The sequence below is a fragment of the Cavia porcellus genome, unplaced genomic scaffold (assembly GCF_034190915.1).
Source record: "Cavia porcellus strain 051 isolate PalLab524CR breed Dunkin Hartley unplaced genomic scaffold, mCavPor4.1 scaffold_13, whole genome shotgun sequence".
NCBI lineage: Eukaryota > Metazoa > Chordata > Mammalia > Rodentia > Caviidae > Cavia > Cavia porcellus.
Genome location: NW_026947496.1, coordinates 30,550,094 through 30,671,989, shown reverse-complemented (window position 1 = coordinate 30,671,989; position 121,896 = coordinate 30,550,094). Strand labels below are relative to the sequence as shown.

The 121,896-nt window shown below is 45.2% G+C and overlaps 2 protein-coding genes, 2 long non-coding RNA genes and 3 pseudogenes across 10 annotated transcripts; 2 read left to right on the top strand and 5 right to left on the bottom strand.

The window, feature by feature from the left end:
- Positions 1-1,643: 1,643 nt before the first annotated feature.
- On the top strand, positions 1,644-22,126 carry LOC106028446 (uncharacterized). 4 transcript variants are annotated; one of them, XR_010051218.1, is made up of 4 exons: positions 1,644-1,894; positions 13,545-13,608; positions 18,258-18,392; positions 21,761-22,126. It is a non-coding gene; the product is annotated as an uncharacterized LOC106028446 (long non-coding RNA). The 4 variants fall into 4 exon arrangements; XR_010051215.1 differs by lacking the exon at positions 1,644-1,894 and adding an exon at positions 7,470-7,891; XR_010051217.1 differs by lacking the exons at positions 1,644-1,894; positions 18,258-18,392; positions 21,761-22,126 and adding exons at positions 7,470-7,891; positions 15,484-17,336 and having other exon boundaries at positions 13,545-15,270.
- Positions 22,127-29,796: 7,670 nt separating this feature from the next.
- On the bottom strand, positions 29,797-34,671 carry LOC134478530 (uncharacterized). Its single transcript, XR_010051214.1, has 2 exons — positions 34,350-34,671; positions 29,797-33,955 (listed from the first exon to the last, which is right to left on the bottom strand). It is a non-coding gene; the product is annotated as an uncharacterized LOC134478530 (long non-coding RNA).
- Ccsap (centriole, cilia and spindle associated protein) lies at positions 32,419-49,624 on the top strand. Of its 3 annotated transcripts, none has more exons than XM_023566566.2 (3): positions 32,419-33,443; positions 44,343-44,611; positions 45,763-49,624. In XM_023566566.2, exons 1-3 carry the CDS (start codon positions 33,086-33,088, stop codon positions 45,946-45,948), a joined length of 813 nt encoding a protein of 270 aa, XP_023422334.2. In that variant the 5' UTR covers positions 32,419-33,085; the 3' UTR covers positions 45,949-49,624. The 3 variants fall into 3 exon arrangements, with proteins under 3 accessions (XP_023422334.2, XP_063116084.1, XP_063116085.1); XM_063260014.1 differs by having other exon boundaries at positions 32,433-33,443; positions 44,340-44,611; XM_063260015.1 differs by lacking the exon at positions 32,419-33,443 and adding an exon at positions 33,621-33,784 and having other exon boundaries at positions 44,340-44,611.
- LOC134478436 (small ribosomal subunit protein eS1-like) lies at positions 47,422-53,788 on the bottom strand (annotated as a pseudogene).
- Positions 53,789-61,575: 7,787 nt separating this feature from the next.
- Positions 61,576-87,409, bottom strand: Rab4a (RAB4A, member RAS oncogene family). Of its 2 annotated transcripts, XM_005005220.3 has the most exons (9): positions 87,070-87,409; positions 72,776-72,864; positions 72,518-72,598; positions 70,518-70,632; positions 67,672-67,734; positions 66,297-66,413; positions 64,886-64,981; positions 62,774-62,895; positions 61,576-62,176 (listed from the first exon to the last, which is right to left on the bottom strand). In XM_005005220.3, exons 5-8 carry the CDS (start codon positions 67,682-67,684, stop codon positions 62,780-62,782), a joined length of 342 nt encoding a protein of 113 aa, XP_005005277.1. In that variant the 5' UTR covers positions 67,685-67,734; positions 70,518-70,632; positions 72,518-72,598; positions 72,776-72,864; positions 87,070-87,409; the 3' UTR covers positions 61,576-62,176; positions 62,774-62,779. The 2 variants fall into 2 exon arrangements, with proteins under 2 accessions (XP_005005277.1, XP_003473560.1); XM_003473512.5 differs by lacking the exon at positions 72,776-72,864 and having other exon boundaries at positions 66,297-66,451; positions 87,070-87,406.
- On the bottom strand, positions 80,788-80,916 carry LOC111757887 (small nucleolar RNA SNORA2/SNORA34 family; annotated as a pseudogene).
- A 5,758-nt stretch (positions 87,410-93,167) lies between the features above and the next one.
- Positions 93,168-97,996, bottom strand: LOC100722459 (voltage-dependent anion-selective channel protein 3-like; annotated as a pseudogene).
- Between the last annotated feature and the right edge of the window lie 23,900 nt (positions 97,997-121,896).

Genomic DNA, 121,896 nt, shown 5'->3' with positions numbered 1-121,896 from the left:
CAGTGCACTTCTTCCTCATTATCGTTTAGGGGACAATGACAAGGAAAATGACCCCTAGTGCTGAGAGAAAAAAAGAAGGAATGTAATGTAATTTCCTAAAAGGTGGATTCATCATCCCTACCTATCAGATCTGTCTTTTGTCACCTCTGAAAAACTGCTCATCTCTCACGTGCAGGCCTAAGGAATTTTGCTCCAAATTTTCCCTACACAGGCAGTGAGTCTGACGAGTCCTCGGATGACAGGCACCAGCTGGGGGACTGAGGGGCCAGGAGCCCCTGTAGCCTGCATCTAACAAATGACCAGCTAAGCCATGAGGAGGAAAACAGGGCAAAAGGAATGAGTGAAAATAGGACAAAGTGATACATCATCATGACAGCTCATGAGTAGGATAAGCAGTGATTTTTTTCCTGCCTTTTTATACATTCATCTTCTTTCCAATTTAATTTTCTAATAAATATGTAGGATATTAATATTAAAAATGCTGAAGTGAAAGAATAAATAAGTAAACAGAAAAGTACCCCCTAACTCAGCAGCCCTGAGTTCTATTTCCAGTGGTGAGATGGGCTAGGCAGGTTTATTTACAACCCTGCTAGTAACCAGAGGTGGTTTTGTGCTCAGGAGCCCAGGCTGGGCCTAAGAGAGCAGCCACAGGAGTGGAGCCTGACTCTCATTCTCTGCTGGGAGTCCTGGGAGTTGGCTGAGTGCTGTGGGAAGAGGACCTGGGTCAAGAGCTGAGTTCTGGCCTCCAGGCCAGTGCAGTCTGCCCTGCAATTCTCAGGAGGGCATGTAGTGGGGAGAGGCTACTTAGGAGGATGAGACCCAGAGCAGAGATAGGAGTTGGGGGGCTCAGTTCTCCCGCTGCCCCTTCCCCAAGAAGTTCTGAAAGACTCCATGTTCTGCTATCCCCTTCCAAGTCAGGTGCCTGGCAGCCCAGCTCCTTCCCATCAATACTTGCTTACTGAACATCTCTAGGACTACAAGTGCTGCAAAACATCTACCAACAAGGTGACGAATTCAGGCTTCTCCAGGAAATGCTTAAAATGTGCTGGTCATGATTGTAATCCCAGCACTCAGGAGGCTGAGGCAACAGGATCACCATGAGTTCAAGGCCAGCCTGAACTACATATCTTGTCTCAAAACAAACAAAAACCCAAATTAAACCAAACCAAAACCAAAACCAAAAAAAAAAAACCCCCAAAAACAAACAAACAAAAAACGAAACCAGAAAACAAAGGAGAGCAAAAAAAGGTCCTAGGTATTCACTTCAGTGTCTAGATTTTCCCCAGGTTTTTGTCTCAACCTTTAGTACCTAGTACAGGCCAGGGGAAACCAGGATCCCAGGCCATTGAGGCCCCACACATCTGTGTGGTCTCCAGGGTCCCTCCCCTTGGTGTGGGGAATTGTGTTTCCTCTCCCACCTCCCTGGCTTTGCAGGCCAACGTCAGAAAGCTGGACGAGCACTTCAGAGATCACTTGAAATCTCACTCCTACAGAGAAGGCAGGCACTGATCCAGGCCAGGGCCTGGGCCAGGGTTAAGCCCAAGAGACTCCTAGCTATGATATACTTCCACTGCCAAGAGTGCCCTTTGCCCTTTGTAACCAGTCCTTGCCTTGCATTTTCCATAGGGCAGCCAGAAGAAAGAGGTCTCTAGGCTCCTGGAGAACACACCACTGTGGTGCCCAGTCAGAGAAGTCTATTTCTTCTTTTCCCCTCTATCTGATGTCCTAATTCTTATAGTCCCTGGGAGGATGGCTCTACTTAGCCTGGGAAGTCGAGACATCCAAACTCCAGTCATGATTACGGCTTAGCTCATTCTCCAGCCAGATTCAGGACCCTATTACCCCAATTTATTTATCACTCACTGAGCACTTACAGTGTGCAGGAGATACAGCGGTGAGTAAAAAGAATGAGGGCCTCAGCACCAGACAGCCTACAGCCCCATGTGGGGGTGGGTGTGCATCAGACAGCAACAAAAGCAAGGCTGTACCTGAAATGTATGCATGCTACCCGTGTGGGAGGAGGCCTTGGGATAGGGGTGCAGTCTGAGGCCTGGGATGAGGGTGCAGCCTGAGCCCTGGAATAGGGGGATAGCATGGGCCTGGGATGAGGTGCAGCCTAAGTACCAGCTCTTTTACTTCCTCTTAGTCTATTGGAGTTTTGGGGCTGGCAGGGAGGTCATTGAAACTGGAATGTTGTATGGAAAACTCCAAAAGTCTGCGGGAGAATGCATTTGTGTTATTTTGGTCTCCTATCTCATGCACTAATGGAGGCTGGGGAGCATGTTGAAGGTAAATATCCAAAGAAACCAGCCTCAGCCGGGCCTGCTTACCCCAGCATCTGCTCTGGATCCTGTGCTCTGTTGGGGAGGGGAGCACGGGCAGAGAGCAGCTCTGGGAGGGGCTCAGGAGGTGAAGGCTCTGGGAACAGTAGAGAAAGGAGAGGGAAGCAGGGGAGGAGACGCTGCAGCTGTCTGCATAGCCCTGTGGCAGCCTGCTGCGCGGTGAGTCACCCACAGTGCCAGCTCCCACGTCCTGCCTCTATTTTTATATCAGTGCCTGCTCATATCTGACTGTTCAATAAGCCTTCCAGCTGGCAGAGCAAATCTGATGGTGCAGGATGAGGACTGGGAGGATGATTTAGAGGCCTAAATAGGAATCACAAAGTGATCCTCTCTCACTGGGAGTTCTTTGCCTTTTAATCACTAGGCTCTCTGAGCGCTGCTATACAGAGCCAAGGGGCCAGCAGGGAAGGGGCACGGAGAGCCCAACAGACCTCACCACCAGCTCGGACACCATGGCAGCTGCAGGAGAGCAGCTGCGCTCATGGACGCTCAGATGGGGCACCCACATGACCAAGCCCCTAAATGCACTGCAGTGTGTGTGGTGGGTGCCCAGAAGCAAACACAGGGCACTCCCATCCACAGTCAGATGCCATAGAGCTGCTTTGTTTACTTTTATTTTTTGGAAACTGGGTTTCATTGTGTAGTTGGCCTTGAACTCATCATCCTCCTGCGTCAGCCTTCTGGGTGCTGGAATCACAGGTGTGCATCACTGTACCAGTTCCTGGGGCTGTCATTTGGTGAGTGGTTATTGGTCTCCCTAACTGCAAAGAGGGTTCCATGCCCAGCCTTATGGGGTGGAGAAATATAGTAGCCAAGGGAACTCAGGGTTGATGTGAGCTGCAAAATGCTCTGGCAGGGACAGCCCACTCCTTGGTATGTCTAACAGCACTGCCCCACAGCTTCCTAGGGAGTAGGCATTGGCCCTTCTTGGCTGTGATGGATACAGAAGACTTTCCAAGGTCACTGGGTCGAAGAGTTCAAGGGCAAGAAGTGCTCAGCCCTGTCTTTGTTCAGAACCTGGAGCCCCTGTGGGGGTTCAGTAACTTCACTCAGAAGTCTGGGAGTCTCCGAAAGGATGTCATGTCCTCCTGCCAGGCTGAATGGCTACACACACCCACGTCAGACCACAGCTGTGTCCTGATATTCACTTCTTCACACTGCACTGTAGTGCGCGTACAGCTTAGATGGGTCCTGGGCCCTTAGAGGTGCTAAGAAGAGGCAGGTTAGGGTCTCATGTTCTCCTCGAAGGCAGTCAGGTGAACGGGGATCATGGAGGTCCTTTCTGATTTTGGAAATGATGACAGCCAGAGCCAAGGTATGCCGGTGTTCCCAGGATGGCATCCCTGTTGTTCTCTCCCTGCCTGCACTCTGATGGAGAAGAGGTAGGGCCTCCACATTCAGAAATGTCGTGGGGCTCCTCATGGCAAGCCTGCATGCTGAGCCTTGGGACCCAGCTATCCCGAGTTCAAGGGCCAGGCCTGAGACTGATCTGGGCACCACGGCAGGAGCCCAGCCCTTCTAGAAATGTCTTTGGTGCCTCCGGTGCCTGAACTAAGGCTCCTCACCCATTGTCCTCAGGGTTTAGGTGCTCTGCTCTGACTTGCCATGTACCTGTCCTGGTGGCAGGATGTCTTCCTTTAACTTGCAGGAGAACTTCCTTCAGGCCCCAGTCTCTCATCTGAGTCATGTTCTCTTGACTTCAAGCTTCTCTTATGAAGGGGCCCATGTAGTGCATTACAGTAGGGTCAGCAGATGACATCTCTGCCATTCATGTGAGGGCCGCAGGTCAGGTGTTTCCTCTGGAAGCTGCCTGTCAGGAGGAAAGTAGAGGGCGCCACTTAACAGTCAAAAAATGAGGTTGAGGGCAGATCACAGTCACCAATACTGTTGTATCAGGGAGTCACTGCTTCTCCCAAGTTAGGCAGACCTGGGGGTGGGAGTCAATGGGGGACAGCTTAACTCTGTCTCCTCCAGGTGACCTCCTTAGGATCTGGCTCTTGCTGTTGTTACTCCCCACACACATCTGCCTGGTCCTAAACAGACTAGAGCACACTGTTGGGTCTTGGGCAGCTCCTCTGGGGTGTTATGGGGAGAGGCTTCTCTGCTGGGCAGTTGGGCGGGGCTTACTGAGACAGCTGGGCACATGCCTGCCATTCCGCCCAGCATGCTCATCCTCTCAATATAGGTGCTGTTGGCCGGGCAGCCTGCTGCTTTAGGGCAAGGCCAGTAGGGACAGGCCAGGGCAGGCATCAGCTCTCTCCTTGCATGGCCAGGGCCTGCAGGCTGCCTTCTGATTTGTGTGTATTATTAGGTACTAGGACTCTACAGTCTGGCGGGCCTTGGAAGGGTGGGGCCTGTCTGTATGGGGAGTGTGGCCAGGGGTCCTCAGTCTGGCTGGAACACCAGTCTGAGGGCCTCTTCTGATCAGACGCAGAGGTTTCTTGGGGCTGTCTCCTGCTGTTCTTGAGACCTCAGTCGTGGGCCTGTCTTGCCCAGTTGCCCCCACTTGCTGTGGCTCTTTGTGTTCCATGAATTCACTTGTTCTTGGCTGGCTGTGCTAATTTACTTCCTGTCCTTGATAATGTAATGTGTCTATGAGGATGATTAATGTTATAACCCAAACAAGAATGTTTGCCTTGGAAACTGGGAGGTATTGCCCCTGGAGAAGCCCACTTCAACCCATACCCATGGGTCAGGGAGGCTGTACAACCTACCAGCTCCACCCACCTGACTATGTGACAGTGACTGATGGGAGGGTGGCAGGAATTGGTAATGGAAAGTGGCAGGGATCTCTGAGCAAGAGGACTCCCACCCCTTTCCCTGGCTGCATTGTGCAAGAGGGTGTGTCTGTCTATGGAACCAGGCCCCACTGCCTGCACCAGTCAGCCAGGGCAGAGCTGACAGGGACAGTCTGGGCATTCCTTGTGCTTGCTGGGCCAGGCCCAGGAAACCAGTCAACCGGCTGGGTGCTCCTGCTCTGTGCAGATACTGTGTGAAGAAGCTGGGAGTTGTGCCGTGATCCACGTGGCTCTCAAACTTCCCAGGGGGAAGACCGTGAATGGCAGTGAGAAGGTGGAGAAATAAAGACGACACAGAAAGCTGGGATCAGGCGAAGCCCTCACTCAGGATGGCAGGAAAAGATCTGTGTAACCACTGTAGGGTATTTATTTACACATTTGGCAGATTGGTATCACATGACACCCCCTTTGCCTAGCAACCTGTTCCTTGGATTGTCTCAGGGCTCTGTGTTCTCCGCATTGTAGCAGCTCATTCATGAGGCTTGCCTCTGGTGCTCTTTGCTCTCAGGGCTTGCTTCACCCCTACACATGTGATCTATTCCAGCTTCAGAGCTGCATGCAAATATGAGGGAGCCTTGGTGAGGACTTTGCAGACTGCAGCAGATGGGGAGGGGTCTGCCTGCGTAGCAACTGCCCAAGCTTGCAGCGTCCTCTGTGTCCCTGCACATAACACTGTCCCAGGCACCCTTGTTTCATCTGTGTTGGGAGCATGTGTATTATCACCAGAGTTTCTTTGTACCCACAGTGACACCCAGGGCTCCTGATAAATAACTCCTGAAGAATACTTCGTGGGTCCAGGCTGATCCTAAAATCCCAGAGAGGGCACCTTGGACTTAGAAATGGTGGTTTCATAACTGGGATTTTTCCTGTGGGACCTCACTGCAGAGGAGGGCAGCTATGGGCCACATCCACACCCTGTGAGGAGTCACTGTGGACCTTTCCTTATCTGTACCCTGGTAAGGGCCTCACAAAGGAAGGCCACCATTCTCAGCCTCTGCAATCCCTGAAACTGGATGGGAAGAAGGTCAGAGGCACATAGCACTCCACTCAGGATGTAAAATATTCCTGTTCTCCCAACCTCATGACCATCTGCCACACACATGTTCTTTCCCAGGTCCCATCCAAGGCACCACATTTGTTCATCTGGTCATCCTCATTTCCAATGCTCCTCTGGGCTGTGGCCATTTCTGAGTCTTTTTATGACCTTGACAGTTTTGGGGAGTCCCAGTCGGGTACTTCACAGACTGTTCCTCTATTCAGATTTCTCTGATGTTTCTTCCACAATCAGACTGGTACTGCAGGTTTCTGGAAAGAATACTAGGAATACTAGAAAGGCAAAGTGCCTTCTTGATTCCCATGATGCTGGCCCATGACATCTCTCCTGATGCCCAGCTCATGGCTTGGTAAAAGTGGTGTCTGCCAGGGCTCTACCTAAGATACCCTTTTCATTTTCTGTATACTTTCCTCTGGAGCCCAGGTTTGGGTATTAAACTCCACCTCAGGGGCAGGGAATGTCACATGACCATTTAAATTCTTGCAAGGGGCCCTGCCCCTTTTCACCCAATATTTTCAAACATAGGCTGCATCTCCTGTATTTATCCATATTTACTTTACATATTGAGGTCAATACTATTTTACTTATGCTCAAACTACTGCACATCTGGTCATTAGCAGCTCTTTTGGGCCGTCTCCTGTGTTCCTTTGGTTACAGAGCACTTCCCTGCTTTTGGATACCATCATGTTCCCTAGGCTCCTGCTGTCATTTTCTGCTTGGACTCAACCATTTCTTTAGTCTAGTCCCAGTGTCAGCGGACAGTGCTGAGAAGCCAACCCACGGGGAGTAGGTGCTTGCTGCATTCGGGTCAGGGATCATTTCTGGGCACTCTTGGCAGGTAACTGGGAGACCTGGGTGTGTGCTACTTGTTTTGGGTCCTTCTCCCATCTCCGTCTGCCTGTGTTCAGTTAACCAGGAGATCATGCTGATATCTCCAACTAATCTAATACAATGATCTTCTTTGGGATAATTTTTAAAAGACCCGTAGCATCAAGTAAGTTTGGCATTGCACTTTCTCAGAGGCAAGTGTGAACATGGAAACAGAGGCTCTAGTCCTAAGCATAGGACAAGGGTCCTGGGTTTTCCACAACTGGGATGAAGTCAGCTCAGCTCCACTGTAGGCAGCTACAGGACTCAGAGACATCTGGTTGCACGGGGGACAATGATCTCCTGTTTTCTGTTGTCAGCCATCATGTGACTGTACAGAGACAGACTCAGTGACACCCCCCACACACACTTAGGAAGAGCAGTACTCTCTCTCTAGAGCCAGCCCTAGTGGGGAGCAAGGGCACGCCAACTTCCTGACAGCCCCCTTTCCTGGGCTGCAGCCCTCTCTGTCTTTGGCCACCATTCTCTAACTGTACAGCCTCAGCAAGTCCAAGTGCTCATCTCAGAGTGTCTGCCAAATGGAATCCCTGTCCTGCTCTGTTAGTACCTGGGGCTCCCTCTTCTGAGTGGGACAGGCCATGGTGCTGGCCTATGCTCCTGCAGAGGACCAGACCTGGAGCACGGAAAGAGGCCTGGAATAATAGATCCTTTTAAGAGGAGGAGAAGTCAGAGTCATGGGGGGATGATAGTGGCAGCTGAGGTCATAGGGGTCTGTGAACCAGGAGCACACGTGGCCTCTGAGGGACAATAAAGCCTGACCAAGAGCTTGCTTTGAGACCTGCTTCAAATTTCTGACCTCCAGTGACATGGTAAGTTTGTTTTTTGAAGCCTCTGAGTTTGTGGTAATTTGTTACAGTAGCCATAGGAAGTAAACATGAGTGTCTTGGGACAGGGCTCTTTTCTAGTGGATTATCCCATTCTTGGCCTGGACCAAACCTTCCAGAGGGCAACGGCAACCATGTAGGGAATGGGCACATTTGCTTTTGGGATTCATATTGCCATTGTGGACCCCAGGATAACTGTCATGGATGTTCATGCAAGGATCTGGCTCCTCTGCATCAGAATCAAATGCTGTCTACATCGACCTTCTTGGCAATGGGGACAAACCTAATGTTCTCTGTTTAGAGTCTCGCTGAATTCTCTTTGAAAGGCAATGCTTATCTGCCTTTGCTACTTGGAGCACCTCTGTTTCCTGAATATCACCTACAACAATAACCTGTGGATAGGTTGACTTTCCTTGCTGGATTAAAGTGAATCCCAGAAAAGGCAGCTTCCTGTAGCAGTGCAGCCCAGAGTGTCTGTGTGCACACAGCTGTGAGCCTGTGGGCCTTACATGTTCCAAGCCTCTCCAGTAACAGGCAAAACCTTTACTGGGATTGCAGAAGCCCTTAGAAAGCCTACTCTGTTCTTTGTGCATGATAGCTGGTTTAGGACTGAGCCATAAATATGCTCCTTGCTGCAGGCAGCCTGTATCTCCCGGTGAAACCCTTTAAGGGGCTCTGTGAGCACACTGGAAAGCTGGGCCCTGTTGGCCAGCTTTGGGCTATTATACTTCAGTGTTGACATGACCACTTGTACCCGATACCCCATGCTTGTCACGCTGACATTACTGTTCCATTGTACAAATAGTAGTCTTTTGATGGGGGAACTGAACCTGAGCCCCCTGAACCCCTACAGAAGACTGAACCTGAGCCTGGGCCTTTGCATGCTAGTCAAGCACTCTATCATCGAGCTATACTTTTAGCTCTTTTTCAAATTGTATTTTAAGACAGGAGCTCACTTGCTTGCCCAGGCTGGCTTCATACCTCCTGCATAGCTGGGACTACAGGCATGCCTCACTGTGTCTGGTTTAGTGTACTCGTTTTTGAGAGCTTGAGACAGCAGGTCCAAGACTAAGCTCCTCCACTAACCATGGTGTTTGGGAGCCAAACTCCCTGGGTCTGACCCTGGATCTCCTTCTTACCAGCTGAGTGTCTTGTGCCTCCATTTCCCTCATGGGAAACAATGACTATATCTGCTTGCCGGACCTTGCTGTGAGGATCCCATGAGATGACACTGGCAAAGTGCTCTAGTACCAGCACTCAGGAGCCCCACAGCGCCCCTGGCGGCAAGGATTTGTAGCTGGCACTTGAGTTTCACATGCTGTAACCTGATGCTGGAAGCTTGATTGCCCTACCCTGGACAGTGGCTCTACCTAGATGGGCTTTTGAGATGTGTGATCCTGGATGGGCAGTCAACTGGTCTTCCACAAAAGTATCAGGATGCTGGGAGTAGTGGCACACACTTGTATTCTCAGTACTCATGAGGCTGAGGCAGGAGGATCACCCTGAGTCCATGAGTTTGAGATCAGCCTGGGCTGCATGTGGGTCAAGGGCAATCTGAACTACATAGTGTGATATACATATCACAACTCTGTGAGGGGAAAAACAGTCTGCTCAGCAAATGGTTTGGGGGAAGCTGGTTGTCTATAAGCAAATGGTTAAAGTTGGATTTACTCCTTGTATGAAAGTTGTCTCAGAATTGATCCTGAACCTAAATGTAAGTAAGAGCTACAAGTATAAAACTCTTGGAAAAAGATACAACAGCAAACCTCTGTGTCCTTTGAGTCGGCAAGGATTTCTTGGATATGACACTAAAACTACAAGCAAGAAAGAACAAATTGACAAACTAGGTTCACCAATATTAAAAACTGCTGGGGCTGGAGTATCTTAGTGGATAGAGCACACAAGGCTCTGGGTTCTAATCCTTACAACCAAACCAAAACAAAACAAAAAACTATTGCAAAAGAGTCCACTAAAAAGGTGAAAAGACCACCCACAGATGGGAGAAAATATTGTAAATTGTATGTCTGATGAGATTTATTTTCAGAATAAATAACCTTTAGATTTCAACAATAAAAGAAAATTACCCAATTTTAAATGTACTAAGACTTTAAAATGGTGATGATTGAATGACTGTGTCAACTTGAAAAGTTTAGTTAAGAGAAGCTTAACTACATTGACTCAGTAATTCCACACTATGGATAGTAGCTCTAACTGGATCAGCTTCTACCCTGGGGTGTAGAAGGCCCACCCTAGGGTGGCTTGTCACCTGGATGGTACAAGGGGCAAATGAAGAAAGGGTGAATCTGCTTCTGAGTCTTTGAAGAAGTGCCAGTCTCCACCTCCACCTTGGACGTGGTCTCCTGGCTTCCAACACAGACTCTTTGGCTTCCAGTGTAGACTCTTCAGCCTCCTCCTCCTCCCTTTCCTTTCTTCTTCTTTTCCTTCTTCCTCTTTCCCTCTCCTTCTCCTCCTCCTTCTTTTATTCCTTCTCCTTTTACTCCTCCTCCTCCTCCTCCTTCTTCTTCCTTTTTCTTTTTGTCTTTTTGAGACAGGATCTCAAAATGCAGTTCAGGCTGGTCTTGGGCTCACTTTGTAGCCCAGGCTGGTCTCGAACTTGCAATGGTCCTTCTCCTGAGTGCTGGGATTATAGGAGTATGTCACCATGCCAGGATCCTTCAGCCTTCTTGTGTTGAACTTTTCTCTTAAAAAAAAAGTGTATGCAAATGGCCAGTAAATACATGATGCTAAACACCACTAGTCATTATGGAAAAGTTAATCAAAACCACAACAAGATGGCATGTCATACTTTCCAGGATATGTGTGTCTGGGGAGTGGAGTATAACAAGTAAGGGTGAGGATATGGGGAAATCATTTCCTACATTGAATCTAAAGGGTGTTTGGAAAATATTTTTGTAGCTCCTCAAAAAGTAACATAGAATCACCGTATGACCCAGAATTTTCACACTTAGGTTTGCACCCATAACAACTGCGAGTAAGGGCTTAGACAGATACTTGTGCACACCCATGTTCATGGCTGTGCTATTCACAACAACCAAAAGATGAAAACAACCAAATGATATCCATCAATAGTGTGCCTATCTGTACAATAGAATATTATCCAGTCATAAAAAAGAATATAGAATGCTATTCTACCATAAAAAAGAATAAAGCACTGATTCATGCCTGAGGCATAGATGAACCTCAAAAACACTAAGAGAAAGAAGCCAAATGCAAAAAATTACATATTGTAGGATTCCATTTGTTTGAAATGTCTAGAATAGGGACATTCATAGAAACATAGGCTAAACTGGATGTGGTGGTGCACTCTGGTAATCCCAGCACTTGGGAGGCTGAGGCAGGTGTATTGCTGCAAGTTTGAGGCCAGCCTGGGCTACAAAGTAAGTTGAAACTTAGCCTGAATTGCATAGTGAGACTCTGTCTCAAAAAGACCACGACAAAAAACAAACAAACAAACAAAAAACCCAAAACATAGAAACATAGGGACATTCACAGAAACAGAGCAGATAGGTGGTTGCCAAGATCTGGGGTCAGAGGTAATAGGAAATGACTGTACCAGAACATGGCAGGATGTGGTGTGTGTGTGTGTGTGTGTGTGTGTGTGTGTGTGTGTGTGTAGCTGTCCCTGGTCACTGTGGCTGTCCCTGGGCCTCTTCCAGGCCCTTGGAAAAGCAAACCCTTCTCCTCCCGAAAGGTCTTGCACATGCTGTGTTCTCTGCTCAGAAATGTGCTCCCTGCTCAGACCTGTTCCCCTGTCTTGGCATGGTGGTCTCTCACTGTACCTTCTGCCTGGGCCTGTCCTCATATCTTGGCATGATAGTCTTTTCTCCAGATCAACTGAAGCCTCATATGCAGAGAGGCTATTATGTGGGTGTTATGGTTTGTGTCTGGATGTGCCCTGAAAGTCTCTTGCAGTCATGGGGGCAGGTTTCTAGAGTTTGTGACTGATTCATGGTCCAGTGCTGGGATTAGGAGGGGAAGAGCTAAACCTACCCTAGGGTTGGTAGCCTACACACAGTGCAAGGGGCAGAAAGAGTCTTCTCTGTGCTTTGACTTTTTTGATCTTGCCGCTTTTGCTGTCCTCTGTTGCCATGAACTGTTGCTCTCTGCCATGTGCCACTCTGCCTTGGAGCCAACCGAGTATGGGCTGAAACCTTTATAAACTGTGAGCTAAATAAATCTTTTCGTCTTTCATTTTTGGTGCTGGGTATTTTGTTTCAGCAATGAGAGAAAAGTAACCAAGACAATGGGCAACTGGGGTTCATTTGAATCAGGATGAAGACAGGCCCAGAAGTGTCACAAGGAAGAGATTGGCTCTCATGGAGCCCTGGATGCAGGGGACCTGGCAGGCCACAGTGAAGCACATGGCAGTTATAAGACAGAGGGAAGGCATTGTTGATAAGGGTCTGTCCTATGGCTTCCGTGGAAGAAACAGTACAGCAGGAAGTGGTCTGGGAATCAGTTAGTTTGAGTGGCTTCAGCGCCCTGGGGCATGGGGCAGACTTCAGTTGCCTGGCCTAGGAGAGGAGAACAGGGAACAGTGGCTCTAGGTATATGAGCTTCTGGAGGAGGTGGTAGGTGAGGACTCTGGGGTGGCTGGGTGCCTAGGGAGGGTGCAATCCCTACAGGTCTCTAGGAATCACTCACCCCCTAGGAATCAGGGGCCAGCACTCAGGATTAGAGAGACCCAGAAGTCAGTTTCAAGACACAGAGGATCCAGGATGTGGCTGCTTCTGGGGCTCTCCTGGACAAGCCCTGTCGTGGCTTTGTAGCGTGTGTTATTTTCCTTTTCTCTTCTGGTTTGTTCTGTTTCTTTCCCTGGAGCGCAGGTTCTCAGGGAAGGGACAAGTGCATCTTTGCATAGCCAGTGTCTGGGACAAACAGGCGGCCACTAAAAGTTAGTGAAATCAGTGGATAACTGAGTAAAACAATATGCCTGCTTTGACACACTCTGCAACTTAAGATCTCGTGTGTGTGTGTGTGTGTGTGTGTGTGTGTGTGTGTGTGATATCTAAATTGGAGGCACTGCACACCTGTTGGCCTGGAGCTGTCGGTCAGCAGCTCCAGAGCACAGCATTTTCCTCTGCTGCTGCCCTGCCCTGTGTACCCTCAGGACTCCTGAGTAGTTTGACAAATGTCCTCACTGGGGCTTTGCAATAAAGTGTTGCCCAAAGGGGAGCATATGGGAACCTATAGCCACATCTTATTTTCTTTCCAACTCCTTTTTATTTTGTTTGTTTGTTTTTTGTCTTTTTGAGACAGAGTCTTACTGTGTACTTCAGGCTGGGCTTCAGCTTATTCTGCAGCACAGACGGGTCTTAAACTTGCAACGATCTTCCTGCCTCAACCTCCCTAGTGCTGGGATGACAGGAGTGCACCATCATGCCCAGATCCACCCCCCCCTTTTTAAAATAATAATGGCCGTTTTTGCTTGGAATGTGGCAGCAGAGCAGAAAGCCTCTGTGTTTTTACTTGAAGGAAGCGTTGCTCAGGTCATCAGCTGAGCTTTTTCTAGACCAGGTTTCCAGTGGGAAATAATGCTTGCGCTAATTCCTGCAGAATTAACTCCTGTCCATGTAATTCTCCAAGTGCGCCTAGTATGTGTCTGATATCTTCCCAGGTAGATGAATTTCCCTGGCTGTGGAGTGAGCTGGAACTAGAACATAGAGACTGAAGCAAGCAAGGTAAGCTGCCAACCGCGGGCTGCAGAGAAACAGAAGAACAGTAAAAAACTGGAAAGAGCGAGTGGGTGTGGTGGGGAGAGTCAAATGGACCCTTTCTAACCCTTGTCTGTCATTAGCATTTTTTCAACCTTTAGAAATTTGATGGGTGAAAAAGAATTTAACTTCTGGCTCTATATGTGTTTCTTGTTTACTAGAAAGGTTGAATTTTACTTTGGTGGGGTGTGTGAATAATATGCTCACTGGTGATGTCTTCTTTTGTGAGGTGCCCATTTGTAGCTTCTGACTGTGTGTTCATGACCATGGTTCATGATCATGAGGAAGCTTTTTGCAGAATGCAAAGCCAAGCATATTTGCTGTTCCTCATGTTATCGGCTGCGTGCAGGTACACATTTGTGGTTGGAGTCTATTTTTGAATTTATGCTGGCAAGAAAAGTTCTAGTTACTGGGGACAATGAATTTTCTTCCCTCGAGTATCTGCCTGAGGGCACTCCCTGACCTTTGCTACCTTGGGATGTCTGGTTGGAATGGTAAGGAGGAATATCAGGTGTTCACAGTCCAGGTGACAGGAAGAGAACATGGACACAGACCAGGAGGCCAAGCCCCCCTCAATTTGCTGGGATGCTGGTGAGAAATAACCTTTTGGTCTCAATGAAAATGTGAGACAGGAGGGTGGTTACCTGTGGGGTCACCACTAGAGTTGTGTGCATGCACATGAACTTTTACTTCTCCATTTCTGCCCTCCATTCCTGAATGGATTCATGAGCTTTCCTGACGTTTTGGTATAAAAAGTCTTGAGAATACAGAAATCCGTGGAGGATGGTGCACGAACACCTACACGTGCTATTGGAGTCCCTGCCAGCATCTGTCCCCCCACTGCCCATCTCTACTCTCATGCTTTATCCCTCAGACACATCGATGCCTTTCAATTTACCTTGATGCAGATCAAGGTAAACCGCATTCTTGAAATGTCTTTGTAATCAACTTTGTAGTCTGTTTTAAACAGAAGTATTTAAATGAAATGATACCTAATGTCATGTCTGACTTCAAGGATGACAAATGTAGCACTCTTTAGCAAAAAGATTTCAGGCATGTGTGTCCCTTAATTTCTTTAATACAGATGATATGTGAGGTTTTGTTGTTGCCGTGGAAAATAGAAAATAGAGCAAAAAGAAAAAAGAAAGAAAATCACCTAGAGAGCTGATTTTTGCTGTTTACATCTGAATTTTTCCAGTACAAATAGATACAAATAAATAAATGGAACCCTGTTTCTCTAACTTTGTCAGAGATAAGTGAGGTGGCAGTGAATGTCTTTCCATATGCATAGTGATGATAGGTAGCCCATGGGGTCAGTGTGACTGTCCCACATTGTATATGGAAAGACGAAGCTAAGGGAGGTCCAAAAACTGCTTTTGTATAAGCAAGTACTAAGTGCAGAGCCAGAGCTTGAATTGAAGTCTGGCTTAACACCAAGGACATACACTCAACTATTTCATTTGTTTCCAATTCCAAAAAAATTAGCATTCTTGATTGTGTTCTAAGAAATGAATAAACGCCTTTGGATGATGGAGAATGCTTTTGGCAATCAAAATAGCATTTAGAAGTATTTGGCTGCACTAAGAGACATGGTGGCAAGTGAGAAGCAGCCAGCTGGCCCATGCTGAGGTAAGGAGGTGCAGTGGCCTCAGGAGGGCTGGGCGGATGCAGAGGCTTGGCCCTCCCTGTGGCTGGTGCCCTCCTCTTGGAACACTGGCTTTGTCCTTCGCTTCAAGCAGGTGGTTTTCTGGTTCCCCTGCTTCCCTTAAAGAACAGATGCCCTCAGCTCCAAACTTGCACTTGCAGGTCTGACTGTTTCAAAGCATACCTCTCTTTGTGTAGTCCCAGGAGCAAGATAATCTGTCTGGAGTCAAGGATCTGTCCCTGGCCTGAGGAACAATGTCACAGATATGGCCAAGGGGATTTTGCTCGCATGATCAAGGAGAGGAGAACTGACAATCTATGGACAAGGTGAACAAGTGACTCACAAGATTTTCACCTGGGCTGGGCATACAGTGGTATATGGCTGTAATCCTAGATCTTTGGGAGGCTGAGGCAGGAAGATCGAAAGTTTGAGCCTTGCAGGGGCAATTTAGTGACTTAGTAAGACCTTGTTTCACTGATATAAAAAGGGCTAGGGATGTAGCACAATGTGAAGGTTCTGTGTTTAATCCCCAGTATTCTCCCTGCAAAAAAATTCACCGGATGGAAGCCAGCGGTCTGAGAGCCAGGCAGCTCCACATCCTGCCCACCCTTACTGTTGGGGCCCTTACTGCTACTAACTCTTCCCCCAGGAAAGGGCCAGGAGACCCATGTTCCTTAGCGGATGCACAGATACTAGAATAAGCGTAGATTTCAGCATGCTTTGAGGACTTCAGTGTTGCAAGTACGTGTGTCATGGCATGAGGTCTTGGGTTGGTGTTTTTTAAATTGTTACTATTTTTGGAATTTGTGTGTTACTTGGAATGGAACCCCAAACTTGTACACAGAGCTACATCCTCAAGGCTGTGTTTTGTTTTGTATTGTTAAATTTTGGGGCAAGGTCTTACTAAGTTTTCCAGGCTGGGTTCCAACTTGGGATTCTCCTGACTCAGCCTCTCAGAGTGCTAGGATTAGAGGCATGTGCCACCACATCTGGCTTTGCTCTGAGTCTTTAGGAGATTTTAATTCCTTTATTAATTTTCTTGGTAAGGCAGATTTTGTTTTGCAAACAAAATCCCATCTCACTTTCACCTCACAGTTATGTTCTAGAAAGAACTTAAGTGCATTTATTCAAGGTGATAAAAAATGAAAGCTGGGCTGGGGATTTAGCTCAGTGGCATAAGCGCCTGCTTTGCAAGCATGCGATCGTGAGTTCGATCCCTGATACCTATTAAAAAAAAAAAAAAAGATGAAACCTGTAGAAGCTGCCTCTGGTGTGAGTTCAAAGTCCCTGGTACAGAGGTGAAAGCCAAGGTCATCCTCTGCTCCGAGCCCAGATTCTGTAGCGATGAAGAGTCACAGGCACTGGGAGGGAAGGCTACAAATGCTCTACTGTCGCATGATGATCAGCAGATACAGTGATTCGTTTGTCTCGGGGCAAGCACAGGGAAGGAGGGAAAAGAGTTTAGCAACCTCTGAATTTGGCCTCTTCTATGTGAACCGAGCCTACTTCAATGATGTCTTCACAGCCACATTTCTTTGCATCCCCACGAACATCCTGATCTGAGCAGAAGAAAACTGTGCCCGTAGGAGTGGTATGATTTTGGTTTTGATTTGGGCCTGAAATGCTACTTTTATGAGGAGAAAAGTGGGTAAAGATGTAAACAAGTGATTCATCGCATGGAAACCAGCACAAGGCTGAGCGCTATCATCCACGTGTGCTGATCACAAACAGGAAAAACATTTTGTACCTTCACATGAAACAGAAACAACAGTCACTCTGTCTAGTGCTGGTCCACAAATAACACAATCTTGAGCTTTTCCTGTGAACCCGGACTCTGATAGATGCAGCCTTGTCTCTGATTTTGGAAGTAATGTAGTACTGTGCATAATTACGTGAGGCAGTTTTTTGTTTGTTTAAATATTTTGTTACTATTTGCTTTAAAAAAAAGCTTTACATACTGTTGTGTTATTTATTAGGCTTTCAAAAACAGTACCAATGATCTTCAAAACAAAAATAAAGTTTTGGATGACCTGGGTTTTTTTTAACTGAAGTCTGGCTTCCTCACTCCTTTTTGCAAATAAACTATTTTCTTCCAGAATAGTTGTCCCTGATTGTTCCCTTGCTATAGCACATGCTTTGGGCTGGATGTTTGTGTCCCCTCAGATGCATATGCTGAAAGCTAAGCCCCAGGTGATGTGCTGGGGGCCCTTTGGGACATGACCAGGTTGGGCAGGGGGACAGCCTGAGCCCTGGGCTGGTGCCTGCGGAAGGAGCAGGAGTGTTGCTGTCTTTGCATGGTGTGAGGTGCAGCGAGAAGATGCAGCCTGCAGATCAGAGGGGGATCCTCACATGCGGAACCTGGTACCTTTGATCCTGGATGTCAGACCTCCAACACTGTCAGAAATAAATGTCTGTTGTCTATGAGCCATGGTCTGTGGCACTTGCTGTAGGAGACTAAACAGCTGCTGACCATTGCACCAAAGAGTGCTGCAGGAGGAGAAGCCCTCTTCATCTCCAAATTCTACTGAACTCCATGACAGGGTCATTTTGACTCCAGTGCACAACATGGGCCTCTTTATGTGAGGCCATGGGCACAACCAGCCACACGCCTCATGATAGGCTGTCATGAGTTCTCTCATAGGACATGGTGCTGTGGGGTTTACAACTGCTCTTATAAAACTGTTGTGAGTGCTCCTTCCCAATACACAGGTCCTATGCTTTCACCCCACACAGTCTTAACCTAGAAAGGATTTAGGATCGTTTAGACAAAGTGATAAAAAAAAATGACATATAAACAAGTGGAGTCTGGTACGGTAGGGTTAAAAGCTGAGATGGACCAAGCATGAGACACATGTCTTGAGGTAAGGTGGGTGCCACATTTGGTTCTGCGCTTACGGACAGCTTGTGTTAAGCGACAAATACCAGAAAGCATATTTTTGTACTGATTTTTTTACTGTTGTTGTTGTTCTAGTGTTTGGACATGTTGGAGGCTTACTGTCCCTAGAAGATGCCCTTTTTGCTACCAATTCTTAGAGAGAGCAAAGGACACACTCCTCCTGACTGTCACCTAGACCACTGTACACCCCTCCTCGTCACCCTGAACCAGGTACACCTGCTTGGGGAACTCAAATTGGCAAATCACCAGCCTGCTGCCTACCACACCATTCCTTCCATGGAAACCACAGCACAGACTCCCATCCGCAGGGCCCTCCCCCTGCCCCGGTTGCCTTGCACTTCCTCTTGGCCTGGCTGAGGGGCCTCCTGCTTCTAGAGAGCAAACCTCTTCCTCACCACAGTGTTCTATTCCTGGTTAAAAGAAACTCCAGGTGTCTTTCAAGAACGTTCCTGGTGTTCTGTAAGAAAAATAAACCAATGCTCAGAAACAGTCTTATTACTCATGCAAGTAAAGCCATACCTGGGAGATGGTTGTACAGTCTGCAGTGCAGAGAGCTTGGTTTCTCCATATTTTTCAAACCCAGGGACACACTACCTTGAGCTACATTCCTAGCTTCTCTTATAATTTTATTTTTATGTTTCTGTGGTGCTGGAGATTGAATCCAGGGCCTTTGTACCGAGCTACTTTCCCAGCCCTTTATATTTTCTATTTTAAGACAGGATCTCACTAAATTGCCCAGCCTAGCCTTGAATTTGTGATTTTTTTGCTTTAACCTCCTGAGTAGCTGGGATCATAGGCCTGTGTCACTGCACTGGACCTTTTATTCACTTATCTAGTCTCCATTGCTGAGCAGTTCCTGAGCCTTAACAGACACGTTTATCATAAGATGGTAAGGCAATTTTTGACAAATTAACTGATCATTTTTATTAGTGATATTTTTTTCTACTCTCAGAGGCTATTCAGAAACAAAAAAGCAAAGTCAAACTCTTAGCCTTGATTCTAAAATGGGTTCTTGAATATTCAGCACTTAATATCTTGCAAACTAAGGGCTTCCTGGCAAGAGTTTGGCTTTGGGAGGAGAAGTAAAGTATTGAGATTCAAAATCTTGGAATCAAAGGACTGAAAATATGAAGTTCACCTGGGAAAGGTAGGTGGGAGGAGCACTGATCTGGCCCATCTCCCCCACAGCAGGCCTCAACCTTGTTTTTTAAAGATATAGATGAGTACAGCTCTTTCATCTCCAGATTCCTTTTCTATACCTGTGCTTCATATTTTGCACCTGTCCTACCCCATGCACTGGCCTTTGGGGCCTTCATAATGCCTGACTGCCTTCTAGGAGATTCTACTTGCCCCAGGGGGCTGACCCTACATTCTAATCAGCAAGCTGAAGTACCATCCCTGCTGGACAGAAGTGATTAATTGAGTAATTTTACGGGCTAGAAATCCTTGTGTTTTAAAGTTGAGTATTTGCAAAGAAACACAGAAGGCCATTGTCTTAGACCACCTGAGCTCCATAACAAAACACCACAGGTTGATCAGCTTATAAACAACACACATTTATTACTTAGTTTTGGAAGCTGGAAGTTTTAATGTCAAGAGAGTTAGAGATTTGGTGTCTGATGAGGGCGCTGTCTCTGCTTCACAGTGGGTGACTCACAGTGTCCTTGTACATCATGGGTGGGCAGTTTCCTTAGGCTTCTTTCCTATTCATGATCTCACCACTTATCAAAGGCCCCACCTGCTAATACCACCACACTGGGACAAGGTTCCAGCGTGTACATTCAACATGAGCATTCAGTCGACAGTGTCACATCTCAGGCCATGGTATAGGTCAAGGGAGCTGCTTCGTAGCTTAGGCTGTGGGATGCCAGCTCAGACTTGCTGCTGAAGCCTGGAGAGAGGCCTTCTTATTTTCCTGCCCTGCACAAAGCAGAATCCAACACCAGAGAATATTCTATCCCTGTCTCAAGGAGTTCTGAAGCCTATCTAGAAGCCCAGAGCTGCTGTGGGGACCAGGCTGGATCTCCCTGAAACTTGGACTCTTCTAGGGTGAAGTTGGGTCAATGCTAGCTGACAGAGGGCTGGGCTGGTCTTTTCTGCTCCCTGCTCCATGCCTGGTGCCTGAGACAGCATCTGCAGGGTGAGTGCATTGGGAGGCCCATGTGGGGTCCCCATGTTCGTACTTTAGGTGATCAAACAGGGATTCTTTAAGAAAAAGAAGAGGAGAAAGAAAACTATTTCAAAGTAGAGTGAGAAATCATAACCGACTTCAAGATTTAAGAACCCATTAGGCCATGATATCACGATACAGGAACCTAGTCTTTATGACTAGCTGGCTGCCGACACTGTGCTGCTTGCAGGAAAACCTACTCAGGCTCCATCTCTCCAGCTGCTAGGGCAGCTCCTGTGCTCCTGTACTTCTGGTGCCAGGCTCAGCCAGACACAGTCAGGGCCTACCAGGGCTGAAACTGTACTGTAACCTCGGGGTGCCTAGCAGAGTGGGCAGGAGAAGTCTGGGAAACTGCCCTAGATGGCTGGGCACAGTAGGGGTACAGACCACATAAATGAAGACCACAAAACTCAAACTGAAGCATTCCATTCAGTGTCCCACCACAGACTCCAAATTGCCTGCAGTTACCCTGATCCCAGAAGAGGGAGGTTTATGGGGGAGGTCTTGTAGCTAAGGTGCCTCATTTCTACAACTATGGTGAATCCAGGTGTGCAAGTGAGAAATTCCCCAAAGAATTTAATTCTCTTCCCCAAAAGCCACATAGATAAATATTTTTAAAATATCTGTTGAAAACATCTGTGAACTGAGTGAAAGACAGAGACTCGGCCCTTGAAGAGCTCACTCATACAGCAGAGACCCAAGCTTGAGGAGTCAAGATACTTGTCCTAGGCTGTGCCCTGTATTACCTGAGGACCCTGTGAGAGTAGAGGCCTGGAGCCAGCCTTGGAGTCAACCTTGGTCTCCTGCAGAGCCTGGCACAAGGCCTGTCTTTAAACTCAGGTGTGAGGAAGCCAGGCCTGTAGAGTACAGGTGTCTGTGTGGCAATGTGACAGGAGGGTGAGGTGGTCTACTTGTTCAGAATACCTGGAGGAGTTGAAGGCTTCTTGAGCTGACTGGGAACCAGATCCTATTGGGCTCTGGGGTTCGGGCAGAAGACACAAGGAAGGTATTTTCACAGATTCCTGGGCTAGGTTTGGGAACAGGTCTTTCCATGGCTAGTGACCATGAATTACAGTACAGCCAGAGGCCAGGCTCTGGCTGTGGAATAAAGTATCTCTCTGTAGCTTATAGTCAGCATTGCCCTCTAAGAGCTACCTGGGGCATTTTTGAGGAGTCTACGCTCTTCCCTCCGTGATGGTGGGGATGTGTCCTTTGGTTTCATGCTACCCTCTGGGTTCCACAGTCTCATCTTTGCCATCCTCACCTCACTTCAGCACCCCAGCACCCCTTCACCTCTCAGACAAGGAAAGGAACAAGGTAACTCATCCTCCATGGGCACTTCCAGTAGTTGGGCTGAGTCCCCAGAGGCCTGGCCACCTATGCCCTCTTCCTCTTCCCAAACTCACAGGTAAGCAGCCCAGACCAGCCCACTGCTGCCATGCTGACCTGAGCCCCAAGCTCCATACCCACCAGGTCAGTGACCTCAGACCATCTCACATCTGACTTCTCAGCTGTGGCCTTCTGGGAACACTGGGCTGAATGAGCATCAGTGTGGAAGTCATGAAACAACATCAGCCTCTTTAGAAACCAGCTCAGGAAGTTTTGTGTTCATGTTAGAACCTCCATCACCCTGACTCTGTTCCCCAAACTCTGATCTGTTTTCTGGTCATGTGTTAATTGAGCCTTTTTCCATAAACCCTAAATCTAAATCCCAAAGGAATCAACCTGAAAATCCTGTAATGGGCTTTGCTTGTACTTCCATTGCTTACAAACACACTGCTGAAAATAAATTTTAAAATTCTCTCTTTTCTCATCCTACAGTGTCCTTTATTTGCAAGGCTTGGGCTGCATGGGTTTGTAACAGATGACAGCTGCTCCCCATGCATCTGGTTGTCCTGCAGTTGATTGCATAACTTGGGCAGAGGAGGACTGCAGCCTTCTGACCCAGGCAATCCACAGAGGGAGGCTCTGAAGATGCTCAGGACTCCGGGGTGTGCTTAGAACTTATATCCTGAGTTTTGAGGTATTATAGAGAATTGCAGAATACTGTAAAGATGGAAATCAGCAGATATTTCTTTACTGTTGACAAAGAAAATGTAGTAGTCACTGTCAGTTTGCTTGACATGACTTCCAGAAAACTCCTGGGATTGATGGTTGAACACATGGTTTGTGACTATTAGCACAATGGCACAGAGACAGCTCAGAACATGAGCTCATTCCAAAGGGCTCATGCCAAACTCATACTACCCCTGCCTACATAGGGCACCAAATGCCACCAATACCTCAGAGAAATATGTAGACAGCCTTTAATGTTTTTATTTTATTTTATTTTATTTTAAAAGGGTAATAAATCCAAGCAAGATAAGACAGAATAAAACCAATCAAAACAAACAAGTATGACACAGGACTTCAAAACAATATAAAATCAACAACGGTTACCATAATGCCTCTTGTTATATTCAAAATAGCTGCAGATAACTTCAGACATAGTAAAAATCAAACAAAACAGAACAGAATAGAGCCAATAAGAAGAAAATGATGAATGCAATAAAGGACTTCAAAACAAGACAATAGTAAATCCAAAATGGCTACCATAATATATCTTGTTATCTTTGAAATAGCTGCCCATGCCATTGGATATAATAAAATCAAACAAAACAAAACAGAATAAAACCCAACCCAACAGAACAACTAAAATGATACAAGACTTCAAAAACAAGATAACAGGGAAGGCCACCACCTTTAAAAGGAGATTCCCCCAGAGATGGTATAATGCATGTCATCATCCTCTGAATAGATGGTCAGACCACTAGCACTAGACCTGCAGAATCAGTGAAACACCAAACACCCCAAGCATCACATTGCATTTCACCTCAACAGCCATCATCACAGCCTGTGATACTCTGAATGAGTGGGTCGCTTACAGGAAGGGAAGGGGAGGTTTGGCTCTTCTTGTTTCCCAGCCCACATGCTGTCCCCCTGCCAGCAGCAGCCTGCACATGGTGCTGGTTCACAGGGAGGGCTTGCTTCTTGGTGGATCCTTGTTCTCTTCCCCCGCAGTTTGAAAGTGGTGTTCACTCATGAGGAAAGGCTGGGGTCTGGCTGTCCCCCTGCCGGCAGGTGCTGCCTTGCAGAGGGGCACATTTAATGTTTTTTGGTTTTGATACAAAAATCTATGGAGAATGGGCATTCTATTCCTGTACCTTGATGCTCGGAAGTAGAAAACTTGGTTGTCAGATCTGCAGATAGAGTGAAGCTGTCAGAAAAGCTTTCATATCAACAACGAAAGTTGATTTATAAGCTTGGCATCCAGGACTGGTGATCTGTGCCCATGAACAAGTGAAATGCCATTTAGATCAGTGTCAGGTTTGGTGTAGATTTTAAACAATGAAGTAACATCTTTGCAATTAATGTGAAAGAGAACTGGAGAATCCAACTGGCCACAGTGCGAACTAACTGCTGAAAGCTGCCCACAGTGCTGCACCACCTCCCTGGGCCCAGGGTAAGCCCATGTCCAGGTCATCATTCGGTTAATACAAGTTCTGCCTTGATTCTTCTGAGCCATGTCCCAGTTCAGTTCTGAGATCTTCATTTTAAGATCAAGGAATAGTGACAACCAGAGGACTTTGGCGAGGTGGGGACCAGAATAGGGGAGGTATCCTGAAGCATGCCACACTAAATAGAGTTAAACTTCTCAGTATTTAGACATATATATGATTTTAGATTTTTACCTTAGAAACAACAAAATGCACATTATAAAAATTGGGAGGAGGGGCTGGGGATTTAGCTCAGCGCCTGCCTTGCAAGCAGGCAGTCGTGAGTTCGAACCCTGATACCGATAAAAACGAAAAAGACAAAAAAAAAAAAAAAAAAAAAAAAAAAATTGAGAGGAAATTGAGAAGCAGAAGAGAAAACACTTCTTGCTCCCAAGTGGAATTGTCCTAAGTGGGGGAGGCTGGAGCCGGGGCTCAGGGTACCAATTAGGCCCTGAGGCTCAGTTTCCTCATTACCAAAGGGCTTAACTCAATGGTCCTTCAGGCCACTTCCGACCTGGAGTAGATGGTTGGTTGAGAGGGCTGTCTCCAAACAGCCCAAAGGCTGAGGTCACTCCGTTCCTGACTGGTCAAGGTGCAGTCAGGCTGGGCTGGTGATGGGTAAATTTTAAAAGGTTACTCTCACTTCCAAAAGAAGAGGGGGTCACGAGGCCAGTGCTGAGCACCTTCTGTGGGGTAGACTGAGGCCCTTCAGGCCAGTGTCAGTCTCCAGCAAGAAACTCCACTTCCTGGGTGGTAAAGCATCCAATCACAGTTCTGGTCTTTTTAAATTTGCAGCAAAGTTCTTTACCCTGAGGTGAAACCACCTCCTGGGCCTCCATTAAATGTTTCATGAATATTAATCCCTATCCTTCCATACCAGGATCACTCTATTATGAATGAGTTTTTCTATTTTAAGAAGACAAATGATCTGTACAGAGAAGGGAAAGGCTAATGGGCTGTTTCCAGCAGAAGTGACTTGAAGTGACAGTGACTGTAAAATACTGCATTTCAGCTTCTCAGTGAAGTGCACGGTCTCCTGCCATCACTGCACTGTCAGGGTCCAAAAGCCACTAAGACTACCCTCAGGCTTGCTAATTCTCTAGAAGGATGGGCAGAATGCCTGAAAACAGATGTGTTTATGGTTATATTTACTGCAGTAAAATCAGATGAAAGGCAGTTGTGTGAAGAGGTGGGGGGCAGAGCCCAGAAAAACAGGGGCTTCCTGCTCTTCCTTTCCCGCACAGCCAAGAATAGCATGGTTCCCTCCCAGCCACCATGTGTGGCACTTGCACTGAGTTTTGCAAACACAGGGTGCTGGCCAGGCCTTGGTAGCATCTGGACTGGGCTCCATGGTCAAATGCCCACCTGGTTGACCTCAGTCTCCAGCCATCCCACAGGTTGAACTGATTGGGTGACAAAGCCCTAAATCACAGTGGACATTTTAGTGTGGTTCAAGGGTTCACTCCATAAAGAAGTCATCAGTATGACATTCCCAGGGCTTAGTGATCTTTCACCAGGGGTGGAAGTCAAAGGCCAGACTCCCCACTGAGTAAGGTTAAAATCTTTACTACTTGAACCAGATATGGTGGTACAATGGATGAATCAGGAGGACTGCAAGTTTGAACTCACCCTGGCAACTTAGCAATTTAGTGAATCTGTACCAAAATTTAAAAAAATAAAAAAGGACTGGGGATATAGGCCCTCAGTTTAATCACCAGTACTGTGAGAAAACAAATCAAAAACCAAAAATAATCTAACCTCCACTCAAAACAAAGAAACAAAAAACACAAGTAAAAAAAGAAACAACAACCCCAATCTGCATTTTATTATATGCATGTACAGGAAAGTTTTCTTTTTGATAAGCTTACTAAGGTCAGTCTCTGATGTTGTTTTCTATTCGAGATAAAACCAAGCCATTGCTTCCTCAGTAGTGCATGCATTTTGTACAAATACTATCTGCTTGGAAAATTCTGTACTGTCAGCAGAGTGTGTCCTACAGTGTCTGTGCACTGACAGAAAGCTGTGGTGTGGGTCATGCTGACACCTAGCATCATCTGGAAGAGGTTTCCTAGGGGTCTCATCCTTGTCCTCGAAGCATTGAAGAGGAAGCTGCCATCAGAACAGCACTTTAATCTCTATTGTGGTTGATGGCAGTGCAGAACAGGGTCAGCAGCCTGGGACCCTGCACTCGATCCATCACTGTCACCTGTGCCACCTCACAGACCTGCTGCCTCCTCTCAGTCTCAGACATTAGTGTCTCTAACCTCCAATGCCACACCACATCTTCTGTCTAATGCCCCACTCTTACCCATTTCTTTTCTAAGATTCTTCCTCAACAAATTAGGCAGGTTACTCCTGTCTTTGATAAATATTTTTCTTTGGCTCAGTGAAGTCCCTATTTTCTGTCAGATGATTCATTTATTAGAATAAACACATATCAAAGATTTATTGCACTCATGATGGAGGGGACCAGTGAGTGGGAAGAGCTGCTCATAGGATTATGGGAGAGATGTGCGACATATAGTGGAGTTTTTCCTGGTAAATATCTTAAGTTGGAGATGTAGTTAGCACATCTGGTCTATTGGCCATCACAGCCCAGCAGCACAGCACACTGGGATGTTGCTTCCCTTGTGACTGATCTTAGTCACTTTTTCATCACTGAGATAAAACACCCAGCACCCACAATTTAAATAGGAGAGGTTTATTTGACTCATGGGTGTAGCCCATGGTTGGCTGTTCCAGAGCAGAATGGCATGGTAGAGGGAGACAGCAGAGCAAAGCTGATCACTTCATGATGTCCAGGACACGGAAAGCAAAGAGAGGAGCTGGGGAGGGAGATAAACTCTTCTAGGCCATGTTCCCACAGTGATCTGTCATTTCCTGTCAGACTCCACCTCCTAAGAGCAAATAAGCCCTAAATTCCCATAATTCAATCACCTTCCCAAAGTTCTAACCCTTGAGGGGCATCTGGATATCAACCATAACATGATCCATGGATGACTAGGCGTGACTGCTATCCAGACCTGGAAGAGTGTCAGACCTCATACTCCTAGCCTGGGAAAAGATCAGATTCAAAATTTGAAGTACCATTTCTACGAAATGCATGTCACTTTTGCACCACTGGAGAGTTGGAGCCATGACTAAACTGGGCTGTTCACAGAAGTATAGATCGCTGGCAAAGAGTGCTGGGCTGGATGGTGGGCTCACAGGCAGCACCTGGGCCTGCCTTCACCTCACCTTCTGGTCCAGCCTCCCCCTCTCTGTGCACTGGCTGCTGGTGGTGGGTAACATGGTACAGCTTTGCTGGAAATAGCGAAATCAGAATTACGGTTCTAATAATGTAGTGTGGTATAGTAGACCCAGAATCTTTTTCTGTGTTCCGTAAAATAAGCATGGGAAAAGCTATAGGCATGAAAATGCTTTGTGTGTACATTTATCTCTTCTGGAGGCAAAGTTTGTAGTTCTTATGCTAATCTCAAGAATGTGATCCCTGAAGTTGGGAATCACTGACCTCCAGATGGGCCAGAGATAGAGACTTTGCTCTTTTACACCCTGGCTCAGGTTGGTGGGATATATGATTGTCGGATAGTCGCCACTATGTGTAGAGTCAAATTCCATGGGACCTGCAACCGTGTTAAAGCCATAGACAGGGGTACTTATGGTTGCCAGCCCATTTTCATCCCACACAAAGATGCCAGTCTGAGATGTCCAAATCATTTATTTTGCCCAATATTATTTCAAATTGAGTTTTCCAAATGCTGCCATGGGAAAGGTGTTGATCACATTCTGCAAACTGCCCCATGAAATCTGCTGGTGGTTGGTGTTAGTTCTCTCCCAGGTGGGGGTGACAGCCCACATGGCAGGTCCTTTCCAACTTCTTTCATGTCTTTCCGCTTAACGTGAAGAATGGAAACACAAACTCTTCATTTTTATTTTTTACTCATTTTTATGATTTGGTATGCCTTTTCTCAAATTAAGCATGTTAGCACATTTAGATATTGATTTTCAATTGCCTTCCTATGTGAGATCAGTTTAGTTTTATATTACATATTCCTACAAGTCTCACTGAATTTTAGAAAAGCTTACCTTTTACATTCATTCTGGAGAATTAATTACAATTTTCAAACAGTTAACATGATTTAAAACCTTCCTCCCCAAAAGAGGGTAAAAATCAATAAAAGAGTAAATTAGAGCAAGAAAAGGATAGAGTGGAAAATAGGATGAAATTGTGGTAGGTTAGGCCACAAAAAAGGGCCATAAATTGGCTTTAAATGTTCTAGCAGCAAAGGAAACAGAATTTGCAGCATCCAGGAGGGGGAAAAAAAAGGAAAGATGTTTATCAGTAAGAGGTGAGACAAATATCCCTTCAGGTTTCTCCAGGGGAGATGACGGGCAAGGCAGGGGCCAGGTCAGCACTTCCAGGCTCAGTGAAGAGGCCAGGCCATGTTGGACAGAGCCGCTGTAAAATCAAGCACTAACGCCAAATGCAGCTCAGCAAAATCACTCCAGGAGGGCCAGAACAATGCTCTCGGAGTGCACTGCTTTCTAATGAATTGACCAGGAACAATTTATTTTTATTATCTATTATTTTTTTCATTAGCATATTTGTAGTACAAAATGTTTGTATTCCTTGGTACATGAACTAACACATCTTAATTCCTTTCTTCATCCCCCTCCATCTCTCAATCCCCTCCCATGTGAGAAAGATCTATCTCCCTACTTCCTATTATCTGTTATTTTGATCTTGATTTGTAATCTGAGTTTCTCATATCAGAGAAACCATGTAATATACAAACTTATGTGTCTATTTTTTTCACTTAACATTATGGTCTTAAGGAATATCAATTTTCCTACAAGTGACTCAAATTTATCTTTCTTTATGGCAGAGTAGAACTCTAGTGTGTAGATACCACATTTTCTTTAGCCATTTGTCTTAGCTATTTCCTTGTTGCTGGGACAAAATACTTGACACCCAAAGTTAAAGGAGGAAAGGTTTATTTCGCTCACAGTTTGTAGAGGTTTCAGTTCATTGTTGGCTGGCTCCAAGGCAGGGTGGCGTGGCAGAGGGGCATGCAGAGGAGAAACAGTTCATGGTGGGTGAAAGGCACCAAAATAGTGAAGTAGTGAAAAAAGAGCAAGCAACAATCAACCACAGCAGCTCTCTTTTTGTCCACTATATTCTATCTAGGCTACCTGTCCTGAGGGCAGGTGGCACTCATACCCAGGATGAGCCTTCTCATTATCCTCTCCCAGAACTGTGCCAAAAAATCAGTGGACTAATTTAATAATCAGACACCCCTGATCTCAGCATCACACTTAATCCTAGCATCACACACTTTAGATCCAGCCACCTCTAAAAAGCTTCACCTATGACTGCATGAGGCTTTGGGGGGGACATCTAGACACAAATCATAATGCCATTCATCTGTTGATGGACAGACTGTTTCCAAGATTTAGCTCCTATAAACATGGGTACACATGTGTCACTGTGGTATGAGGTTTTTTTTTTTTAACTCTTTCAGGAAGATATCTAGAAGGGGAATTGCTTAGTGAAACAGAATTTCTAGTTACAGTTTTTTTAGGAAACACCATATGAATTTCCATAATGCTTTTACTAGTTTACATTTCCACCAATGATGTAGAAGGGTTCCTTTTTCCCCAGAAAATCAAGCAATGGAATGTCTACCCATTAGGCAAACCTCCATCACAACTATTTCTTGTTCCCAATAGTTGGAGGTTCCATGTTCTGGGAAACTTGGAGTTTAGATGTTCTGTGGTGTGTAAGGGTGCTCATTCTTCCCTACAAAGATTGATATCCTGACCTATGTGTAGGTCAGGGACCAGTTTCCACACAAACTGCAGCCCAGCACCAGCACCAGGAGTCTACAACACAGAAGAAGGCAGTGAGTCAGTCTGGGTTTGCTTTTAATGTAGGCATTTCTCAGGCCAAACACTGCACACAGAATTCTTCATTCTGACAAATTGCCATGGTGATCACAGTGTTCTTCATTTAATAGCTTATTATCTAGCAGTCAAGGTAATTGGGGAGATTTTGTTTTTTTGTTAGATGGTTCCAAGAATGGGAACATCAGGGAAGGGGGAAGGGGACTGTTCTGGAGGAAGTCCAGGCTCTGTGCTGTGAATTTTAGAAGGAAAGGAAGAATGGCAACTTCCCTGCCTTCTAAAGGAAGGAGGCAGGCAGAAGGAATGAGGGGAGGAGGAAGAAAATGGAGACAGAAAGGAAGAAGAGAGGGAGGGTGAAGGACAGTGCACAATGGGCACAGAGAATGTTAAAATCCATCAGGGCTGGTGCTAGCAGGGAAAAAGAGGTGGTGAGGGGGAAAGGGCAGAGGCTCAGCTGGCAGACATCTAAGTCCCAGGCTTAGTAGCATCTTAGTGAGAAGGTGGGCTGGAGCCCAGGTCAGGATTTGTGGCTGGTGAGTCTCACATTGAACACCACCCCTCAGTAAATGAAAGGACTCCATAAGCCCCTGTGCTCAGGAGTGGACTTCTATATGGAGACAGTACATGGATTGTATTCCAATTCTGTGGCCTCTGCCATCAAGGAAGTTCTAGCATCTGGCTGGGGGCATTTCTTCAGACTTCTTGGTAGGAACTCAAGCCAAATATGCCATGTTCAATGCACACTTTTGGTTTTTCTTGTGGTTAGTATGGCCTGGAGAAATGAGGCTATGAATGTTAGGATTAACCTAGTCAGACAAACACTAGTTTAAATCTCTGTATTAAAGTACTTATCTGAGCTAGGCATGGTGGTGCATGCCTGTAATCCCTGTATTCTGGGAGGATGAGGCAGAACTACAAACTAGAGACCAGGAAGGACAACTTAGTGAAACCCCAAATCAGCATAAAAGAAGAGCTGGGGATGTAGTTCAATGTGAAGGACCCATTTAATCCCTGGTCCTGACCCCCATCACCTCCAGAAAAAAGGAGGCCCACGAGTATATTCTCTTATATGAGAATTTCTGGCTGTGTCTGCTGCCAACAATGGAGAAAGGGGCAGTGAAACAGTGCTGAATTGTTGTAGCAGGTTTGTTTATTAAGCCCTTTGTCTTTGCCCTCATTTAGCAGTCTGGGTCCTCCAGAGTGCTCTGCGCATTGAGATCCACTCCTGGATCTCAGGTATAGCTCTCCATCAGCTTTTAATCAGCAAGCCCCTGAATGCTCAGTTAGGTCTGACCTGCTGCAGACCATGGTTTGGTTCTGGTCTCTGCTCTCAGCAGATCTACGAAGAGCTTTGATATTTGTGACCACATTCCCATCTGGATACTGTATCTAGCCAGCCCCCCACTGAGGGAGCAGAGAGAAAGGAAATGGGTACATGAAATATTGTCTACATATGCACACACCTCAGCCTCAGAGGCGGCACTGGGATGGCCCTGTTTCTGGGAGAATGGAAGTGCCATCAGCAGAGATTAAGAATTAAGAAAGAGATTGGTGGTGGTGGGATCAGAAAAGGCAGGCATGGATACCGAGCAGGAGGTATTCACAAGGTGCGCGGGAACAAGAACACAATGGCCAGGAGGTTGGAAGAGTGGCCTGGACCTCCAGGGAGGTTTAGACATTGAGGCATCTATTTGTACCTCTGCACATTGAGATGGTCCACAGGGTAGGCAGCCATATGCTTTGCAGAGGTGACACATGCAGACAGCTAACCCTGCTAACCCCCACCCTCAGCAGAACACAAGTGTAGGGAGAGCCCAGCACAGCCTCAGAATCACAGGAGCTCAGAGTTACAGTTGCTTTACACCACTAGGCTCTATGGTGAGTCACGGAGCAAGTTAAGACACATTGGGCTGTGCATTTTTTCAATGGGCGCTCCTCACCCTTTCTTCCCATACTAAGTATTTGATAAGGTTCTTTTGGTTGCAAACATCATAAACCAAAAGAGCCAGCTTTTCCATGAGAAAGTTTCCGAGAACTGCCAAGGACGAGAAGGAAGCTTTCTAGGGAGAAGGGAAATCAGTCTCTGGAGTCGTTCCCGCAAAGAATGGTGCTAACACCTCCAGACCTGGTCACTTTGGGCTCTCAGGAGAGACAGTAGGGCAGTCCCCTGGGCAGGATACACCACGGTATTTCAGCCGAGATGGGGGCAGAACTTGGAGACATTCGAGGCAGGTAGTGCTGGATCCCTGAGATGCAGCCACCCTGCAGAGCTGGGCCTTATCTAGAACTGTCACAACATTTTTCCTTTCCAATCTTTCTGCAGCAACTGTTTATCAAGGCTCTTTTTTCCTTTCCAGTGTTTCTGCAGCAACTGTATCAAGCTGATTTTATAACAGGGGAAGAACTATTATGCAGCAGCTTTCAACACTAACAACTGCCAGTAACATTGTACATAACTGCAAGACACAGAAAAATCAGTTGAGGGCTGTGTGTGTGTGTGTGTGTGTGTGTGTGTGCATAAGCGACCCTGAGCAGAGAGCAAGGTTTTGATTTGTATTTTAACACACGTTAGTGTGTTGATTCAAAAAGAAAGATGAGCTGAAAGCCAGAGTAACAGGTGTTCCGAGCACAGAGGAAGAGACAGGCCAGGAGCCTTTTTAGGGACACGTGCAAGGCCACAGCTTGGAGGGTCGGGTGGCTCCTGGGCATGGGTCCCTCTCAACACCAGGCCCATCTCGGGAGAATGGTGTGTGTGGGGGGGCTTCCTCCGCCAGAGCCGAAGCTGGGGCGCGGGCCAGGCGCACGGGGAGGTGTCGACTCCCAGTGGGGCGGTGCCTTCGCCTCCGGCTGCAGCAGGGTCCCGGACGCCGGCGACATCTTGCCGAAGAGCGGCGATAGTGATCGAGCTCCAGTTGCTGCGTCCTGCAACCCGAGTGAGACCCGGGATAGGGGAGGTGACGCCGCACTCGCCCGGAGCTGCTTCCGCCCGCCACCCCGCTTGGCCAGGACAAGCCGCCTCCGCCTTTCCTACCCTCCGTCCAGTCCCCGCCCCGGATCTCCCGGCAGAGGACGCCTACGCGGGGCCGCCCCGCCCGCTCCGCGCCGGACCCCGCCCCCTCGCCGTCCTCCCCCTCCGCCCTCGTCCTCCCCCTCCTCCACCCTCCCCCGCTCCGCCCCCTCCCTCCCCCTCCGGGCGGGGCTCGAGTTTGAACTGAGCGGCGGGCCGGGCCGGGCGGGGTGGTCTCCGTGTCGTGAGTTCCGCGAGCGACGCGTCGCCAGCTGCGCGCTGCACCATGTCCCCGGGCAGCGGGGTGAAAAGCGAGTACATGAAGCGCTACCGGGAGCCGCGCTGGGACCAGTACGCGTCCTGCTACCGCGAGCTGCTGCGCTACCGCCTGGGCCGCCGGCTGCTGGAGCAGGCGCACGCGCCCTGGCTGTGGGACTCCTGGGGCCCTGACGGCGCCTCGGACGGCTCGGCCTCTCCGGCGTCCGACCCCTCGCCCCGGTGCGCGCCTGCCTCGCCCGTGGAGGCCCCAGAGGCCGGGGAGGCCGGGGAGCGGGGTGCGGAGGCTCCAGAAGCCGCGGAGGCCCCGGAGGCCGCGGAGGCCGGGGGCACGGAGCCCCGGGACCAGCAGGACGCCGTGCTGCCAGGTACCTGTCCGGGGGCGCGCGAGGTATGGGGTGGGCGGCCGGCGCGGGCGGCCGAGCTGCCCGGGGGGATGCGCTTCCTGTTTCGCATTTTGGTTAGCTTTCAGGTTTTGTTTTGGTTTGCTCGGGGGACGGAGAACGCGCCTCCCCCGGTCGCTGGAGGAAGGCGTGGCCGCCTGCGCCCTCTCCGCCGAGTCCCTGGGTGGTGGGCAGGAGCTCCGAGGGCTGCTGGGTCGGGGCCTGCCTTCGCATGTTGACTTTGCGCGCCCCTCGCGAAGAGGACCACGGGGCTGACCTCTCCTTCTTGGGGTCCAACCCCCTGCCCTCGGGTCTCTTGTCAACGCGTAGGTGCCCTCCGCTTCTTGCCCGCCCGGGCACTACCTCCCGTCACCCGGCGCGGAGCTGGGGCGCTGGTGCCGGGCGCAGTGCCTGGCGCGGTTTGGGTGGTGGGGTCCTTCTCGGCGCCCAGGTTGGGAAGCCTTCACCGCGAGGTTCCCGGACTCTAAGCAGGGACACTGAAAAAAAAAATAGCAATTTACTGACAACCTATTCTGTATTCCCTCACCGATCTGTATTTTCTCATCCAGTGTTCAAAACAGTCGTGAGATGTAAGGGCACAGTGTTAATCTGTTTCTATATATGAAGAGATGCGGTCTCGGGATGCATGAGCAGTCTGAGGAGATGAAATTTTGACTGTTGAGTCACAGTGACTGCGGTTGGTCACTATGTTCAGGTTCTCACATCATCCCTGATGGAGCGGCCTACTGTTATGTCGCGCGAGTCTCCACCATCTCTGATGCTTGCGCGATCCTTGCTGGAAATCAGCGCAGCTGACTGACAGCGAGGAAGCTCAAGGGCCGCGCGGCCACTCCTGTGTGAACGAGCCACCTGCTCAGTTAGGAGATGTACCATGTCAGGCTGAACGGGCTTCTCTTCCCTTCGTTGTCAATGAAGGAGCTGCAAATTGCAGTGGCAATACCCAAGCTGTTTAGGTGGCACCTTAGAACCGAGGGTACCTGTGACGTGCGCCTTGAGTTCCTGACTGGTGTACGCTGAGTGCTTTCTGTGGAGATACGGGCTCCTCCCCATGGACTGGCAGTGCTCTGCAAAAAATTCTAATTTGGGCATCAGGGAAAAGAAAGGATGTTTTCTTTCGGAACTCAGTATCACAGGCTTCCATTACTTCTTCCTGCAAAGTCCCTGTCAATTCTTGCTTTGGACAGGATTACTCCCTCCCCCCACCTCACCATCGAACCCGGGGGTGCTCCATCACCAAGCTACATCTCTAGCCCTTTTTATTTTGGGTTAATTATGATACAAGGTCTTGCTAAATTGCCAGGCAGGACTCTTGTGAACCTTCTGCCTCAGCTTCCCTGTTGCTAGGATTTGGCCAGGGTGCTAAGTTTTTAAAAACTGTTTTCAAGTGGGTGCTTTTAAATATTAGAGTGATGACCACTCTTTGGGGTTGGTATAAAAAACATTAAATAAGAAAATAATTTACGGAAACTGTATACAGCTTATTGCAAAAATATAGTGATCCTCACCCATACACGCATGCCAAGTTCTGCTTGTTGGGTGACTGTTTTCCGCTTCTGGCTTTTTTCAAAGCTGCCCCACCTTGCATGTCATGATTCCTTTTTCCTTCAGCCAACACACCGGGTTGGTTCCTTGTCACAGTCATCTCATCTTGTCCCTCTGGGGCCTCCAACCTACTTCTGTCTGGCCTGGCTGCTGCCTTGGCCCTGCTGCCTGATGGTATCACCTCTAGCACCGCCTGGCTTCCGCTTGGCAGTAGCCACTACCATGTGGTCACTGCCGTCTTTCTCTTGGTCTGCTCCTCCATGGTGGGGCTCATCTTCAGGCTGCCTGAGATGACCTAGAGCCTGGTTTTCTGAGATCTTCATCAGAAGACAGCTTTACTCCACTCTCACAGTTGTGGCTGGTTGAGGAAGTCTGGGACAGAAGTAATTGTCTCTTGAAAAATGCAAAGGTGTTGCTCCACTCTTTGCCTCCCAGCCTTGGGGAGCTGTTAGCGCCTGAACCCCACCCGGGTCTGTTTTCCTCCTTTGTGTTGGAAACTTGGTATGTCTGTGTAGTCACACTTACGTTTTTAACTCTGGGAAGTTTTCTTGAATTATTTTCTTATTTTTTTGAGGGGCCTCACACATGCTAGGCAAGTGCTCTTCCACTGACACCATCCCCAGACCATCTTTTCTTTGTTTTACAAGTTAATTAAATTAAACTGATACATGAAGACAAAATACACACATTTATTGGGCATTAATGTGATGTTTGTATACACGTGCAATGTTTAAATCAGGATAAACATGTATTATCAAATATATGCCATTTCCTTATGGTGAAAACATTTAAAATCTAGCTTTTTGAAATATGCAATACTTTTTTTATTTTTGTTTTGACAGTATATAGCCCAGCAGTTCTGAGGATTAATATCCTCAGCCCTATTTTAACTTTTTTTATTTTGAGACAGCATCTCACTAAATTGCCCAGGTGTGGCTTGAATTTCTGATCCTTGTGCCTCACTCTCCCATAGTGCTGGATTATAGGCGTGTGCCACCACACCCTGCTTATTATTTGATCCTGTCTGTCTTTACCCATAGGTCAGCTTTTCTCCAGTCTGTGGTAAGTGCTGTTCTACATGAGATCCACTTTCCTACATTTCATGGGTGAGAAGTAGTGCTTAGTTTTTTCTTTTTCTTTTTTTTTTTTTGTCTTTTTAAGAAAGGGTCTCATTATGCAATTCAAGCTGGCCTTGAGCTCACTTTGTAACCCAGGCTGGTCTGAAACTCAAAATGATCCTCCTGCCTCAGCCTCTCGAGTGCTGGGATTATAGTCATGCATCACCACGCTTGGCTTTTATTTTTCTTTACCCAGTTTATTTCACTAATATGATAATCTCTAGTTCCATCCCTGGTGTTGCAAATGACAAGATTTCATACCTTTTTATGTCCAAATAGTATTTCATTATGTATGTAGGCCACATATTCTTTATCTGTTCATCCACTGATGAATAGATTGTTTCCATTTCTTGGCTTCTGTAAATAGAGCTGACATGGGAGTGGAGTGCAGGTGTCTCTTTTGTACACTAATTTCATTTCCCTTGGGTATATACCCATTAATGGGATTATTGGGTCATATGGTAGTTGTATTTTTAATTTTTTGAGGAACCTCCATGATGTTTTTCATAAACACTCTAGAATTTACAGTTATATTGACAGCACATAGGTTCTCTTTTCTTTACAACTTTGGAAGCTTTTGTTATATTTTGCTCTTTTGATAGTTGCCATTCTCATTGGAATGAGGTGATTTTTGTTTGCGTTTCCCTGATGATTAGTAATGTTGAGAATTTTTTCATGTTTTCTTTCCCTTCCCTACCCCTGCCCTTTGCCCTCTGCCCCTTCCTTTTCCCCTCTCTCTTCTTTACTAGGGATTGATCCCAGGGTCTTTACACTAAGCTCCATCTCCAGCTCTTACTATTGTTACTATGTTGTTTTTGAGACAGGATCTTGGAATGTCACTGAGGTGCCCAGACTGTACTTGCACTCCTCCTGCCTCAGTTTCCCAGAGTTCTGGGGTTTTATAATTCTTTTTGTGGTAGGATTTTATAGTTATGTTTTGGAGAAATGTCTATTTAGGGATGGTCTTTTTTTAAATTGGACTCTTTGGAGTCTTGAGGGATATTGACCCTTTTCATGTGTATAGTTTTTATCTTTTCTTCCTGTAGCTCTTAGATGGATGTTAGACTTTATGAATATATTCTCTAATTTTCTAGTTTCTTTTCTCTCCCACTTCCCATCTGTTTTTCTGTTGTTTTTGTGGGTAATATTCTGATCCATACTCCCAACTCATCATACTTTTTTCCATTTGTGGGTTCCTATTTAAAGCATTTTTATGTGTAAGGGGCCTTGAATTGTTTTCTGAACTTGCCTCCTTCCCTCCCCCCTTGTCCCTTTTTAAAAACAGGTTCTTGATTCATGTATGTATATGTGTGTGTGTGTGTGTGTGTGCATTTATTTATTTATATTTATTTATTTATTTATTTTTTTGAGGCAGGGTGTTGCTGTGTAGTTCAGGCTACCCTTGAGCTCACCATGTACTGCAGGCTGGCCTTGAATTCATAGCAGTCCTTCTGTCTCAGTCTCCTGAGTGCTGGGATTACCAAAGTGTGCCATTATGCTTGGCCCATACATCTTTTCTTGCTGAGGATACTACCAGAAGATTGTCTTCTCCCAGTTTTTCAGGCATAGTCTATTTTACAGCCCCTTTTCTTTGTAATTCAGTATTGCCTGGTTAGAGTCTTTTTTCAAATGTTTGATTATTCTTGGCTTCTTCTTATTTAAGAGATGGGTATGAAAAGCTCTCTGAAGTTCTGTGCGTGTGCAGGGGTATGTGGGAGGCTGGTGATGTGGAGCTCCTTCTCATAGCCAACTTGCTTTAAAGAGTGGGCTAGAGTGTCTCCAGTTCCTTATTTCATAGCCCCTTTTTTAGATTAAATTTTATTTTAGAAAAGTTTGCATGGGCATAATTTTAAACAGTGTGCCTAAAATTACCCTTTCCCTACACACATCCCTTAGTCTTTCTCTTTTTAGTTTTTCTTTTAGCTGCTTCTCATTTAGTCTTATTAGATTTTTTTTTTCTTATTTACTTTTTAGACAAGATCTCACTATGTAGTCCAGGCTGGCCTCAGATTTGCTCTGGTCCTCTTGCCACAGCTTCCTGTGTGATGGGATTGCAGGCGTGCACCACCACACTTACAGGCTTTTTGATTCTAAATATTACATCTTACATCATTTATAGGAGCTGAAGGCTTAGCTCATGATTTTAGCTCTGCCACTCCATTCCATCCCAAACATGCACCAACACCCATCCTGGTACTAATCTCTACAATATGAACTCTAACTGTTTTTGTGTAATGGGTCACTGTTCTGTGCATGAATTAGGTAAACATGATTTGCAGGTGAGCCATGTAATATATTCTGACTATATTTTCTCTATTATAATTTGTTTTTCCTAAAATTAGTCATTGCTTCATTCCTTTTGTTTGCTTAGTTTTTGTATTCCTATCACTAATTCAGCCTGAAAAGGTCCAGCAGTATTGCAGAACTTCAATGTTACACACAAAGGTTTGACTATCAGATGTTTTCCTCAGAGCCCTTAATCCTTCTCTTGTCCAGTCTGGAGTCTGCTGTCCAGGTCCAGTCTGCTGGATGGCTCTCCCTCCTCATGTGTCTGAGAATCCCTCTCATTCTGGCCTTTAAGCTGGGTTGGTACCTGGGGCACTGCAGGCCGTCTTTTTCCTTTGCCTGTTCCTTACTTTTGGGAAACATCCTCTACAGGTCAGTGTATGAGGATTTGGGCGGGGCTTTGTGATGTTGTATGTCTGAAAATGCCAAGGACTGGACTGCTGTTTTGTCAAGGAAGAGAATTCTAGATGAGAATTCTTTACCTTTAGAGTCTAAAGCCACTGTTTTTCGGCTGAATTCTACTTCTTTCTTTCTTTCTTTTTTTTGTTCTACTTGTTACCTACTGTGCTATTTGACACCTGTCCTGTTATATGATGCTCCCTTGGTGGTGGTTTTTTTTTTTTTTTTTGGTGGGGAGGAGGGGTAGTGAAGCTTTCAGGGATTCTTTTTTTGCAGGTGCTCTAAAATTTGATGATATATCTGTGGGTTTTTTATTTTGTCCCCCCCACCCCACTTTCCTTGGGCCAGGGCTTTTCAATCTGGAAGCTTCTTTCAGTTTATTATAACTTAGTATTGCATAATTTCCTCTGCTCCATTTTCTTTTTATCTTTCTTTTATAATTTTTCTTGATTGGATGGCACATCTACATCAAACTTCTGTTATTTTTATTTTAAAAGTTTTGGCCGGGAGTATAGCTCAGTGGCACAAGTGCCCGCCTGGCAAGTGTGAGGTCATGAGTTCAATCCCTGGGTACAAAAAAAAAAGTTTTAATATTAAATTTTTTGGTTCTGTTTTCTGGAAGAACTCTTTTATATTCCAACCTTTATATTAGAACACTTAAACTCCTGCTAAGATTCCTGAGGTCATTGTTTTTGATGTCATGTTCACTTTTTTCTTTTTTCCTCACCAATTTTTCAATTTTGTTTTTAAATTTTTCCCATTTAAGTAGTTTATGTTGTTTGAGCAGTTATGCCTGACTGTATCTTGTAATCTGAGGAACTACTTTGATGATCACACTATGCAATATATTAACCATTGTTAATTTCCTATTATCCTGTTGTGAAATTCTGTATCATTGTTTCTATTGGTTTTTCCTCTTTGAAAAAAAAAAAAATCCTTGAGAGTTCTATTTCTCTGCCTAGCTTTTTTAATTAGATATCTACCAGTGCTTTTTCTCTGTCTGTTCGTTCTTTTTCTTTCCTTTTTCCAGTCTGTGGATTAAACCCAGGATCACCTACCACGGACCTGTATCCCTAGCCCTCTTTGTTTTTTATTTTGAGGCAGGATCTCACAAAGTTGCCCAGGCAGGACTCCAGCTTGAGATCATCCTGCTTCAGCCTCCGTACTGGTGTTACAAAGGTACACCACTGTACTCAGGCCCTGCTCAAGTTAGGAATGAGTCCCACAGTGCTCCCTGGAGCATGATATGTGTGGAAGTCCATCAGCCGTAATCAGATGTGGACTCAGCTGTTTCTCTGTAGATCCCAGGCGCTTCATCCCTGCTGGCCTGCTGTGTGACCCTTCTCAGATAGTGTCCCAGTCTCTTGCCTCAGGAGCAGGCCTGGCTGCTGCACACTGGGGACATGGGGACAGGCTCTGAGCGGAGTTCCACCTGCACTGAGAGGCCTGCTCCAGATCCTGTTTTCATCCCCAAGATGTCACCTTGACTTCTGCTGCTTCTGAGGTCTCATTCAGGCCCTTTTGCTGCTCCTTCTCCAGACAGCAGCCCAAGTGCTTTCAGAGTAGGAGAGGAGCAACACCCTCCGTGTGGACTGGAGGAGAGAATCGCTGGCTAACAGCAGTGTGCGGAGCCCTGGGGACACCTTGCCTGATGGGTGCTGCCTTTGCTTTCTTCCAGGAGGCTTCAGGGCAGGCCTGGTGGGGCTGTCGCTGGATCCACACAGGTTCCCCTGGGCTGGCCCTCCTCATACCGTGCAGCTGGCTGCCAGGACAGTGTGCTGATGTGGAGCTAAGGAGTAAGGCCGAGACCTTACTGCCCCTTCTCATCAGTCTGGAGTCAGGCAGCTCCTCTCCCAGCTCATTCTGTATTTGCTCTGGCAGTCACACAGGTCTCCCCAGGTTTGAGGAGAGCAAGGGCTGACCTCAGTCCTCAACAGAGACATCCACGTTACACTGCAGAGGCCCTGGGGTTGGGGTGCTGACGGACCCTGGACTCGGGGAAATGAAACCTGCGGCCCCAACCTCAGCTCCTTCTGGGTTCAGCATCTGTCCTGCCCTCCCTGCTCTCTAGCCACCAGGATTCATCTCAGCCAGTAATTGCTCATCTTTATCCACTGCTCCTGAAATTTTACTGGCACTCTTTGCACGATGTCATCTTTTTGTCCTTTGTCCTTTAGTAGGGTTTGGTTTGGGGAGAAAAAGAATATAAGCCTATGTCTTTAACCCAGATTTATCCTCTATGATTGTTGTTTTGGTCTTTTTGAGACAGGGTTTTGCTATGCAGTTAAGGCTGGCATTGAACTCACTGTAGCCCAGGATGAGTACAGGGATTACAGGTATGCACCACCACACCCAACTATATGTTTTATTTATTCATTTCTTTCTTGGTCAACTTTGCCAAGGTCTGTGGATTCGTTTAGGTGCTCCCCTAACTATGTTCTTGGCTGTGTAGATTATTTTTATTCTGTCATTAATTTTTGATCTTTATTTCTTTTCTTTAGGCCCATTTTGCTCATCAGTACTTTCTAAGATGGATGCTGCCATTAGTAATTTTTTTTTAAAAAGCTCATAATGTTCAGTAGAACTTCTATGCTGAGGCCATGTCTGTTTGCTCTACCCATTGTGTGGTTAGTAAGCTCTTGACTATGACTAGCGTGGCCTGTCCTTTTACTGAATTTAAATGTAAATTTAATAATCTCATGTGACTAGTCTGTATTGTATTGGGCAATACCGCTCTAAGTCAAGACTGAATTAAATTTTAAACTGAATTTATTTTTATTTGTGAGTTCCTTCAGTTACTAACGAGAGGCTGCTGTAACTAGTGGGAAACACTGGCTTTGTTTGTCTGAAAAATATCTTTATTTTAAACTTCATTCTTTCAAACAGGATTTTGAAAACGTATACTTATGAGTAATTATGGTGTACCAGGCACTATTTTAAGTTTTATAAATATTAAAATTATAGTGATATATTCTACCTTTTTTCTTCTATATTTTCCATCTTTGTGTCTTGCTGCAGATAATTGTCAAGTGTGTCTTTTTCTTTAAGTACAGAGGACAAGCATGCTTATTTCATAGTCTGTAGATGATAATTTCAGGATCTGAGGTCTATTGTTCCAGCGGCTGTGTCCTCTTACTGCCTTCTTCCCTGGTGTGCTTGGTTGTCTTTTGTGTACTGGCAATTGTGTTTGAAAAACCTTTGTGGAGTCACATGGGGCCTGCAGACTGCCAAGAGAAGACTTTGTCCTGTGCGGGGACCATGGAGAGTGTTAGCCTGGAAGGCTTTCAGTAGCATCCAGAAGCATTCAGGCTTTTTTGTGGTCCCATATGGAGGGAGGTTGGTGCAGGAGCCCATTTTTCTCTGACTCACCACTGCCCCTGTTCCCTGCTCAGCCCCGCAGTCCCTGCCCTGCTGTCCCCTTCTCAGCTGACACCCTTGCTACCTGGTACAAAGACTGCTCATCCTTATTCACTTTGGTTTCTCTGTGGTGTTTGGGTTGCTCCTTCCTTTCCCGAAACTTCTTCCTCAGGTCTCTTCTGGGTATTGTGCCCCTCGCCCAGCCTGCCCAGTCCTTTCTCTGCCTTATTGTGAAATCAGATGTTCCTGGGTACCTGGACAGAGCCCTCTTGCTCACTTGTGGCTCCACATTTCTTCTATGTGATCTGTCTGGGCCAAGAGCCCTGCTTCTGCCCGGGACTCTGTCTCCAGGGCCCACTTTAGCCGGCTTGGTGGCTTCACCTGCTGGGTACCTGTCTTCACCTCTGGGAGGGCCTTTTGATGACTCAAGACACCTGAAGGAAGGTTCTTCAGGCCTTCCTGTCGCTGGTGCCACATGGTCTCTCATCAGTACAGCTGGCTGTCAGGGTCTGGCTCAGTGCTCCTGGGCTGTCTACTCTGAAGGAACCTCATTAAATGCATCCTTGCGCCCTACCCCTGTGCTGGGCAGGTGTTGGTCACAGGGACTGTCCGGATGAATCTGAGCACTGTCCGGATCCCTGTGCCCCTGACCACCTGCTGTCACTGTTGGTTACCCCCAGATTATCTGTTATTCTTGCCTCGCTCACTTGTCTACCTCACTGGCTGATCAAACTTATCCTTTGTGTTTGCAGCCAGAGGCCTCAGGCCTCCTTTCTAAAATGCAAACAGGACCACATTTCTCAAGCTAAAATTCTTCAGTGATTTTCTACATTATCCAGATAAAGTGAAAACTCTGGAGTTTGAGCTGGGCATGGTGGTGCATCCCTATAATCTCAGCATGCTTGGAGGCTGAGACAGGGAGACTGCAAGTTTGAGACCAAGTTGGGGAGTTTAGTCCTCTTTTGGGGAGCAAGCCCAGGAATGTAACCCCATACTCTCTTATGTCATCCAAAATACCACAAAAAGCAAAGAGATGGAAAACAACCTCCTGAGTTTGCTGTAGAAAGTCTGTTTTTTCCTTGCCATTCACTGTGGGCCTTATCCTTAGATTCTCTTTGTACAAGTCATTTGAAACTATTTGTGCTCCTTTCCTCACTCTGTGCTTTAAACTCTGGCCATTCCTGTATCTTGGCACGTCTCCTATGCTCTGTTCTGGGCCAGCCTGGCTTGTCCTTCAAACTAGGTCAGTGCTGCTTCCCTGGGAACTGAATAGGAGAGGAACAGAGAAGGAAGTGGTCCTAAGAGCCACTTGAGGTCCTTTTTCAGCATCATTTCACTACACAGGACCACCCTGCCCTTCTCTTGATTCTCAGGGTCTCTTTTTCCCTCTTCTTGCATCAGGGCCAGGCACAGAGAGGGGAGGATGGACACAGCCCTCTGAAGCGTTTGGTTAGCAAGTAGACCTGATTCTTGTGATCACATGGCACCTAGCATCTGTGCCTACTGCGTGCCACCCATGACTGGTGTGAGATGGACACATGCTGGCAACATTAGAGCAGGCTCTGATGTGCGTCAGCTGTGCCTTCAGTGTTTAGTAATGAATGAAACAGTTTGGTACAGCAGAGCACCCTGGTGAGTAACTGTGGCAACTGCTCCCCATTGTGACAAGGGCCTGCCAAGTTAGGGTGGCCAGTCAGCCTTTAGGAGGGGCAAATGAGAAGTGGTTTCTACAATCATGGAATGTCAAGAAGAAATGAGAGCTAGGAACTCAAGTAGATCTGTAACTTGAAAACTCACTTTGTGATCCAAATCTGTCCCTGAGGTCTACCATGGGGGTGATTGGGTTTACTGTGAGGGTCATGCAGGAAACCACAGGACTTGTGTGCTTTCAGCATGGTGTTGAGATGCTTAGTCTTGACAGACAGAGGCCTTGGGACAGGCATGGCTCACTGTTGGTATATTTGTTGTTGATTTTAAAATGTGATAAACAGTTTAAAAGTTATGTAAACTTGTTTCTGTATTTCTGCTTTAAGTGAAATTTATGAGTTGAGCCTTGCTCAAATGTTGCTGACTTGATGAAACATTGTAATTTTTCAACAAAGTAATTAAATGTGAACTAGATTTTAAGGTATTTTCATTCTATTTCTGTTTTTTTCAGAAGCACCATCAGTGGAAGATGCAGAAGAAAAACGCAAACAATACACCATAAAGGAAGAGACAGACAGGCTACCCAGCAGTGTTAAACCTCGACAGCAGCCGAGTGCCTTATTTGCCAGAGGGAACAGGAAAGCAGTCAAAAGTCCCCAAAGGTCATCGAGTAAAATAAAAGAAAACAAGCACCCATTTGCTCTTTATGGCTGGGGAGAAAGACAGACAGACACTGGGAGCCAGAAGACCCACAATGTTTGCGCATCTGCCCCTGTGCACGAGGTGAGCCTGGGCACCACCTTGGGCCATCGGATTACTCTGGAGATGTTATGGGGACCAGGGAGCCCAGAACTAGGCCTCTGCTTTATTAACAGGAGGGTTCTCTGTATTGGTTGCTTGGAAAACAGGGGTTTGGGGCCAGTTGGCAGCTGGTGCTGGCAGGGTTTATTGACCCCACACTAGAGAAGCAGGTGACATTATAGTTCTTCACTTGCCAGGGCCTAGGTGTGCGGAGGAGGAGCACAGCCAGGGCTGGCACCTGCCCGCTGGGATTTGTCACTAACTGCTTGAGAGGTCTCCGTTTCCTTCAGATTGGATGACCTGGCACCCTTGCCTCCTATCATTGGTGCTTCTGATTGCCCAACACCTTCTGGAGACTTCTCTTTGCTCTTCTGAGCAAATAGCACCATTTTTAAATTTGTTCTTGTGTACATTTTGCCCCCAGGAACTAGCCTTCTGACTCACTTTGTTTCTGTCAGAACCTGAAACATTTCAGAGGAGGGGACTGTGTGCAGTTATGGAACAACTGTGTATTAGCATTATTGCTGTGACTGCAGCCAAAGCAAGGGATGCATTAAAAGACGTAGGAAGAGGGGGTGCAGACTGGGAGTTGTGATTAAACGATCAGTCTCACTGAACAGACTCTGGGCTCAGCAGATGGTGTTATTTGGAGTGAAATTTGAGATGAGAGTCTGTTCTAACAAAGGACCTCTGACAAGTTTCTGAGATTGATTTAATAGGATTTATCCTGTCAAAGGATAAAGGATGGTAAAATCCCTTGACATTGCTTTGTGTACTGCTTTAAAGTATTGCAAGTTCACGTAATGACACTCTTATGTGTATTTTATGGAAAGCAGTTCCAGCGGGTTCCTGGAGGTAATTCTAGAAGCATATACAAATTAGTTACTTAACACTTCTATCTAAAAATGGAATTTTCTGTGGTTCAGTTTTGCTGTCACTGCCTATGAGCGAGCCATAGCATCAGGTAGCAGTGATTTTCTGGGGAAGCTTTTATACAGAATTATAAACAGAGAGGCAGGGCTTAATGCCCTGTTTCAGGCAGCCAGGGGGTGTGTAGCTTCACTGTGGATATTCTTGAAAATTCATACCAAAGCCTCCTAAGCCATTAAACTTTATTTTTCAACTCTCCTTAGATTCATGAGTCAGCATTACGAGCCAAGAGCAGAAGACAGGTGGAGAAACGGAGACTGGCTGCTCAGCGGCAGCGTGCGCACTCAGTGGACGTGGAGAAAAACAGAAAGATCAAGACCTCCACGGGGCCCTCAGCAGACAACCCCTGGGTGACTGAGTACATGCGGTGCTACTCGGCCAGGGCATAGATAAGACACGAACTATTAATCCAGAGTGGACTCAGGTTGAAAAACCAACTGGTTATGCAAGGCTTGGTTTAGGGAATTTACAAAAGATAATTTTATTTTGATGAATATTGGTCACCTACCTCAGCAGTAGGACAGACAGTTGAAGCCATAGACATTTGGTTATTTATGAAGATGAGTCCCTAAATCTCTGATATTCTTGTAAGAGTTTTGTTTTAAAGCATCTTAATCTTTTAATACACTGACACCAAATGCCTTTAACCGGCTGCAGATGCTTACCACCCCACATCCTCCATAAGCAAGATGGAGCCCCTTGTCATCCTGTTCCCAGTTACTTCAGATGCCATGATAGTAAGATTGTTCCATCCTACAACGTGAGACTCATTTTTACTTACTTCAGTGTACTTCTCTTTGTGAAAAAGTATCTAACAATTTGTAACAAAACTGAAACTTTGGTAGATCCTGAGACATCAACTTGTATTTTAGTTCACATCCCTTTTGTGTAGATTGTGATACTTAAAAATTATCTGGGCTGGGTGAGGGTCACTTATTCTCTTTATATTATCATCTAGGCACTTAATAGTGTAATAGTTCAGATACATTCCAGTGAGTGAGTGGCAGTGCAATCTGTGTGCAGAGTAGTAATGAAGCTTCTTTTGAGTCAAAGAGTGTCACATTTTCTTAATTGCAAGATGTCTTTTTAGAACACACAAGGTACAGTATGGTCTTTTGGCATGTACCCATTGTGGACGTTTGCCTCTTCTGTAGTAGCTGGCCATGATATTGGGCACTTAAAATCTGAAGTTATATAATACACTGAGATTGTCTGGTCCACAGAGGGGAGGGTGGCAATAGTGAGACACCCATTAGGGATGCTGCTCATCCCTACCATGTCCCTTGGCTGTCTCCACTTTTTCTTCTGCAGAACTCAACACAGTCCTGATGATGTACAATATTCACACGTTAGGTTGAATACATTATTATTGATTCCTGGCCAGTGGATCGTAGCTACACCTTAATGAGTGGTGAGTCATGTAAATAGTGCTTCTTCCCTTTAATACAACTGCTTTTAGGGTAGAAATAGTTTTTAAAAACACTGGTTTCTCATCAAATGAGAGTATTCTCTGTCCTGCACAAGGGAGTCTCCTACAAGGATTTGTGCTAAGTTCTTCACAAGATCAGAAAGGTACTATGCCCTGCCCACTTAGCACCTGAGGATATGTGGATTAAAGTTTGGTATTAGATGTGAGGTTGAGTTTTTTCTTGGTATTTTTATTCTGGGTCTTTGAAGTATGATAATTTTCTGAAAACAAGTTGGTTTGATTTCACATAAACTTGTCACACTGTCATCTGGTAACTGTGTTGAGCTTTAAAAATGCAAATACTGAAGAATTATGAGGAATTAAGGAAAAAAAACCCTTTAAAATATTTGTATATTTTTGTATAGTCCTTTCATGTAGAGAATTCTAGTCAATGAGATGTATATTTATGAGGAAATCCTGTATGTTGCTCATAATTTTGGTGGATTATGGTGCTAACCCTTTTAAGTCTACACACTGCAGGTACCCGAAGATCATATGAGTGTGGCAGTTTTGACAGTGAAGCTGTTTTGTGAAAACTTCCTGTAAAGCCATGTCTCACAGGTTGTTTTATCATCCATCATGAGAGAGTCATCTCTGACAGTGTCCGATGGATTGGGAGTGGAGAAGCCCTTGTGGGTGGGCATCCCTGCTGCCCAGCCCCACCGGACTGCGAACACCTGGACGTTCTTGCTTGTTTAGAAAACAGACCTGCATTTGTGCTTACCTCTAAAAGCTCCAAATGAGGAGGTGGGCCTAGAAGACAATATTGTGCATGCCCTTCTTTTTTTTTTTTTTAAGTAGAACACAAATTTTGAAGAATTTTTAATGCACTCAACAAATGAATCAGTATGAATTATGACTCTCCATCCTATGTTCAAATCATTAATGGTTAAGACTTTTTTTCCCTTTTTAAAAGAGTTGTAACTTCTTTTGATAATTAAAATTACCTATGAAATTTTTAAAGTTCTAATAATTTTATGGTCATAGTTTTACGTACTCTAAGAACAAATGTGGTTTTAATCATGTTCCCAATTCTTGGGACAAATTGCAAGACAGTGAGATAGTTCAAAATTACCTTTTATGTTGGAAAATATCTAAAATGTTTGAGAATCCAGTGACATTTAAAAAAATACAAAAGATTTTTTAAAATTTTTGTTTTTAATTAAAACAATTTGCACTAAACAGTATTTTTCGTTACTTTTACCTGAAAATTAGTAATAGAATATTGAAGTAATAATGTCTAGCATTCTATTAGGACCTGAGTGATTGGGAAGAAATGTGAATCTATTCTTCTGACTATTCTTGTTCAGGAGGTATATGAGCAGGTTGCTTCTGGTTCTGTTTGTGCTCCCACCCCATAAAGAAATTCCTGAGCACTTTTTTTTTCCCCCCGGATTGAACCCAGGACCTTGGATATGCTAATCAAGCACTCTACAACTAAGCTACATTCCCAGCCCTTATTTTTGAGATAGGGTCTTGCTAAGTTGTTGGAGCTACTCTTGAACTGATGATCCTCCTGTCTCAGGCTCTCTAGTAGCTGGGATTACAGGCCTATACCGCTGTGCCCAGCTTTTATTCACTTTAAGTTAACTGAAGGTGTAATTGGTTGTAGATAATCTGACTTGCACACAGTGCAGTATGTATATGTTCATACCATTCCATATATAGTATCTTTGTAGTCAGTTGTTGGCAACTCAGAAAGACTGTACGTTTAGGCTGTGGGACTTAACTAAAGTCCTAACAGAGCAAGCAAAGTGGCTGTTCAGATATTGGTAGTTTTAATGTCAAACAAAGAATGCTGTATAATTTTTCCAACCAAAAAATTGTAGCATCTTCCCCTGTCCCTTTAAACTGACTACTGTAGAGGGCATAAACTTTGTAAGTGGAATGTTAAGAGTTCTTGGTGCTTACAACATCTGAAAGTATTACTGGCCGAGGGTGAGAAGCAAAGCACGTACTGAAAGTGAAGCCAAGCTTCTTGGTCAGGTTGACTGCTTTGGGGATAAATAGTTCATGGTTTGTATATTTAACTGGATGAAGCCAGTGCTTCAGTTTTTGGGACTGATTTTGCAGTGCCTGACCCATAAAAGGTCCTTACGGTGTGGTCTATGACCAGTTCCTATTAAAAAAGGTGATCCTGAAAATATGACTTGGCTTGGATTTAAAAATACTTGTTCTTGAAGTGGGCCTGCCTTTGTACAAGATGAGTTATTCAGGGTAAGGGTGCAAGGGCTATGTTTAGAGTTTCACCTCAAATTTGCTTCTCCCTGCTAGTGTGAGATGGAAAACAATGCTTGCTCTTTCAATAATTATTTCCACTTTAAATTCCAGATTCACGAATGAGGCCATTAGACAGCTCTCTGGATAATAACAAAATAGTATTTAGGGGAGATTCCCTGTCACTTTAAGCTTGTTTTGAGCAACATATTCACTAAAATTATGGAAGAACAAAGACTTAAGCACATTATAATCACAAAACTCAGACAATGGGGGCATTGGGTTGTATTTTCTAAGAACTATGTACTGTTTTTAGCTTATATTTAATATTGTATATATTTGGAAAAATGTGAATAAACTTAATTAACATTAAAGGTAAATACCTTGTTTTTACTTCAAGACAGGGTCTTACTGTATAGCCCAGGATGGCCTTGAGTTTGTGTGATAGCCTGCCTCGGCTTCCTGAGTGCTGGGATCAGAGGTGTATACCACCATGCCTAGTTCAAGATTTCTTACTGTGTAAAGAATAATTCTGGTTAATGCGTAAGTGGCTTGAAGAAAGTGGTCACACTGAATCCTACATGGGTCTCATTAGATATATGTTTAGCAGGGTGCACTAGATACGTCCTGGGAGAGACATCTTCTGAATATATATACTTTGAGTTAAACTATAATATTTCCCATCTTCTATCTTGTAAGAAAATTACATGGTAATGGAACATCGTTAAAATACTTCCAAAAGAAGTACAGCCTAAAAAGTGGAAGTCCCTTCACTGGCCCTCATCCAGATTTTCCTCCCCTTCGGGGGAGCCTGGGATTATCTATGTGAACACACTTCTCTAAGAACAAAGATGTTCATCATGTATGATAAACATGCAGTTTTTGTTTTGTTTTGCTGAGACAAGAGTTACCAAATTGCCCAGGCTGACCTTGCACTTAGAGTCCTGCCTCAGCCTTTTAAGTAGCTGGGATTACAGGTGTGTACCACTGCACCTGGCCTCAGCTTAAAAAAAATTTTTTTTTGCACAAATATATAATGGTGCACATACTCTGTAAATTTTTCTATTTAACATTTTTGGGAAGGTTCTGTTTCTAAGTGAAATAAGTAAACATGCTCCACCAAACACACTGTAAAAGCATCCCACAGCTGCCCCAGGCTGAAAAGTAGCAACACGCAGATTGACACTGCCAGGATCCAACATTGGCACTTTCTCCTTTGACTTTTCAGCTTGGGCTCCATCCTGGCCAGACACAGAAGTGAGCAGTGTGTGCAGAGGTTAAAGAGCCTGGCTCAGAGGTATGTGTGTGTGCATGTGTGTGTAGGGGACTGGATAGCCACAGCTTGGAGAGTTGGTGTGTTTCTGCCCTTTTCATGCGCTCCTAGTAAACCCTTCAGTTGCCTGTGGGAGTCTGCAGAAGCCATGCATCTGATGGAGAGAAATCCACTCACGTAGAGCTGCTACACTGAAGTGCAGGGCTAGGCTAACACCCTTGCTTTTGCTGGGAGAATGGAACAGCACTGGCAGTTCCGGGCGCCAGAGAGCACTGAAGAGGGGAGAGACTGGGAAGGGATTCCACAAGGTTCCATGTGGAATGGGTCTGGGTGGCACTGTAAATTGTCTAGAAACTCAGCCACACAGCAACTCAAGGATATTGGAACTTGGGGCCTGAACATAGCCAGATCCATTGTCAACAAATACAAAATAAAAACAAAAAACCACTCTCCATAGAATTTTTTTTCCCAAGTAAGATTTTATTTATCACTATTAAAAATCTGGGTTTCAAACAGGTCCTTGGACTAGTGGTTCATACCCATCAGCTCATTCAACTTTAGCAACAGTCTCCTCTTTAGTAGCTTTTCCAGAGACTACTAACCTTCACCATGGAGCTCCCTAAGTTTTCCTAATTAAACTTGAGCTTCTTCAGTTTTTACTTTCCTGACGCCTTCATCATGAGGAAAAACAGACTAGCAAGGCTTTTCTTTCCCAGTGCCGTTTGGAATCAGTTTATTGACCACTTCAAGTCATTTGTCTGCACCTCTTGGGTCATGATTTCCCTCACCTTCTTCCAGACTTGGCAGACCTGTTAGGGCTGAGCCCAAGAGGTCTTCTGTAGCTGACTGTTACATTTTTTAGTAAAAACCAACATGGAATAAATGAAGCAAATAACCATCAGCAGTCCTGACATCTACATAAGCTTTAGTCACACCTTGGAGCACATTTTGTCATAGATAAGATACATGCCATGGAAGTTAAGCAGCTTTTGCCCTGAATATCTTAATTAGCTTGAATTTTCTAAAGGTAACTTTATCATTCTGTGGATCAGCAAGGCTCACTTTAAACACAGGACCTTTGAGCCCATCAGATGCCAATTTTGATTTGAGTCCTGGTGATGTTTTCCCACAATTTCTTATGTTGAATAAGCTGGTACTTCCACATCATACTAGTGTTTTTACTAGAGTTATTTTTTATTTTTTGACACCAGGGTCTCACTTTGTAGTTCAGGCTGGCCATGAACTCCCTGTGTAGCCCAGGGTGGTCTTGAACTTGCTGCAATCCTCCAGCCTCAGCCTCCTGAGTGCTGGGATTACTGACATGTGCCACCATGCTCAGCTCATCCCAGTCTTCTCTAGAAAATGGATTTGGCTCCCTTGTTGCCACCTTTCATAAGGTGCTTGTTTTTGCTGATCACCATAATGCCGCTATCCATAGAATTTAAATGATATTCACAGGGTCTGGGGTACAGCCCCACACACCTCAGCATTTGAATAACTGAAACTCTCATGAGGAAACAGCAGGATATCATAGACTTCAGCTATTATAAAAAACTCAAAATGAGCAATCAAACACACTTGAAATCAATATTAAATTAGAGATGAACAAATAGATGATATAAACACTAAATTAAAATATTGGAACTGAAAAATTTAAAATTTCACTGGATAGAATTTATGGCTGAAAATCAGAAACATATGTTTAAATACTGTATCGTTTCTCTGATATGAGACACCAAAAGAGTAAATTAGGACCAAAACCTATAATAGATACTGGGAAATAGGAAGAAAATGTTCAAATGGGAAGGAGACCATATATTGTCCCCAAGTCCATGTCCCCATGACCTACTCAGATGCAACTACAAGAATGCTTTACTAAGTTAGGTGTCTCAACCAAGCTGATAATCAAGATTAACTATCACAGCCCTCCAAGTTTAGTGGAAGACATAAACCTTACAGATTCAAGAAGCTGAGCAAGTCTCAGCCAGGACGAACCCCAAGAAATCCAGTCAGGCACACAGTCCTTGAACCACCACAAAATGAAATACAGCACCACTGAGAGCTAGAGGAACGCAAGAAGTTGCCAGGAAACAGCAGTTTGAATGACAGTAGATTTGTTATAGAAGCTGCTTTCTTAGTGAATTGAGAGCCAGAAGGTGGCCTGCTTCCTGAGGTGGAAGCGCTGACAGGAAGTAATTGTCAGTGCAAAACTCCATAATACAGGATTCCCACAGGAAGAGGAGAAGTGACAGCATTTCTGACTAAGGCAAACAGCTCTGGCATCCAGACCTACGCTACAGACAAGACTCAGGCAACAACAGCACCCAGAGGGTCCTCAGAACACCGGGAGTAAAGAGATCAGGAAGTGTGACTATGGGGTAAACATAGCAGGCTGTTCTCCTGAGCTCCTCGAGGCATGTTTAAAAGCTGAAAAAAAAAAAAAAGCTGGCTGAAAGTGAGACAGACCATATCGGAAGGCACTTTCGGTGTGCACAGATGTGCTCTCTGTGACAGCTTCCACAGGAGGGGGTGGAGGTGAAGAAGGCTGTGAAAGCGAGGCTTCCGCATTCCAACTGAAAGGATTTTTAAAAATAGTTCTTTTTTTCTTTTCTTTCTTTCTTTTTTTTGTCTTTTTCCTTTTTATCGGTACCGGGGATCGAACTCACGACTGCCTGCTTGCAAGGCAGGCACTTATGCCGCTGAGCTAACTCCCCAGCCCCTAAAAATAGTTCTAAATAGACTAAATTTTTTCCATCAGAATTTACAGGAGATACAGTCAATACTAAAAATGCTTAAATAACCTAAAAGACATCAGGTAAAGGGAGACAGAAAAGCAATATATGAAACAAAACAAAACAAAAAAAAAACCCCAAATATACTAATAATCTATATTCAATGCTGTCTTCGTGGGAATTGAGGGTTACTATCTGTTGAAAGGGTCAATTTATAAAGAAGACTATCCCTCCCTAGTACTGGGGGTTGAGCCAGGAGCCTTTGCATTGAGCTGAATCTCCAGCCCATAGATACGTATATATGTTGAGGGAGGACTCAGTAATTCGTCCAGGCCAGGCTTGAAAAAACTGTGATCTTCCTGCCTCAGCACCCATGTGCTGGGATTAGAGGTGTGCCCCACATGCCAGGCTGAAAACAGCATTCCCATCCAACCTGCACCCGAGGCAGCGTCTGGGCGTCACCGGCAGTGCTGACTTGTCTGCCAGCAGAGGGCGTGTTCCCCCAAGTGCTGGAGAGCACAGCCAAAACCCAACCGCATCCTGGTTCACAACTCAACCTCAATAAATTCACAGCAGTGGAAGTCATACAAAGTAGGTTTCCATCCATGAGGAAATTAATTTATAAATAAGTAACAAGGTAACAGAAAATGTGAAAGTAATTGGCAGTTGTACAGAATACTCACAAGTAAACTTACTAAAGAGGAATCTCCAGAGAAATTAAGAGTTATACATGAAGAAAAATGAAATCACACGGGGACTTCCAGGAAAATTATGAAGTGGTGAGCAACAACTCAGCCTCTCCAAGATCCCAAATGCAGACACAAAAATAACAACCTGGGGAAGAATAAGAGACGTAGATCTCCTGGAACCAGGAGAACTGAGAATTTTTCATCTATGTTCATTAAGGAGATTGGCCTCTAGCTTCAATTCAGTTGGATTCTTTTCAGGTTTTGGCATCAGGTTAATGCTTGCTTCCAGGAATGAGTTTGGGAGTATTCCTTCCCTTTAAATTTCATTAAAGAATTGGGGCTGGGGATTTAGCTCAGCGGCATAAGTGCCTGCCTTGCAAGTGTGCGGTCGTGAGTTCGATCCCTGGTACCGATAAAAATGAAAAAGACCAAAAAAAAAAAAAAAAAAAAAAAAAAAAGAATTGTTGAGGAGTAGAGGCATTACATCTTCTCTAAATTTCTTGTAGAATTACAGAAGTGAATTGACCAGGACCTGGGCTTTTCTTTATAGGTAATTTTAAAATTATACTTTCAATTTCATTGACTGATGGATTATTCAGAATTTTTTTTTTTAGAATTTATATTTTCTTGATTCAGCTTTGGGATTCATATGTATCTGGAGAAGTCCCAAGAAGAACATATATTCTGTTTTTGTGGAGTGGAATACTCTGTAGATATCTACTAAGTCCATTTGTCTAAAGTTTGGTTCAGCTCTGATATGTCTTTGTTTCTTTTTTTGTGTAGTTGATCTATTTGTAACAGTGGGGTACTGAGATCCTTCATTACATTGTATTGGTTTCTATCTGATTTTTCATAGATTAGTGTTTTTATATAGATGAGTATGTCAGTATTTAGTGCATATATGATTGTTACGTCTTTCTCTTGGATTGTTTCCTTAACAAGTATGTAGTGACTGGGCCAGGGATTTAGCTCAGTGGCACAGTGCCTGTCCTGCCTGGCAAGTGCAAGGTCCTGAGTTTGATTTCTGGTACAAAAAAAAAAAAAAAGAAAAAGAAAAAAGCAGTGACTTTCTATTCTCTTCTGATCAGTCTTGGTTTGAAATATACTTTGTGTGCCACCAGAATAGGTCTGCCTTTTCCTGAGTTTCTGTCACTTGGAGTACTGTTTTCTATCCTTTGACTTTCAGTTCTATGAACTTCTATTAGAGTTAAACGTGTTTCTTGTATGTAGCACATTGTTGTATGTTATTTCTTGCATTCTGCTCACAGTCACCACTGTTCAATATAGTTCTGGAAACATTAGCCAGGGCAATTAGACAAGAGAAAGAAATAAAAGGCTATGGATAGGAAAGGAAGAAGTTAAATTATCCTTTTTTGCTAATGACATGATACTCTACATAGAGGACACCAAAAACTGTACCAAAAGACTCTTAGACTTAGTAACCAAATTCAGCAGCATAGCAGGATACAAAATCAACAATCAAAAAGTAATAGCATTCCTAGCTAGGAGTGGTGATGCACATCTTTAATCTCAGCACTAGGGAGGCTGAGGCAGGAGGATGCTGGGAGTTTGAGACTAGCCTGGCCTACAAAGCGAGCTCAAGGTCAGCTTCAACTGCATAGTGAGATCCTGACTCAAAAAGACAAAAAACAAAACAAAAACAAAAATAAGACAAAACAAAGAAAATTCCCAGCATTCCTGTATACAAACTGCCTGAGAGAGAAATTAGGGGGACCACATCTTTTAAAATAGCATTAATAATGAAATACTTAGGAATTGTCTTAGTTACTTTTTACTTGTTGCTGAGACAAATTACCTACTCAAAGTTGGGAAAGGAAAGGTTTATTTCTTACAGTTTTTGGAGGTTTCAGTTCCATACTCGGTTGGCTCCAATGAAGGTGGCATGGCAGGGCCACAGTTTATCATGGCTACAAACAGCAAGGCGAAACCAGCAAGAGAGCAAGGCATATCTTCTTCCTGCCATTACATTGTATGTTGGCTCCACCCCATGTGGGTGTAGCACTGACATCATCAATCCAACCGCTAGGCAATGAACCAACCACAAATACATAATGCAAACACATGAGAGGCCTGGGGCCACTGACATGAACCATGACAGGAGGATTTTAACAAACAAAGTGAAAGATGGAATATGACAGTACTCTGAAAAAGGAGATTTAAGAGTATATCAGAAAATGGAAAGACATCCTGTTCTTTGATAGGCAGAATTGACATAAATAAAATGGGTACACTTCCAAAAACTGTTACACAGATCTAATGCAATCCCAATCAAAATACCAACAGCATACCTCACAATGAAAACAATTGTAAAATTCATAAGAACTAGGAGAGATCCAGAATAGCAAAAGCAATTCTGGGCAACAAAGGCTAAGATAGGGAGCATCACAATCCCCAATTTGAAGTCATACGAGAAAACTACTATAATAAAAACACTAACAGAGTAAAGAGACAACCCGCAGAACGGGAAAAAAATCTATCAACTACTCCTCAGACAAAAGACTAATGTCTAGGATATACAAAGAACTGAAAAAAATCAGACCCCCAAATTTAAAGACCCACTCCAAAAACAGGCATCTGAAAGAAACAGATGCTTCTCACATTAAGTACAAACAGCTAATACATGAAACAATGTTCAACATCACTGGGCTTTGAGAAATACAAATTTAAACAACTCTGAGATTCCATCTCACTCCAGAAACAATGGCTATCATGAAAAAGTCAAGTAACAGATGCCGGCAAGGATGTGGGGAAAAAAGAGCCCATCTCTCCAATGTTGGTGAGAGTGTAGACTGGTATACACACTATGGAAATCAGTATGGCAATCCCTCAAAACAAACAAAGCAAAGCAAAACAAATCAAACAAACAAACAAAAAACCTAGAACCAGAAATTCCATTTGACCCAACTATTTCTTCTAGGTATCACCCTAAAAGAATTATCATAGTGATACATGCATATCCATGTTTACAGAAGCACGATTCATAATTGCTAATCTTAAAAGTAGCCTGTTATGTCCATCAGCAGATGAGTGGATCTGTATATAAACAGCAGATGAGTGGATCTGTATATAAACAGCAGATGAGTGGATCTGTATATAAACAGCAGATGAGTGGATCTGTATATAAACAGCAGATGAGTGGATTGTATATAAACAGCAGATGAGTGGATCTGTACTTACAGACATTGGAGTACTGCTCTGCCACAAGGATAAACTTGAGTCATTTATAGAAAAATGGATGCACCCTGATACCATAATGCTACGTGAAGTGAATCAGACACACAAGCTTCAATATTGCATGGTTTCTCTTGTATAAGAAACCCAATATACTGTATAAATAAAATGCAAAATAAAAGATATACAATAGGAAAAAATGAGAGAGAAGACGAGTTACTGTAATCCAGTATGGAGAATGTATCTAAAAGTGTACTTTGACTCAGTATAACTGTCTTATGTGTTGTACATGTTTTCTGGCCTGTAGTCTGGCTCTTAATATGTGTTTATGACAATTTGATAAGGACTTACAGAATAAATAATGTGAAGAAGAATGGCTCCACTTGTATAATTATCAGTTATTTTGTTTCCAAATGAAATCTTGAAGAATATCTTCTTTCACTTCAATGTTTATCCTCATACATTTCTGATTATTTTCCTTTTACCAATACTCCACACATCTCTAACACAGAGATAATGAATAATAATTTGCTTCTCCACTACTGTTCAATTTTAAAATGGTAAAAAACCTGCCTGGATAATGACTACCCCTGCCACTTACGCCAACCATCTCTAATGACCCTTATGTCACAATAAGAGGGAAAAAATGGAAAACATATACAAGAAAAAGAATTCTAGCAAACATGTCTGAAATTTTCATAAGAAAATGTTGAAAGAACAAGATTCCAATCCACAAAATCTGAGTCCCTTGCTTACTACCTGCTCCAGAGCAGGCTGCTCCCAGGTGTGGATGAGCCAACCCCAGCCTCCAGCCCAGGCTCTCAACTTCCAGGGCCCAGTACCTGACTTGACCCTGTGAAGGTGAAATTAGATGCGGAATGTGACAGTGCTTTATTTTACTTTGCTTTTAACTTATACAAATACAATATTCCACTGGCAGTGATGGTGTATACCTACAATTCCAGCATTCTGGAAGGCTGATGCAGGAGGATTCCTAGATAAAGCTCAGCCTAGGGTTGGGGATGTAGCTCAGTAGTGAGAGTGCTTGCCTAGTACCTACAAGGCTCTGAGTTCAATCCCCGTTACAAAAAAAAAAAAAGAAAAGAAAGAAAAAAGGAAGCCAGCTTAAGCAATTGAGCCAACTTAGTAAAATCTTGTCTCAAAATTAGCTAACCCTGGGTTCAATCACTGGTGCTTCTCCCCCACCCAGTAATACCCTGTGGAGGTGTTATTATAACATTTTATTAGCAGTATTAAAAATGAACTTCCTGGGGCGGGAGCGGCATAAGGACCTGCCTTGCAAGCAGGCAGTCGTGAGTTCAATCCCCGGTACCGGTAAAAAGAAAAAAAAAAAAAAGAATTTCCTGTTAAACTAAACATTGCCTAGAAATTTCTCTGATCAACTGTATTCTGGGTAGGAGATACAGCGCAGCGGCATAAATGCCTGCCTGGCAAGTGCAAAGTTGTGAGTTTGATCCCCAGTGCCAAAAAACAAAACAAAAGACCCCAACCAAACAACAAAACTGAATTCTAAACAAGAAGGGAGTATTAAGTTCTAAACAAGAAGGGAATGGCCACAGGGACTCTCAGATCTGCAGTGACTATGGTCTCCTGGATGTAAAAGTGTATTTCACACAGCTCAGGCAGAAGTGAAGTTTGGAAAATCAGATAAAATATATATTTACAAGCCAATCAGAATGCAAAGTTTAAATCTCAAGGTGTCAGGCAAAGTTATTTAATCTTAAAATCAGGGTCAGGGAGTGAACACCTGCCCTCCTGCTAAGCCCATGAGGCAGTGGTGGTTCCTGAGTGCAGGCTGGCTTTATCCTGACATGGGGATCTCTTGGCTGTGACTGTGCGTGTGATGAGCAGAACTGAAAGGCCAACACCCATTCTGGGCACTTAGGACTTGTCACACACCACATGGCCTATACCAGCCTTGGTGCTGCTCCTTCACAGCCACAGAGAAACTTCTGTTCTGAGTGACAAATCTGATGGGTGGGGAACCTGCAGCCATACCTACTAGGTGCTCACAGACCAGGCCAAGAAAGAAGGTGCTGAGAGCCAAGGGAGAATGTAAACAGAATTCCCAAGAAATGCTTACCTCAATGACAATGCTCTCAGCCCAAACATTAAGTCTTAACCTAAGAGAGTGTAAGATAACAAGGACTCTACACTCTACAGCCAATGTACAGAAAGAGACAAGTAAGGGCTGGGGGTAAGTGCAGTGGTGAGCATCTGCCTACCATGTACAAGGCCCTGGGTTCATATCCAGCATGGAAGAAGGAAGGAATGAAGCGAGAGAGGGGGTGAGTATCAGTTCAGGGGCTTTGCACACAAGGGTCTTGTGGTAGACAGGTTATAGTGGTGATGTCCAGGCACAGCGGAGACTCAGAGACACAGGCTCTGGGGTTGTCCTTTCCACGAGCACTACAGCCTGTCCTGTGCTCCCGCCGTGGGGTAACAGGTGGCAGCTCTGTCCTAGTTCACTATGCTATTTTCTCAGTTCTCATGCATATTAACAGTCTCAATAATAAAACAATTATAACAATTGTTAATAAAACAATAATAAAAACAATTTAAATATAAAACAATAATAAAAACAATAATAAAACAATTATAAAGAATCTACACACTATTTTTAAAAAATGAAAGATTACCAAGCCATTCTAAGGACTCTCTCCAGCCTCAAGGGGTGATAGCTGACAACCTGGCCCCTGTTTGTACTAAGACTGCTGAGTCTGATGTCCTGAACACAGTCCCTTAAAAGAACTATAATACAACCATGCAGTAGCCAAGGAACAAGTACAACAAACTCTGGTTGTATTTACATGAACAGTCAGATGGATCACAAAAGAGACTCACTTCAAGGGTGGGGATTTAACTCAGTGGCGTAAGTACCTGCCTGGCAAGCACAAGGTCATGAGTTCAATCCCTGGCACCAAAAATAAATAAATAAATAAAAGACTCACTTCACAACAGGTATTTAACAAATTACTAAAATTTCTGTTAGTTGCCCCCTCACAGAAAGATGAAGTGACAGAAAATGAGCCCATCATCTGCTCTGCCACAGCAGAAACCACAAATCATTTAGGTTTCTAACTCTTTAGGTATAGTAGACTTGCTAGGAATCAATGTTCTTACCTTTTCAGCAACTCTTCTCAGAACCACAAGCCATATTTCCAACAAAACCGTGGCAGATTCGCCAACTTGCTGTGCTCGTTTTTATTTGCATGCCAGTGGTAAAGAATTGCAACCTCACATTCAAATGGACTTCACAGCCTCTTTCTAGAAAGGATGAAAATTACTCTTCCAAAACACCAATGTAAGAGTGTCCTGTAAATGTCATAATTTGTGGAACAGATGTACACATGTACATTTATTGCTGGACTGCCCAAAACCAAGTGGTCCCCTTCTTATAGTTTTCTTGAAGGCAAGGGCTTTATTGAGGGTCACCATTCTCCAGCGACTTTTATTGGTCACAGAACAAGAAATAATATACGGTATCTGTGGTTTAGTTATAGGCTTACTTGTAAAACAACTTTAAATTTATCTTATTTTACAATTCTTGCCCGAAATGAACTGACACACTCCTACCCCATTCAAAGAGCTGTTCCAAGCTAAGCAGTCCTGAGACTTGAGTGAACTGCTCTCCAGGGAGTTCAGTTCAAGAGTTTGCTTCAGCATCTAACTTTTCAAAGTAAAACATTCATGGGATAAAAAAAACTCTAAAATGTAAAACATCTAAAACACATGCAAACTGTTCTTTTTAGCCAAATCATTTTCCTAATGTTTGTGTCTCTGTGCTCCTATGTTTATTAAATAGGCAGCTTCTAAATGAACGTTCATTAAATTTACCCATCTGTGGCTAAAAAGTCAGAGTGGAAGGGCATTATATAATTTGAAGAATGCTTTTCAACCTGACTCAATACTATATTTCAGCTTTAAACAAAGTTTTCATTATATAGTTTTTGCATCAGCATCCTACAATATAAGAACAATCTTTATAATATACGTGAATTAAAAATGGGTCAACACAAAACTGTAGTGAGCATCTAACTATGCAACACAAGTTAAAAAGAAGTTCCTCAGTAAGTATCCTTTTAATATGCATTAGAGTTAGTGGGTCTCCCTGGACACAACACAATGGAAGATTTGAAATAGAGGTAGCGATGCCTTTATACTGAATTCCAGAAAAACTATAGTAGCAAACCAGTGCTTTTTAGCGGGGAGACAGACAGATCAGCAGCTGGAGGCAGAGAAGCTGCTGAGGAGCCAGTGCTCGCTATGTTACCTCGGTGCTGCGACAAAGTGTACCTGGGAGGATGGATCAAACACACCAGAATCCCAGTACTGGTCATGTGGTCCACAACAGTCCAGGACACCAGTGGTGAGCTTTGAGCTGACTTGGGCAGAAGCTTGAAGTCAACTAAGAACAGACAGTGTACAGTTCATGGCAAACTCCGCCTTTCACTTTATTTCAGGATGTTAGTGAATGATCATTGGTAATTCAAGTGTGGATCACATAAACACAGTGCAGAATGTGGAAAGCAGAATTAAATAAGTAACACACTGGCTATTAATGCCAGAGTCTTTGAATATCAGGTCATAAATATAACCAATATGATGAGCAAGCACACCTCATATTAATGATTCTCAGTTCCTATGATTAAAAAAAATATTAAACTGCATTGCAACATTCTGTCATATCATACACGGATACATGCAGTGGGACAGTACTGGGGTATACACAGTACAAGGTCATGGCTCAAGCTGAAGGTGAGAGGGAAAGTGTGGAACGAGAGGTTTTTACATATGTGTGTACATCTGATGGTATTGTCCATTGGGGTCAGGTTCATTATGTGGCTGCTGGGTATGTCTACACCAGCTTGCATAACACCCCACACTGCCTTTTCCCCATAAAGATCTACTTCTGCATAGAGTAGAAAAGAGATGGTGGTAAAAAACAAAAAAAAAAAAAAAAACAAAAAAAAACTTCAAATTCTTTGAGTTCCAGCCCTGGTGTCCATATTCCACTGTAGACACCTGAAAATATTAAGAACAACTTAAAAATCTGCTTGGTTATAAAGTAGAAATAAATAAAGGTTAAAGCCTAAAGTTAGTGGACACCTCTTCTTTTGTTTAATATTTTTTGACAGGAGTGAGGACTGAGTCCTGGGCCTTCACCCTGTCTTACAAAGCAGCCCTTTTTATTTTTTTATTCGGAGGCAATGTTTCACTGAGTCACTGAGTTGCCCAGGCTGGGCATGAACTTGTGATCCATCTGCCTCAGCTGCCCAGAGTGCTGTGACTGAAATCTGCTGTGATCAATGGGAAAAGGAGAAAGCTTTCAAAAGTTAAATGGAGACATTTGCCAATTTTAGAAGTGAGCCTTCTATTTCAGCAAAAGGCACATTCATAGAAACCTCAATTTAAGTCAAGGTTGTCTCCTCCCTGGTCTACTGGGAGAAGGGTTTCTGTCTCAGCCACTCCTGCTGAGAGCCATCTGGAAAGGGAATGAGGAGTTCCTGCAGAGGCTCAGCTCTGTCACTGTCTCCCCTCCTTGCCATGGTGCAGCGCCTCACCCCTTGCTCCATCCTACGCTCAAGCATGTTGGGCTAGACTCGTTTGGGGAGTACCCACCTGTTCCTAGCACCCACATTCCTGTGCACTTGGGGCTTGTGTGCGCCTCGGGGACCGCAGCTGTCTCAGGGCAGCGTCTCCATACTGGATGCCTGAGCCCATTCTTTCCGGGTCCAATTCACCTGAGGACCAAGGGAGACTCCTTTAGAAGAATGGTTATGCTTCTGAGATCCCCCAAAACATGAAGTGAAGCGAAGCACACACCATGCCTTTATGCTACTGTGTTGAGGTGAGGATAAATGACAAAGTTCATGTGAATAGACATTAAATATCTCTAAAAGAGTGCACAGTGCTGTGATAATGGCTGGCTTCAAATTTGGGGTGATTGGAGACAGGAGAGGTGGCACTGGAGGGAGATTTTTCTACTATATACTCTAGTACATGCTAAATTTGGAATTCTGTGAGTAGAGATGTGTGCGAAATTAGTCAATTTAAAGTTAAAAACACAGGGCCGGGGGTTTAGCTCAGTGGCGTAAGTGCCTGCTTGGCAAACACGAGGTCATGAGTTCAATCTCCGGCACCAAAAAAAAAAAAAATTAAATTAAAAACACAGAGATACCTCTGTTCATTTACTAGGTAGGTAAAACTGTACTCTGACAACACCCCTGTGACCCTGGCTTGTGTAATGCGCCTCTCTGTGGGAGGAAAGGTGATGCCTGCACTGAGCCTAGTTGCTGACGTGCCAACATACTGCCCTCTTAGGGAACTCATATCTCATACCCTCAGCCTGTGTGAAATGACACTGAGAGGTCCCTCTGTGCAGGCTGGTTGTAACAGCAAGGTGCTGGCCAAAACCCAGATGTGTGCAACAGGCCAGTTCTGTAAGTCATGGGGAAACACACACAGAACATTTCATACCACATGTGTGACCCCCCTCTAATCCTGGAGTTAGTTGTAAACGCAGGTGTACGAAAGCTCCTGACACAGGCTTGTGATGATTTGTGGGTGTATGTGAAAGAGCCAAGGCCTGGCAGCTAACATGTGCTTGGGTCTGTGTAACAAAGGAAAAGAAACAATGATTTCTAAATCCCATGGATATAGGGTTCAGCAGAGTTCACTGTACCTGGTGGATGTCAGACTTGTGGCAGAGAGCATCCACAGTGCCACACCAGGTGTGGCTGAGGACTAGGATTTCTACAGGGTGCCAAGAGACCAGGGCACAGTTTGGGTGAGCACCAGCGACCATAAGCCGAAGCTCCAGGTCTTATCTGAGAACTGAGGGTTGCTTCTGCTTCCTCAGTTTCTCTACTGCCAACCCCCATCATCTGCCCAGCTGCTCCCTCTTCTAAACATGCAGCTACTTCCTCTAGGAAGCCCTCCCTGGCAACCTCTGTGCTTGAGCTAGGGAAAGCCCCCTCTTCCATGTTGACCTGGAAGCCTGTATTGCCTCTTGATCACTCCAACTTATCCTGAGATTAGTGCTGTTTTTAATTACCTGCCAAGATAGACAGTTTCCTGAGGGCAAAGGCTGCAGTTTACTCAGCTTGACAAAAGACAGGAGCTCAGACACTTAACTGCATGAATTAAATGGTGAATGCGCACGTGTAATTCTGGCGAAATGAACCTAAATATCATCTCTAGTAAATTGCAACTACATAGCCCATTGCTGCCTACTACTGTATTTATTACAGTAGTAATAAATACAATAATGTATACTGCAACTGAGGTGTATTTAGTTAGCTCAGAAGTTACTTCCAACAGCATGGCTGCTGGTGCCCAGTCTGCAGTGACCATCCTTTTATGTTCTGCTTGCAACTTCCTCAGCCCACACAGCTTGCCAGCCCTGCAGGACTTCTGGTCCTGCAGATCAGCATGCTGACAGATGCCACCCAAGGCCTATTTTTTTTTTTTTTTTTTTTTTTTGAATGTGATGGGCCTCAAAGAGACTCAACTCTAAGAGTACACCCTCCCACCAAAACCCTCCTCCCTCCTGGCTGGGCCCATTTTCTGTGGTAGCTGCAAAAGCCACACTGGTAAGGGGGACTCAAATCTCAGCCATAGGACTTTCAAGCCCATGAGAGGAAGGTGAAGAGAGGGTGGGGCCTGCTGTGCTTAAATTCATTAAAAGGTGATGCTAAAACAGAAGAGTGTCTACTGAGGGGAGAGATTTACCTGATTCGATTTTGTTAAGTATTTTTCTTGCACACTGCACAAAGGCCTCTTCTACATTCTCCCCTGTCAGTGCACTTGTCTCCAAGAACATCAGCTCTAAAAGCGACATCAAACAAGACACAGGCCACATTTAGAAGATGATCTTAATATCCAACTACTAACAGACTGCTCAGCATTTTCTTACAATAGCAGAGAAAATGTAATTCATGGCCTATGGCCATCTGTTTCAATAAATACAGAACCAATACTATATGTAAAACGTTAGCATTGCTAAGCTGTCCCTGAATAGTAACAATCACCTTGTGCTCACCCCTATCTGGGGTTGAGCAACAGACTCCACCTGGTAGTGGTCACCAGGGATAAGGCTGGCTACAGAGAAGCACCAATGTCTATGTGTATGACAAACACCACACACAAGCGTTTATGCTTTCTAGGGCACAGAGATGTTCTTACTTGTGTTAATGCTTCTTTAGCCCCAGAGCAGCTGCTGACCCAGAGAAAGGTGTTCTGGCTCATTTGGGAAAAAAGTCATTTCTCTGGCCTCTGGTCCTCACTGGCAAAGGTCATTCCTCCACCCTGTCTCCTCTGTTGCCACATTCTAATCAGCTCTTCAAAAATGAACCCTAACCTGCTCACTACATGTTTACTCTCAGCAGAAAATCCGTTAAATCGTAAGAGCAGGTTGGGGTCTTAAGAGCCCAATTAAATACTGACACTAGGATATTCTAGTTCTTGGTTAACTCTCAAAGATAAAGTTATATAAAATGTCTGAATCTTTATCATTCTTTTATCCATAAGCAAGCATTAACTTTATGTGACAGTCTTGGGTATTTTCTGTGCAAATTCAGAGAACTTTCAGTTGCTTTTTTTTTTTGATACTGGGGATTGAACCCACAACTTCACGCTTGCCAGGCAGGTGCTTATGCCACTGAGCTATATCTTTGGCCCAATCACATAGTACTATGACTTAAATGGTCATTTTTTTGGTACAGGGATCGAACTCACAACCTTGTGCTTGCCGGGCAGGCACTTATGCCACTGAGTTAAATCTCTTACCCCTTCAGTTGCTTCTGAATGTAAGTAAAATAAAGCCAGTAAACCAAATGTCTCTTCAACTTGCTACTTAAAGTGACTATGTCATCAACATCATTTCAAAACAGATTTGACAATGCTCTAACCCAAAACCTCATATTCAGAGACCATGGACCATTAAGGAATGCTAATACATTTGCTTTTATCTGCACAGTAACTTGTAGGCAGAAGGCAATATACTGAACATAGGCTGGATATGCCTGAATTTATAGTGGAAATTCCACATCTCTGAAATATAGTTTAATCTCAAAACTCAAGATATCTTAAACCCCAAAAAAATGCCATGGGCACAGATCTGCCCTTGAAGAAGGTCACTTGCCGTTCTCTTGCGCGAACCTGGAGGCTTCAAGGAAGGTGACTTCCCGGTCGGTGTCCAGGTCCTTCTTGTTCCCGCAGAGGATGATGACGATGCTCTGGCTGGCCAGCATTCTGGCATCTGTTAACCAATTAGTAAGCGCATTGTAGGTTTCTCGGCTGCGTAACATAAGATTGTGAAAATAATACATGTATTTTATAAAACTAGCAACTCTTTCCAGTCACTTGCACTATTCACAAGCCTTTTCAACAATTCAGGTCAGGACAACAGCACCCTCCACGTAACTTAAGCACCTTGAATGCACCTTGATGCCAGAACCACAGGATGTATGCAACAGAACATGAGGGTCCAGAAGGAAAAGGAGGCCTACATCTCTAACCCACGAGTACCTATTGCACTCTGAGTGAAGGAGGCCAACACTGGACCCTGCTACGCCATTTAGTGGGTTCTGGAACTGCTGGTGCTTTGTCTCACAAGAATGCATCATGCAGACTTTCCTTCCTAAGAACTTGGTGACGATGACTACTTTTATCTTTCTTTGCCATGAAAAGCCTGAGGCCTAGAGACACCAAGGTCACAAAACAGCCACCAGTAAAGCAGGACCTGACCAGGTCTGTCCACCTCGGACCAAGTATCTGCCATACTAACGAGCAGGCACTCCTGAGACCTTGGCAGGACAGGCCTCATACTGCCAGAGGGGCCAAAGCAGAGGGCTGGACTGAGAGCTGCCATCTCCTCTTGGATGTCCTAAGTGGCTATATGGTGTTCTCTTCCTAGATGGTTCTAACTAAGAGGACAACCTCAACAGTGCCCTGGGAATGCATACATTTAGGATGGTGCCACAAATCCTAGGTCAAAGCTTTCTGTTCTTCGAGGACAGAATGTTCTATCACTTATACTATTTCCTTCTTTTGAGACAAGGTCTCACTAGTAGTCCAGGCTGGCCTTGAGCTCACTCTGTAGCCCAGGCTACACTTTGTAGCTCAGGTAACTCACAACAATCCTCCTGCCTCAGCATGATGAGTGCTGAGATTACAGGTGTGAGCTACCATGTCCTGCTCATAACTCACTTTTGGAATTTCCGGATGCATAAAGTTTTGTGGACTTTAAAGAATATGTGTGGGCACCATGTTAAGAGATGCAGTGAAATAGGATTGCTGTATCAATCTCAAGCCTTACAGATACTTTGCTCTGTATGGTAGAATAGTGGCTGGAATCAGATCAAAGCCCTCTAAGACACATAAAGAAGGGCTGAACGACTTTCTGGGTGCTACCTTATGCCCACTCATGAACATTGACACATACATGGGACCTCACCAACACTGGCCTCCAGAATGGAGGGTACCGAGTGGCCTCTGCCGTGGGGAGCTGGCATTACCTGGTGATGTCATAGACAAGGAGGGCCCCGGCCGCCCCTCTGTAGTAGCTTCTTGTCACAGACCTGGAAGAATTGCATGGGTTTCACTTTCAACCAGTCAGGACCCTTTACTACAAAAACCCACCTTCCCATGGAAACACCATGCTTCCTCTGTAACCATAGAGAAGACCCTGATTCAAAAGAGACAGTACTCCTGATCCCTGCATTTGTGTGAGACATTTTCTGCTGGAAACTGTGTCAGAAAAAGTGGTAAGAAGTAGACATTAGGCTAGGACCAGCAAGGTATCCCCTAAAGTGGGGCAGTTCAAGTGGACTATCCATGAAATGGGAAAAGGAGGCTAAGGTATGTGCACGTGATGAGACCTCCCCTACCCCAGGTGAGCACAGACACTCAGCAGGGTCCTCACTCTTCTGTGGGGACCACCATGCTGCATCTATGATGCTCCTCCACCTCTTCCTTTTTTCATTCCCAACTCCACCTGTCTCCATAAAGGGCTCAACCTCAAGGTTTGTTTTCATGCAACATTTCTTCCCAGCATTACCAACCTTTCAGATTCCCCCCAGTACCAAAATGGAATTCCCTTTGGTGCCTCTCATTTCAAGAAACAGCACACAGATTCTCAACTTGAGCTACAGGACTCTTTTTTGGGCGTGTGTGTGTGGGTGATATAGTCTGGCTAAGGTTGGGATTACAGGAGGGCACCACCACTCCTGGCTCCTACTTCCTTCTTTTGTTTTATTTTCTTGCTATGTAGTTCACACTGCCTTTATTTGTTTATGTAGCTCAGGTTGTCCTCAAACTCACAGCAATTCTCTTGCCTCAGTCTCCAGAGTGCTGGGATTACAGGTGTGTGCCACCACACCCAGCTTCCCATATACTTCTTACTTTATTTTACAAAGATTTGAAGATGATTTCTTATATAAATTATTCAAGTCTACAAATGTAAGTATCTGAAAATATTTTTTGAATGTATTAAAATTTTTGCAAAAGGAATTTTGACCAGTGTAACACACATACATAGTTTTTGGTGGTGGTTTTGTTTCATTTGTTTCTAAATTGCTCAGGCTGACCTTGAACTTCTGATCCTCCTGCTTCAGCCTGGGATTACAGGTGTGCCCCATCAGGCATGGTTCTTACACACATACATAGTTTTAAGGTAACACGTTCCTTTGTGTCCTTAAAAATGACACAGACATCTGCTTCCCTCTGCAGAAGCTCTGAGCCCTTAGTTTTTCTTTTTGTGATGGTTGAACGTGTCAGTTTGAGAAGTTCTGTTAAAAGAAGCTTAACTAAATTGGCTCAGCAACTCGACATCCTATGGTGTGGAGGAGCCACTAGGACTGTACAAAGGGGAAATGAGGAAAGACAGATCTGCTTCTCTTTCTTTGGAGGACCACCAGTCTTTGCCTTCACCTTGGATATCATCTTGGCTTCAGTGCAACTCTTCAGCCTGATGGCGTAGACTCTACAACTTTCCCTGGCAGACCCATCAGCCTCCTGATAAAGACTTGCACAGGCCACTGCAGTAAGTTTGAGACCTTGGACTGAAACCTTCAATCTCCAGTGTGCGGACACCCTCTGCACTCTTTCTCATCCAACTCTGGGGTGACCATTGTAAGGCAATCTTGTAAATTCCTACACATTTGTATATCTTGTGTTCTATCTGTTTCTCCAGTAAAACACTGATATACTTTTATTGGATGATGAAGTCAGGAAAGGATGTGTGCTGAGCACGTATGTACACACACTTCTGGGCATGAGAGAGACACACACTTACAATGATAAGCCTTACAGTCTTTTCTGGCATTTGCTCCTGTAGTTCTATAAAATGTCCTGAAACTCTGAATTACAAGTCTTGGAGTTGACTGTGCCCTGCATTGGCAATCTGAGGTCACTCGGGGCACATGCTGGATTCTGTCCTGGCCCTTCTTTGCAGTCTGCTCTGACCTTGCACCCTGTAGGCCTCATCACTTCTTCTGGGCTGTGTCTCATCCTGGCAAAAGCAGGTGCTCTAAGCTAAAGCAGTGAATGTGAAACAATTTGGTTTCCTCCTGTTCCTGCCCATCTGAAAGCATTCTGCTTTTATGCTTATACTTAATTTACAGTTGGGCTGTGTGTGCAATGTCTGAAGGTATCCTTCTGAGTTTTTGGTGTTTTTAGTTCCTAGTGTTGCTATTGATGGTCCAATGCAGTTCTAATTTCCAATATAACATGTGACTGTTCTCCCTGCTTGATGCTTTTCTGGGTTTGTGCGTCATCCTGGTGTTTTGACACTGCACACTCTGGCCTGGATCTTTTTAGAATGTTGAGCTCCATCTTGCTTTTGTGTGGGTTGCAGGATGCTAACCAAGCAACTGTCCTCATCAGCAGTGTCCTGAAGCCATCATCCTAAGCACAGCTGCAACTGCACTGTCACCTAAGAGCAGAGGACAGAATGTTCTGTGGGATGTATGCCATTCATCACAATGTGCTTCGTTCAACAGAACGACCATCACATGAGGTTAAAAAAAATTCCTCCTTAGAAGGGAGATACAGAAAAATGTGTCTGTACCTTACTCTGCCTCCATTTCAGTCTGAACGCATACCGTGGATGCACAGTGCTATGCTCCTGACAGTGAGTTGGGCTTTAAATTCCAGGGCCTTACTGAGGCTCTATGGTGACCTTTAGGATCAGTGCTGCATGCAACTAAGCCAAGGTTTAGCTGTCGTATCTGTAAGAGCTTCCAGAGTGGAATATCTGAAGTCATTGCTGGGGCGGGGAGGGTGTTGGGGGGTAAGACCCTATACTGTGAAAAAATACAATTAATTCTTTTGAATATTTTTATCAAGTTAGAAGAAAAGCTACCTGAATCGTTCTTGTCCTGCTGTGTCCCATATCTGTAACTTTACATATTTACCACCAACGTTTATTATCTTTGAACCAAATTCCACTCCTATTGTATGATTTGAATCATCTTTGACTAAAAAAGAAAAACAAGAACAAGGTTTTTGATTTTAGGACATTAGCATAACAGGTTTATACATTTATATAAATAACAGAATTAAGGGCTATACCAATTGAAAATGCAGTTTATCTTAGCTTTCCCTTTCTCCAAAATGCCCGCTGATAAAAACCATTCACTATTTTAAGTAAAATACAATAAAGTTTTTCCTTCAAGTCCCTCAACATGGTACATTTGAAGGAAGTGGCTGATTGAACCAGAGATATCCAGGTACCCACTACTGAGAGCTCACATGATGATGGCCGATAGCACACCCTGCAGGATGCAGGGTCCAGCAACAGGCAGGGCACCTGGTCTACAATGAGGTGGTGACTTCCAACTGTTCTGGAGGACAGGTGTTCTAGAGCAGAAGTCCTCAATCTTTTGGCACCAAGGACTGGTTTCAAGGAAGACCATTTTCCCACAGATCAGGGTTGGTCGTAGATGGTTTCAGATGATTCAAAGGGGTATGCAATGTGCAGTTTACACTTGGGTTAATGCTCTTAGGAGAATCTAATGCTGATATGACAGGTGGAGCTCAGTGGGACTTCAAGCCATGAGGGAGCTTCGCTTGATCCCTGGTGCTCACCACCTGCTGTGTGGCCCAGTTCCAACAGGACTAGGGGCCCCTGCTCTAGAGGAGAGGTGTGCAGGCTGGGGTGAGAAGCAGGCTAGAGGTAGGCTGCCAAATACAACATGGGTGACAGACTCAGCAGTAACCAAAGGTCAAGAACATCCTGGTTGTGACCCAGCCATTGAAATAAAATAATCTGTCCCTTGTCACTTCTGGAACATTTGTGGCCTCCAGGGATTCCAGAAGGAAGGAAAGGTTATCAGGGCCTGCCTGGTGGCCTTAGGGCATTATTTTTGAAGCATTTTTTTTGTCTTTTTCTTTTTTATCGGTACCGGGGATCAAACTCATGGACTGCCTGCTTGCAAGGCAGGTGCTTATGCCGCTGAGCTAAATCCCCAGCCGTAGGGCATTATTTTTGAAGATCTGGCAACATGTAAAGAGCCTTAGCCCAGGAAGGACTGGTTTCATTTATTTATTTTTTTTGTGGTACTGAGGATTCAACTCACAACCTTGCGCTTGCCATGCAGGTGCTTATGCTACTGAGGTAAATTCCTGGCAGAAATGGTTTTAGAGTCTACACCAAACCTGGTCATTGAGCAAGAGACCCAACTAACACTTTACTGACAGAAGTAGAAATTTTATTTTCATCACCACCCTCTGCCAAGACTGCTTGTATTATCTCCTTTACTGAGGTGCTGAGACATTCCTGTTTCCGGTATATTTCATGAAGCAAAGTTACCTTTGTTTGCGTAGGTCATTTTCCAATTTCTCCCAGGATCATAACATTGTTTATTTAAGGGTCTTTTAAGCTCACAGCCACTGGGGTCTCATACAGTTTGGAGTAAAGAACCAGCCTCATTTACCTGGGCAACACCCATCAATGGCAGCCAGCCTTCCCATCTTGGTGTAGCACCAGCAAACCAGGACAGAGCACAGCAATGGCCATAGGGCATGTGGATCTGAAATGGTCCCTGGGGCTTGTCTGGCTGCTTCATCAGCAAATAAGACTCCTGCCTGGGCCTCCCTTTGCTAGCCTACCACCATTATATCATCATGTAGTATCAGGAAAACAACTATATACTGAACCATTATTGAACTGAAATGCTAACTCAATAAAAATTCAATCATATAACTGAAAATTTAAAAACATAAAATTTTAAAGTTATTTAAAAGTGCTTTTAAGCTATGACTTTTTTCCTCTGGAAAAAAATGGGTTTTACTGTAAGCAAATCTAAGCTTCAGCACATTTCCACCAGACATGTGAATGAATGGCTACTGGGGATCACTTACATTTTTTTTCAATAAACTGATGGAGTAAGCAAGATTTGCCAGTTCCTGCATTTCCAATAACCAAGAATTTAAACAAGAAATCTGAAAGACAAAGAGAAACTGTGAAAAAACACCTTTAAAAAAAGTGTTATGCATTTATTCTTCACAAAGTCACAAAAGACAATGATCATAAAATTTAATAAAATCCTATTGTTAATGTGACACAGATAACAGGTAACTGAATATTTTGTGAAAAAGACAAAACACATGTTGATTTACCTTTTCACATTTGTGTAGTTTTGATATTCCACTCACATGTTAATTCAGTGATTTTTCCAAACTGCACTCTTTGGCAGCTGTTCCTGAAGCTGGAAGGTTAAAAACTATTTTCATAATGAATAAAATTGGTCCCTGCTAGCCATGATTCAAAGAAATCTGCATACTCAGGTGTAAGCAAAATTAACCTAGAGACTTCAAGTGTTTTCTGTACAAAAGAGTTAAGTCTAGTTATAGCTACCTTTGAAAAGACCACATCGTTTTTTCTTTGAGGTACTGGGCCTTTGAGCTCATGGCCTTCACACCAAGCTATATTCCCACCCCTTTTAACTTTGAGATAGGGTCTCTCTAAATCACTAAATTATGGAAGCTCAGCTTGAACTGCAATTGTCCTGATTTGGCCTCCTACAGTGCTGGGATTACAGGAGTGTATGATGCTTAGAGGACGTCTTTCTTTTCTTCAAGTTAGTTGTGAGCTGGGCATGGAGGATCACCCAAAGTATACAATCAGTCTGGACTACATAGTGAAATCCTGTTTTAAAACATCAGAACAACAACAAAAGAAAAAAAAGCCACCCCCCCACCAAAAAAAAAAAAAAAACAAACCAGGTATGAGTCTGTTTGCCCCATGGATTTGTGTGGTTGCTTTTATTCCCTCCTCCCTAGCTTATGAAGAGGACAGCTCAGGCCAACTTCAGGTCGGCACACTGAGTGTGCAATATGGCATGTTTGGTGTCCGTGTGGAGAGTTCTTCATTTCTTCTTTATCAGCTGTCATACATTTGCTTTGGAATACCAGTTTGCAAAATGGGAATACTGGATTTCCAAGCTGGAATTAGTTAACTATGAAGTAGAATCAAGAACCCCTCACTGCCCTCAGGGCTTCCTTTAACTGAGAACTCCAGCCCTGCTTAGCTGGAGGCAGCACACCACAGCTCTCTCCCCCTTGCCTACCCTGGCGCCAGCCCTGACCCACACAGCTGGCCCCTGCTGCCCACTGTTCTGTGGCCACAAAGGCTCCACAGGTTCCCCTGTGTGCACACTGGATAGCATCACCTCCATATTCCTTCTTGAGAGCTCCCTGCCTTGGCTGCTTTTCCCCCAGTGATGCTGCTCAGAGAGCTGCTAGTGCCCAGCTGGCCCTGTTAGCTGTTTCTCAGGACTACATCTGCCCTGGAGGCTTCAGCCTCTGTGACCCCCAAAGGATATCCAAGTGGTTACAGGCAGTTAGACTTACAGAACAGTGTGCAAGACTATCGATCATAAGATACAGAGCTGTAAGACATGTCAAGCAAAACCTGACAGAAGGGGAAGGACAAATGGACAACCCCCAATACCTGAAGACCTTGCCATGAAGTGAAAGGTGGCCCTAGGTTTGGCAGTTTTGTGTAAAACAACATTTTTCTACTCCCAAGCATTTATCTCACAGGCATGAAAGGTTCAGGTTCACATGGACTCCTATATGAATGTTGGTAGCAACTGTGCTCAAAGTAGCTTTAAACTGCAATCCTTAAAGACTCCCTTGGGCAGGCAGAGGCTGAGCTGAGGCTCACACTGAGGAAGACTGCTCTGCATGAAGGAAGAACAGGCCCTTAGCCTCCTACCTGTGGTATATGCCTGGTTGGTATATACCAACCACGATGGTGGACTCTAGCTGCATCACAGTGCCAGGACGGAAAGGGACAGCAGGTAGAACCTCAGGTGATGCTTTTGTGATTGACACCTGTGACTACTCCCTAGACCCTAGAAGTGTGGCAGCTGCCACACCAAGGCATCATGACAGCAGAGAGGGCTGGAGGGCCAGGGCAGAGTGGGTAGTTTACAATTGATGCTAGGGATGGTCTTGAGTTTTCAAGAAAATGATGTCACCTTCAGTGATGACATTGTGCTGCCTTCTTGGGACAGTGATGAGACAGATCAGTCTTCCCAGCTTCTTTAAGAAGCACTCTGATTTTAAGATTCCCAGAGGTTAGAGGAAAGTCATGTCACAAGTCTCCTCCTGGGAGAAAGAGTTGGTGCCGGGAGGCATTGTGGTATGGGTGGAATGGAGTCATGAGGGGAAGGATTCCTTGTTTCTTGGGTCTAGGGCAGTGATGGTGAACCTCTTAAATGACAAGCAGTCCACTGTGGCATGCATGCCACACTTCCGCCACCACTGTGCTAGAGTTTGTGATACCAAGACCGAGATAAAGAAGGTTCTTGAAGAGGAACCAATGTTGAGATAAAATGTGAGCTGCAGATTTAGAGATTAAGCTGAAAATATATGTGAGCTGGCATGGCAGGGATTTTGGGCAGCAGTTATTTAAGGGCCAATCACAAAATGAGAAATGAAATACTCAAGGCCACTAGGGAGAGAAAGTGTCCTAATTACAGTCAACTGAAGTGTGAAGCCAGATGCTGTAGATGAAAAATACCAATAGCTTCTTGGAAAGCTCTTACAAAAAGTGTGGCTGTGATGGGAAGAGGAGATGGGGAATGCAGAGTAGAGGTTACTCCACAGGATCAGGAAGGGGTGGAGAAGATTCGATGGCCTGTAATGTGAACGCAAGCATCTGGGCACAAGCTGATACTTCTTTTGAGATAAGAGGGGTTGGCGAATGCATAGCAGTGAGAGCAGTCTCCTTCTCAGGCACTCTCCTCTCTACCTCCTAAGGAGGTTCCAAACTGCTGATGTGCAGAGCAGGGGAAGAAAGGGCTGCTTAGTGCTACCTAACAAGGGCCATGGGCAGAACCCACACACCTGAATGGGAGCAATGAGAACGGATAGAGAGAGCCTGGGAAGCAGTGGAAGAAGAGGTGACGCGGAGGAACCTTGAAGCCAGGTGCCAACCAACTCGCTGCATGGTGTCTAGGCACCAGATCTTTGGGAATGGGGACAGAGCAAGATGCACAGCAGAGGACCTGCTAAAGGAGAAATAGCCCTGAAGTCACAGATGACAGCAACACAAAGAGGTTGGGGGCACAAGACAAAAGAAGACACATTCTTCAGGTGACAGAGAGGCACAATGCCAGAGAGAGGCTCGATTAGGAGAGTCAGTAAGTTTGGGCATGGAGCAAGTGGCCTGTGGAGCACAGGGAACAAGAAGCAGAGAGGAGCACAGGCAGTGTTCTGCAGAGGCAGCCAGGCGAGCCGCTGTGTGTCTGCACCAAATCCAGCACTGACATGTAGGACTGGACTGTGTATCTGTAGCTCAGATTCCCAAACCTGTGACTGCCAGGTGCTCAATGAGGTTGGCTGATGTGGGAAGAAAGAATCTTAGCAGTGGGCTTGGCCAGCTATTCAATATCAAAACTAGCATTTCTTATTTGCTTTCTACTTGATGCAATAATACCTACAAATACTATTATTCTTCTAAGTGGAAAACTGCCCAGAAAAAGAAGCTAGTTGCCAGCACAGGAGATAGATAACATAGATAAAGAGGCCTAATGAGCACAGCAGCCCTCAAACAGGAAACAAGTTTTGGCTGCTGGGTTTGATTTAGATTTACAAAAGGATAATTTCTGCCAACTACTCTATTTAGAAATAGGGGTAAGTAGTTTATCAAGATGTCCTATAGAATACTCCAACTAGGGCCAAGAATACAAAAACAGAAAATGGGAGGGGAGGGAGAGAGAGAGAGAGAGAGAGAGAGGGAGAGTCTGGTGCACGCCTCCTCCTGCAACCTGCGTGGCAGACAGGCAGGTGAGCAGTGAGACAGGACAGGGCAGTCCTGCCGGCTCACCCTCTCCTCAGCAGCTGACCCTATGACATGGGCTCCAACACACTCAGAGCCTCTGCCTCACTGCCTCTTGAAATCTACCTTGTAAAGGTATAAAGGTTCCACCCTGATTTCTGCTGGGGAACATTTAGATCACATGCAGAAGACATGGTCAACCAGCGTGTGCATCGGAGTGACAGTTTCCAGGGTGGGAATCTGGGTCACGTGTGCATGGATGCAGAGGGAGTCAGCCTCTGGGTCAGCTCTGCCGGCAGGGACCCAGGTTCATGGCACAGCAGTCATAGGGACAGGCATGGAGGCAGTACAGACAACCCACCTCTGCCTGGTTTACACCCCAGCTTGGGCACTGCACCTGTTTTCAGCAGATTTCCTGGTACAGGGTGGAGACAGGACTGTAAGGTGATGCTAGCATTCTTAAGCCAGATCATGTCCAAAATGCGCACCAGAATGCCAATGCCACATGGAAGCTAGCGACAGCCCTGCCTGTGGGAAAACATGGGCAGTTGTACTGCAAAGAGCACATGCCAGAGGAAACAAGTGGGTCCCTGTCAACCCACACAGCTTTCATACCTGCAAGCATTTAAAGGAACTTGTTTATATAATGATATACTATACTGTAATAACCATCTTAACCTGCACAGTTTTACAAGCATCTGTAGTATGTAGCCTCTGTGATTTAAAAAGATAATCCAGAGTATGAACCTCATCCCATGCAGATGGGTAACAGGTACAATGTCCTAGGTCATGAACATATTTATGATGAAATTGCCCAAGGTACCAATATGAAAGTGGGGAAGCAGCCACAGTCAGCAAATGACTCTCTTCTTTTTTCTGGGTATCATCACAAAGTGGCTCTAAACAGGGATGTTAGTCTTCAAAATGTCAAAAGATTTTTAGCTAGTTCATAAAGACCTAAAATTAAATACAAGTACATGCTGTTTGCAAAATAACAAGGGAAATAGCCACCTGCTTATTTGGAAGCAGACAGATGTAATGGAACATCAGGAGGATACCCACTGGTCCATTCTGAGGTGGTCACAGCACAGGACACAAGCAAGTGACTACACAGGTGCCATCTCCCTAAAGACCCAACATAAACTGGGGTTCCCAAAGCCCTAGCACAAGAATGACTGTTTAAGCCAGCAGTTCTAGTTTCTTGCCCTCACAAGAGCGGATTAGAAATTCAGGCTCAAGTCAAGCAGTGCAAGGGCAGTTGGACCTGCCCTCATAGCCCAGCCAGGAGAGGGAAAGATTTTCATCTCAGGAATGCAGGAGAAGCCTCTAGTTCCTATGGGTCATAATGAGGAAGCGCACTCACACGGCACACAGCAGCCATTTTGCAACCATGAGGAGAGAGGCGAAAAGAATTTAGCTCCTTGTTTGTATGTTGGAGTTTCTGAATCAACAAACCCTAAAATCTCCTCTCCAGTTACTTTAAATAACACATTTTCTTATTATTTTAGGTATTCTGAGTTAGGCTTCTGCCACTTGCCAGATGAAAACGTTCTGCTTGGCAAAACCACCAAGAATAAAGCTGGGTGTGGTGGCACACGCCTGTAATCCCAGCACTCAGGAGGCTGAAGCAGGATTGCAGCAAGAGTTCAAGGCCCCCTGGGATACACAGTGAGTTTAAGGCCAGCCTGAATTACAGTGAGCCTCTGTCTCAACAAAACAAAACAAAACAAAACAAAACAAAACAAAACAAAACAAAACAAAACAACCAAGAGGAACAGTCCATTATCTATGAAACAGAAAAATCTGTTAATCTTTAATGTTTTATTCAGGGTCATATTAAATCAAAGTATAATTACAGGACTGATAAGTAGACTAAATTTAGAACAAGGAGAGTTCACTCAACAAACATTTAATAACTGCTAGGGGTTGGATTTAGAAGCTGGTCCCAGTGCAGTAATGTTCGGAGGCAGGAGTTTTAGGAAGTGATTAGATCATGAGGGCTCTGACCGCATCAGTGTACTGACGAGCTCACAGTTTGAAACACTGTGCTGGAAACTTAGACGATGGGGTTTTTAGGAGGGTGGGCCCCTGGAGACGTTTGTGGGACTATGTCTGGAACCCCACTATGCACACCTCCTGGCGAACGCGAGGTGAGCAGCTTTTCTCTGTCCTACATTCTACCATGATGCTCAGTTGCACCTTTGGTCTGGAAATAAAGGAGACAACAGACCATGATGGAAACCCCTGGAAACCTGATCTAAAATAAACCTGTCCTCCTTCAGCTTGACTGCCACAGTGAAGGGAACCTGACGAACAATAATGACAAAGCCAGGAGTCAGAACATATAGTGACCTTGGACTCAGGGCACAACAGATTTGTCTCCCCAGGCTCTGGGTGTGGCCACCCCAGTAGTGTGTAGATGGACCATGCCCAGCCTGCCATGCATTCTGTCATTTCCATGGATGACCAGTGTCCACCTGCTCATCACACTCTCTCCTCAGCCACGAAGTGCCATTCAGTACTCAAGTCAAGCATGACAGCTTCAACAGGGGCCTCTGAAACATGCCTGTGAAGTCCGTGTGCTGGTTTTAGGTTTGAATTCTCAGAGGGACATTTATTTTACTATTTTCAAGCTCTGGGTGGATGTCTATGTCACTTCTTCTGTCCACACAAGGCAATGCAGAGAAGAGCTTTAGTTAGGCTTAGGGTTACACTCTCAGAATGCAAATGACTTTTACCACATAGAAAATACTAAACTGGGTGTGGTGCTGCCTGCCTGTAATCCCCAGGCAAGAGGATTGTAAATTTGAGGCCAAATTGGGCAATTGAATGACTCAGTAAGACCTTGTCTTAAAATGAAAAATAGTAACAAGGGCAGAGGATGCTCAGGAGGAAGACTCTGGGTTCAGTCTCACCCCCCCCCAAAATTGGGATGTCCTGGTTATTATGGATCTTTGTTTCACATTCTAGAACAGAAAGGCAAATATATCAACTCCCAGAAGGAATCAAATCTAGCCTCTTGCAGCATTTGCTGAGGCTAGCTGTGCTCGGGAGTTTTCAGAGTCAGGACAAAAGGTCACCCCTGCCAACACTGGCTTCCAAGGAGCTTACAGCTTACTCTGAAGGAAAGATTTACTCTGATCAGAAGGGTTGACTGAGCTGCAGCACACACTCACAGAGCCCCACGGGCAGTGCCTAGGCACCCTTACTCTGTGAGCACCGCCACAATACAGGTCAGGCAAGCAAACAAAACACAGTTGGAATGTTACATACAGTCTACATATATTTCTAGTTATGACAAAGGAGAGAGAAGCTTTGTTCTGAAATCCTAATTGCTTTTCTGCATGATTAAAATTTTATATTTAAGAAAACGATAAACATCCCCATAAAATATAGCCTTTCATTCATAATTTATTAGCATTTCATGATTTGTCCTTTATCACATCTAAATTTTGTTCAGTCTTTTTTTTAATTTTTATTTTAAAGGGGGTAAAATTAAACACAACAAAACAGAACAAAATAGGACATAAGAAAGCAATGTAAGAGATACAAATTTCAAAGCTAGACCTGAGTTCTTCACTATCTATCATATTTGTCTCTTGTTTTCTTCCAAATAGTTGTCCATGTCTTCGCCTACAGAGAATTCATACAAAACAACATAGCATAAAACTGATCCAACGGAATGAGGAAGGCGTTTTTAGGTCTTTAGAACCGACAATAGGGAAGTCACTAATGACTGTCAGAATTTCTTGTTCTCTTCAAAATAGCTGTCCATACTTTCATGTATATTGAAGTTCAACAAAACAAAACAGGCTAAAGTAACACCATTAATTAGAACAAAGCAAAACAGAGATAAAAGTATTTGCCTTCAAAGACATGGTAGAAGGAGATCCCCCTATTTGCTACATTGCCTATGATCAACCTCTCAAGGGATGTCCCGATTACCGATTACCGGCTCCCACTTGCTAATTGCAGTGGGGGGCAGCAGGAGAGATGTGATGTTTGATTCTCAGCCCACACACTGCAGAGCTGCTCACAGTGGAGGGGGGGTGTTTGCTTGGTTTCCCGGAGCTCCAGGTCCTAGCATGGTGTGGGTCCCAGGAAATGCCGGTGACTTCCGGCCTGGGCCACTACAGCCTGCCACACTCACAGCTGCTCACGGGGGTGGGGGGGGGTGGGGGGGGGTGGGGGGGGGTGGAGGGGTACTGCTTGGTTTCCTGGCACTCCAGGTCCCAGCATGGCACAGGTCCCAGTAAATGCCTGGTGGCTCCTGTCCTGGACCACCGCAGCCTGCCACGCTCACAGCCACTCATGGGGTGGGGGTGGATGGGTGTTTGCTTCGAGCTGTTTCTTTCTAACAAATTGACTATTTTACCGCCTAAGTTCTGAAATGCCCAACAGACCATAGAGAGACATCTCTTTAGGCTCCTGCTTCAGCATCAGGAAACTGCTGGCCTTGATTCAGGGCCAGATGTTCAGTCTTCTTAAGACAACTTAAATTGCAAAAGCAGAGCACCCAAGAGAAGTAGAAAGATCAATAGACTAAGGCCTCAAAGTATTGTCACAGAGGAACTTGTCATTTTGGGTGGTGTGGGATTGTGCCTTCCTGTAGCATAACTCTGAGCTTGAGGTACCACACTTGGCATCATGCACTTAACTGTGTTGGCCAAATCCCTGGTCAACATAAACTTTTACTGGAGTGCCTGAAGGGAATTTCAAAGGAAGAAAATGTGAAGATATATGAGGTTTATTTGACTTATGACCTATTCTCTAGCATAGTAGATTTGTGTCATTATATCTATTGTTTAAATATTGTTACCTTGTATGTCATTTTAAAAATTACTTTTATTAATTAATTAATTTAAAAAAAATTTTGAGACAGGGTCTCGTTATGTAGCACAGGCTGCCTTGAATTCTCTTATGTAGCCACGGCTGGCCTCAAACTTTTGGTGACCTTCCTGTCTCAGTCTCCCCCAACTACTGGGATTACATGCATGTGTCACTACACTCATGTCATTTTAGACTTTATTCCATATTCACAGAATGACACAAATATTAAATATTATTCTAAAGTGCACAATTCACTGCTGAAATCAGACCAGCACAAACTGCAATTATATTTGAAGATGACTGCTACATTTTGACACAGTTTACCCCTCCAAAACTTATGCTGGATTTTGGTCCCAACATAAGGCTATCGAGAGGTGGCAGGACCTTCAGGCAGTGACAATTTAGTGCTTCAAAACGGGATTGATGCCACTTCTGTGGGACTGGGTAATCCCAATGCATGAGTGCTGGGTCTGCAGGACTGTATTGAATAAAGCCAGACTGCCCTTCACATCTGCGTTTTCCTTACACACCCACGTGCCCCTTACCAGAACCATGCTTGGGGACTCCCCAGCCTTCAAGAACCCTGAGCTAAAATAAATCTCTTTTTAAAAAACTTACTCAGTCTCAGGTATTCTGATACAGTGACAGACAACAAACACAGATAGTATCAGAGGACTCAAGGAGTCCAGAGGCTTCTTGTGAACAATTTCAGTAGCAGATTTCTAGTGGAGTTATTGAACAGGGAAAAAATGTATCTTAGCAGTCTGACCAATCTCTACAGGACAGTTTAAAAGGAGAAATTCAAGGCCAGTGATTTATCTCAGCAGCATAAGCACCTGCCTGGCAATCATGAGGTTGTGAGTTTGATCCCGGGTACCAAAAAAAAAAAAAAAAAAGAACAGAAGTTTAAGAAATGACACCAACTTTCTTCTCACCCTAAACAAATATTCAGAGCAAGGATCACCAATACACTTGCCTGAAATTATATACGGTAAAAGTGATTTTGTAATTTTTTTCAGTGCCAGCGATCAAAGCTAAGGCCTCATTCAAGTACTCCACCACCAAGTTATAACCCAGCTGTAGAATACTGACTTGTGAAAGAGTTTTGGATAATTCTACACAAAGTGTTTTCAAGATGCTTAAAGCCAAAAAAAAAAAAAGGCAAAACAGTACTTAACAGAAGAGATACTATTATTTTAGCTAGAAGTAATTTCACATGTGCTACCATGAAATTGTTTTCCCAGAAACTCAGGTATCTTTGGAAACATTTACATAAATTATGACTTTCTGGCAACACTTTAAGTTATTAGAAGTCTGAATCTCAAAATAAATTTTACCAAATCCCCTTTCTAGTCCTACTGGACCAAACCGCCCCTCTTTGGGTCCAGGGAGCTTACTCATCCTATGAACCAGGCCTGCAGAAGTGGCCTGAGGAGGAGAGAACCACACCTGCCAAGGAACTGAAGGAGAAGGGCAATGCAACCTGTTCTCCTGATTTACGATCCAGGAAACTGGTGCCAGTTTAACTTTCCTTGTTCTCTTCTAGGGTAAACAGTAACTCTTGAGAAGGCACCTTAAAAGACTTAGCAACCAGCTGGACACAAGAGATGAAGGAGGATATAAGGGTGATCTGGCTGGCTACGTGGTGGCCCCTTCCTCCCTCAACGCTCCATGCATGTCCCTCCAAAAGCTGTGTGCTAAGCGGAAGAGGACGACTAGCTCCCATAGAGGAAGACCATTCCTCAGTCAAGGGTACACAAGTAGCTGCGCTCCCCTGCTAGAACCTTCAAACAAGCTCTTAGAAGATGAGGGAGAGGAACAATTAAAATGGGTTTTACCTTTCTCTCCAAGGCAAATGCATACACTGAAAAAGAAAAGAAAAAGCAGGAGAGACTACAAGGTTTGGGACGCACTGTGTTCAGATCCCTTAGGGCACCAAGATAGAGTGGGTAGGGAGGGAGTTAAAAATAAGATTCTTAGTTTGAGTGAATGATGAAACTTGAAATGTAAGTTCAGAAAGTACCCTTGTGTCAGAGGTGAAGTCACAGGAATGGACTGGGATGCTTTATGGTGCAAATGGCTGTCACAGTGGTCACAAACCGGTTTTCAAAGTTGTCTGGCAAGAAGCTATAATATAGTACAGTGTCTAGCTACTCAGATCCACCCTCACCCCAGGACCTAGGTGACAGAATGGGGGCCTCGGAGCATCCCTGTGTGTAAAGCACTGATGCATGGTTCCCAGACTTTGGTTCGCAAAGTGGTCACCAATTTTCAGTGAGTGAGAAAAAGAGAAACACAGACCTTTACAAGCATAGACTTATTCAATCTAAAAAACATTCCTTTTCCTGATGTTGTATGCTTCCTTTGTTGACACTGTTAACATGTCTTGTCATTTGTGCTATCTACATGATGGTACTTAAGTGATTTTTCTGACAACTTATTATACACTTTATTGGCAGCAGGCGACTTAACTCTAATTTTCTTTCCTGAGATATCCTCCTCACTCTCAAGTCTAAATTTCAAAAATTATGTTTCTATTGCCACCCTCTTTGGAGTCCCTGGGGGTCCTATCACAAAGGAACATAAGATGGGTGGCTGGGAGCAGAAGTGTACTCCCGTATAGGCTGGAAGTCTGAAATCAAGGCTTGAAAGGGTCAGGCTCTGTCTGAAGGCTCCTAGAAAAAGCCTCCCTGTCTCCTTCTACTGCTGGTAGCTGCCAGTCATTCTTAGGCTTCTCGGCTGGCAGCTGTGTTATTCTAATCTCAGCCTCCATCATCACAACCCATTATCCCTGCATGTGTCTGTTTGAGGTTCCTTTATCTCATAAGGACACCAGTCATTGATTTAGGGCCTGCCCTAATCTAGCGTGACCTCATCCAAGCTAATTACATCTCCAAAGATCTTATTGCCAAATGCTGTCGCATTCACAGGGGTTAGCATTTGAATAATTTTTAGAGTACACAATTCAACCCTTAACATGCTACAAGATACTACATATTTAAAAGACAATACCCTGATAACTCTCAAAATTATACCAACTACCAAAATACTTGTTCTCAAAATGAAGCATAAATGAAAATTCTGAGGTATATACCATAATAAAAATGACCATGTGATCAGCAATTAGAGTGGTACTCTTCTGTTTCCCAAACCATTCCCAAATGTATAAACTAAGGTGTCGAGATTTCTCTTTGATTTTTTCCCCTACTGTCAAACTTTCTTAGCTCTTTGATTTTTAGAAGAATGCCTTGCCATTCCCTATCACATAAGAGTTTAGCTCCTTTCTGGATGTCACTGCTTGGTGTCAGGAGCTACATGAGGATGACTGGTGATTCCCTAGGCCTGAGGTTCCTGAGGTGCAGCCCCTCAGGATGCACTGGCAAAGCTGACCCAACAGGTTGTGAGAACATGGGACTCAATATGGCATGGTTTCAGATGAGTGACATTCAGACCCAAGATTTCAATACGGATACTGTTGTATCAGTTTAACATTCTAATTTTGTATTACACTGTAAGTTCTCTATTATATTATAAAGTACTGTTTTCAGGTGGTTAGTGGTTTCAGAGCAGAAGTATGTGGCGCACTGCCAGCCCATGGACAGAGGCACAGGCCAGTGAGCAGTGGATGCAGCTCACCAGCAGCACATTGAAGGCACTGGCTGGTATTCTCCATCACATCCCATCAGGTGACAGAGCCTCCTTTCATAGGAGAGAGAATGTGAGCCAGGGGACAAAGAAACCTCAAGGTTAAGCAAACAGTCCTCCATAGCTAGAAGGAGAATGTCTACAGGGAGGAGTCCTGACTGCTGCTTTGGGGAACAATGCTGTGCAAATATAGCCAATGGTAAATGAAGGTAACAGCTTAGGCCTCAGTTTTGGGTGAGTTTTTTACTTTGGATTGGCAACATCAACAGCTACACTTGCTCTTAATATGTATGTATGTATGTATTTATTTATTTTTAGCTTTTAGTTTTTAAAATTTCCTCTGCTGGAAAAAAGAATGAAGTTCTGATAGTAAAAGTAAAAACATATTTGGAAAGTACCCAGGGTAATGCCAACAGCCACAATCTTATGACCCAAGTTCCAACAGCTAGTCTGTGATGCTTACAAGTTCAGCTGTGTCTGTGGTAAGGTACAGGTGCCAAGGCAATACTGCTTTATAGCACAAACCCTTGTCCCCAGAGCTCTTCAGTTCTCTGACACGCACCTTCCTCACCCCCCATGCTCCTGGTCAGGTAAAGAAAAAGTCTAGGGTAAGCAGCAGGCTACAGGGCCTGCCTGTTCTGCTGGTGACATGTTCCACTGTGGTTCTCTGTAGAACCAGACCATGTGGAGACTTGGGGGATGCCTAGCACTCTGACAACAGGGGTCTGAGAAGTCAGCAGCTCTCTGCAGGGTTCCTTAGGCTTCTAGAGACAGACATCATGCCTTAGGGTCACCAAGAGTCATGGTGGTGGGTTAGGCATCCTATATACCTTGTACAACACCCTTAACAGTTCCTATCCCCTCAAAGGTTAATCCTCTCCATAGCTCCTCAGTGGCTTCCTCCCACTCCCCTGGCAGGGTCTACCTGGAGTCTCCTTTATCACACACTTGTACGGACCACATTCCTGTAGAAATCTTGCTTGGCCTTTCAATTTTCATTACAACTAGAGTAGCACTCTATACCTCGCTGGACTGTAAACTCCACAAGGCCAGGGAAGGGTTTGTGGTGTTTCTATAGGGTTCAGAGCCTTTCGGGGGCACTGGCCTGACATGTAGGAGCAGACAGCACATGCCCCGCCAGCAGGCAGGCCAAGATGGCCTGAGCTCCACGTGCTGGACTGCTGCTTCTTTCTGGGAGTATCACACCCCAAGTCTGAATCTTTGTCTGAGGGTACACAAATGAAAGATTAACTAGGGAGGGATTGGCAAATGTCACTCAATCCTAATACTATCACACAGTGGGGAAAAGAGCAATACAATATATGCATTGGGAAAGCTTTCATTTATCCAAACAAATATCTGTCCTGCACATCCAGGTCTGGGTACTGCAGGGGAAACAAAGATAAAGCAGGTCTTCCAAGGTGTGTAAGTTCATAAATCAGAGATATGTCATAATGCAACCAATCAAAGGCTAAAATCAGAGTGTGAACAACAGAGAACATAAAGGTCTCCTGAGCAAGAGATGGGCTAATCTACCATTAACTCGTTGTGATCCTAGTGCAATGAAAGGAATTCCAAACCAGGAAAAAGCAAACAACCGACCTAGAAGTACCCAGAAATAGTGGTGGCCCTAAGCCTTATTCCCCCCTCGCGGAGACCACTGCGATTGAAATCACATCTCCACATCTGGTACTGGCTTCCCCAACCTTGAGCTATTTAAACTAAACCCAGAAAGGAAAACAACGCCAGGATAGAAATGCCAGGCAAAAGCAGGAGGAAACTTGAAAAAGCAGGTCGTCAGCGCTGCGCACGGTCAGGCGTGAACCCGAGTACTGGCACCTCAGACCCTGACACCCCTATATAAAAAACCAGCAGTCACCGCAGACACCGACATCCCTGACACCCTCAGATCCCGGCTAGGACCCCACGCCCCCGAAACCTACGGTTGATCCGGGTCCCTGACACCAGGCGATCCCTGCTCCCGATACCTTAAGATATCGACACCTCTGAATCCCCCACACTCCAGCGATTCCCAATACCAGACCCCGAACCCCATCTCCCGGCGCCGTCCGACCATCGAGATCCTGGCCCCTGATACTCCGAGGCCCAGCGCGGCCCGACTCGACCCCGTTCCAGCTCCCGGCCCTACCGTAGGTCTCGGACATGGCCGTCTGCGACATCCTGCTGTCTCGGCGGGTCTGTCCCGTCCGGTGGGAGCCCACAGGGGACCGAGCAGCGGACCGGGCTCAGAGCCAGGGCGAGCGCCGGGCCACAGGATGCGGCCCAGCGGGACTCGGCTCTGCGCACGCGCAGAAAGGGGGCGGGGCCGGGAACCAGGGAAGGCGGCCTGGAGGTCTGGAGGACGCGGTCAGCCTCACTACGGACCCCAGCCGGGCCAGCTACCCGAAGGGTTGGGTCGCTGCCACGGATGGCGGGGCGCGGCCGGAGGCAACCCGTTTGCCCTCGCAGAGGAGCGAGGCCGCGTGCAGCCGCACCGCGGGGCTGTGGGGGTGGGGTACTGTGCGTTCTGGGAGCTGCGCCCGGCCCGGGGGCGTGGCTCAAAGTCCGGTCCCAGTGTTTGGGTTCTGGGAACCAGGCAGTTCAAAATCGCCTTCCTAGGGAAACACAGAGGTAACCTTTTACTGGAAATTGAATTTTGATTGGTAGTTTGGTCCATCTGGGCGTGGTCAGGGCCACATCAAGTCTCCTAAGACCCATCTTAATAGCATCCTAAAACCATCCTGGGCTAAAGCCCCAGGGCCTGGGCTGTGTGGAAAAGACCTGCCCTTCCATTTTCCCGTACTCAGTCAGGCTCCACTGACAGAATTGCTTCGGACTTCCCTAGTCATTGGCTCCGTAGTACACTCTTCCTTTTGATTCTAATAGCAAATAAATGTTTTTGCTTCTAAGTCACAGAGAAAGACCTGTGTTGAAATGTGAGAGCTTTCATTACCTACCATTATTTTGTATACAAATATGCTTCTGTGATTCAGATATTTTGTTGTTTTCCAGTGGGGCTTTCTGCTCCCTGCTTGATTTAGGCTCTTGAGTGCTGTAAAGAGCTTTCCATCCAAGAGTCTTACAAATGAAACAATGTCTGAGAATGGGAAGAAGACATTGTCACATGAAGACCTGTTCATTCTTTTTTTTTTGACCTGTTCGTTCTTGAGCTCCAATATTTCTTCCTGTTTTTATAGGCAGCTGAGTTATATAGAAATGTTATAGGCAGTCAGACAGGGCCAGAGGCCTTTTAGAGAGCCAGCACAGGAGACCAGATGTCTTGTGACCCTGGAGACAAATACTTGCCTCTTTGGGTTGAGTCCCAGGAGAAAATGCAAAACAAATGCAAACACACCCTAAGTATAAACATCAGGGATTGATATTCTGAATAGGGATGGAACCACCATCCCAACCCCCTACAGGAAGAGTCACTGTTCAGTAAGAATTCCTGCTCATTATGTGACTTGCTTCCCCATTTGTCCCTGATTTGGTCAATTTTACTTGAACAATTAAACTTATTGATTGACCATGGTTCTGTCCCACCTCATGCCCATTTGCCTTTTTCCCATTTGGACCCATCTCTTTATAAAATCTCTAGAAAAAAAACAGGGTCCTTGGCTAGCCACTTGGAACCACTTCTATCTCTCTGTCAGACAGAAGCTTTCTTTCTTTCAATAAATATATTCTGCTCTTAACCTCTGTTGTTCCTAACATTCATTCTCTGATTTAGAGAACACAAATTTGTATCGGACATATAGTAGGTGGGGAGTTTCATCCCCTGTATCACTGCCACAAGCTCCTATGGCCCCAAAAGAATCCCTTGGTGGAGATAGTTTGTTAGTGACAGAAACTAAGCTGTGAGATTCCTGGAACCTACATGCGTGGAAGGAGTTAACATGTTGTCATTAAAAAAAAAAGTATGTTGTCATTTCAAAATTGCAAGCAGTTTTCTGTTTGGGGAGAAAAGAAGTCACCCTGGAAGATTCTTTGTTTTGAAAACAAACACAAAACCAAAAAAAACAACCACAGAGATAAAGTCATTGTCATACTTAGAATAGATAACGTGCGTGAGGAGGCATCTGAAGAAGTCAGGCTTCTTGGATGTCACATGAAATAGTCTGTATCTTAGTAACTTGAGTTTGTGCAGAAATATGTTTCCCCTAGCTATTCCTGGAGACTCCTGTGATTCTGAGGAGGGCTGTTGATCATGAAGAAGAAAATGTATTGTAAAATTAATTTATCTTTCACCACTTTCTTTCTCTTCAGAGGAGGTTTGTGGCAGAGCCAACGCAGGTATCTTAAAGCCTAGGGTTGTTAGAGGTTTGTCTAAGGTAAATGAAGGGTGACAGTCACAAAGGGGTCATGAGGCTTGGTGTCTGCTGGGAGCAGATGCTGTTAATTTGAATGGGGCAAAAGCACCCTCAGCTGACTGGTAAGAGACTTGTCCCTGACACTTGAGGAGTCAGAAATGTCTGAAAGTTGCTGGGAGAAGGGGACAGTTCTGCAGAAACTTCACAGTGTGAGCTCAGTGAGCGCACAGGCACTGTGCCATGTGATGGGAGTTCCTGTTTTCAGGCCAGAAGAGACCTCAGAGGCTGCCACTATGCCATGTGCTATGAAACACCACCATGTGAGGGACTGTTCATTCCCGAAAGGTTGGATGAGCTACAGGAATGGGGCTGTCCTAGCACACTTGTGCTAACATTTTGTTAGCTTTCCTGCATTTCTGGGCGGGGAGATGTGGCTTACCATGGGCCTCAGGGACCCTGACTGGACGGGTTTGTCTGAACACATCTCCTAGGACTGCTCAGGCAGGAGGAGGACATGGCACGTGGTACTGCACTGAGGGAAAGATTCCCTAGGAACTGACGAATTATGATGTTGCGTTTCATGGTGCAGCCAGTCACAAGTCACAGGCTATGTTGTAGACGACAGGAAACATAATTTTTTTTTAAGGAAGCATAATATTGCATCCCAAAAGAAGGGAGAAGACAACGTGTGGGTAGAGCCATTCAAAGATACCCTGCTAACCCTGTCCTGCACTGCCCTGCCCTGCCCTGTCCCCACCCACACACCCACCCACCCACCCACCCTTCCTCCCTTCCCTTTTTTTTTTTTTTTTTTGGTACAGTACTAGGGGTTGAACCCAGGGCCTTCACCCTGAGCTACACCCCCTCTCCAAGTCCTTTTTCTGTTTTTTATTTTGAAACAGGGTCCCACTGCCTGGCCTGGGCTCAAACTTTCAGTCCTTTTGCCTCAGCCTCCATGGTGCTGGGATGGCAGGCATGTGCCACCATGCCAGATGTTGCTTCTTTTTGATTGGATTCCAGACATGGGGAAGTTTATTTTGAGATGTATATAATATGTTTGCGTTTTGTTCTAAAATGTAGATAAGTTACCTAGAAAGAAGTTGATGCTTTCAGGTCTTTTTAAGCTTTCCTTGGTGGGCCTTGAGCTGCATTCAGCTCAGCCACAACATTCCCGAGTTATGAGCAACCGTGTGATGAACAGTGGAACCAGGAACTGTTTTGTGGGGGGAGGGCTCATGCTAAGCCTTTGTTCTACTGATACAGGGGAATGAAACTCCTGACCTACTATATGTCGGGTACAAGTTTGTGTTCTCTAAAATCGAAGAATGAATTTTAGGAGCAATGGAGGTGAAGAGCAGAATATATTTATTGAGAGAAAGAAAGCTTCTGTCTGAAAGAGAGACAAGAATGGGTCCCAAATGGGTTGCCAGGGACTCTGTCTTTTTCAGGGACTTCTACAGAGTAAAATCATGAAGTTAGATAGGTCAAAGGTGGGGAAAAATGGGAACTCGCAAGGTGGGTGTAAGGCGGGACAGAACCGTGTTCAACCAATAAGATTAATTGCTCAGGTAAAATTGAGTAAATCAGGAACAAATGGGCAGGCTTAACAGCAGACATTCTTCCTATAGGCAGGTAGGATGCTGACTCCGGACTTCCCCAAGTTGACAGAGAACTATTTGGATTGTCAATCCTTAGAATGTCAGTATATTTGCTTTGCCTTTTGTTTGGAGATCTGGCCCATGGCAGGAGGTGGTTGTTTCTTTAAAGGCTGCAAGGTATCTGAACTTCTGCACTGGCTCCTTTGAAGTCTCAGCCCTGTCTAACTGCCTATATTTCCAACTAACTCAGCTGCCTGTAACACTACCACTGAGCTACGTTCCCAGCGCTTTTTTATTTTGGAGGTGGAGGTCTATGCTGTTAAGACTGGCCTTCAACTCCTGATCCTCGTACCTCGACCCCCTGAGTAGCTGTGACAACAGCTGTGACCACTTCCCTTTTAAGCCAGTGATGGTAAACCTGTGGCACACATGCAGTAGTGGGCTGTTTGTATGACTGAAACCTCTAACAGGCTTGCTATCTTAGACTTTTCTTTCATTGCCAAGGCAAAATACCTGACACCAAAAGTTCACAATTCATGGAGGTTTCAGCCCATAATCAAGTGGGTGTGTGGCAGAGGGGCATTCCAGAGGAGAAACTATTTATGGTGGCAGAAGACAGCAAAATCAAGCAAGGGGAGAGGAGGACAAGCCTCTTTGTTTCTGTGCCTTACATTGTATCCAGTCTGCCAGAATTAGTGTGGTGCCAATCCAGTCAGTGGACTGATCCAGCACTCACCCTTACTTCCAGCATTATACCACAGATCAATCACACACTCTACATTCAGTCCCTCTTAAAAAACCCCTATGACCTTGTGAGGTTTGGGGGGGACATTTAGACACACTGGCCATCACTGCCACTGAATGTGTGTGGGATCCTTCTCTCTGGTCTTTTTCTTCTTTTTTTTTTTTTTGTCTTTTTCCTTTTTATCGGTACCAGGGATCGAACTCACACTGTCTGCTTGAAGGCAGGTGCTTATGTTGCTGAGCTAAATCCCCAGTCCCTTTCACTGCAGTCTTTACAGCTCTTGTCCACCTGGCCCTGGTCGGTTCCTCATGTGCCTGAGCCACTGGGTTAGGGAGTACTCTGACGTCTTCAGCACTTTCTCTGCAGCTCCCTGATTTCCCCTGTCTTCCATTCCCCTACTGTTTCCATTTGACCTACTATCTGTCCGGTATGAGTTTGTGGGAACTGAGTCTGAGGAGAAGCAAGGGGAGGGATGGGGTCAGCAGGAAGCAGCAGCCCAGCTGACTCCCTTCCCTGCAGCCAGGGATGGGGGTGGACCCAGCCTAGACGGACTACCTGCCCACGCTTCCTCTTTTCCCAGATGGACACATGGTCTGTCTTGAATCTTAGGCTCAGCCGCCAGCTCTCAACTCCTAGCTTCCCTGGCATCCCTGAGAGATTTGAGGGCTGAGTAATCGCCCCGCAGCTCACTGCCACCTATAGAGAATGTGGATTTTAAACTGCTCAAAAATCTGTGGTGGAGACACCAGCAAATTATGGGATTCTAGATTGCTACATTTAAAGATCAATTTCACAAATAAAGCTGAGAGTAGTCTTAAGGAAATGTAACGTTTTCAAATCTCATGGTGCCCCCTGGTGGATGTACTGTGGTACTCCTCCTGAGGCTTCCTCCAGGCTGTGCTTTGGGGACAGTGTGTCTCCAATTGAGATCTGAGAATTCACACTCTGTTTGCCTACTGAGGTTCCATGTCTTGTTCGCTGAGGGTGAATGTGATTTATGAAGGTGTTATGGATTGAACTGTGTTCCCCAAAAGATGTGACCTCATCTGGAACATGTGTTTTTACGGATATAATACAGTGACAATGCAGCATGTCTGTGTCTTTGTGAGATGTACAGGGCAGGAATGGCATGGGACAGCTGAGGCAGTGTGGGGTGAGGTGTCTACATGCCAAGGAGCGTGGAGGACCCCAGCAACTGTGGAGCCCAAAGAGGGCCTGGAAGATGGTCCCTCTCGGCCCCGGAAGGAATCAGCCCTGCCACACTTCACTGCCAGGCCCAAGGGACGATGTTTCTTGTTTATGCCACCTGTTCTGACTGCCCTAGCAGATGGCACAGATCAAGTCTAGATTTTGGATGAGGAGCAGTTTGAGTCACAGTTGCCACATAATGAGCTCAGACAGATTATTTCAATTTCTCTGAGCCCCAGCTTCCCAGACTGCAAAATGGAGGAGCACACAAGTGACGGTCCTTCTCCAGGGATCCTGTGAAGGGGGAGTGTGTGACTTGTGAGCAGCAGGGCACTGTTCAGTGTTGAGTGAGGTGCCGGTGCCAAGGTGTGAGGAGAACTCGAACCTGAAACTAAAGCTGAGAACTTTAGTCAACCTGGTGAACTCCTGCGTTGAAGTTCTATTGATTAAAGCTGTCAGGGTCAGTTTGACTCTTGGTGGAAGGGTCTGAGTATAACCCAGTCCAGTCAGCCTGGCATTTGCCTTAGCAGATATGGAGGTTCTACTGTCTGGCTTGTATTTAGCGGCAATGCCAACATAGGTGTTTTTGCTGCCACCATTCCATGCAAGGATTTTGATGTTTCAATCTTCTCCTGTAACTCTCCAGCAGGTAGAATGAACCTCCAAATTGAGTGCTATCATTCATGTAGGTATGTGGCCTCAAGTCTGTAGCCTTCTAACCCAAAGAAAAATTATTCTGAGACAGTTTGGATTTCATTGTGTCAAAAGTCATCTCATAGTGGGTGTGGTGGCTCACGCCTGTAATCCCAGCACTTGGGAGGCTGAGGTAGGAGGGTCATTGTGAGTTCGAGACCAGCCTGGGCTACAAAGTGAGCCCAAGACCTGCCTGAATTGCACAGCGAGACCCTGTCTCAAAAAAAACAAAACAAAACAAAACAAAACAAAAAAAACTCGTCTCACAGCTGGCAAGCCAACATTCAATGACCAACACAGCCCAGCCATAAGTGATTGGTCCAAAAAAATCTATCAACATTCCAGCCAAGACGGAAGCAATCCAGTTTATAGGAGAACTTCAAATTCTCACTCTTCTTTTCTGTGTTTGGTACAAATATGGCATCAAGAGTCAGTTTCAACCCCTCAGCCAACTTACTTTCCAAAGAGATTTCTGTCCCAAGAGTTTTGTCTGTGTTCCATTTTTGGATGCTGCTAAGTCCCTAGTTACATGTATTTGTTCTCTAGGTTGCCTGACACTTGCCCTGTATAAGAATGTCCTGAAGTAGAAATTTCCACTTCACTGCAAGACTTGGTTTTCAGGTCTATTTGACCAAGCCAAGCCCATATCCCTTGTGGAAGGCATCCTTAGCAGCCTTTCCTAGGTCCTAGGTCATGGTATGGCAGTGTGCTACACATACGTCCAACCTGAGAGCCTGTCTCTATTGCCTTCAAACTGACGATGTCTGCACCCCTTTCTCAGTGTGTTCTCTCTCTTTTTTCTGTCTCTGTTTGTCTCTCCTATCTCTCACCTGTTTCTCTCTTTCCCCCTCACATCTTTGCAGCTGAGCTGGTCCCGTTGCCTTCTCTCTGATGCTCAGCAACTCTTCTCCCTCTTTTCCTTCCCCCTAACTCACATCCAGAGTTGATTTTTAGCAGATCCCTGGACAGTTCCTAGTTCTAGTTAAATAAACAAAGCTGGGCTGCCTCTGTGTAATTGGTAGACTTCGGTTTACACAAAATGTGTTCCAAACTATGCTGAACAGAAAGTTTTTCTTTTTTCTTTTCACTAGTTTTATGGATGCTAGAGAAAGTTTTTCTTAAAACATATTTTCTTGGTACTGAAAGCAATTTTTATTGCTAGGAATTTGGAGTTTTACAGTGTGCAAAGGAGAAAATAGTGATTAAATCCCTCCATAACCAGGGACGGACGGGGCTGACACTGGAGAGGAGCCCTGCACCTTCCACACACGCATGCACACTCATCACTGCTGGCGTACATGGCATGTGTTATTGAATAATCTGCCTTTTCATATTAACATTCATGGTGAACATTTTTCATGCTGGTATTTTTCTACAATGTATTTAAAGCTACTATATATTTTAAATTTGTAGTATATGAATATGTCAGATTTTATTGACTACTCTGGTTTCGTTGTTGATTTGTGTTTTGGTGTTTCCAGGATTGAACCCATGGCCTTCACCCTGAGCTATACCCCGCCCCTTTTTTAGATTTTGAGTCAAAGTTTCACTAAATTTCTAAATTTCCCAGACTGGGCTAAATTTTCAGTCCTCTTGCCTTAGCCTCCTAAAGTAATGAGGTTACAGGTGAGCTAGGCTAACATGCTAGGCTACTCTTATTGGACTTTAAAATATTACAACAATTCTTTTCCATTAACAGTATCATGAGGCTGAGTACTCTAGTACCCAAAACTTTATCCACAACTACAATATTTCTTCAGCGTAAACCTTTGGACACAGAACAGCTGGGTTAAAAGGACACACAGTTTAAGCTCCTGGTATGTGAGCCAAATTGACCTTTAGAAAGGCCACTCTGGTTTCCACTTCTGCCCTCAGTGTTGAAGATACGGTTTCTCCACTCTAGATAACACTGGCAGGCATCATTTTTTTTTCTGTTATTGTACTGTAATTTAATTCTGTTGTTATTACAATTAACAGTCTGGCCAATGTGGCATGCTTGTAGTCCTAGCACTTGAAAGACTGAGGCAGGAGGATCCATGAGTTTGAGGCCAGCCTGAACTACATAGCCAGATCCTGTCTCAAAACAAAGAAACAAATAAAACAAAACACACCAAAAAACTCCCCCCACACCAAAACAACAACCACAAGATAATCAATTAACCAACAAACAAAAGGCCCCAGAGTTAACGATCTCATAACTGTCAGTCCCTTACCAGCAGAATGTCATCTACCTCAGTGAGCTTTCCATGCACTTGAAAAGCATATGGGCTCTGCCATCATGGGGCGGCACAGCCTGGTGGCCAGTGATGTTGAAATTTGTGTCCTTACTGACATTCTGTGGACTTGTTTATCAATTGCTAAGACATAAATCCTGGACTCTCCCAATATAGTTTGGTTTTGTCCACTCTGCCTTTCCGCCAGCTTTACCTACGGTGTTTGAGGCTCCATTATCAGCACACACATTTAGCCTTATATTTCTTCGAAGCATTCACTGTGTATCATGGTGTAATGGCTGTTTATCGCCCTCATTGTGTTTGTGTTGGTATCTACTGTATCTGTCACAGCTACAGCTTCTTATGGCTTTTGGTTTTTGATAGGCATCTCTATGGCATATTTGCCCCCAGGCTTTTACTTTCAACCCATTTATGTCATTAATGTGAGCTGTGATAGAACTGTGGGGGACCCGCGGCAGCTGAAAAGATAAGAAGTATGAAATATAAATGACCTTTCTTTTGAGAATGCAGGAAGAGACACCCCGATCCCCTGGGGCACGGCATCTCCACCCCTAGGGTCAGCGATCTCTCTGTGGAACAGGTGGAGTGAGGCACGTAAGTAGCCTCGGTTTGGGGTGGAACCTAAGGGGGCATTAGAGATGCACAGGTAGCCCATTGGTCTTTGTTTGGTGCCAGAGGTAGATTCCTAGGGGAGGGGGAGATGGAGTTCCTTGGCTTTACCGGCTACAGTGTCCTGTTTGGGCCAAAACCCTTTCAAGCTATTTTTGATTTTTCCTTTTGCAGTACTGGATATTGAACTGAGGGCCTTCATACTGAGCTACATCCCCAGCCCTTTACAAAAAATTTTTTGAATTTTGAGACAGAGTTTTACTAGATTGTTAAGCTATCCAGATCTTCCTGTCTCAGCCTCCCAGAATACAACATACTTGGCTTAAAGCAGATTTCTTACAGACAGACTAGATAAAATCTGTTTTTGTTTTTTTGTCATTTTTAAAAATAAAAACTCTAATTGACAATCTTTGCCTGTAAATTTACTTATCTGTTTTATATTATTGCTGTTATTAGTTTAACCATTTATTCTGTGTCATTCTTGATATAACTGGGGTCAGTCTGCTAACCCACATTTTTCCTCCCATTTGTCCCATCCATCTTTTGTGTCTTCTTTCTTTTTTTCTGTCTTATGTTGGGATTGAGAACTGTACTCCGTCTTTGCTTTCGTCCTGTCACTATTGTTAGTGGTCCCTCCAATGTGGTAGAGGGTGAGAAGTGCGAGTGTGCTCTTTTCAATGCATGCTTTTATTTCTGTTCCCACCCCTCACACTCTTGTGGCCACACAATTTATATCTGCACATAGAAACCCGACAGCATGCTGGATGTTTGCTTGAGACCAGAGTTTGGCACTATGTGTATGAGATGCAAATGGTACATGTACCAGGGTAGGAGGGCCAGGCAGCATCCCTTGCAAACTACTAAAGGTGCTGCAGCACAGAACAGTGCGGGAGCAGACGGTCCACCTTGCAGCGAAACTCTCCGTGCACAGAAGCAGCCAGCAGGCAGGAATCTCTGGTGGACTATTGCTTGTGATCCCTGCTTTAGATAGCTAAAAAAACCTACATCCAAGAGCACAAGATTTTAAAAATATTTGTTGACATTGGTTCCCGTATCTGACATTCTTTTTGTCTTACTTCTCTTTTATGTGTTGACTTCATTTCATGTAATTTTCCTTCTCTCTGTGGAACTTTTGGGGTATTTATATACAGCAAGGCTGTCAGCAATACACGTCTTGACTTTTGTTGCTTTTGAGACAGTCTTTATGTTTTTTTTCTCCTCAAAGAGCATGTTTTCTTGGCATGGAATTCTAGTTCAGCAATCTCTCCCTCAGCACTGTGAAGATGTCACTTTGGTGGCTACCATGACTGTTGGTAGAAGGCTATAGTTATTTGCACTTTGACTCCTATGTAAGGAACTTTTTGTTCTTTGTTGTTTTTTTTTTTTATTTTTTATTTTTTGGTTCTTTTGACATTTCTCTGTGTCTGAGTTTTCAGCCGTTTGACTATGATATGCCAGGTATATTTGAACTTCTAGGATTTTTATAGTCTTACAAATCTTTTATAGTCTTACAAAGATCTTTATGTCTTCAGGTAGCTCTGCTCTGCTATTTGCTTTTACTCCTGGGACTCACACTGTGTGCCTGCAGGACCATGTGACACTGTGCTGTGTGTTTGGGTTTTGTGACTACCCACCTTCTCCACTGTCCCCCCATCATTGCCACCATCACCTCCAGCTCCTCTGCCACAACCACAACCATCGTATCCACTTAGATAATGTTTGCAAGGGAAGGCATTGTTCTAACCACTTTATATCTACAGTCCTTTCAGTAATCATATCAGCCCAACAATATAATCATACATATTACTATTTTTTTTCTGGTGCTGAGGATTGATTCCAGGGATACTACCACTCAATTACATCCCAGCCCTTTTCATTTTTTATTTTGAGACAAAGTCTCACAAGTTGCCAGCATGGCCCTGAACTTGCCACAGCCTCAGGTCTTCCTGCCTCAGCCTCCTGATGATCTGAGATTATAGGTGTGCATCACAGCACCCAGCTATTATTACTATTATCTTTGTTTTATAGGACTTTGTACAGGGAACTGTATGATGTAGAGAATAGTGAAGCTGCAGGGTTTTTCTGAGCCTTGGCGTGTGATTGCAAATGCCTCTATTACCGAAGCCAGAATTTTGTTGCTTGAGTCTGGTTCAGGGAACTACATTCAATCAGCCACTTGTCAAACATTGCATGGCAGGAAGAGGAGTAGCCATCAAGGGCAGTGACTCTGTCCTCCCGTCTCCATTTTCCCTGTAGCTGCCAGCATGCAGGAAGAGTTCGAGGAGTGCTTTTCCAGAACTGTGCCTTCTCCCAGGAGAACACAGATCTATGGGGGGATTTGGCCTGTATGGTACCTCTGACTGCCGGGTGGCTTCTCTGCTCTGCTGAGCCCTCTTGGCTTTTCCTGTCTCCTGACAGTCTCATGGCCGAGCTCTGGGGTGCCAGCTACTTCCTGGGATTCAGGGCTTGTAAACCTTATGTTTATCGGTACTGGGGATTGAACTCACGACTGCCTGCTTGAAGGCAGGCGTTTATGCCGCTGAGCTAAATCTCCAGCCCCTAACTTCTATACTCTTAAGCTCCAAGAATCCAGTCTGCAGGTATTTGGCTTGCTGAAAATCATATAAGTGGAACTTTCTTTATTTTCTCTGGAATGCACGTTTTAAAAATGAGAATTGATATTATAATATGTCTGGGACAGTTCTAGTTTGCGCCTGTTGTCTGAGGGTGATTGTTAATGGTACCAGAATTTACTCACAAAAGGATCACAGGTTTATTAGATGGAAAAGTATATGGCTACCTGAAGTCGAACGAACCTTAAATCCAATTTTTCTATAGCATAACCTGTTTTTTCACCTGTTAAGTGAGAGTAGTGGGTATAAATGTTATGTAGCACTGGAACAATTAGGCCATGCTTTGAGCCTCCTAGGAGGAAGCTGCTGTAGAAATCTTGGGTGCTGCTATCACTGTTGTTATGCTTTTTATTATGCTTGTTGGCCGATTACACATGTAACCTAACTTAGGCATTAGCCAATACTTTGTAGGGATCATAATTTTTACACCGAATGATATAGTCTTATAAATATTGGATTCTTTGGAATGTCTTCTTTTTCTCTGAAAAATCTTAGTTTTTGAGCCTCTTTCATTTCTTTCCCCTGAGTCCACTCCTTCACACCCCAACCTTTGTGCCTATCTCTGTGAAACACTCAGCAGAGATAGGGGACTTGAGACCTTGCTGGGACCAGGTCTGAGCGCAAGATGAACCCTGGCTGCCTCTCTGTCTAGAGCAAGGATTATCATCCCGTTTCTGTGAAAAGCCAGAGAGAAAATTCTTTCAGTTCTGTGGACCTACTACAAATCCTCATGCCTGTTTCTACAGCCCCCTAAAGCAGCCACTGAGAAAGTTAATGAATTGCATGTTTGTGGAAGACCTTGTGGCCAGCTTAGTCCAGGGGCTGTCCAGCCTTGATCTGGTCTGGGCTCTCATCTCCATAGCCTTCTTGACTCAGAAATGCCAGATGTGGGACAGTCTTGGATACTTTTCTTATTGCTGAGAGAAAATACTTGACACTCAAAGTGAAAGGAGGAAAGGCTTGTTTTGGCTTACAGTTTGCAGAGGTTTCAGTCCATAGTCGGCTGTCTCCAAGGCAGGGGGGCATAGCAGAGGGACATCACAGAGGACAAACAGTTCACGGCAGGCATAAAACAGCAAAAGCAGCAAGCGGCAAGTCCAGGTGACCAATGACAAGCCTCTTTCTGTCCCTTGTATCTTATCCTGGCTACTCACCCTTAGAGTGGGCAGCACTTACTTACCCTTTATTCTAGCGCCCAGAGCATAAGGCTAATTTTGTCATCAAGGCACAGAAAGATAGGTCTATTAGACCCATCTTTCTTCTTTAGAATATTTCTATTGATGAATTATTAATTTCAATTTTATGAATTTTATTATATTAAACAATATGTACTTTAGAGAAAAAAGTATTCCAAAAGTATAGTATTGACAGTTAGTTTTTTTTTTTTTTTTTTTGTACTGGGAATTAAACTAATGACCTCATGCTTGCCAGACAGGTGCTTATACCATTGAGCTAAATCTCCAGCCTTAGTACTAAGTTTTAATATTTATTGTTTGTGGAAAAGCACCAAAAGTTATTTTCAACATCGGCAGGGTTTTGGTGTACAAAGTCTAAAAAAGAACATCAGAGATAAATTCCTTTTGAACTGCAATGAAAATACCAATATCACTGTACAAAAAATCCTTTACTTCAGTTATCACCCCTAAAGCAGGCTGCACATATGACCAGGGCTTGTCCACTATGTGCACATCACTTACACTGAAAGCACATGTCTTTTGTGCTTTCACTTCTCAGTGGTCTTGCTGTTTTGTCAGGACATTCTTACATCATACACTGTGCAATTAACAGGAACATAAAATATCAATAAAATAAACTATTAAATTCTTAGTACGTATTTTGCATTTAGAATAGACACCAACATTTTCACATCGGCTATGTACTTGTTCACAAAATCTTAATGATAACATCAGAAATAAATTCCTACATGAACTACAATGGAAATACCAATAAAACTGTACCACAGAAATAAGCTTTGCTTCAATTGTCACCCAAGGTCTTCCCACACGAGAGCCGCATGTGCCAAATACAAGTATCTCTTATACTGACAGCACATATATTTTGTTTTCCTGTACTTTCTTATAGGACACAGTTGACATCTCTTTTTGTTTCTCTGTTGATGTGATATGTTTTAGTGATGCTATGCCTGCCTGTTTACCTATCAGCTCACCAGTGCACTCCACAATATTTTTTTGTGTGGTTCCCTGAGCAGAAACATCTTGTTTATCCTCTGCTGTAAATGATCTCTTAGAAGCTCCTGTCCCACTCCTGTAAGCAAATTTCTCCATGATATTTTGCCCTCGTTATTTTCATAAGCTATCTAACTATTTATGCCACACATGTTTAGTGCTTTGTGTTTCAAATAACATCCTAGTTGATGCATAACTCATCAAGAACATCTACTCCAGTTCGGTTTTGTTACTGAAAATTTCCATCTCAGGCTTCCATTTTGTCAGGGCTTCCCTATCAATATTTCCATCATGGTAAAATGTTGACATCAGCAATATCAATTTGCTTTTCTTTGCCATATATGAGGCCAATGCTATATCTTTCTGAAGTCCAAAGATTGTGCTATACACGTCTCTGTTTTGAAATTGTGACATTTCATTTGGAATATTTGATCTGTTCCTGTGTACAGTTCCTGTGCTGGTCAATTTGTGCTCTGTTAGCAAATGTAACATGAATTGGAAGCTGCTAAACCAGTTGTCAAATGGCACATTCCAATTAATTTGGGAGATGGGAGTGACAAGTCTGTTCATAACATCATTTAGTTTATTACTGTATGAATAAGGACCTGATGGCTGAGTTCCAGGATAAATTTCTAACTGAAAGCATAATAAATCTTTGCATCTATAAGAACATAAACTTCTATGCCATATTTTGATCCATAACTTTTCCATAATTCTTTTACAATCCTGCAATCACCATAAAAAATCAAAGTGAAATAAACCAGACCCACTTGTGCAAACATTGTATTGTCTCACTAGTATGAGAATCTGAAAGAGTAAACAAGATCCAAAATGTTCATAAATATTGTGATTAGGGAAGAAACTGTTCAAAGGAAAGAAAAACTGTGATGGGAGAAAGGGGAAAGGAAGGAAGGAAGGAAGGGAAAAGGACAAATTATATATAAACACAAGACAATTAAGATAGTTATACAGCTGGTTCCTCTTGATTTATTGTGGGGAGAGTTTTGTGCATATATATATATATATATATATATATATATATATATATATATATTTTTTTTTTTTTTTTTTTTTGGTACCGGGGATCGAACTCACAACTGCCTGCTCGCAAGGCAGGTGCTTATGCTGCTGAGCTAAATCCCCAGCCTCTGTGCTAATAATTTTCTGGACAATGTTTCATGCCTATATCTTGTACTCTGAACAACTACTGTGACTACAACAGTATATAATGTGTTGATTATTGTTACTGTCCTACTAGCCTGTTTTGAAACTGTTTTACTGTTATTTCTTACTTTTTCCTGTTTAAAATAAAAAAAAAAAAAAGAAATCTGTGCTAAGTACAAGCAGACCTATGAATGCTTTCAGTTCAGCTAGGAAGGTGTCATAATAAATACCTTTTTGAATAGGCTATTGGTGCACACCGAACATTTTACTTGTATTTCAACCTCTGTGTATTTCACAGCATCTTGTAGCATTTCACCTGTTACAATTTCCAACATCAAATGGCAGTGCTGACAGTTTGTCTAATGTGTTTCACCCTTGCAAAGACCTAGTTCTAAAATTGGATTGTTCCATTTGGTTGTGTGGCCATTTTGCAACATTTTGTCAAATACTTATTCTCATTGCTTTTTCTTCATCATCTGAACCAACGAGGTCTTCATTCCCTGTGTCTGTATCAGTGGCTTCTTGCTCCATTGCACTGTCACAGGAACTTTGGCTCACATGGCCCATGTCAAAGTCATCATCATCATCATCATCCACCCACACCATTCTTCTGTTATGAAAGCATGTATTTTATCACAATGGACCATCTTCATCATCCATGCATGAGTAATCTGATAATTTTGACCTCCTCTAAAACCTGGTTTTTCATGTGCTGTTGTACAGAATCGGGCTTTTCTACCAGAAAAATCAAAAGAAAATGTCTTAAAAACAAATCCTGGAATAGTTGTCTATTGGACTGTCTGTGATGCCTGGGTAAACACACACAAAATGTTGGTTGGAGGATAAGGTGGGTACAAATGCCATTTTGCCACTTTTGCACACATGCACGCTCCTTGCCATTTGCCATACCAAGTCGGTAGATTGCTTCCTGTATCCCCTAGAGAAAGGTATTGAGATACACAGATGGCTACTATAATACTAAAGCATAAATTTACAGTAGAAAAGTAAGGCATACGTTTGCTGAACCCAGTCTTATGCTCCTAGGGTCACTGCACCATGAATCACCCCACCATCACACACCCTAGATCCAGCCTCTGAAAATCCCCACTTATGATGGCATAAGGCTTTGGGGGCACATCTAGACACAGGCTTTAACAGGGGCTATGTTACCACAGAGGAGGTCTTAGATTTCTCCCTCAGGGCTCAGCCACTTCTTCTCTCTTTTGGCAAAATGGATGTGTGTGTGTGTGTGTGTGTGTGTGTGTGTGTGTGTGTGTGTGAGAGAGAGAGAGAGAGAGAGAGAGAGAGAGAGAGGCATTGATGATAGTTGGGTATCAGTTTGTTCATTATGAAACAATGAAAGAAAAGAGACCCCAAGTGTTGGCTGGTCAGCAGGTGGCACTTGGGAGATGGCACAGAAGTGCCTAGCTCACAGTGTTTGTGCTGGCTACTATGGGGTACTCCCACCTTCATACTGCTGTCCAGGTTTATGCCCACATTTTCCTTCTTGAGGAAAAGGTGAGAGCCCCTTCATTTGTTGTGATGTGTGGTCCTGGAGGAGCCAGAGTGGCCTGGGGTTCAGAGGAGCATCTGGGTGTGTGTCACACTCAGTAGGACTGGATGGAGCTGGAGTCAGCGCCTTGCTCAGCTCTTTAGATAACCCTAACTCCTACCCCTAACTCTAGCTCCTCTGTTCTAGTTCTGGCCTGACCTTCAGTGGCTTTGCTGGTCAGCTCACAAAGGTCTCAGACAGTCCCAGTCAGGTCACCTGTGTGTCCTCCTGCTGTCTCATGTTGCCATGGAGCCTCGTTCTGTTTGTGGGATAGAGGCCACCCTGATTAATACAGCACATCTGGATCCGTCCCTAAATTTGCTGTCGTTGTGTCCTTGACATTGTCTGCATGCACACAGCCAATTACGTGTATATTCAACATGTGCATGGATTGTCTTTGGAGAGCAGAGGCATCTCTTTGGCTAGCTTCAGTTGCTGAGGTCTCTGTTAGACCATGGAAATGTCCAGGAGAGGTCACGCTTGCCAAGCCTTGGGCACTGTCTCAGAGGCCTTCTCTGCTTGCAGAATCGGATTCTGAGTTAAGGCAGAAGTTGAATGCTACATTGAGGTAGTCAGGAGAGCTTCAGTGATGGTCGCACTATGTGAGTTAGATACTCAGAAGCTCTCGTGTCCATATATCTTGCTCCCCTCCTGTCCTCCATGATCACCTGCCCTAGATCTCACCCTCTTGGGTGGGGATGTAGCTCATCTGTCCTGTGTGTCAGGTCACAGGGCTCTGGTGAAGGTCTTACTATGGCTGTCTCCCTTCTTTGCTCCTACCCTTTCCATACCTCAAGGCCAGGGTGAGCTTGATGACACAGGAGGTACAATACCTCCATTTGTCCCTCACACATCCCCATGGGCCTCTAAACTACTGATGACCTCAGCTGAACGTTACTTGCCCCTGGGTCAGTTATACTGTGCTTTGAAACCACCTTGAGCTCAGTATCCCTGATGGTCATGCCTTTTGCTCTCCAGAGCTGGCCCATTCCCCAGGGGGAAATCCAGGGCTTCTCATGCTGTGTGTGAGGTCTCCTGCTATAGCAGGACTCTGACCACAGAGTCTTGGTTTGATTCATCTCTTATTAACACTAGTGGCTCATGGAACCACTGAGGTTTTGGAGCCATTGATGATTCACACAGGCATTTCCCCATCTTGCGTATAAATTCAGATGGTTCTCTTTTCATCTACTTTTAAAAATGCTCAAATCTGAGCTGCTGCTGTGGTCACATTAGAACAAAGCTCAGACAGTCAAGACCCAGGACAATTCCCTTCAGGACAATCAAGACCCATAGCTGACAGTGTCATGACACACCCCCTTCCCAGGCTCATGGCCACAGTGTCCTTGGAAGTCAGTCCAACTTCATTGCCATTGGGAAAGAACAGTGCTGTGATGGCCCAGTAAGCATACAGCAGAAGTGTGTATCCCATCATGGCCTGGGCTCCTGAGCTCCTGATTCTGTTTGGATCTGTTTTAGTTATTTTTCTCATTTATGGGACAAGATACTTGACATCCAAAGTTAAAACAGGAAAGGCTTGTTTGGCTCGGAGTTGGTAGAAGGTTCAGTCCATAGTTGACTGACTCTAAGCAGGGTGGCATGGCAGAGAGGCACTGCAGAGAAAAAACAGTACATGGCAAAGCAGAGCAGAAGGCAGCAATTGGCAAGTCCAAGTGAGCTTAATAGGTTCTTTCTTCCCCTTTTATATTCTATCTAGTTACTGGGTGTGTGTGTGGGGGTGCCAAACCAATCAGTGACTGATTTAGTAATCACACACCCTTAATCCCAGCACCCTTAATCCTAGCATTGCACCATGAATCTGTCACACCTCTGAAAAAGCCCCACCTATGACTGCATGAGTCTTTGGAGGGACATCTAAACACAAGCCATAACAGTACCCTTGGGTTATGGTGCATCTCTGGCCTTCCCGTGTTAGAGAAAGAATTATGCCCCAACAAGTGAAAAAAGAAAGGCTGCACACAATTGGATGCAGGAGCATTTGCTCCTTTAGGAAAGCTAGTAAATTTTGGGGAACCTCCAAGTTCAGACAGTCTGGGTCTGCAGCAGAGAATGAAAAGTGTTTGAGAGTATGCGGCCACCTTAACTTTGCTGTTGAATGCAGCTCAGGAGTGGAGGAGAAATGACCCTCATCTGCTCTTTCCTATCACATCACTTCCTAGGATTTCTTTCTAGGGTTCGGTTTCCTGCTTTTCATTTCCTGCTAATTTCTGTTTTTACCTGCTTTGTTTTGTGTGCCCTTGACTGCAGCTACCAAGTGGAGAATGAACTACTGTGGTGCTCCTAAAATAACCAGGTTTTTTAGTGTGCTCGTTTTAATATCTTTTCTTTCTTCTTTATTTTTGCAAGGGAAAGTTGATTTCAAAGATTAGTCTAACTGGCAGAGGTGGAGTGGAAACATGGACACAAAGATGCCCTGGGCAACAGGAAAATCCCCACATCTCAGCAGGATTCCTGTGTTTAAAAAAGAATTTAGGTCTCTAAGTGATTCAGTGTTCATACTCCCTCTGTCTACATAGCAGGTGTTTTGTGAAGCTTAGCAATAAGATGAGGTTGAGTGCTATTACTGCACATTTTCTTTTTCTAGGATCTGCTAGTTTTTCTTTTGGGGTAGTTTCTCAGTCAGTGAAAGTTGTTGCTATATGCATAATCTGCCTGAGCAGAGCCAGAGAGGAGAAGGAACTGGGAGTGGGTTCAGGCCAGCTGGAGGGCACAGGCTGTCGGGGAGCTCACTGCAAAGACAAGAGCAGAGCCAGGTGGTGAGGTGGGGCAGTCACTATGATTGAAAGCTTGGAGAATATGAGGAGCAGGAGGTAGGTGCATGGTGTCACTGTGACCCTGAAAGGGCTGCATTAATCAGCCACCAAGGAACAGCAAACTGCCCCAGCTGGTTCCTGGAGGCCTCCTGCTCTGCTGACCAGGTGGGAGGAGTGTTCCCTGAGTGCAGAGTCACCAAGCTGGCAGGCCCTGGCTAGCTGGATTCCTCACAGCGTTCGGCTTCCACAGGGCTGAGCTTGAGCTCTAAGGTGAGGTCTGCTTCTGGCCTCAGAGGCTTTGACTTTCACAGCGGTGACAAAGAGAGAGCTTTTCATAAAAGGGAACCCTGCTGTACTGAGGGAACACAATGAGGCTCAGTCTTAAGTGGGGACAAGCATGGCTTGTTCTTTCCCTCTCCCTCTGTGCTTTGTTCACAGAATGTCCCTGGCACACTATGCCCCAGCCTGCTGCCAGAGCTTAGCCCTGCCCTTGCCCAAGGCTCGGGCATCATAAAGGCCTGGCCCTGAGGAGACTTTCGCCTGAAGGCAGGTGTAAAGGCCGGACCTGCCTGGTCCCAGGCATTTGTTAGTTCAAGGTTCAGACTTAGTCCTTTCGGTCATCCCTACCCGACTCCAATCCAACTCCTTCCTCTGGCAGGGTTGGGCCTGGGAATGGGGACATCTGAGAAGCAAGGGCTGTCCCTGCAGCAGGTTCCCTGTTCTGCGGAAAGTCGAGAGCTACAGGCAGATCAGATATGTTGCCTTTAGCGGCAGAGAACGGAGAGGGAAATGTGCTTCTCAGTGTTTCTCAAGTCCCAGGAATAAGATCCAGGAGTCTCTGCATCTTGGCCAGCTTTGTCTCTTGTCTTTCTTGGAATAGCAAATCCCTTTTAAAACCAGAAAAAAAACTTACAGTGGAGCAGCCCTGACCCTAAAGTTCCTGGCTGCCTCATGTTCCCGAGTCCCAAGACAGCTCATCTTGGGATGAGGTAATGTGCTTTGGTGACCAGACAGAAATTCCACCCGAGGAGAGGGTGAGCTGGGCTTCCTCTTCCCTATGGTTGGACATGGCGACCTGCGCCATCACTCTTACATTGACACACAAGTTCTTTGTTTGTTTTAGTTACCAGGGAGAGGGAAGAAAGAAGGGCCCAGGTCCCCTACCTTCAGGGCATTCATGAATGTCTCACGTCATGGCAGCATGATAGAACTCTCCCACATGCCCTTTGCTCACCGTATCCATCTTGGCTCTGTCTCTTTCTAGATCTGCTGCCTTGTACATGTTGCTTTGCATCTCTGTTCTGTAGGTGTCTTGGGAACAACTGTCCCAGCATTCTTTTAGGGGGGTGGCTTTGAGCTGCCCCTTGGCCTGCAGACTACTGTGTCTGCCCACACTCCTTTGTGGACTGCCATTCATGTGCTGTGCAATCAATCACCGCGAAGCAGCCAGCAGGGGGCGCAAGTTCACTTTGCCTCTGGTGGCTGGTCACCTCCCAGCGGGAGACATAGCAGTCTCCTCCTTGTGGAGATAGATCTGCAAGCAGAAGTTTAAAGGCTGAAAACTGTTTCTGACAGCTGTCAGGGCTGTGGCCACATGCAGCCAGCTGTTAGCTCGGGTACACAGCCTTGCTTCTGCAAGAACAGCTGTTCACTCTGAGAGCCCTGCCTGCTGCGTGGCTGCTGGAGGAGTCTCACCAGGTGGGCGGAAGAGGAAGTATTAGCTGCCTGGTACCAGGAAACTATGGCTAATGTTCCTCATGGGCACTGAGGCAATCTGGGAGCACCCCTCCTTGCATAACTATCTCTTCCCTGTCCTCACCCACCGCCTCTGTTTCCACCATTCTTCATTCCCCTGTATCATGGGCCCGAGATGCATGCCTGCAGGTATTGCGGTTTCCAAGCATAGGCTGGAGTAGCCCAAGAGGAGTCAGGGTGAAGGGAAGAATGAAGAATCCTCCTCTTACCTAGGGCAGGTCTCAGGACCCTTCCCCTCCTCTTAGGTTTCAGATGGGTTCAATGACCTCATCTGGTCCCTTGGTTACTCAAAATAAAGTTAGCTGCAAGCCCTTTATCACTCTGCTGTACCTTTCCTCTGCTTGCAGATCTAAGGAACGTCCAACAGAAAAAACTGTGCAGAGTGTTTGCCTTGTCCACTGACTTGCAGAGCTGTATGCGAGTCACCCAAGTGCATCCCTCCCCCAATCTGGGCACACAACAGTGTACTCATTGCGGCATTCACTGGGGCAGCTACAGCCGGGGGCCTCAGGACCCTGAGTGTGTGGGTGGTCGGGCCTTGGAGCAGGGTGACCAACTTGTCCTGGAAAGCCCTTTGCTCCTGGCATGGGCAGAATCAGTCATCTGATAGGATGTAGTCTAGAGGGGTTACTCTCAGGCTGGGTCCCTGTGAAAGATCTGTGGGTCCAGGCTGTGGCAGGTCAGAGCTGGGCAACAGGCCAACTGCAGGGAGAGCAGCCACAGTGACCCACCCCAAGGGGAGCCCTGGAGTGGCTTCTGAGTCTGTGAAAGAGCCCATTCTCCCCTGGCCCTTGGGGAAGGGCCCTGGCACTGGCCTGGCAGGCTATAGCCAGCCTATCCCAAGAACCTGGCCAGACTTTGGCTGACTGGCTTTTCCTACACACAGTCACGTCTGCTGCATGAGGCTACCTCCCCTGCACACAGCCACCTGCTCTGCACACAGCTACACCCCCTGAAAAGAGCCTCTTCCTCTGCAGCAGCAAACTCTTAAAAAATAAGGCTTTTTCATGCCTCTAAAAAGTTCAAAGTACCCACTTCCTGGGTGATCTTGCAGTGAGGGCCCTATGTCTGATGTGTCACCTGGATTCCTCTGCCCTGCATTCTGACCCATTACCACTTCTCAGTTCTGGTGCCCCTGCCTGCTCTAGGAAAGTCAGAACCTTACCAAAACCAGCTCTGGTCTTTATTCTTTATCTCTGTACCACACTCTACTGAGGGAGCCTGAAGTCTGTGGAGTCCACCAAACAAATGTCACACCCATCCTAGAGCCAGGAGTGACAGAGCCAAGCTGGAGGGGGGGCGGGAAGAGTTAGCTGATGCTACTCGGATTGATGCTGCTTTGCTCTGCATCATCCACTCCCCATCTGCAGTGGTCAGCACTGCATTGCCTGGGAGGCCAAGCGGGAAAAGCGGGCTCTGCCCTGGGCACAGCATAGCTGGTTGGGAGAGGACCCTCAGGCTCTGGGCACAGATTGGGTTTTCTTTATCAGCATCCCGGCTGGTGATGTGTGTCAGTGGACTTTCAGCTGGAAATGTAGACACTGGCTCAAAAGAGGTTCTGGAGGTGACCGATACAGCCCTGCCTTTCTATCTCAGGTGGTGGCTCTCACCAGGAGCTGAGTTTTGAGGCAATGAAAATGTTCTAAAGTAAGGTTATGATGATAGTTGGCCACTTGGAATACACAAAATATTACCAGCTGTATACTTTACATGGGTAAATGTTGTGGTGTATACAATCATTTCTCAATAAAATTGTTTATAGAGGATTAGAGGCTCCTGACCTCTGCTATGACATTCTACATTTAGGATTTGTGAACTTTATTAAGATACATGAAATCTCAACTTAAAAATAGAATAGAAAATATCAGAGCAAGGCGCAGGAGTAAGGGAAACATTATTTTTATGAAACATGTACATGTGTGTGCATATGTAATGTATACATGTGTGTGAATGGGAGCATGCGTATGTATGTGCATGTGTGCATGTGTAAATAGGTGTGTGTGCCCATTGTGCGAATGTGAGTGCATACGGATGTAAATGTCAATGTGTGTGCTGGACTGTAGTACAAATGTTCCCTACACTGGGTCATTCCAAAAATGCCTGGTGGCATCCACCCTATCGTGTGGCACACTTAGTAACAACTGCTTATCCACTTCTTGCTCTTCCTTTCCAGAGACAAGCGAAGGGCAAGATGGTTCACTGGGTACTGATCTGTTCTTCCACATAAAAGGCATAGGAGTAAGGGAAACGTGCAGGAATTCTGGCCAGCTGTGGAGACGCTCCCTGCCTCCCCCTGCACCAGTGCACGCTGCATAACATCGACTCGAGGTCTCTTCTCCAGTTTAAAGAGCATCCCACCCACCAGGGAGACTAATAGCTGCTCTGTCCCCAAGAAAACATGCCCTTGACTCCTGGTCTGGATGCTTTGTAATGTTTATTTTTCGTCTTTCCCTCTTTTGTTTGGTTCTAAATATCACCTGCATTAGGACTCTGGTGAGGGGCTGTCTGGACAGATACTGTGGCCTGAGTCCTTCTTCTTTAGGGACTGGGGGCCTGGACAAGGGCAGTACCGTGGCTACTGCTGGGAATATGGGAAGAGGCCTCATCCTCTGCCCAACAGAATGTGGACTTTGCTCTCAATCAAAATAAAGAAGCTGGGCACAGTGGCACACACTTGTAATCTCACCACTCTGGGAAGCTGAGACAGCAGGATCAAAAGTTCAAGCCTTGCCTGGCCACCAATTTACTAACTTAGTGAGATATCTTAAAACAAATAAAAAATGGTTGGTTGTTGGGGGTGGTGGTGCATGCCTGTAACTCTAGAATTTGGGAGGCTGAGGCAGCAGGATCACTGTGAGTTTGAGGCCAGTCTAGGCTACATAGTGAGTTAAAGGCCAGATGAACTTGTCTCAAAAAAAAAAAAAAAAAAAAAATGGGGGTGGTACTGGGAATGTAGCTCTATGGAAAAGCCCTGGGTCAATCCCTAGTATCCACCCCCACAGAAATAGATGATGTCATTCGTGCTTGGTGGCCAAGTTTTCAGTAGTGCTGGGATGACTGTTTCAGCAAATATTTTGTGTATGCCTCCTGTGTGCCAGGACACTGAGGGGGCCTTGAGAATGCTGTCAAATGCTAGCACAGTGCAGCCTCTTCCGTCCTGGGCTCAGGCTGGGCCTGGGCCTCCCAGTCCAGGAGGAGAGCTGTCATAAAGCTTCGAAGTGAGTAGTGAACAGAAATTCCGGCCAGGAAAGTGTGGCTTCAGCGATGAATGTGGGGAGGGAATTCCTGAACTCATTTCCTTTGCAGATAAGTTACATTATGGGTGACAGTTTGAAGGATAATGGTAAACTTCTAAGCTTCTTTTTCAAGCTTTTATCCCTGAGATACAGTCATGGGCCATACAATGTTGCCTTAGTTGGCGGTAGACCACAAACGGGACAGCAGTCTGCAGTGGTGTTGCCTGGTGACAATGGAACTGTCTCAGCCATGTAAGGAACTCTATGGTGTTCACACAGTGACAGAATCAATCACCTGATGGCATGATCCCTGAGCATGTCCCTGTTGTTAGGTGCAGCACAAGCATTGGGGATGGGAAGGCTCTGGGAAGGGCTGCTCTCCTGCTCTCTGGAGGGGAAAAGTGACATTCAACAGTTCCCTCTGTCCTTACTTCCCTAGGTGAGGGTTCAACTCTTACCCCCAGAAATACTTGCCTTTGTTTATTTCTATTTGACATTTATTCATTGAGTGAACAATGCACTCAGTTTCAAATTTCAAATCGGTGCTACAGAAAGGACGTAGCTTTCTTTCTCCCTGGAAGTTGGTACTGATGGGAGCCCCTTGACACTATGAGCACGGAGCCTTGAACTTAATCTGCAGATACCTAAATGCACAGCAGTTGTGCTAAGCTCTCAGGATGGTCTCATAGATCTTGCTCATTCTTTGAGGAAAGAGGTGCTTCTCGATGTTCTGCAGATGACTCTGTCCTTTCAAAGTCTACACCAAGGATGAGCCAGCTGGGTCCCTAGGTGCTATCAACACTGCTGTGTGTGCTCATGGGATCTTCAAGGGCAATTCTGGAACAAGAAAAGGAACTGTTTAAGATGAAACATGCTTCCAGGCATGGTGGCGCACTCCTGTAATCCCAGCACTCTGGAGGTTGAGGCAGGAGGATCATTGCAAGTTTGAGACCAGCCTGGGCTACAAAATGAACTCAAGTACAGCCTGAACTGCATAGTGAGACCTTATCATAAACACACACACACACACACACACACACACAGAGAGAGAGAGAGAGAGAGAGAGAGAGAGAGAGAGAGAGATGGAAGGAAGAAGGGAGGGAGAGAGTTAAAACATGTTTATGTTCTGTTTCTTATTTTGTTTTTTGACTTGTGGTGCTAGGGACCAAACCCCAGGCCTCACACATGCTAGGCAAGTGCTCTGCCACTGAGCTGCACCCCAGTTTATGTGTTCTGTTTAACAAGATGAATCGGAGACACAAGTGAGGAAATTATGTGCACTGGCTTCTTGACAGTGGAACTGCAGGATACTTTTCGTCATTAGGTCAGATCATCAGCCAACACAGCTCTGTTTAGGCTAGCAGAGGAGAGCTGTGCCCTGCTTCTACCTTCAGAAAGTAAGTGGGGTGTGCTTATGTCAAAGTGCACCTGTACCTGCTGCATTGTGAGTCTTCCTGAGAACCATGCACAAATCCACTTCTGTAAACACGAGCGTGTGGTAGAACGCCCTTGTTGGTTGCCTGGAAACTGTGGGGGGAGGGCTGCTTTCTATTTAAGGCAATAAACTATTTTAGGTGAAGCCTTTTGTAAAGAAAAATAAAAAATAAAAACCTACCCCTAACTAGTGTCTCTGCTAAGTGGGGGTTCCTTGCTGTGACAATCATCAAAGCTGGTGTTGGGTTGTCCCCCTGTCTGGAAGAGGCCACACCTGGAATAAGGTTTGGTGGGGAAGAGGAAGCCCTGGTGCTTCCTATACTCAGGAATGTCCCGAATCTTGAGAAGCTCAAATCGTTGCCCCATTCTGCAGGGGAGGAGGGCGAGGCTGGAGGAGGCTGAGCACCTCCCGAGGTTGCAGGGGAGGTGCTGCAGGTCAGGGTCCCAAGTGCTCACTGCCCTCCACCTGAACCAGGTTTGCAATGAGAATCAGTCTGGGGCTAATTTAGGATGCAGATTTCCAGGTCATTCTCATTTTTGGCTCTTGGAAGCCATCCTCAGAGTAAGGAAGTGCCTCTCTCTGGATGCAAGTTTGCCATCCCCTGTGTCCCCTCACAGGCCCTCCTGGTGCCTGGCCTGCTGTGTGCTGCCTGCCTTCCCTGTCCTCCAAGACAAGCAGATGCTTAGAGCAGCTCAGCTCCCTTAGCGTCTTCAGCTTAACCAGGGGCTTAATGTTTTAATGATCAGGGAATTTTTACTTTATTTACTTTGCATTTTACAGATGTTTCAAATACAACCAAGAAAAAGAACTTAAAATTTACAAAAACCAATATATTAAAGGGTGACAGGCTGGCAAGAACATTTCCTTTTTCAAAATGCTAACTCAACAAGATCACCTTTAGCATTCCTTTAAGTGAAGAGCTATATAAAGGCAGGTCATGTGGGTATGTTTCTAAAACTGAAACTAGGCTTTTGTTTAAATTTATTTTTATTAGGTATAACTTAGCTCCTATGGAGCTATGAGAAAGAGAGCAGGTGAGACAGAAAGAACTGAGGCCGCCCTCTCTGCCTTACTCTTATACAGAAGGGGCCATGGTCTGATGGTCATTTGCCACATTCGCATGACCCCCATCTTCCTCTGGATGGCCTGGGTTATAAGTCCCTGGGTCTCCCAACACCTAGGGCTGAGAGGAGCTGGGCTCAGGGGACAGAGATGCCCTCTCCATGTTAGGAGAATCTGCCGGGGTTACAGTGATCTTGTTCATCAGATCTGTTCCAGATGACCATGCTCTGGCCCCCATTTCTGGTGTAGGGGTCCTCAAGCAGGTCCATGATTATACAAACTGCCCAGGCGCAGCCTACTGCTCCTTTGTATAAGAAGCTCCTCACAGTCTTTGGTCAGTGGAAGAGGGTGCCAGCCCTGAGGGGTTCCAAAGACTAGAAGCAGCCAGTGGAGGCCAGTAGCAGTTGTTGGAGATTAGCAGAGAATCCCTGAGAGGTAGTGGAGGCAGTTGGGAGAGCTCCAGAAAGCTTCCTAGGGGGCCATGAGCCTTAGCTGTTGAGGAGATGACAGCGGTGGGTGGGAGCCGATAAGAACTGTGATACTGAGGGTTGTGGGCCCTCAGAGCCTGGAGCTGTGACACTAAAGGCCGGGGCCACCAATGCTCAGAGTCCAGGGCAGCTAACATCAGCCACTTCGGTGATCCATGATTTCTGTCCAAATTGAGCAAAAGAACTCTTGGTTAATTGGTGACATGTATGATATAGTTTTTACAACAAATATCACCATTGCTAGCTCAGATCTTCCTAAAGTATGCTCTACATAGCATCAACACCCTATGACGTTAATGAGCTTTGAAAAAATATGTAACTGGAAGTTAGGCGTGTTGGCGTACTCATGTAAACCCCAGCACTCAGGAGGCTGAGGCAGAAGGATCACTGTGAGTGCAAGACCAGCTTGAGCTACAAAGTGAGCCCAAAGCCAGCCTGAACTGCATAGTGAGACCTTGTCTCAAAAAGACAAAGAAGAGAGAAAGAGAAAGAGGGAGAGAGGGAGAAAGAGAGAGAGAGAGAGAGAGAGAGAGAGAGAGAGAGAGAGAGAGAGAGACATATGTAACTGAAGCTTTGAGAAATGCTGAGTCATTATTTTATAATAAACTATATATCTTTACTTTTTAAATTTCATAACAAAACAATAAGAGCATAACAATATTTAATACAATGTGCATCATTATCTTCAAAACAGTTACTTAAGAGTCCAAGACATAGACCAAAAAGATTCTCTCTTACAGAGAAAAAACAGGTAATAGCATAGAACTTTTTTTCAATGAACAAATATATTTTTTTTCACCTGGTAGATTTCATCGTAGAGTCCAATATGGTAGTCTGTATTTTTTCAACTACATATTACTTTGTAACAAATTATGCAAAGTTCAGCATCCAAAGGACAATAGTAGCTGCTGACGGCACTCACAGCCTCTGTGGTCTGGAGGTGCTGGTGGTTCTGGCTCAGGGTTTTTGAGTTGCAGTTAGTTTGACAGTGGCACCTGTCTCACTTGCAAGCCGGCTGGGTTGGAGGAGCCACTCTCAGGCTGCTCTGCTCACTACAGGTGGCTTTCTGAGGGCTCTCAGTCCACCCCTTTCCATAGGGCTTCCCATGGCCTTGGGAACAGTGAGGCTTCCCCTAGAGTGTAAAGCAGAAGCTATGATCCCTGTCAAAGCGAGACCTAGAGATCACACAGTCATTCTGACTCCTTGAGGCACATGGGAGCTCCATGAGGGCAGCAGGCCCTGGGCCTCTGGGCCTCTGGGCTTCTGGGCCTCTGGGGGACTGGATGTGGCACAGCCTTTGGAGGAAGTTGGTGCGTTGTGGTTTCTCAAGCTTGATGCTCCTCACATGGTCACAAAATTTCATGTTTTTCAAAAAATGCTCATTCCTGGTGTCTGCTGAGCCCACTGTTCAGCCATGTTCAATCCTGTCCCTTGCCCAGGGTAAGCTGCTGTTCACATCCTGCAAGGTGCCAGACTCCCTGGCTTTGTGGCGTGTGTTGTGTGTGAATGTGGTATGTGTGTGTGTGTGTGTGTGCGTGCATGGAAGAAGTATATGTGTGTGTGCACGTGCATGCATGTGTGTGCATATACCTGTGTGGGGTGTGGGGGGCCAGGATTGTGACAGGAGGCTGGACAGTTGTATGTGGCAAAGTCATGGAGGTGGGATCCGTGGGTATACCCTGAGTTGGGTAGTTTCAGAGCATTTACACAACACCCTGTGTGTACTCCAGTGACTGCTGCCTCACTGTGGCACTGAGTCAGGGACCAAGGTTGGTCCCCTTTATCCCTGGTTGGTCCCCTTTATCTAAGATTCCTCTCCATTCTTCAGTCCCTTCTTCCATATCCACACCTGAATTTGAGTTTGTCTTCCATATAAAGCCCTTTATCCTGATTTTTCTCTCACCAAAGGGTTTGGTGGCCTAATCAGGGAAATCTTGTGATCAAGTTTCCACATCACTTGCAGCAGAAGCTTGGTCTGTTCTCTGGGCTGTTACAAAGGTTCTCCCAGCGTGGCCTGCTTGGTTCTTGGTAATAAGAACAAAGACTAACCATTGTTTAAAAAAATGCTTATTGGGTACTTTGAACTCTTGGACACGTGGCTCTTCCTCTCCCTGCAACCAGATTGTCAAACCGCAGGCAGGAGAAAGATGCCATGGGCACAGTAGCAAGGAGGCTTGTCCACTGGAGCCTCGCATCATTACAGGTCCATCCTCACACGTGCAGAAGCCCAGCCTTCACTACAGCCCAGCTTGTCGTGTAAATATGGAGAACCCTATCTCCCTCTTCACCTTGGTGCGACCTCCACAGCTCCCCTTACCCAACTTGCAACTGCCTCACTTGCCCTGCTGTGACTGGAGCCTCTTGCCTGCTGCCTGTCTTCCAGGAACTGTGAGGCCACTGGGCTGGCCTCTGATGAGCATGGTGATGAAGAAGAGGCCCCAAGCCACCCAGCATGTCAGAGTCCAGCCTGGGATGGAGCAAGGGACAGCACATTTGATTGGGGCTACTTATGGGTGCATGGGTTGGAGGGCTTCTCCATGAGGTCTAGTGCCTGCGTGTCCAGTGTCTCCCCACTCCTCCCGTCCCTCCCTCCCCCTCTCAGTGTCTCTGCACCTCTCTGTCCCCACCCTTCCATGTACTTTTCCTTTGCTTGCCTAAAGCAGACTCCTGGACAAAGCTTCCTCAGCTGTGACCTCTTTCCCCGTGGTTCACTTCCTTTCTTCTTAGACAGCAGCTCTGCCATTTGGTGTCTGGAAAAACAATCCCTGGACAGGGTGGTTCTGGAAACCCTTACGTCCCTCTGTATCGCAAATCTCTGTATTTGAATGACATAAGTTGTTTTCCCCTACACAATTGATTAAGTACCAAGGTTATTATGACTGAGAAAAAGGGGTGGTTTCTAATTTTGGTAACAAGAACAAAGTCTAACCATTGTTAACAAAATGCTTATTGGGTACTTTGAACTTTTCTCTGAGGCCAGGAGCCTCCCAGTAAGGAGACATCTCCCTTCCAGGAAACAGACTTACTTTTCACTTGTTGATATTTTTCCTAAAACATCATGCAGTCATTTCCTCCTTGATTGTCTAGAGGAGCTGCTTTCTGTGCTTCTCCTGAGTGATGGGTGATGAAAGTGAGACATGGAAATGAGACACAGAGAGGGAGGGAAGGAGAGATAGATTAAGTGAATCACTTCAATAAACTCCTTCCTGATTCACGCCTCTTGGAACTGCTCCTGAAAGCCCAGTTCCTGGCAGCCTGGAGACACTGGACCACAGACAAATAGCTCACTTCTGGGCCTACCCTGCTTCCAGAGCCAGTGATTAGAGAAGACCAGTGATCTGTGGTAATGATACTCTTTTCTGGAGTTGGTGGGATGGGTTTGCTCCCACATTTGTGCTATGGTGGACCTCAGGTGGATGCATGGGAACCAGGGTGACGACGGTGGTACCTGCTTACCTGGGCCAGGCCCACAGTCCAATTTCTCTGTCAAAGACAAGTGACAATGCCTTAGGCTGTCTTTGCTTCTTACCAGTTGGGTGCTAGGCAGCAGCTGAACACTCACGCTACTGCCTAGTGACTTGCATAGTGTTGTTGCATTTGAAGTAGGAGTGGGATCCAAGGACCCCCTGCTTCAGCTCAGTCTCCTTCCTACTCCTGGACCTTTCTTCTAGACTACTTGGCTTGCCAGGGACCCATCATCTTCACTGCATACTGCCCAGGTCCTCTGGGTCCTCTCTGGAGACACTGCCCAGCCCTCAAGCACCAGAGAAATTTCTAATCAGTCCTCTGCTCTAGCCTTACTCTTCTAGGAAGGTGAACCATAGCTCATTCAAGAGGAGGGGTCTTGAAAGTCACCCAACTTAGCGTTAAGTCTGCAATGCGGAGGTGACTGTCCTGGGAGATGAGGCTGGGTGACTGCACTGGAAACAAGGCCTGCTGGAGACAGGCCCTCAAATCCAGCTTGTTTTCTTGTATACCATGCTGCATGCTTATGTTTTAGAGAGATTAGAAAATTCACAACTATAGAAATAAAAGAAAAGTTTTTCTTGTTAAACACCAGCTCATATGGACTTGAGAGTTCTCCAGGGTCATTCTGCACACTGGTTAATGATTTACCTTCCGTGATGGTTAATCTTGGTTGTTAACTTCACTGAATGGAAAGCACATGCGGTGCTTTCCACGGGGTGCTTCCAGAGATGATTGGCATGTGGACCAGCACACTGATGGGGGGCATCTGTCTTGAATGTGGACAGTGCTATCCAGGAGGCTGGGGACCCTGATGAGAGATAAAAACAGAAGAAGGAAGCCCGATGACCTATGCTCTCCTACTCCCTCGGCCGCCTGTCCACCGTGAGTGTTCTCCACTGCCATGTTCTGCCTCACCATAGACCTAGAGGCAGCAGAGCCAGCTAATCTTTCAAGGGCTGAAAGTCTTGCACTCAAATACACCTTTCTTGCTTTAACTTAATTTTTCAAGTATTCTATCATAATGTCAGGAAGCTGATCGGGACAGAGGCTCCAGCCTCAGCTCCTCTGAGTTCCATCCTCAGGCTACTCTTCTTTATACCTCCATCCCCCAGGGTCACCCTGGCCTTTCCCCTAGGCTTGCCTTGGCTCTGCAGAAAGATCTGGCACTAACCATCCTCAGTTGCCTCCCTGAGGTGTCTGTCTTCCTTTTTCTGTGTCCATAGTTGCCCTGGAGACACCACTTAGTCCCATAAGGTGGCACTAGGAGAGGAGAGGCAGCATCAGATGCAACCCCCTTCCCCCCTTGTGAAAGTCCTTGGTGCCAGAGACACCTCTGCTGGTCAGAACTGTGAGATCATCTGAGTGGCAGCGCTGACTGAGGAAGGCACCCAACCATCTGGTACCACTCCTGTCACTCCATAATCTCCAAAAGCGCCACCTCCTCACTTCATCACCATGGGGTAGGATTTCTACATGTGAATTTTAGAGGGATGAGAGCATGAAGTATATGGTCCTGACCACTGTAGCATCAATACTTTTGCTGTCCATCTACTAGACTGGGTCTGACTAAACCATCAGCATCAACTCAAAGGAACTCCGATGTATGTACCCTGCAGCACAAAGATCTCATCTTGGTTCTCGGAGCTATGGGCACCACTGTTCTGCCTTGTCTGTGCCCACGGGGCTGGGGAGGTCAGCAGCCTGGGCTTGTGCTTCTTTTACATTCTGCACAAATGCTTGGTAAGAATTTGCCAATTGATATTTCCTGAATTAGCAATTTTAATCAACAAACCCATGCAAATGTCTTTCTCTGTCTCATTTCCAAAACAGTTCCATGACTCATCTAGATTATTTGTGCAAGAACATGATGCTGGCTATAGGGCTAACTCAGCAGTTCCTAAACAAAGCTGACTCTCAGTGGTCACCAGGTACATGGCAGGATGTTTGACTTCAAGAACATACGTGCATACACTTATTTATTTATTTTTGGCTTTTTGAGACAGAGTTTTGCTATGTAGTCTAGGCTGGTTTTGAACTTGCAGCAATCCTCCTGTCTCAGTCTTCCAAGTGCTGGGATTACAGGTGTGTGTCCCTACACCCGAGTTACAAGAACATTTTTTTAACTAATGATTGGTTACCAGATTAACTCACCCTAACTAATGAATGAAATGCAAGCTCTTCCTTTGTTGATTGAACAGCGTGGTTCCTCTCTTCACAATGCTGACTCCCTTCAGTTGAAGCTCCCTTCCTACAGTGGTTTTGTCTACGCAAATGTGAGTGTGCTTACAATGTGTGGCTTGGTCTCATTTCTATTGTTTCTGAGCCAAAAGAGACTGTCCAGTATCAGAATTACTTACTGTCCTTTGGGTTTTCCTGAATTGTCCAGAGTTATCAATAAATATGTGCTACTTGAAAGCAAAATTCTTAAAATGTTTTTGCAAAGAAGTTCTATGGACAAGGCGACATACATCTTCATCCCTGGTGGACAAGATGACATGGGAACTTCTTGCAAAGCCCAGAGCAGGGCTTCTGCGGACTTGTCCTCTTGCCCCCACAAACTCACTTTCCTGTAACCACTAGAACCCCAACTCTGCACAATTCTGGATTTGGAACCTCTTTCACAGGCCTAGGAGTTACCAACTGATCCTCCTCACTCAGGAATCATCCACACATGCAGGTGCACACGGCACCTCACATAAGGTGGAAGGGTAGGGGAAGGAGGTAATGGTAAACCAAACTGGGCTGGAAACACCTGCTTCCGCCCTGAGCTGTGCAGACTATTATAGCTAGGGTTTGCAAGGAAATAGATTTAATACAGGGCATATACTTTGTAGGATTATTTTATGATATTCACTCAAAAGTCAAGTGTGAAAGAGTGCAAGAGACATGTCCACACACTAAAGATCTAAAGAATCCAGCTGAGGGCCTGGATCTCCTAGCAATGTCCTGTGTGAGTCCTGCTGAAGACCTAGAGCCCATGGCAATGTCTTATGCAAGTCTGTATCAAGAATCTGCACTGGGACGGGCCAAAGTTCAGTGGTGGAAGATAGAAAGTCTGTGCCAGTGGGGTGAAGGATCTGTACCACCTGCTGAGAGATCTGCACTGGAGCCAGGAAGAGGTGATCAAGGTAAGGACTAGAGTTCCCCCAAAGAGATCTGTATCCATCCTCAGTGACAGTGCTGCCTTTTTCCCTATCTGTGCTGAGCAGTTGCCCAGCTCCTGGTCCACCCCATGGGCTGTCCAGGGTGCCAGTGGTCCGGGTCCCCAGGAATAAGTCAGCGTTTAGCTTGAGTTTGTTTTCTGAATGATCACATCCTTGTAGGAGGGAGGGGTCCAGGTAAGAAGCAAATGGCACTTACAGCTACATAGCCGGAACCTGGGATCTTATTTTTCTTTAAATGAACTCTTATTTTTATACACAAAGTCCTTTTCAAATATATAGATAGAAATAGAGCATTATAAATACAACTGCAAAAATTATTTCAAGTAATATCTGAAGAAAAACACCAAAATTCATACTGGCTACAGGCATTTTCTATTTTTCAAGGATTCTTTTTAGTGAAACATCATACATTGTTTTGAGGGACAGTTGAACATTGGACTAATAGGAATTAGCTGAATGTTTCTGTTGGTTCCAACAGTCCTGTCGGTCTTGTTAGGTGGGGCAGGATTCCTTGAATTGTTCCGAGGAGGCTGTAGAGTATCCAGGGGAACCAGAGAGCAGACTTGGGAATCACTCAGCCAGGAATATGGAGGCCGGGGCTACTCAGCCGGAAGAGGCCAGAGCTGAGCCTTCTCTATCCACATAGTCCTCAGTCACTTCTGTCCAGCTGCACAGCAGGACC

Excerpts from the sequence above, each read along its gene's own strand:
- Ccsap (XM_063260014.1), top strand. The coding sequence starts at position 33,086 with ATGTCCCCGGGCAGCGGGGTGAAAAGCGAGTACATGAAGCGCTACCGG. Across the intron at positions 33,444-44,339 it reads GCAGGACGCCGTGCTGCCAG|AAGCACCATCAGTGGAAGAT; the intron begins GTACCTGTCCGG and ends TGTTTTTTTCAG. Across the intron at positions 44,612-45,762 it reads CATCTGCCCCTGTGCACGAG|ATTCATGAGTCAGCATTACG; the intron begins GTGAGCCTGGGC and ends AACTCTCCTTAG.
- Rab4a (XM_003473512.5), bottom strand. The coding sequence starts at position 87,100 with ATGTCGCAGACGGCCATGTCCGAGACCTACG. Across the intron at positions 72,599-87,069 it reads GGCCATGTCCGAGACCTACG|ATTTCTTGTTTAAATTCTTG; the intron begins GTAGGGCCGGGA and ends TTTGTCTTTCAG. Across the intron at positions 64,982-66,296 it reads CAGGTTCGCGCAAGAGAACG|AGCTGATGTTCTTGGAGACA; the intron begins GCAAGTGACCTT and ends TGTCGCTTTTAG.